This window comes from Leishmania infantum, chromosome 7 (assembly GCF_000002875.2).
Source record: "Leishmania infantum JPCM5 genome chromosome 7".
Classification (NCBI taxonomy): Eukaryota; Euglenozoa; class Kinetoplastea; order Trypanosomatida; family Trypanosomatidae; genus Leishmania; species Leishmania infantum.
The window spans coordinates 476,362-591,890 of record NC_009391.2 but is presented as its reverse complement, the minus strand read 5'-3'; the positions used below and the strand labels follow the sequence as shown (position 1 = coordinate 591,890).

At 62.1% G+C, this 115,529-nt stretch overlaps 27 protein-coding genes and 1 pseudogene across 28 annotated transcripts; all 28 read right to left on the bottom strand.

The window, feature by feature from the left end:
- Positions 1–7,128: 7,128 nt before the first annotated feature.
- On the bottom strand, positions 7,129–8,604 carry AAT19 (putative amino acid transporter; the record flags this gene model as incomplete). The annotated part of the gene is made up of 1 exon (XM_001463296.1): positions 7,129–8,604. The coding sequence occupies one exon, from the start codon at positions 8,602–8,604 to the stop codon at positions 7,129–7,131; it is 1,476 nt and encodes a 491-aa protein (XP_001463333.1).
- Positions 8,605–9,403: 799 nt separating this feature from the next.
- LINJ_07_1330 (conserved hypothetical protein) lies at positions 9,404–17,032 on the bottom strand (the record flags this gene model as incomplete). Its single annotated transcript, XM_001463295.2, has 1 exon — positions 9,404–17,032. The coding sequence occupies one exon, from the start codon at positions 17,030–17,032 to the stop codon at positions 9,404–9,406; it is 7,629 nt and encodes a 2,542-aa protein (XP_001463332.2).
- Positions 17,033–20,271: 3,239 nt separating this feature from the next.
- LINJ_07_1320 (peptide methionine sulfoxide reductase-like) lies at positions 20,272–20,802 on the bottom strand (the record flags this gene model as incomplete). Its single annotated transcript, XM_001463294.1, has 1 exon — positions 20,272–20,802. One exon carries the CDS (start codon positions 20,800–20,802, stop codon positions 20,272–20,274), a length of 531 nt encoding a protein of 176 aa, XP_001463331.1.
- Positions 20,803–21,660: 858 nt separating this feature from the next.
- LINJ_07_1310 (conserved hypothetical protein) lies at positions 21,661–23,391 on the bottom strand (the record flags this gene model as incomplete). The annotated part of the gene is made up of 1 exon (XM_001463293.1): positions 21,661–23,391. The coding sequence occupies one exon, from the start codon at positions 23,389–23,391 to the stop codon at positions 21,661–21,663; it is 1,731 nt and encodes a 576-aa protein (XP_001463330.1).
- Positions 23,392–25,648: 2,257 nt separating this feature from the next.
- On the bottom strand, positions 25,649–26,686 carry LINJ_07_1300 (putative proteasome regulatory non-ATP-ase subunit; the record flags this gene model as incomplete). The annotated part of the gene is made up of 1 exon (XM_001463292.1): positions 25,649–26,686. The coding sequence occupies one exon, from the start codon at positions 26,684–26,686 to the stop codon at positions 25,649–25,651; it is 1,038 nt and encodes a 345-aa protein (XP_001463329.1).
- A 1,846-nt stretch (positions 26,687–28,532) lies between these two features.
- LINJ_07_1290 (conserved hypothetical protein) lies at positions 28,533–29,621 on the bottom strand (the record flags this gene model as incomplete). Its single annotated transcript, XM_001463291.1, has 1 exon — positions 28,533–29,621. One exon carries the CDS (start codon positions 29,619–29,621, stop codon positions 28,533–28,535), a length of 1,089 nt encoding a protein of 362 aa, XP_001463328.1.
- A 903-nt stretch (positions 29,622–30,524) lies between these two features.
- On the bottom strand, positions 30,525–32,470 carry LINJ_07_1280 (annotated as a pseudogene). The gene is given in 2 exon segments: positions 30,525–31,826; positions 31,829–32,470. Coding segments are annotated over 2 exon segments (1,944 nt in total).
- Positions 32,471–32,807: 337 nt separating this feature from the next.
- Positions 32,808–33,722, bottom strand: LINJ_07_1270 (conserved hypothetical protein; the record flags this gene model as incomplete). The annotated part of the gene is made up of 1 exon (XM_001463290.1): positions 32,808–33,722. The coding sequence occupies one exon, from the start codon at positions 33,720–33,722 to the stop codon at positions 32,808–32,810; it is 915 nt and encodes a 304-aa protein (XP_001463327.1).
- Positions 33,723–35,261: 1,539 nt separating this feature from the next.
- On the bottom strand, positions 35,262–36,515 carry LINJ_07_1260 (putative delta-5 fatty acid desaturase; the record flags this gene model as incomplete). The annotated part of the gene is made up of 1 exon (XM_001463289.1): positions 35,262–36,515. The coding sequence occupies one exon, from the start codon at positions 36,513–36,515 to the stop codon at positions 35,262–35,264; it is 1,254 nt and encodes a 417-aa protein (XP_001463326.1).
- Positions 36,516–38,116: 1,601 nt separating this feature from the next.
- Positions 38,117–40,636, bottom strand: LINJ_07_1250 (conserved hypothetical protein; the record flags this gene model as incomplete). The annotated part of the gene is made up of 1 exon (XM_001463288.1): positions 38,117–40,636. The coding sequence occupies one exon, from the start codon at positions 40,634–40,636 to the stop codon at positions 38,117–38,119; it is 2,520 nt and encodes an 839-aa protein (XP_001463325.1).
- A 1,575-nt stretch (positions 40,637–42,211) lies between these two features.
- Positions 42,212–43,564, bottom strand: LINJ_07_1240 (putative RNA-editing complex protein; the record flags this gene model as incomplete). The annotated part of the gene is made up of 1 exon (XM_001463287.1): positions 42,212–43,564. The coding sequence occupies one exon, from the start codon at positions 43,562–43,564 to the stop codon at positions 42,212–42,214; it is 1,353 nt and encodes a 450-aa protein (XP_001463324.1).
- Positions 43,565–44,116: 552 nt separating this feature from the next.
- LINJ_07_1230 (lipoate-protein ligase-like) lies at positions 44,117–45,130 on the bottom strand (the record flags this gene model as incomplete). Its single annotated transcript, XM_001463286.1, has 1 exon — positions 44,117–45,130. One exon carries the CDS (start codon positions 45,128–45,130, stop codon positions 44,117–44,119), a length of 1,014 nt encoding a protein of 337 aa, XP_001463323.1.
- Positions 45,131–46,576: 1,446 nt separating this feature from the next.
- LINJ_07_1220 (conserved hypothetical protein) lies at positions 46,577–46,927 on the bottom strand (the record flags this gene model as incomplete). The annotated part of the gene is made up of 1 exon (XM_001463285.1): positions 46,577–46,927. One exon carries the CDS (start codon positions 46,925–46,927, stop codon positions 46,577–46,579), a length of 351 nt encoding a protein of 116 aa, XP_001463322.1.
- Positions 46,928–48,815: 1,888 nt separating this feature from the next.
- Positions 48,816–52,550, bottom strand: LINJ_07_1210 (putative cation-transporting ATPase; the record flags this gene model as incomplete). Its single annotated transcript, XM_001463284.1, has 1 exon — positions 48,816–52,550. One exon carries the CDS (start codon positions 52,548–52,550, stop codon positions 48,816–48,818), a length of 3,735 nt encoding a protein of 1,244 aa, XP_001463321.1.
- A 1,001-nt stretch (positions 52,551–53,551) lies between these two features.
- LINJ_07_1200 (conserved hypothetical protein) lies at positions 53,552–54,526 on the bottom strand (the record flags this gene model as incomplete). The annotated part of the gene is made up of 1 exon (XM_001463283.1): positions 53,552–54,526. One exon carries the CDS (start codon positions 54,524–54,526, stop codon positions 53,552–53,554), a length of 975 nt encoding a protein of 324 aa, XP_001463320.1.
- Positions 54,527–55,714: 1,188 nt separating this feature from the next.
- On the bottom strand, positions 55,715–56,326 carry LINJ_07_1190 (conserved hypothetical protein; the record flags this gene model as incomplete). Its single annotated transcript, XM_003392181.1, has 1 exon — positions 55,715–56,326. One exon carries the CDS (start codon positions 56,324–56,326, stop codon positions 55,715–55,717), a length of 612 nt encoding a protein of 203 aa, XP_003392229.1.
- Positions 56,327–59,657: 3,331 nt separating this feature from the next.
- On the bottom strand, positions 59,658–60,005 carry PIN1 (putative PPIase; the record flags this gene model as incomplete). The annotated part of the gene is made up of 1 exon (XM_001463281.1): positions 59,658–60,005. One exon carries the CDS (start codon positions 60,003–60,005, stop codon positions 59,658–59,660), a length of 348 nt encoding a protein of 115 aa, XP_001463318.1.
- Positions 60,006–60,993: 988 nt separating this feature from the next.
- On the bottom strand, positions 60,994–64,653 carry LINJ_07_1170 (putative DNA repair and recombination protein,mitochondrial precursor; the record flags this gene model as incomplete). Its single annotated transcript, XM_001463280.2, has 1 exon — positions 60,994–64,653. One exon carries the CDS (start codon positions 64,651–64,653, stop codon positions 60,994–60,996), a length of 3,660 nt encoding a protein of 1,219 aa, XP_001463317.2.
- A 1,389-nt stretch (positions 64,654–66,042) lies between these two features.
- On the bottom strand, positions 66,043–66,531 carry LINJ_07_1160 (conserved hypothetical protein; the record flags this gene model as incomplete). The annotated part of the gene is made up of 1 exon (XM_001463279.1): positions 66,043–66,531. One exon carries the CDS (start codon positions 66,529–66,531, stop codon positions 66,043–66,045), a length of 489 nt encoding a protein of 162 aa, XP_001463316.1.
- Positions 66,532–68,055: 1,524 nt separating this feature from the next.
- Positions 68,056–69,150, bottom strand: LINJ_07_1150 (RNA binding protein-like protein; the record flags this gene model as incomplete). Its single annotated transcript, XM_001463278.1, has 1 exon — positions 68,056–69,150. One exon carries the CDS (start codon positions 69,148–69,150, stop codon positions 68,056–68,058), a length of 1,095 nt encoding a protein of 364 aa, XP_001463315.1.
- A 3,052-nt stretch (positions 69,151–72,202) lies between these two features.
- On the bottom strand, positions 72,203–72,832 carry LINJ_07_1140 (putative nucleolar RNA-binding protein; the record flags this gene model as incomplete). The annotated part of the gene is made up of 1 exon (XM_001463277.2): positions 72,203–72,832. One exon carries the CDS (start codon positions 72,830–72,832, stop codon positions 72,203–72,205), a length of 630 nt encoding a protein of 209 aa, XP_001463314.2.
- Positions 72,833–74,119: 1,287 nt separating this feature from the next.
- LINJ_07_1130 (putative RNA binding protein) lies at positions 74,120–74,476 on the bottom strand (the record flags this gene model as incomplete). Its single annotated transcript, XM_001463276.1, has 1 exon — positions 74,120–74,476. One exon carries the CDS (start codon positions 74,474–74,476, stop codon positions 74,120–74,122), a length of 357 nt encoding a protein of 118 aa, XP_001463313.1.
- Positions 74,477–75,408: 932 nt separating this feature from the next.
- LINJ_07_1120 (conserved hypothetical protein) lies at positions 75,409–78,048 on the bottom strand (the record flags this gene model as incomplete). The annotated part of the gene is made up of 1 exon (XM_001463275.1): positions 75,409–78,048. One exon carries the CDS (start codon positions 78,046–78,048, stop codon positions 75,409–75,411), a length of 2,640 nt encoding a protein of 879 aa, XP_001463312.1.
- A 1,694-nt stretch (positions 78,049–79,742) lies between these two features.
- On the bottom strand, positions 79,743–81,944 carry LINJ_07_1110 (conserved hypothetical protein; the record flags this gene model as incomplete). The annotated part of the gene is made up of 1 exon (XM_001463274.1): positions 79,743–81,944. One exon carries the CDS (start codon positions 81,942–81,944, stop codon positions 79,743–79,745), a length of 2,202 nt encoding a protein of 733 aa, XP_001463311.1.
- Positions 81,945–84,830: 2,886 nt separating this feature from the next.
- LINJ_07_1100 (conserved hypothetical protein) lies at positions 84,831–92,213 on the bottom strand (the record flags this gene model as incomplete). Its single annotated transcript, XM_001463273.2, has 1 exon — positions 84,831–92,213. One exon carries the CDS (start codon positions 92,211–92,213, stop codon positions 84,831–84,833), a length of 7,383 nt encoding a protein of 2,460 aa, XP_001463310.2.
- Positions 92,214–94,835: 2,622 nt separating this feature from the next.
- On the bottom strand, positions 94,836–102,182 carry LINJ_07_1090 (conserved hypothetical protein; the record flags this gene model as incomplete). The annotated part of the gene is made up of 1 exon (XM_001463272.2): positions 94,836–102,182. One exon carries the CDS (start codon positions 102,180–102,182, stop codon positions 94,836–94,838), a length of 7,347 nt encoding a protein of 2,448 aa, XP_001463309.2.
- A 1,963-nt stretch (positions 102,183–104,145) lies between these two features.
- LINJ_07_1080 (conserved hypothetical protein) lies at positions 104,146–105,159 on the bottom strand (the record flags this gene model as incomplete). Its single annotated transcript, XM_001463271.1, has 1 exon — positions 104,146–105,159. The coding sequence occupies one exon, from the start codon at positions 105,157–105,159 to the stop codon at positions 104,146–104,148; it is 1,014 nt and encodes a 337-aa protein (XP_001463308.1).
- Positions 105,160–105,895: 736 nt separating this feature from the next.
- LINJ_07_1070 (conserved hypothetical protein) lies at positions 105,896–113,605 on the bottom strand (the record flags this gene model as incomplete). The annotated part of the gene is made up of 1 exon (XM_001463270.1): positions 105,896–113,605. The coding sequence occupies one exon, from the start codon at positions 113,603–113,605 to the stop codon at positions 105,896–105,898; it is 7,710 nt and encodes a 2,569-aa protein (XP_001463307.1).
- Between the last annotated feature and the right edge of the window lie 1,924 nt (positions 113,606–115,529).

The window sequence follows — 115,529 nt, the reverse complement described above, 5'->3', positions numbered from 1 at the left end:
CTAACCCTAACCCTAACCAGTACACCAGTACACCAGTACACCAGTACACCGTCACGCCCCCGTCCTGTTGGAGAGGGTGTCGCTGTGCAAGGAATCAGTGGAGAAAAAAACCCTAACCCTAACCCTCACCCTAACCCTAACCCTAACCCTAACCCTAACCCTAACCAGTACACCAGTACACCAGTACACCAGTACACCAGTACACCAGTACACCAGTACACCAGTACACCAGTACACCAGTACACCAGTACACCAGTACACCAGTACACCAGTACACCAGTACACCAGTACACCAGTACACCAGTACACCAGTACACCAGTACACCAGTACACCAGTACACCAGTACACCAGTACACCAGTACACCAGTACACCAGTACACCAGTACACCAGTACACCAGTACACCATCACGCCCCCGTCCTGTTGGAGAGGGTGTCGCTGTGCAAGGAATCAGTGGAGAAAAAAACCCTAACCCTAACCCTAACCAGTACACCAGTACACCAGTACACCAGTACACCAGTACACCAGTACACCAGTACACCGTCACGCCCCCGTCCTGTTGGAGAGGGTGTCGCTGTGCAAGGAATCAGTGGAGAAAAAAACCCTAACCCTAACCCTAACCCTAACCCTAACCCTAACCCTAACCCTAACCCTAACCAGTACACCAGTACACCAGTACACCAGTACACCAGTACACCAGTACACCAGTACACCAGTACACCAGTACACCAGTACACCAGTACACCAGTACACCAGTACACCAGTACACCAGTACACCAGTACACCAGTACACCAGTACACCAGTACACCAGTACACCAGTACACCAGTACACCAGTACACCAGTACACCAGTACACCAGTACACCAGTACACCAGTACACCAGTACACCAGTACACCAGTACACCAGTACACCAGTACACCAGTACACCAGTACACCAGTACACCAGTACACCAGTACACCAGTACACCAGTACACCAGTACACCAGTACACCAGTACACCAGTACACCAGTACACCAGTACACCGTCACGCCCCCGTCCTGTTGGAGAGGGTGTCGCTGTGCAAGGAATCAGTGGAGAAAAAAACCCTAACCCTAACCCTAACCCTAACCCTAACCCTAACCCTAACCCTAACGAGTACACCAGTACACCGTCACGCCCCCGTCCTGTTGGAGAGGGTGTCGCTGTGCAAGGAATCAGTGGAGAGAAAAACCCTTCCCCATCCGCCCAGATGATGCGCGACGTTGAGGGTCGTCTCCGTATGCCTACCTGTCCGTCTTCGCTGCTGTCAGGTGACCCGGGACGAAGTCAGTCGTCTGCAGCGAAAGGTATGCGAAAAGCAGTAATCGGCGACAGGCGGGGCATCACTGACGTTTCCACTAGAAAGCAGCGTCGCGTCTTCCTATCCTGTGCACTGTCCTCAGGTCCACCAGAATCTTTACAGACACATCGCGATGGGACACAGTGCATCAACGCTGGGCGGACGCGAGGCAAGTCCGCTCCTCCTCAACTAGGAGACTCTGTACTGGAGGTCGTGAAGGGCACTGAAGTGGACAGACATCGGGAAAAGCCTGCAGCTGTCCTTTGCCCGCTGAAGTCCACCCCGCTAGAGGTCCATTCCGCACGCTTTCTCGGCTCAAAAGCGCTAAGTCATCTCTGCCTCCACTTTGGCAGGCGCAACCACCACTACCATGGCAGCGCCAACGCGTTGCTCTTGGAGGGCGACCATTCGGGCCCCGCATCACGCTTTGAAGAGGCCAGTGCGCACGCATACCATTCCCAGAGCACTCCCTTCTCTGCAGCACTCTGTCACGCAGCACGCATCGCATCCATTTCTCTCAGCGCTGCGTCCATGCTGCGCCCCAAATACACAGCTCGCCAGCAACTAAGCGGGAGAAAGCAGCGGATCCGAAACAGCTGTGTTGCGTGTGCATGATGTGCAGGAGATCAAAGGACAGCGCGGAACGGACGTGTGTGTCTGTGTTGGGGATGCTTATTGAGCAGATCTCGCCTATGAACCAAGGAGTGGTGTTGCGTCTCTAATGTAGTGTGTATATACGCTCGGCCGGAGCACGGGAGAGGTGGTGCAGAGGTAGACCAAGTGGAGGGGCGGCAGAGGGAGGGCATACGAGCACACAAATCAGGTGTGTCACACAAGGAACGGACGTCGGCGCCAAGTCTGCCTACAAACGGGGCAGCGCCGCACCCAATAAAACGTGGCAGTGCTTTGTGGTTCGTGGAGGTCAATGTCGTAGAACAACGCGCCTGTCTCGCACCCTTCAATCCAAAGCGGGAAGCTGCGCACACAAAACCATTCAAGAGACAAGGTGGCAGGAGGGCTGTGGTGCTTGCATGTCTTGGTGCTGTCGGACCACTTGGCGGGGGTACTCCGTTCGAGACACTCGCGAGAGCCGACCAGTTTCAGCCGCCAACGCACAGGAACGCCGCAAAGCAAGCGCTACTGCAGCGAGCGTCTCGAGTTGCGAATTGCGCTGTACCTGCTGGCGGTGGCGAAGGAGGCAGCCTTTTGCACTCGCTAGCATTGACCGAGAACCAGCTTCACGCAGGCGCCGGGGTCGTTGATGCTGCAAGCGTCGCTGTTGCTAGCAACAAACGGCATGAGAGTTAGGGCGCATGCTCACCGCACGAAGCCTTCAAGGGAACGGCGCCAGCTCGAATGCGCCGTTAGCAGTTGCACGCATGTATCAAGTCCAGTAGATCTTCGTAGTCGACCGTTCGTCGCGACAGCCCTTTCCAGAAGTGAGCTGCCGGACGGTGGTGCAAGACACCGTACCCGATGACAACTGCGGATACTGATGGGGACTAATGCGCCTGGCGCATGCCGGGGTTGCAAGTAGCTGCACCGACTACTCTGAGGCGCGTTCGTGACCGCAAGTCACGGCGCCCGTTACAGCGGCGGCCGACTCCGCAGAGCCTCGCAGCAGGAGCGGTCCACACGCACATGTGGGGACACACCTCGACGGCGAGTAGGGTCGTGCACTCCCCGCCTGTTAGGCCGGGGCTGCTGAGGCTCTTGGGTGCAGTGAGCGTGCGTATATCACACCGGCACCTACTCCAATCCTCAACAGTGACGTGTGGAAGCCGAGAACCACCTGTCGACAAGCTTGCGTGAGGATGTGGAGGAGCACACAACGCACCGTACGCTCAGTTCCCCCCTGGGCGGAGCGACACCATTCTGAGATATGCCGCTGAAGCATCCAGCAACAAGCACCTCGAATCTGCGGTACTGTCGCTTGTGACAACTTAACCGTGCTAGCATCGTTATCGACATGCACCTCCTACGGCGTAGTAAGGAGCACCCGTGAAGCTGCAGGTACGTGCCGTACAGCGGATGTGTCACCGAGCGTGAGGAGAAGAGCGCACAGTCGCAGCTACCGGCTGGCACACTCGAGAGGCTGGACAGTTCGGACGCTGTTGGTTGTGTCGTCAAACGGCTGAACATTCTTACCACCAACGAAGGTGATGATTATGCTCCTACACGTATCCTGTGAGCCCAGTAGCTGAGCGTGGGCACGCGCGGCAGTCGATTCCGCTGCCGCGATCACGCTGGTGAGACTCCCTTTTGACAGTTGCACGATTAATGCTGACGCGTCGCAGCCCCTGACGTCCAGCGAACGGCGTGGTACTGTGAGATCATGTCTCATCACGTTTTCGGTTGCATGCCGGCAACGCAGGCGCTGGATGTCGTTGATGACCACTGGAATGGCTGCCGCAACGCGACGTGCTCAATTCCAGCACGGAGGGGCAATGTCATGGATGGGGACACGAGGACGTGCATCGTGCAATAGTGCGGCTTAGTGCACCATGGCGCGTTTGCAATCCTGCTTGGGCCGCCACGGCAGACAGTCCAATACAGCACATGCCAAACGAGTGCGTCAGTGTGGAGTGCACCAGATGGGGCGTGGGTGCAGCGGCAGTTGTCGCCGCATGTAGTCAAGCACGCTCCCCTCAGGCACAGAGAGCAGGAAAAAAGACCCCTGCTCAACAAATCAAAAAAAAAGAAGCAAGAAAGCGTGGAAGATGCGTGAAGAGAGAAGGGCATGCTAGGAGGGTCACAGGGGCATTGAGAGACATCATGTTGAGCTCGGGGCGCTAGGCAGGAATCGCTCTCTGTGTGTGTGTGTGTGTGTGTGTGTGTGTGCATAGATGACGTTTTCTTGCGTTGTTTCTTTCCTGTTTGGTCTCCTTCTTTTTTTCACTTCGTTTTCACACAAGCCATTCGAACTGTTGTACGCTGCCTTACAACACGAAAAGCAGGTACGCTGAGACGCGGCTCTGGGAGACATACATATATAAGAATATCGGTATCAAAGCAAATGGAAAAAAAGATGCACGGCTAACATGCTGTATGAGAAGGTGGCATCACGTACGCACATACCTGCATAGAAAGTGACACATACGTACACAACTGTCCACATGGATTAGCGCGCGCACACACACACTTTCTCCATGTCAGCAGCAGCTCTATATCTTCCAGTACATGCTGGCGGCTGTTTGCCCACATTTGTGCGCTTTCGCCTGTGTGTGTGCGTGTGCGTTTGATCGTACACGCCTGATGACAGACGAAGAAAGACACAAGAGAGACAAGCAGCTGAAAGAGAACCAAGCGAGAGAACTATGAAAAGAGAAGAGGGAAACAACTTTGCTGAAATCCAGAAAAAAAAGAAAATCGGCTGCGTGTCTCGGGCAGAGCCATGAAAACGATCCCCCGCGATGATGGAAGCATCGGAACAAACGGTGAGGAAGAAACATAAAGAACTCGAATTGTCGGAAAGCCACACAAACAAGAAAAAAAATCATGAAAAAGAAGGGGAGAAGGAGGGTATAAGAATACGGAAGAAAAGGAAAAAAGAGCATGGACAACAGCAGCAGCAACCAAGCTCGACAGCCCGCATTCTCCCTGCTCTCGGCGCATAATTGGCCAGAAGTCAGCCAGGCGGGGGGGAGGAGGGAAAGTAGCGCGTCATTGGGCCTATGGGTACGGTGGAGGGGAGGCAATGACGAGCCCGGCGGCACCGCGATAGAGTTGGGGAAAAGGAGGTAGGGGGCATTCCGCGCTTCCTCTTCAAAGCCATCCTACATTCGAAGGGTCCCTCTTTGCGTGTCCCCTATCGCATCGGCATATCGCTTCTATCGGCGGTTCTGTCTTCGTTGCACTTCTCAAAACTTCGTTTTTTTTTTCTGTTTTTCATTTTCTACATATATGTTTTCCAGGGAGTAGTAAAAAAACGTGTTGGTGCTGCGCCTGTGCCGGTTTGTCCGCTTCTGTACATATGTGCAAGAGGGAGAGTAGGAAAGAGGGGGTACGCAGATGCTGCTCAATGTTGCTGCAATACGAAGCTACGTGCAAAGCATTGGTACATGCATGTTAGCTAGCAGCAGCAACAGTTGAAGCACGTGGTAGTGATCCCTCCCTCCCCCATGACTCGTCTGGATGGATTGTAAGCCGCAGACAGAGAAAGCGTGTTCGCGATGGTAGTCTCACATATACGGGAATTGGGAACGCATCGCATGCCTCCATTCCTTGAAGTGCCCCCGCTTAGGCGCTTCTCCGCTTGGCATGCGAATCCAAACGCACACACACACACACATATATATATATATATATATACATGCATATAATAGTCTAGAGAAGAGAGAAGTCGAAGGAGCACACGGTCAGAGCAGGAGAGGGGGTTCATACAACCACTCAGCAGGAGGGTATTGATGCACAACCAAAGACGAGCACATGCCACACACACGCACACACATACAGGTGAGGCAATGCGTGAGCGCTTCATCTCTCACCGTTCGCTTTCCTGCTGCAGTTCTCGGAGTCAAATCCTTCGTTGTGTAAGAGCTCGAAACGAACAACACGGCGCGCTCACGCTGTGAAGGGCGGAGGTGTCCGGAATCACGCCTGAAGTCGGAGCGAAAAGGCAAGCACAATGACGCCATCTTCTCTGATCCAACCAAAGGATAAGTGAAGCACACCATCACGTGAAGCGCACCGATGCGCACATCCTCGAACGTCACAGGAGAAGGCAACCCACAGGCTAGAAAAGTGGCCTAGCACACAGTGAAAAAAAAAGAGGAGAGAAGAAGAGAGAAGACGCCCAGCTGTGAACCATGCGCTCCTCTACGTGACGCCTCCCTACATATGAAATATGCACCTTTGCTGCGAAAGGAAGGGGAGCAGTATGTGGAGCAAAGAAGCTTGCAGCACTACGTGGAGGTGCGAGGAGGGAGCACAGAGGCAACGTGCCATCGCGGGTGTCACACCTCCTCTGGTAACTACAACGCGGGAACAGGAAAGGGATGCCAGAATGCACAGACAGAGAGAGACACGCGTGTGTGCTGACATCGATGCCCTCACATAAGCAGGACAGCCGAGCACAAGCCAACGCACACGTAGTCGCACCGCCACGCAAAAGCGTGTGACGTGGAGAAAAGGAAACTTACGGAAGGCAAAAAGAAAAGCACACACACACGAGAAGAGGAGGGGGAGGGGAGGTGGGCAGCGAGGTAGCCGAAGGCAAACAAGGAAAAGAGCGTAAACACGACAGCCGCAATCAAATAAGATAAAAAGAATCGCAAGTGGGGGAGGGAGGAAGGCAGCAGAGAAAGAGAGAGACGGGATTGGGAAGGAGCAGACAGCAACAGGCAGACGGACCACACGGAGGGGCTTCACTTGTTTTGTTTTCCTGGTTTCCCCCGTTTTTTTTTTGCCTTTCTGCAGGTTTCTCTGTCCTTCTGTGCGGGTACCTGGGTGCGCCGGCGTGGATGCATATGCATCGCGGTCCTTGTGGGTGTGTGTGTGTGTGTGTGTGTGTGTGCGAAGTGCGGCAACGGCCTCCGCGTCCTCCTTGTGCGCCCCGCAAGCGCAGACACAAACGCACCCCAACGCGACAGGCGCGGGCACAGATACGCAAACCAGTAGCACTGGCTACACAGGCCCACAGGTGCTTGGTGAAGTATATAGAAGAAGCCGTTCCACGAATGCGTGCGCCAGTAACAGTACTCTGCGCTACACCGCGCACAAAGAACATGGTGGCTGCAGCGCTAGCCCCAAGCCGGCACCTCCCCCTCCCGCAGCGCCAATGGGTCATGATCACCTCAGCCTTACAGTCAGACGATCGAGTAGATGGAAGCGCAGGTGCCAAAGACGACGGCGACGACGCCAACAAGGAGGAGGATATAGGTCAGCGACCACTCTAGCAACCCCACATTCTTCAGGCTCCATTTACCCGCGTACATGATCATGAGAGATGGGAAGATGAAGCCGATGAAGCCGCCGCAGAGGGAGCCGACGAGGCCGAGGACTATGTTGAGGTCCGGGACTAGGAGGCCAACGACCAGCACGAATGCCGCGATACCGCCGCAAATGAGGGCGTTCCTCCACCAGGGCATGCGGTAGACGTCCCACGAGAAGAAGTGGTAGACGCTGTCGCGCAACGGCAGCTGGTGCAGCGCAAAGGCCACGCAAATCTTTACGACGATGCCGAAATAGGCGAACCAGAACTGCGGCGCCTCACGCGGCTGGTACTTGAGCAGGATGGATGACTTCACCGTGGAGCCGAAACGCGCGCAGCCGAACACGCCAGCGAGAACGTACAAGAGACCGCAGCCGCTCATAGCAATTGTGCTGTTACGCACCATGTTTCGCGGCGTCGGATTCGCCATCTCATAGTAGACTTCCTGCGCGTTGATCTGGACGAGGCAGGCGAAGATGACAGTGCCCAGGCCCTGAATGGCGCCATTGCCAGTGTTGAAGAACTTGATATCCTTGCGCCACCCGTTCTTCGCCATGAACTCGCAGCTGTCTTGCATGATGCAGATGACAAAGAACACGACCATGGTGACGCTTATGATGGACGTGTGCCGGAGGGAGTCAATATTCTTGGGCAGGCACAAGGGTAGGATGACAACGAGCCACACTGCGGACGTGATGATGCTGTTGCCGATCTTCGTCCGCAGGAGCTCTGGCACACTAGGGTCGTCAAAGATAGGAGTGAGCAGGTCACCGATGGAAATGATGTAGCTGACGGCGCCGCCGAGACAGAAACCGAGCATGAAAACAGCGGCCGCGTAGTCGGCGCCACGGCCGAGCAGCACACGAGCCACATCCTCGTACGTCCGAACCTTCGATGCGTCGGAGCACCGCGCCAGCAGCCACAAAGAGAAGATCGTGAGCACTGTCACCACTATGAGCACAAGCAGCGCAGTCACAAAGCCCATGCTGTTGAACGCGGCCGGCAGACCAAGGATACCGGCGCCAAGAGTGGAGCTGCCCAGGGTGAAGGAGCTCGCGATGACACCGCCCGGCGGCACGAGCTTCTGAAACCACAGGCGAAACTTCGAGTAGTGCTTCTTTTCAGCAACCGCCTCGGCATCGTCATCGTCCATCGCCTCTCCTGTGTTGGTGTCGTCCGCCTCTGCGTGCGGCTTCTTTGTCAACTCGGGATTGTCATCTTGACGGTCTGTAATACCCGACGGTTGCGATTTGGTTTTCGTATTCACAACCCCATCCTCCGGGTGGCGGTCTGGCGCCGTCAGCTCACGCTGCGCCGCCTCCGACAGTGGTTCTCCGGGAAGTCGAGACATGATCTCTGTGCAGATACAATGCGCGAAGGCACCGAAAAGCAGGCGCACACTCACTCGTCACAGAGCACTATCACGGCAGAGAAGAACCAAGCCCGAAGAAAAGGGGAGAGTGCAAGGGAATCCCGGAACGCTTAGAGGGCAGCGTGCGTACACAGTCGAGGCCAAGTGCGTGTGTGAACAGAGAAACGGACGGAGGACTCTCAAGTGGATTGAAGAACGTTTGGCAACTTACTGGGCAGGTATATATATATATATATATATAGGTGTGTGTGCGTCGAAGGCACCCGAGCGAGAGAGTGTGCGAGCACGCCGGAGGAAGGCGATTTTGTTGTTGTTTGTTTGGCGCGGTGGTGTTCAAGGGAAGGAAGCACGGCAACATGGCAGAACGCACAAGGGGAAGAGGAGATGGGGTGCGTGAAGATTAGGACGCGCGGAGCTTGCATTCAGCCGTACTCTGCTAGGGCAAAGTCACTGTGTGCTGCCGCCCGGTAGTGCACCCCGTCCGGCAGCAAGCGAAAGGCAGAAAAGGCGCCGGAGAGACGACGGCAGCAGTGTCGTCAGATGCGCACCGCGACCACAAACGAGGAGGAGAGACAGTGGGAGACATGTGAGCCCACGTGGCGCCTTGTAAGAGAGTGCTGCCGTTGCACGTGTGAGCTTCCGCACATGCAGGGAAGAGAGCACCTGTGGACTGGTTTGAGGAGCGCATCAAACGCGCACACATGCACACACACACACACACACAATTTGGTTCGCTTGCTCTCAGTCCAAGAGCAAGCACTGCCGGCTGTGCCTCTCGTCATATCAGCGCCGAGCCGCCGTCGTCGGTGGTGTCCGTCTGGTCCGAGGTACGGAAGAGAAAGGACGACACGGTGGAAGTGACCTTCTCGAGAAGGGACGAGTTCTTCTTGAAGAACCCTACCGTGGTGACCATCTTCGGTATCTGCTTCACCACCTCCATGATGAGAATTTGCCGGACGCGGCCGATCAGCTGCGCCAGCGACACACGCGACACATTTCGGAGCTGTAATTTTGGCAAGACGAGCATGGCATGATGGAGGGACGGAATGAGCTTTGAGATAGCTGAGTCGCCGAGCAGAAAGTCATGCGGCGGGAGCGTGCTGCGGTCCCAGCTCAGCTCCAGCGGCGTTTCTGCGATGCTAGCGCTGCCAATGTGCAGGTGCTGCGGCAGGGTGACGGGCACACTCCGCAGCAACGCCACCGCGGTAGGCTCCTGCACCCATGCCAGTGGGTCAAACACCATGTCTACGCGGCAGCGCGATGCGACCATCTGTAGCTGATACAGCAGAACTTCGGAGACAGTGATGGTGAGCTGCTGCAGGCCAAGATAGAAGCCCTTGAGATAGACGTCCCGGCTCGTGCGACGCATCTCACGAAGGCTTACATCAGCGTCGAACGGCTCAGCTACCTGCTGCTTGCGGCCCTCGTAGTGGCTCTCGAGACAGATGCCAGTCACGCTGCACTGCACGGAGATCATCTGAGTCCACATGACGTTCGCCGCCAGTGACCGCCAGCAGAGATGCAGCGGATCGGTGTTCGCGTCACGCAGACGCAACGACACGCCGTTCGTCTGCACATTGACTGAAATCTGAACCTCCTCCGCCCACGTCTTGCCTTTGGTCGTGAATACCCACCTGCTTGACAACACCACGCAGCACCGGTCACCCTCACCACGAATTGTCTGCACCGTTACCCCCGCGTCGAGCTCCAACGGCTCTTCTTGCAGCAGATCCACCGTGTACACAGCGCCGTCGGCGCTCGTGAGGAGCAGGTACTTGTTGTTCTTGGAGGGTCGAGGGAAAGCGACTTGGTAGCAGCCCACGTCACGGAAGCTGATGCTCGTGAAGTTCACCAGCTTCACCCTCGGCAGCACAGCCGGGCCGACCGTCACGTACGCCGTCTCATAGAGGCTTCCCTTCGCGATGTCAATCTGATGATGGGTGGCGCCGACGCACACGAACCCGCTCCATGTCGTGCCAGGAGCCAGGTCTGTCTCGACGACGGAGGAGAACCTGCTCGAAGCGGCGGCGCAGCCGCCGCTGCCACTGCACCACGCAAAGAGAAGGTCGTTTGTGTAGCCGTACTTGGACAGGGTGTAGTAACAGCAGTCACTGTGTGGTGGCACCTCGAACACGGTCTCCTCTAGTGGTTTGACGGCACCCGCTTCGCGGACGACGTGCTTGACGAGCAGCGTGTAGCGGGCGTGGCGGTTGCGGAACACCACCGCGGGCAGCAGCTCCGCGAGACGGTGGGCAGGGCTGGCTGAGACGGTGCGCAGAAGGAAGTACAACGCGGAGAATGCGCTCGCCTCGGGGGCATGGTCGCACTGAATGACGCACCCCTCGCCGCTCCTGTCAATCTCGAAGGCCTCGGATAAAGCAGCACCCTTCGGCTTGATACGCAGTACCACGTTCGACGGAACGTAGCCGATTGCGCCTGAGGCAGTGGAGCCTGGCAGCCCCCTCGTGCCCATTGTCCCGACGGAGTTGCCCTCACCGGTGAAGAAGAAGAGGTCCATCGTGGTGCAGTTCTTCACGAGGCAGTGGCAGCCAGCCGTGACGGCAACGCCGTACTCTCCGGCCGGCCCCCTGCTCTCCACAGACAAGCTGAAGTGAAAGAAGTAGCGGCGTGGGTGCGCCTGGTGGGTCATGAGCACGCTGCTGTTCATGCGGGCCGTCTCGCGGTCGAACAGGGCCTCTTCAACGTGCGCCTCGTACTCGTCGTCGTCCACACAAAGGTGCACATCGCCATGCACCGCCCCGGTCGGCGGCAGATTGAGGAAGTATGCCCGCTCTCCTGCAAGAACATACTCGCTCGCCAGCATCTCACCAAGGGTGTTGACGGCGGTGACGCGCAGAGGGTACACAGTGTCGTTTACGACGTGCGGCCTAGCACCGCGGAAGCGCAAGAGCAGCACAGGGCCTTGCAGTTCGAACATCGTCACCATGAACGTTGAAGACCCGTCCAGTTGAGAGACAAACTCGCGCGCCATGTCCGCAGGGGGACGGCCCTGCTGATGACAGCACTGATAGAAATCCATGGCGGGTATGGACTTTGGCAACAGCGGCTCCCTCAGCGTAGCGGCACCCGCCTTCGTCAGCGTCACCGCTACACTGATGTCAGTGCGGTGCATCATCGCCTCTGGCACACATGAGAGCGTGAAGGGTTCCACGATGCACGCGCTTTGGCCGCCGGCTGTGAGCACGAGAGGAAGCGGTGTCTCGTTCTCGATCTGCACCAGCGTGCGCACGGAGATGGCGTGCACCAAGTCGCGCTTCAGCGTGGAAGTAACGTGGAAGCGCCGCTTGTCTGCCAACACCACCGTCTTGCGCGACACAAAGAGCGGCGTCAGGTACCCCGGCGCCGAGCCCGTCCCACTCCGTTCTTTCTCGACCACGTCGCGCTCCACGTAGTCTACGGCCGTCCCGTCGATCTCCGTGACGATGAGCGGTGCAACCGCGTTGGTTGCCTCCGAGACCTGTGACGGCGCGTCTCCTGCTCCTCGCGGCCTCGCCGGAACGCGGACGATCGCGCCGTGGCCGCCGCGCGCCTGCAGAGCGACGCCGGTGTAGTTGTACCAGCAAAGCCCCTGTGGCGAGATGCTTTCCGTCTGTGCTGGTGCCGTTGCGGGACGCGCAGACACTGCAGCCGTTGCGTTGCTAGACAGGGCGTGGAGCATCAGCTTTACCTGGTCGGTCGACACGGCAGCTTGCACGGGAGAGACGGACGCCGTCACGCTCGCGCTGAGAGGGGTCGGCATACGACCCTGCACACCAACGAAGACAGGACTGGTCACGACGGACTGAAAGGACTGCTGAGGCCACTCCCACAGTGCCATGTCGTGTACGGCGATGCGCGCCTCCAGCTGCGCCTCAGCGAAAGGCTCCCGCTTGGACCACACAAAGGCGTTCGAGAACGTGACCCGCGCCACCGTCATGCCGCCAAGAAATCTCACCGTCAGCGGAATTAGGGAGAGAGACAGCAGCAGCTTCCACGAGTCGTACGGAAAGCGCTGCTGCTTCTCCGGAGAAGCCGACGGTGGCGGCGGGACAACGTAGGTCGCCGCCGAAAGGTCGTCTGCGGAAGCCGCTGTCCGCCCGGATGCGTCAGCCGCCTCCGCGCGTGAGAAACTGGTCAGCAGCTCCAGACGCTCCTGAGCAGCATGCACCTTGGAGAACAGAAGTGGGATGGTCACCTCGCCGCAAGTAACCGAACAGCTCGCGGAGCACGAGCGATTCGGCAGATACACGGCAAAATCGCCCTCCAGGGACGTTTTTGTAAGGACGGGCACCCGCTGTTCTGCATCCGCGTACTCGATTCGAACCTCGCCGTTGCGTAGCTTGAAGAAGGAGCGGCGAGTCTTTTGCTTGTGGGTCAAGGCGAGCGCTCGCTGCGTGAGCACCACCCGTGAACTGGCGTCGAGCCCAATGGCGACGCAGCCTTCCTCGACCGTCACATGCGTGCGTCGCCGCGGCCTCACGCCGGCGTCTGCAGCGCTGCTCCTCGGCGACGGCACGGTGGGAGCTGTGGCGGGGGCGGCGGAGGCCATGGCCATTGGTGCCGCCTCACCCTCGACGCAACAGTCCTCGCACAGGAAGAGAGCCGATCGACTCGACACCCGGATGAGGTCGCCACCGCCGCGGTTGGGAAACACGCATCGCCGAAACACCGCTGACGTGCCTGGGCAAACCACGACGTGTCGGTCGCTCGACGATGCGCGAAACAAACAACTCTCCACCACAAGAATCTGAGTCGGCGCGTCGAGGAAGACGTCGCCGCAGTCGTCCAAGTCAAAGTTTGTTGCTGCGACGCTCTCACGCAGGACGACGCGGCGGGCGAGGCACTGCTGCGCTGAAGCGACGGCACTAATCATGTGCTGCAGTTTGCCGAAGTCAGAAACCGGCGCCGACAAGTCCACGTCGACACTCCACCGCCGCAGTGACACTTGCGTCGTCTCCCACTGCTCCTCGGTCGAGGAAGCGCAGCTGCCGCGGTCGCTCTCCGACGGACTCAGCTGGAGATCCCTCGAAATGGGGAGCCCGGGCAAGTCCGCCGCGGCAGCGCCAGTGCCGCTGACAGTCTCCGCCGTAAGTCCTGACAGGGAAGCCTCCAGAGCCGGCTGTAGGTCGGCGTCCGTGTGGTCGAGACGCGCAATTACTCGCACCGCCTCCAAGGTGATCTGCTGCGGCACCGACGGAATCTCCTGCGCCTCTGCACACCAGAATGGCATCTTCTCCAGCGGCATCCGCCAGTGCATCACACTCACTATCACCGCTACGCTCGAGGGAGACGTCGCCACAGGCGCTGACAGGAGCACCGTCAGCTGCGACACGTCAACATCCATGGAAAGCCGCCCGACATCATTCAGAATTAGTATCGGAAAGCTGTCTGGTGTGGCGAAGAGGTGCGGTTGGTACACATCGAGCGCCGCGACGCGCCCCTCGCTGGCCGTGTTGGACATGGACAGCAACAACTCCCTGCCGGGCGTCGGATGCCCCCCAGCAGCGCCACAGCGCACAACACACTCGCGCATCACCACCTGCAGTGCCACGTCGCTGAAGCAGCTGAAGAAGGTGCGGTAGTACTCCTCCGAGACGATTTCCGCGCACGCGAAACGGTAGATCTCCCCTAAGACACAGGCCACTGTATGCGATGGCACGGCGCATAGCTGGCCCAAATCGATGGCATTCACTTCGACAGCCACCTGCACGTAGGAGGTGAGACACGGTCGGTCAGCCAGCGGCACCACGCTCGGGTCGGTCTTGTAAATCAAGTCTACATCCGCTAGCTGGACGCTGCCGGCCAGCGACACGCCAGACATGCTCGCGTACTGCACAGTGTTGTGTACGACGACCTCGAAGCGTCGAATCTCGAGCAGTGACACCTCTGCCGCCTCCTTGTCACGGCGCCCTGTGATGCGGATAGAAGGGATAGACATCGCAAGAGCCGCCGCTGGCTCTGTGCTCATGCCAACGCGCATGCCGTCTTTTAGTTCTATGTAGAGGCCCAAACGCCCTGTGTAGTGGCACTCAACGGAGGCGTGTCGAAGCGTGAAGTGCGTGCCGTACGATCTGCTGGGAGACGGCGACACTGTCTGCGCAGCGACTTGATGCAACGCAATTGTGCAGTCGAGTGGAGAGAAGTTCACGGCCACCTCCTCTACCTCAAAGGGCGGACAGCTGGAGACCGGCGGCCACTGCAATACCTTGGTCATGGCTTTCAGGGCGTCGAGGTTTGTGTTGGGGGAAGAAGGCGCTGGAGCAGCAGTTGCGTGAGCGACGCCGGCGTTAGCGAGTCGTGGCAGCTTCTGGAACAGGAGGCGAAGGCTGTCAGCATCGCGGCGCCACACCGTCCACGTCTCGCGCGGCACCTCGAGCGCAACGCGCGACACCACCACGCCACCACGCGCGGTCATGCGGACCTCGAGTGGGGCCAAGACGTAGGTGGTCTTGTGGCGCAGGTAGCTCTGTCGCAGAGTGCAGCCAAGCTTGCCAGGGGTTCCCGGTGCCTTGGCGCTGGTGGCGGAAAGGCGGTCGAGGAGGAAACAAAAGTCGTCCAGCTGCACCGACACGCTGTGCACCGCTACAATCGTCGTCGACGGCCTCACCACACGCGCTGCAGGAGGGATGCTTAAGGGTCCCGGCAGCACAACCTGGGTGGTAGCACCACATTTCTCTTGCTCCCCGATTTGCTGCAGCGCCTCGGCGATGGGCATCAGACAGCACAGCACGCCTTCCATGCTCCCTTTCAGTGCGATCTGCTGCAGGATCACCTTAGTCTCGCTCGATACGTAGTCCTCTTTCGTGTGCAAGTATATGAGCGCTGTCTCTTCATTCAACGCCGAGTTGCGCAGCTCCCACGGTGCCACCGTGCTCGTCGTGGAGGCAATCATGGTTTGCACCGCGCCATCGGCGTCGAGTGAGACGGAGGCAATAGTGAATACCGTCTCCCCGTTTCGGAAAACGAGTGCCGTGTTCCGGGCGAATACAGTGTTGCGTGCCGGCAAGACGACCTTCACCAACTTCCACTCAAAGTGTGTGGAGGACACAACAGCAGACTCCAACTCCGGCACCTCCTCCGCGACCGGCGCGGCGGCGTTAGCGGCGTACTTGGCCTGCACGAGCCGGCGAAAATACAAGATGACGTCCTCATACCGCAGGTCCTGCTCGGCGTCCGCGAGCGCCTGCCGCCGATCCTCGACGCTCTGATTACGGTGGCACTCGTTCAGCAGCTGCATGTAGCGCTCTCTAGCGTGGGCATAGAAGCGCAAGTGCGAGGCGTTGAAGTTGTAGCGCTGTCGGTAGTCCCGCAGTCCCTGCACGACGCAACACTTCACATACGGCCAAAGAGAGCCGCGGGCACGAAGACTCGAGTATGGCAGACAGTAGGCTGGCACGCTGAGGCGCATCTGCCGCGACAGATGGCACTTGAGCAGCGCAAGGAGGGTTACCTCGTCAGCCGTCAGAGTGCTGGTTCCGTTGAAGGAGAGAGCCACGTTCTTGCGCAGGACCCGCTCCGTGCCCGTCTCGTACACCGTTGTGATCTTGATAGAGAGCGCCTCCACGACGATGACACAGCTGCGGACGTCGTCGGCACTGGCAAAGACGCTGACGCCACCGATCTCCATGCTCACAATCTTCATCTGCTCACGACCGCTAGTCTGCGCCGGCTCGATTGTGACGACAAACGAGTCCACGCTGATTTCAAAGTGTATTTTCTTGCGTGCGTCGCACGGCAGAGTCAGGGTGAGGTCGGTGAAGGTAATGCGCAGCTGCCGACGCCAGATCCACTCCACCGACCGCGCCGCGCGCGAGCGCAGGTAGTCAAGCCAGCCAGCGTCCTGTTTTGCAACCTCGGCCGCCTGCGTCTCGTCAGCCGACGTCGGGGAGCCAAAGCCGCTGCCGCAGCACGTGGAGTCGCAATCCGAAAGATCGCCATCACTGGCACACGACGCGAAGTCCTCTTCGTCCATATCGGAGTTGGCACAAGAGTAGTCGTACGACGCCGGCTCAGGTTCACTAGCGGGTGACACCGGCTCCGAGCTGGTATCCGCCGACACCGCAGCGGCAGAACCAAGGATGGAGTGGTCCGTGACGCCGCGCAAAATCTGCTCCGGTGTGCGGTCCAGAGGCGGTGAGGAGAGATCTAGCGGCAGCAGCAGTCGTCCGCGGTGTACCTTGACCTCCATAGCGTTTGCCGTCGAGGGGTTCGGAACTTGCAGCTCCATCTCGGGCACCGTGCCTTCCTCGATAGGCAGCGGCAAGATTTTGTTCATCGTCTCTGGGCGCAGTGACAGGTTGTTGACCCGCACATTACCGTTGAACAAGGAGGTGTGAACGTCCCTCGGGTTCACATCGGCGATGTTCGCCAGTCCGGAAAGGACATACGTGACTACCATCTGCTGCATCGTGTCTGCACCCCCGGTGGGGCGACGATAGAGAATGATAAGAGAGGTGCTTCGCGTCTGCACTCCCGTGTGTGTGTGTGTGTGTGTGTGTGTGTGTCACGGCAAGGCGACGGCGGCCGGCGTACTGGGTAGAGACGTGGAGAAAGGGCAGCGGATAACAGATCAGCGAAGGTGGAAGACTCAAATGGCACTGATGCGCCGCCTTTGCGAAGAAAACCCACAGAGAAGTATGATGATATTGCGCCCCATGGAGCGCTCAGGAAAGGGAGCAGGAACACCAAGAAAATCCAAGGCAGACACCGAGAGAAAGACGCGCAGGCAAATACAGAGAACCAGGCCAGCAAGCAGACGGATAAAGAGAGGTGGAGAGGGCAAGCGAGCAGCGTGCATTCAAGGCGAACAACGAAATGTATGTATATATATATATATATATGTGTGTGTGTGTACGCGATGGACAGGTGTGTGTTTCGGTATCTCACGTTGATCCAGAGGAAAGGAAGACACAGAAACGGCACAGACAGAGGCACCGTCAAGAGACGGGAGAGACGTGACAAGCTCACAGACGCACGCGCAGGCCACAGTTGGAGTGTGAGCGAGGGCGCAGCGGAAACAACAAGCACGAAGCAGAGAACCACTGGACCACTCAGCAGAAACACACACCGAAACGACACGAGCAGCTAGCAAGACACTCCTAGAACTCGTTGTGTCCTTCTTTCTGCACCGCCTCGGGGCTTCTTGTGCAGCGGTCTAAGCAGCCTCCGCGATCCGACCCGCGACCGCACAAGAAGGCGGCCCACCTCGACGGTGTCCACGCGTGCGAATGGCGTTGCGTTGGAGCGCTTTCGGTTGATACACGGTCCGCTCTCTTCTCGATCTTCCGGTTGGACGATACCGCTCCGCTCCCAGCACGGGAGGGGGAGGGCAGACCCGTGCGAATGCACACAACGTGCAAGCGGGACTGCGAAAAAAAAAAGCTGCGATGAGATCCGAGATGTGCGTGACCGCCAGTAAACTATGTGCATGTGCATGTGTGTGTGTGTGTGTGGAGAGAGAGAAAACAGATTGAGTGCAGACTCACTGCTTCCTCGTCTCTCGCTTCAGATGAGTGTGTCTGTGCGTACGGATACGTTCGCTTCCGCCTCTTTTCCGCGTACTTGAGCCTGCACGGCGTCGACTCGACGACCGTCTCTATAGTGCGACGAGATGGGCGACAAGAGCAAAACGAGGCAACAGGAGGGTGCCCTGAGCGCAACACGCCGTTCAGTGCCGCAAGGGAGTTGTAAAATGCACTGATCAGGTGCACCACGTATACGATTGCATACACACACATAAGCACACCGGGGTATGTGTGTGTGCAGAAAGAGTGCAGAAGTCCGCCAACAGATAACACGAAAAGTAGGAGGGCAACCAACTTCGGGGGGGGGGGGTAGCAAGCAGGATGTGGGACAAGGGCGAGCACAACGGAGACGGTGTGCGACGTACAGACATACTCGCACGCTCTTACGCGCTCGAGGAGGTGTACGGGATGCTCATGGCTGCGAACTCTGCTTCGCTGAGCCCGCTGTTCACTCTATTCCTGTCTGCTTTGCACTGGCCTGCTGCAGTCGCTGGCCAGGTGCGCGGTAGCCGCTGTATCTGTGTTCCACAGATTGACGGGAAGGAGCCACTCACTTTAGCTCGTAGCTGCGGCTTGCTGTTACGCTATGTGACGCGGTGCCCGCCTCTCCTGCCACTTCAGGATTACCCCGTCTTGTGGGGGCGAGCACGCCTCTGGCCCCTCAGCTTCCCACCCACCCACATTCCTACCCCGGTTTCGGACGCCGTCTCTACCATCACCGCACCCACATGTGAGCCCATATGCACGAGGCGCTCAAATGCAATCAGAGGAGAGCGTGCGACGGAGTAAGGGAGAGAGAGATGGTAGGGAAGGTAAGCGTCGACAGCTGCAGTTCACCATAGATTACCACTCAATGAGGAATAAAAGACAAGACACAAGATAGTGATGGCACGCCTGCACCTGCACAGCGACGGCTGATGAGTGTAGCATGGGGGCAACGTACGAAAGTCAAGCCCCGCCGCAGTGCCCACCAGCACGCATCACAGGAAACAACTTGTTTATGGGCTGATATGTGGTTAGTTCTCGCTCAACGGGGAGCAGGCGCGTGGAAGGCCACACTGGGGGGAGGGGGATTCACAGTGAGCATATATGACGTACACATGAAATGAAACGAAACCAGTTTGATCGCATCCACGCGCTGCTCTGCAGCATGAGCGGAGCGCCGCTCCACCACAAGAGCCCGTCACGGGCCCCCCACCATCCGCGTCGTGCGAAGCGGCCGCACACACACGCGAGTTGCAGCACCGCGCCGACTCAGTTACCTGAGCAGGGCCTGGGCCTCACACGCTACCTGCTCGCAAGCCCCCGCCTCGCGGGTCGCCACCCCTGGCGCATTCCCCACCCCCCAACCCCCTCGGGGTGTGACACGCGGGCTCTCCCCGCACCAGTAGGCGGTGCGAAGGCCGAGGGTGACATGCGTCCGAGTCGCGCTGGCACGCGGCCTATCGCATGGATGGCACGGGCGTGTTCACTGTCGCAGGTCGCTCCGACGCCACGCCGTCCAGGGTCTAACCGCTGGGCACAAGTAGCGGTGCATCGCCCTGGCCTCCCCGGCGTCGTCGGTGCTTGGCCCTGCTACCACCCACAAGTGGCTCGGCATGGGCAGGAATAGGGGGAGGGGGGCGACTGCTTGGCGTCTCCACACAGGGCGATGGGGGGCTGGACCCTGCGATGTCATACTCAGAGGTGCGCATCCCCTCTCCCCCTCTTTTTATCATGCGGGCAAACGAGCAGCGGAGCGTTGCATTAGAAACCAAAGAAACGGCAAGATGAAGCAAGGCGGAGGCAGACGCGTAGAGAGACGAGAAACGCCCTGTGCCCCATGCCCCGACGTGTCTGGCACACGCGCTGGCAATACAGTGAGGGCTGCACTGAGAGGGAAGAAAGCGGCCAATATGAAAGAAGAAAACAGAAAACTAGCGAAGCAAGCGTGGCAGTGATGGTTGTGATGAGCAATAGGAGTCGTAATAGGAGTATGCTGCACAAGCGTCTCCCGTATCCGCGGCACGCTCCGTTACTAGACAGACGGTGCTCAGCCGCTGCCCTCTGCGGAGGACAGGGAGGTGACTGCAGCGGTCCGCTTGCAACACACACATGCGCATGTGCAGACAACCGAGGGAGCCTAAAAGTACAAGCGGTGCGAGCAGTAGCCATTCGGGTGCTTCTCGAGGTAGTTCTGGTGTCCCTCATGCGCTGGGTAAAACGTACCAGCCTTCTCCAGGCTGGTGATGCAGGGGGCTCCGCCAAAGGCTTTGCTAAAGGAGGAGTGAAGCTTCTCGTCGGCACCGTTCAGCTTGGCGATATAGGCCTCCGCCTCCTTCTTTTGCTCTTCGTTGTGGTAGAAGATGGCACTGCGGTAGTTGGTACCGATGTCGCCCGCCTGCCGGTTCAGCGTCGTGGAGTTGTGCATGCGGAAGAAGAAGGAGAGCAGATCCTTGTACGACACCTTCTCGGGGTCGTACATTAAGTCCAAGACCTCGGCGTGGCCTGTGGTGCCCTTCGTGACTTCAGGGTAGGTTACTGCCTTCCCCTCCACGCCGCCCATGAAGCCGACCTGGTGCGACACAATGCTATCCTTGAAATTCCGCACGAAGAAGTGCTCAGTTCCCCAGTAGCAGCCGGCGGCAAAGGTGGCTCGGATAGGCGCGGGCATGCCTACTGCTTGCTGGTGCAGCCGCTCAGCAGTGGTCGATGACGGGTGGATGGGTGCGTGTGATTGCGAACACGCAAGTTGTACCGCTCGCGTGCGTGGAAAAGCGTGCGTGTGCAAGTGACGGCGTAGCACTCGAGCAGTAGGGGGAATATGACGCTGGGCAGAGAGATGGGGAGATGCTGGGAGAGGCTGTCAACGGAAGTGCCTGGCTGTTGGTTGCTCACTATACGGGGTGCAGAAATGTGAGTGGGTGCGTGTGATTCTGGTGTACACCCGTGAGCGCAGCAGATGGGGCATAGAGAGAGGAGATGAACAGAAAATGAGAAGAGGCGTGCCACGTCGGAAGAAGCGCGCAGCAGAGACACCACAGCTTCCAGCAAAGATTGAAGAGGCGTCAGAGACGACCCCAATTCAAGTCTGCGCCTATCGTCAACGCCTCTCAAGGGCTATCCAGCACCCCCCCCCTCCTCCTCCGCCGCTGCCAACCTGCTGATCCGCGTGCGCAGGCTATAGGGGGCCAAAGCGGGGCGAGAGAAGTACTGCGCTGTCCTCTTAGAGAATTTGTGCGTCATCGCGTTCAAGCAAGGCCACGCGTCTAATAATCCACACAGAGATGAGAAGAGGACGGCGAACAAGAGAAGCGCGATGGCACTTAACGTGGCAGCTGCAAGCGACGCTATCGCACCAAAAAAAAAAAAAAACAGCACCAGCGTCGATTGTTTTTTTGATCCAACATAAATGTTCGCCACGCAGCATTCGGAGACACACCACTCACGTGTGCACTTTCGCCTATCGGGGGGGGGGGGGGTCGGCGCCGCGTGGCACTGTTTCCGTCTATCCTCCTACACTCGAAGAGGGCTAACGCCGCTGTCGCCGCAGCACGTTCACGAGGGTCTGTCCAATCCGAGCAGCCGCGACGGCGATGATGGCGACAAACGTCGCTCGGCGAAGAATGCGCACGTACGTGAGGGGAGGCTGGCCGACCGCCAGCGCCGGGTCCGAGGCTACGGCGTACATGTACTCGTTCAGTGACGCGGCCTCGCTCTGATCTGGCTGCTCGCTGCTGGTAATGACCGGCGGCCACAGCAACTGATGGGCAAGACAGAAATCTTTTAGACGCTGCCCCGCCTTTGTCTCTTTGTCGCCGGCCACGGGCTGCGCAGCATCCGCCTTCGTCATGACCACGACGAACGGCAGCCGCTCGCATGCGTCGCTGGCGCTGACCTGCTCAAATAGCGACATCGCGTACGCCCCGCTGTCATCAATGTCGGTGCCGTCGTAGCACAGTAGAACAACATCTATGGTCTTGGACAACTCCAAGTCGGACAGCAGCTGCGCGCATGCCTCGGCCGACGCCGTCGAGTACACTAGCGTCTGCGCTTCCTCCACCTGCTCGCGGCCTTTCGTGGCAAAGAAGGTGGTGGTGCGTACATACGTGCCCGTTGTATGCTCCGAGTTTTGAAAGCCCTCCGAGCCGCTGTTTGTCAAGGCATTCATGAGACTCCGCCGACCGCAGTTTTCCGACCCGGCCACAAGTACGTGAATCGTGTTCGGTACGGTTTCGCCAGGGAGCCGGTATGCACGGGCAGCACGGCGCGTGAAGAGGTAGCTAATCTCACCCTTGTATCCCCAGTACCGTGCGTAGCGAATCACCTCGTCGCGCCGCACCAGTGCCATGTACTTCCAGTACTCCACGAACTTGGTCATTGGCATATGCGCCTTTAGGAACCCCTCCACAGAGTCCCACGGACAACCCGGCGTGATGCACCATATGTCCGCCGTGTCGGCAAACCGCTTCAGCTTATAAACATTGGTGAAGAACTGGATTGCGTGGGAGGACAGGTACGTGTTTGTTCCCCGATCCACACGGATAGAGTGCAGGTCGTACCACGAGTAAGGCAGCCCGTCGGGGTGGATGCCAGTGGCGTGCAGCGTGGCCCACGCCTCGAGCGTGTAGCCCTTCTGCAGCCACTCCATGTGGAGGGCCAGAAACTGAGCCTGATCCGCCAGCTTCTCCGCCGCGACGGCGCCGCCCCACTCGGACAAGAAGAGACCTACGTCCTCCTCCGCGCTGTAGGCGGCTGGCTCCACCTGCTTGCGCCACCCAACAAGCTCCGGCAGCCGCAGCAGTCCGTCCGCGTCGCGGTCGAAGAGCCAAAAAGCACGCTCGAACGCGGCCTTGCCAACCGGCGTGAAGCAACCATGCACGGCATCGAAGATGACATGCGGCGGGGCGAGGCCGATCGTCAGCACCTTCGCCTTGAGCTCCTCCAGGGCGCACGTGCCATAGAAGAAAGAACTGTCCCTCAACTCCTCCACACAGCTGGCCGTCGCATCCGGCAGCGCCAGAACCGCTCGATCACTGTAACTCGACTTGCTCGCCGGCGATCGGCATCCCCTGCACAGCACGATAATGTGGCACACCAGCAGAAGCCGCTTGTCCGCTTTGTCCACGCTCAGCGCCGAGGTGCAGGAAAACCGGTACGACGCGTTCCAGGCGCGGTGCATGTGCAGCGCCGTGCCCTGCAGCGCGCCCTCCACGTGAAAGGCGTCCGTACCGATTAAGAGGACGTGGAGCGAGGCGCTCATGGGTGGCGGCGTGCACCTGTATGTTGGATGTGCTTATGAATACTTCCCACCCCTGCAGGTGTGAGAACAGAGAGGTGGAATGAGGAGAAGACTATTACTGGCTTGAGGTGTCCCGTCCCGTGCTCTGACTTCCTGTGGGCCATCATCACACACAAGCACACGCAGACGCGCTGGATGTAGCCAGGTAGAGGGCGCAGGCCTCTGCCTTCCGCGCTTTCCGGTATTGCTTTTCCTCTCTCTGATAGCTTCTGCGGAGGTGCAGTGTGAAACCCCGAATCTCTCGTCCTTCACGCCTCACCCGACGACGTACAGGATCGGGGGTGGGGGGGGGGGGGGGGCACTCGAGCGGGACATGATTTGTGCGGAAAGACAAGGAAGTCAAACTAGTTCGCATCCTCCCCGACAGCAGAGGGAGGCACAGGGAGCCGCCATACCCGATAGGCGCATGCACGTGCCCGCATGTCGCGGCCGGAGGCCGGCCTGTGAAACAGCTGAGAGCCCCTACAAGAGGCAAAAAAGACCTCAGCAGCGCGAAGGAGAGGGAGAGTCATGTTTGATTTCCACACGTATCTGCGCTGCTCTGCAGCATGAGCGGAGCGCCGCTCCACCACAAGAGCCCGTCACGGGCCCCCCACCATCCGCGTCGTGCGAAGCGGCCGCACACACACGCGAGTTGCAGCACCGCGCCGACTCAGTCACCTGAGCAGGGCCTGGGCCTCACACGCTACCCGCTCGCAAGCCCCCGCCTCGCGGGTCGCCACCCCTGGCGCATTCCCCACCCCCCAACCCCCTCGGGGTGTGACACGCGGGCTCTCCCCGCACCAGTAGGCGGTGCGAAGGCCGAGGGTGACATGCGTCCGAGTCGCGCTGGCACGCGGCCTATCGCATGGATGGCACGGGCGTGTTCACTGTCGCAGGTCGCTCCGACGCCACGCCGTCCAGGGTCTAACCGCTGGGCACAAGTAGCGGTGCATCGCCCTGGCTTAGCCACACAGGGTGGGGCCACTGAACATTGTGGCACCGCGCACGGAGGTGCTCCTCATCATCATCGCGTGACTGAAGTGTGGCGGAAAACGCATTGAAGAAAGACAGGGAAATGGGCATATGCGTGGCGCCAACGTCAAGAAGTAACGGATCGACTCTCCGGCGGCAGACCCTCCCCTTCCATCTCTCACCACGCCACGCAACGGCTTTATCAGCGGGGTGGGTGCTGATCTCGCTGGGCAGCGGTGCGACAGAAGGGGAAGGAGGTCGAAGAGGAGAAACGAGATGCGCAACTACTCGCCTTTCGCTCGCACACCCACACTACGCGTGCGCCGCAGTGTGGCGGGGTTGTCCCTTAGTCCCTGCGTGTTCGAGTCTGCTGTCGGTGTTCTGCCCCGGCAGGGGGTGGGGTTGTACATCGCAGGCAGCACCCGCGGTCCTCCCTGGCCGGATGCTCTCTAGGCGAAACGTTCCGCGCCAGCTGTGCTCATCGCTAGACGTGACAGCGACGCTACGCACGCACAGAGAGAGAAAGAGGGCTTGTTGAAGTGCGTGTGCGCAGGGTAGATGCGCAGCGACAGAGTTGTCTGTGTGGCTGTGTGGGGATGGCGCGAGGAGGAGAAGGGGCAGCGGCGCTCATCGCAAAGGACAGGGCAGGCAAGTGAATACAAAAAGAGAAAAGTGGGAAGTTTATGGGAGCCACCCGATGCGCGCATGAAGGGCATCGTGATCGCCACGTCGCCATCATCCCCGTCTACTTCCACAAGGCAAATACGATGCGGGATCATTGGCACGTCTGGGTCGCCGGCCAGCGTCTTTTTCCACGCGCTTTCACGCACGGTGCCCCCACGTTTGCGCATAGCGGCGTAGTAGTGAAGGGTATGTGGGGCTGACCGCACACGCCGTCAGCACTGCGTCTTTGTTTGATGTTCTGTTGTCACTAAGCCGCATCCAACAATCGCAGGCTTCGCTCTTGACACTGACGCGCAACCATCGCTGAAGTGACGGCCCACACCGGGAGGAAAATACGCAGACTCATACACATAGCCAAGCGAAGGCGTACACGCGAACCTTCCTTCTTTCTCTTGCAACATCAGCAACACCACACACCCTTTTCCGCTCACGACTTTCGATGTGCGCTCTGGTCCATCGACCACGTCCACAGAGCACACCGAATAGGAAACGAGAATACAGCCCGTCATGCAAAAGCGCACTCATGAAGGATGGCGAGAAGAGGGCAAGGTAGAGAGAAGGCAGCCCCGTTGTTTCTCCTTCACGAGCTGTTCTCCTCATCCTCCTTCTCCAAGGCGTCCTCGACGCCTTTCGCAAAGTCGTCCTCGTTCTCCTCCTCATTCCTGCACGTTTCCGAGGTAGTGGCAGGCTGCGGCGCCGATGGCGGGGACGTCGTGTCTGAAGCGCCCTGCGCGGAATCCTGCAGTGAGAGCGCGATGGCCCGGCGCATCATCTCCTCCTCCGACATGTTCTCGTAGCTCAGCTCATCCTCGTCCACCACCGGCGCCGCTGCTGGGGCTGCCGGAGCAGCAGGAGTGGCAGCGCTGCCAGAAGCCGGTGCGCTTTCGGGGGCTGCAGATGAGGCCGCAGCAGCGGCCGCAGCCGCCTGGCGCTGCATCTCGTCCTCCATGGAGAGGCGGAGAGCCATGGCTAGCTCCGGATCCATGTTGGGGTCCACGCCAAAGCCGCTCATGTTGGCGCCACCGCCCTCGGCCCCCTCGGGAAGGTCCTCGCCAAGGAGAATGGCGTTGCTCATCAGTTTGTCTGTCAGGTTCTCGCGCGCGGCCACCGCCAGGAAACGCGAGTTCTCCTTTTTGGATACCTTCTTCACAAAGGCCTGCAGCAGCTCCACGTTCGACTCCACGCCGAACGCCACCACGTCGACCGCCACGTCGTCTTTGCGCAGCTTTTTCGCCAGCGCCTCCAGCTCCGCTGCCGTCTCCCCGATCGGGCTTCCAACGAAGGCGACAATGCGCTTTTCAGCGCGGGAGTTGGTGCGGTGACTGAGAGCCAACGACGCGATTTGCAGACCAGAGCTGAAGTTGCAGCGCTTTCCGTTGACGGGGATGCTGCCGATCGAGGTCATGATAGCGTCCACATTGTTTGTGAGGGTTTCGTACACCGTACACGCATTTCCGCCTGTCGTGAGGAAGCCAAGCGTGTTTTCAGCGTTCGCTTGCAGCTTCGCGTTCGCCAGCAGGCAGGCCGCGTCCTGCTCCGCCATCATGCGAGTGGGGTACTGATCCCCATTGCGCATGTACTCCGTGGAGTCCAAGCACAGGAAGCACGCCTCAACCATCTGCGTTGGTGCCTGCTGCTGCCGCGATCGGCGACCGAACGACAAGACACAGTCGATGTGGGCCGATGTTCCTTGGTGCCGTACTTGGGCGCCGTGTATAAGCTAGACACGTACGGGTGAGTGGAAAAGGTGCGCTTGTCTAGATGAATGTCGGTGCGGCACAGAGAGCGCGCGCGACTGCCTACGCACGTGAGAGATACGAAGGAAAGAAGTAGAAGAGAGAGATGCGGGTGGGTAAGCGCGTTCCTCTTCCACGTACGTTTGCGTGCCGGTGTGAAGGCGGAGAAGAGAGCAAGCTGTGCGTCCACCACCACCACCGTTGGGGAGGGTGGGGGGGGGGGATTAGAAACAGTGGGAAGAGAACCGCGGGAGGCAACTGAGACAGCGGGAAAGCACACGGAGCAGGCAAAAGCAAACGGCAAGCCGACAGGAAACATGCACGAGTAGTCACAACCGAACGCAGGGGTTAAAGAGAGGCGGATGTACGAGCCGTTTACAGGCTACCCGACCCGCCTCTCCCAGCACCCACCGACACGGTGACGGATGCGGAAGCAAGGTGATGCGCTATGTCACTGCGGCTCGTGCACCTTTGTCAGGTTTCTGCTATAAGCGCACGTGCGCATCTCTTCGATTTCCCCGCGTGCACCTCTTCCGCGATGAACGCTGGGCGCCCGCCGTCCTCTACTTCTTATTCCTTGACTGCGCATCCCTGTACGCGACTATGCAAATGACAATCAGCATCGAGTCGGTGTTCTCCTCCTTACCGCATCCACGCGCTGCTCTACAGCATGAGCGGAGCGCCGCTCCACCACAAGAGCCCGTCACGGGCCCCCCACCATCCGCGTCGTGCGAAGCGGCCGCACACACACGCGAGTTGCAGCACCGCGCCGACTCAGTTACCTGAGCAGGGCCTGGGCCTCACACGCTACCTGCTCGCAAGCCCCCGCCTCGCGGGTCGCCACCCCTGGCGCCTTCCCCACCCCCCAACCCCCTCGGGGTGTGACACGCGGGCTCTCCCCGCACCAGTAGGCGGTGCGAAGGCCGAGGGTGACATGCGTCCGAGTCGCGCTGGCACGCGGCCTATCGCATGGATGGCACGGGCGTGTTCACTGTCGCAGGTCGCTCCGACGCCACGCCGTCCAGGGTCTAACCGCTGGGCAGAAGTAGCGGTGCATCGCCCTGGCCTCCCCGGCGTCGTCGGTGCTTGGCCCTGCTACCACCCACAAGTGGCTCGGCATGGGCAGGAATAGGGGGAGGGGGGCGACTGCTTGGCGTCTCCACACAGGGCGATGGGGGGCTGGACCCTGCGATGTCATACCCAGAGGTGCGCATCCCCTCTCCCCCTCTTTTTATCATCCGGCACGTAGTACGATCGAACACAAAAAAAGGATAAGTCGAGAAGGAAAGCCGGCGCGACCCGGGCAAAAGTAGCGGGCAAACCGTTCAGGCAACTCAGACTTGGTAGGAGAGGAGGCGAGAGGAAGTTGGTAGCCCCGAGAGAAGCGTGCGCAGGGCAGCAGCCGATGCGAGCCAAAAAGCTCGACGCGGTCGACGGCTGCTGCTTCTATCCACCGCTCCGCTTTGTGGTTTCTGTGCGCCCGCTGCCCCCCTCCCCCAAAAAAAATCGATGCATTCGACCAACTCTCACCATCATCGCTCCGTTCTTGGGCGTCACACTCGTGCGCAGCGCAAGAGCCACAGTCGCAGTGTGGTCAGCGAGGGTGGCCTATGTGCGTATCGGTCTCTCCCTCCCTCAGCATGCGCTCGCTGCTGTGTGGCTTAGGTGATGCGCCGTCCTTTCTCCTGCGTGTGGTCCATCGCCTTTGTTAGGCTGCCCGCCCTTTCACTACTTCAACTCATTCACTGCTGTAAGCGTCTCGGCCAGGAGTAAGTAGTAGCTCTGCAGCGCGTCCTCGGCCTGGCGGTGCACCAGGAAAGTGGTTGCCGAGTCACGCCACAGGTTGATCTGCTGGATGGCCTTTTTCACCTCACTGTCCGACCGCACGGCGGCCAGAAAGTTATCCTTCCTGGAAGGCAATGAAAGCAACAAGTCGGTTCTTTTCGGTGCCGCCGCCTGAAGATGCTGATCCAGCTCCCTCGTGTAATCCAGCGCTGCCCGAATGTCCTCCTCGGTGTGCAGCTGGCGCTGGGCACGGCGAAGCATCCGTTCCAAGTCCCTTCGGCGCTCCGCAAGCTGGCGCTGCCCCTTGCTGAGCGTGTCTGCTCGCGTCATGCCGACAAGCTTCCGGACACTGTCTGACAAGATGCCAGGCGTGGCATTTGGGAGCTCTTCCAGTGCTGCCGCATACCGCATAGCAACCTTCCCCACGGCGCGGTCGAGCTCTTCCATGCAGAACGTGAAGGTGGCGCTGGCCGCAGCGATCGAACTGGGATGCGGCGGAGCCGGGGCTGCCAAGATGCTCGTGCACACCGTCTGCACAAGCGGCTCCGCGGCAAACATCTCCTGCACCGCCGCCGCCACTCGCTCAATGCCTACCGCCTTGCCGTGCTCCAGCATCAGTGCCAGGTTGTGCATCTTGGAGCACGCGATGTCGAACCCCATGAACTTGGTCATCTCCTCCGACATGTAGCGATAGTGGTTCGACAGACCCTTCAGTGCTCCAATCGCCTCAGGCAAGGCGGCCAGGTAGGCATGCAGGTCCTTGTTCACCTCCGCATAACGCGCCAGCCGATCGCTCCATAATATGTCCACCGTCTCCGCCGTCGCCTTCGCCTCCACCTCCTTGGCGGCCAGGCGCCCATCGCGGGTGAGACGCTCCTCGTTGAAGGTACGCATTTCAGTCATGAGCTTCGTGTACTCCTCGTTTAGCTCCGCGCGGCGCAGCTCGACGCGGCGCCATCGCGTTCCTCCAAGTACGCCGACTACCGATAAGACACCAACAGCGCCAAAAGACGCCACATGCTTGAGTGACATACTCCACCCGAGGCTTCGTAGGTGTGACGGCGTGCACACATGTGAGGTGGAGCGTGGGGGCAGCGTGCACGCAGACAACAAAAGGAAACCGGGCGTCATCATCACCAGAGACCGAAAGAGAGCCACACATACGTGGAGTAGAATGATTGGGGTGAGGGTGAGGTAGAGCCGTCTCTCACAGCGCCATTCCCGCCGCAGTCATCAGCATTATAGGGCAAAAAACAGTGCGCGCTCGCCGCCTAAGATGCAGAGCACAAATGGGAACGACGGTGAGCACACGTGGGCTTCCGTCTTGGTGCGTCCACAAAGCCCCTTTTTCGCGCAGCCGCGGGGAGCTGGGTGCACTGAGGCAATCAGCAAGAGACGCGAGAGGGTGGGAAAGGGATTCGCACACGGCAACATGCCATCTCACCATACTCCACACGGGAGCTGCGGCGCTCCTTCCTCGCGGCGCCAGCTAGTGGGGAAAGCCTCCGCCGCAATCCGGTGTTCTTCACGTTTTTTTTTATTTTCCCTCCGCTTACGATGCTCTGTGTAGTGTCGCTCTCAGCGACACCACAGGCACCCTCAACACACGCATCAACAGAGAAGGCAAGACAACAAGAGGGAGAGATACAGTTGCCAGGGAGAAGGATAGATGGGAAGAGAGACGAGCAGTGCCCACAGCCGCCGCGGCGGGCGTCACACAAGGGCGGCGTGCCGGACTCCTTCCCGGCTGGCCTCCGGTCGCACCGTCCCTGTCTCCCCCTTCCTCCGCGTCACCACTTCGCTGAGAGGGAAGATCCGCTAGGTTAAACAGAGGCACACGAAAGGAATACGAAAACGGCTAACACAAGGGAACAAAACAAAAAAAGAAACAACGAAGAAGAGTGCCACTGCCAGCCACCACGCACGCACCCGCTACGGAGACACACACACGCACGTGCACAGCGTCACGCGGACATGCCTCCCTCCCGGCACAAGGCACCCTAGACAGACAGGGAGAGAGAGGAGAGAGGGAGGGAGGGCTATACGTAAAGGGGATCTTGTGGACACACGGAGAGGTCGGGGGGGGAGGCGGGGCGGGGTGAAATGTGGCACGCAAGACCACTGCTGAGGGAGAGGGATGAGCAGTGGCAGACTCACGGCAAGCACGCGCGAGCAGCGAACGTGAAGAAGATGCCGACACGGTCGATTCACTCGGCAGTCGCTTTCTCCTCTCATGTCTTCGTCGCCCACCGTTTGCGGCATTACTCGTCCCTCGCCCTACCCCGACGGTATTCTGCCTCACGGCCGCCCCCGAGGAGTTCCTTTTCTGTCCGTCTTCGTTGCTGCTACGGAATTATCACGCAGACGTCAATTACCCTACGAGAAGAGCATGAGGAAGGCGAGCATCAGCGCGAACAGGCCAATGGCCTCCGTCAGGGCGAAGCCGAGAATGGCGTAGTTGAAGAGCATCTTGGTCAGGTTGGGCTGGCGAGCGCAGCCTATCAGCAGGCAGCCAAAGATGGCACCGATACCCAAGCCAACACCACCGAGGGCGATGGCGGCGAGACCGGTGCCGACGTAGTGCAGGCCCTGGACGGAGAGGGCGACAGTGGAGGCCTGGCGAGGGGCAACCACGAGCGCACTGGAGGCGGCCGCCGCGCGACGGGCGACGGGCTGGGCGATCACACGGCGCATCATCTTGCTTCAAGGAAAGATTTTAAAGTTATATGAAAGCGAAAACAGAAGCCGATCTCGAGGAAAAGTGCGTAACGATATCGGCGGATGGGTGTGCACGCGCAGATGGACTCAGTAGTGAGTAGGCGCGTGCTCGAGTGTATGTGGGAGATCAAAGTCGAATAGGAGTCAGGTGAATGAACAGATGGAGAAGAGCACAGGACGAAACCGACAGCTCACCGCAAGCAGCAGAGAGATAAAGAAAAGGAGCGAAGCCACGCCGTAATACTGGCGTCCAAGAGAGGGAACGATACGCTCGCTAGAAGGGAGGTGGCGGAGGAGGAGTTCCTTTTCGGGCAAAAAGAGTGGCTGCGCCTCGAGCTCGTTCTTCTTCTGTGCCGCGCTAGCGTGAGCGGACGGCATTCTGGCGTGTCCACAGACAGACACGCATAAGAACAACGCACGCGGGTTCGTCTCCGTCTGGTCTTTACTCGATTTATCCAGCTCATGCACACGCATGCCGCGCGCCTTCCTCGACGCAGCTGCACACGTCGTGCTACCCACTACTTCTCCGACTGCGTGGGCGGCTTCGGTTTAGCGATCGGCTTCGGCGCCATGCGCACAATCGAAGGGCCCGAATCCTCCGGGCGAAGCTGCTGCGACCGGCTAAATGCGCTGCCGCTCGTCTGCGCCTTCGCCTTCAGCTCCCCCGCGATGGCCTGCGCCCTCTGCTTGAGTAAGCGCCTTGCCTCGACAGCCTCCTTTACAGCGGTGGTGTGCGGCTTGGCTCCTTGTGCACGGAGCTTCGCCTCGAGGCGGCCCTGATTGATACGCTTTTTGTTACCGCCTCGGGTGATCTTCGCCGAGTGGCCCATGATGGCTGCGAAGCTGAAGGGGGGGGGGTTGAAGAGCGAAAGGCGGGCCGGGGTGGGGTGGACTCTGCAGCTGTCAAAGTAGTGAAGGTTGCAGAAGAAGCCGGAAGCGAAATGAGCAGCGGATGCTGCACCGTTGGTTGAAACGATCGAGAGACAGCGGAGTACGGTGAGAGGGAGCAGTATCAGCTGGGCCAGAGAAGTTTGAGCGAGGACGGAGAAAGGATAGGGGAGAGTGAATGTCGCCACCGCTGGAGGCAGCAGAGCTGCCGCATACACCGATGTCAATAGAAGGAAAAGAAGGAAAGGCCTGTTAGCAGCGGCCATGTTGTGCGTACGCGGAGCGGCACCGTGCGCTGCACCGCATCAATCAGCCTTTTTCCGTTGCGCAAGTTCGACGATCCGCTCGTTCAGCAGAGAAGCAAAACAACTGAAAGAGGAACATGCGGAGAATGTGGAGGTGGATTGTGAAGTAGAGGGAGGGCAACCACCACGTGCATACACGTACACGAACTACCTCCACCTCTACCACTCACAGCCACACAGCTCAAGGCGACAGAGACAGCCCTCTGCTTGGCCGCCGCGACAACACACGAGAAAGGGTAGTGATGCGCGCGTGTGCGCCGGAGCGTGTGTGAGCAGATCGAGAGGGACAGAGACAGAGATGCGTATGTCATCCTCGCGGCTCATCCACTTCCCCGCGGCGCAGCGCACGTTTGATCTCGCGGTCTCGCTGTTGCGCTTGAATGCGCACCTCGCGCACGTGCTCCTGCCACGCCGCCTTCTCTTGAAATCGCTTCTTGTCCGTATAGCTCGACTTCGTGCGGCTGTGCCGGAAGTTCTCAATCGTCTCACCCTCCCCGGTGAGCGTCGCGGTCAGATGCGCCTCCCACGTCTTCATCGACTGGGCCACGAGCCCTGAAGATGCGGAGAAGCGGCTGGTGGACGTCTTGGGATGCTTCTGCAAGGCTCCCGTGGCCGACTTTCCATCGGTGTCGCGCTGCTGTTGCCCCGCATCTTCCTTCTCCGGCGCGGGTCGCTTGCGCAGGACCGGCGGTGTGTCCTCCAGCCAGCGCCGCATTGCCGGTGCCTCCCGCAGAGAAGTGGCGGCAGCGTCGCCGGCACTATCGACGACCTTCACGGGCATTCGATAGCTGAAGTAAAAGAGTGGGTTCGCGTGCGAGAGAACCGTGTCAAGCTGGCCAGCCAGCGCCGGCATCGCAGTGGAGTGCACGTCACGCATCAGTCGCTCAAAGCATGCCCTGTTGGTCAGCGTGTACAGCCAAACCGTGTCCTCCTCGGACAGCGTAGCGCGGGTGCAGCAGAAGGCGTTCTGCGGAACGGGCTCGGGCTGACCAAGGTGACGCTGGGACAGTACCCGTCGCAGTCGCTGCTCCCGCTGCAATCGCAGCTTGGTGACCTCGACCGTTTCGACTGTGTGCGCGCCAGAGAGACTTTTCAGGGCTGCGCAGCGCGCTAGCTCATCTTGCATGTCGTCATCCTCGGAAAGAGGCGCTGCGCTGGAGCCCGAGGAGGAGCTGTGAAAGGAAGCCTCGGAGGACGAAACCGCGTCGTTGGGCGCACCCATTGTCAGGCAAAGATCGGCGTGTACGTGCGAGGCTGGCGAGAGGACGAAAACGCAAAGTCGAACAGATGTAGAGAGACGAGGGGGATGGTAGAAGGGAGAGCTCGATGTCACTTGAAGAGTCTTCAGGCACGCACATGCAGGTGTATGCGCCGGTCTGAGGTCGTGCTTCGTGGCACACAATGAAGTGATCCCCCGAACGAGGAGCAGGTGGAGGCCTCTTGGTTTGCGTGGTCAGTAAGGCCCGCGAAGCGGGCCCGTCTGCTTTTCCTGCCGCCTCCGTCGTCTTTGCACAGACACGTGAGAGAGCAATGTAGAGAGCCAATCTGGCGTGGCAAACCGCCACCGCCGAGGAGGGCCGAAAGGCTAGGAGGTGAAGAAGCACCCCTCCCCAACCACCTCGTTTACAGGTGTCACTGCATATCTGCCACAAGTGTGCACATGTGCTTCTGCCAGAGTGTCTTACCATGTGTGCGCCTACGTATGGGTTTGCGTACCATCACACGTGCAACCGCAAGGACGAGAGGTCAGGCGCTGTTCCACGTCTAACGGCAGCATTGGCCTCTCTCTGCCACCGAGCCCTCTTCCGCCTCTATCGCTCTTTATGCTATATCTGCACTGCTCGGGCTAAAACACAAACTTGTCTCTGCCCTCTGCACATCATGCTCCCTCCCTGTGTCGAGGAGCTCGAGCAGAGGGAGCGGCTAGTGCGACCGCGTCGCTTGCGAATCAATGAGCCTCTTTCGTTCTCCTCGCACTTCATTGCGTGCTCCTTCATGCGAGTGCCTTACCGCATGCACCACGCTCACGCACCGCCGAGGTTGCCCGCGATCACCACAACAACAGTGCGAAACGGTTGAGCAACAGAGTGAGAGAAAGATACGAGCGAGCGCACAGACACGTGCACACCGAGAGAGCCCAAGTCCGCATTTACAGTGCAGTTCGGTGACTAAGCCAGCACGGGGAAACAGACGGCGGGTGGGAATGCAACGACGGCGACCCAGGGGGATTAGGAACGGATGGGGGGCCTCGTGAGGGAAGCTTCAGAGGGCGCCAAAGAAACGAGTGAAACTGGAGGGGGCGGGAGGAGCCGCCAGCACGCGCAGACGCCGAGCCGCCCACACCAAGAGCAACGGCAGCGTGCATGAACAAGGCACACCTGAAAAGGGGGCGGCAAAGCCGCCCAAATGCATATGTGAATACGCAGCTCTTGCGCGAGCATCTTGGCATCAGAAAATCAACGCGCGGGAAGAGGGAGCGACGAGATCCTATGACGAGGGGGCGTCACCGCCGGAGGGGGAGGGGAGGGGAGGGGAGGGGGAGACCGAGTTAAAGACTAGCTCGGGCAGGAAGGAGTAGCAGGAAGAGCACCGACCCGCACAAACAAAGCAATTCCTCCCTCGGAACAACAACAACGAGGCAAATCCCCTGCTGCATGATTAACGATAGGCATCGGCGGCGTGCATCTCTCCTCACACGCACACAATACCCGCTCTCCTCCTCCTGCCTTCACGTGGCACCGCTGCTTCGCCCTCAGGAGTCTTAGTTCCCAGCAACGATGAGCTCGGCCACGTCACCTAGGTTCTTGAAAGTTTTCTGGAGCGACTTCATGTACGGACGCGAATCGTACTTGAGGCCGTTCTCCTCGAAAAGTTTCCGCACTCGCGGCGCCAGTTGGACGAAGCGGAACTGTGGCATGGTAGGGAACAGGTGGTGCTCCACCTGGTAGTTAAGGTAGCCCATGAACCACGTCACGAACCACGACGGTGTCACGTTCATGGTGTAGATGGCCGCGTACTCGACGAAGTGCGCGTGTTCATCCTCCGGAAGCATCGGCAGGTGAGAGTGGTTGAGGGCGAAGTTGATGAAGATGTAGGCGGCGCTGAAGGCCTGGGAGAAGAGAACACCGCCGAGGCCTTGCCAGAACGAGACCTGCAGCTTGTGACAGATAACGCCGACCGCGATCCAGCGGCACAGGATGGCAACACCCTCTGTGTAACGCTGAGTGCGCATGGCGTGGCGGACGTGGAGGAAGAGCTGCCAGTATAGGGCAACAAGGGAGCAGGTGACGGGGCCGAAGAGGAACATCTGCAGGGAGATCCAGCGGCGAATGTTCGCGTTCCTCTTGCCGCGGAGCGCGATGATCTTGTTGAAGGCAACGAGAGGCAGCGTCTCAAGGTCCACGTCATGCCGGTGCTTCTGCGGAGTAGCGTGATGCTTGTTATGCTGCGACCGCCACCACGACGCGCTCATTCCATCGCCGAGTCCGTAGAGAACCTCCTGTATTTTAATGTCCAACCACGGAATGCCCGTGACGCTGTAGTGCCCGGCCTCGTGCATCCACCAGCCACAGCGCCCCTCCGCCACTCCAAGGATCACCAGCGCGATGGGCCACAGCATCGGAAGATGGAAGAGCATGTAAAGACCGATGGCGTGCATCAGGATCAGCTCAGAGAACCGGTAGACGATGTGCGGCCAGCTGGCGTTAAAAAGGCCCTCCTCCACGCACGCATCATGCAGCGCCTTGAAGTCCCGCGAGAGCTTCGCCAATCGCTTCTGCTCATCCACGTCGACGCCGTGCTGTGGCGGCGCCGGGCGATTGGGCAGCCGCTTGAGATACTTGTCCGCCCTAGGCAGCTTCAAGTGGAACTGCTGGTACGTCTCGGTGGCGTCGCCGCTGCCGAGGTAGTATTTCAGAATGCTGCCGCCTGGATGCCGGAAGTCGGTGCAGTCGTAAAGGACGCCATCGATCAGCACCTCGTTCCGTTGGTGTGGACGGGCGTTGTCAGGGGCCATTACACAATCCAGACGTAAGGAGGCGAAAGAATGGGGATGGGTTAAGACGTAAGGAGATGGCGCGCTTTAGTGCACGGAATAGTGGCGCAGGGAGTGAAGCGGACGGGACGAGAAGGGCGAGATGATGATATACACAATTGTACGTGCGCCGAGGCCGAGCACCCTCACACATGGCGCGCGGCAGTGAAGAAGCGGGCACTATTTCTTCGTTACCGCATCCACGCGCTGCTCTGCAGCATGAGCGGAGCGCCGCTCCACCACAAGAGCCCGTCACGGGCCCCCCACCATCCGCGTCGTGCGAAGCGGCCGCACACACACGCGAGTTGCAGCACCGCGCCGACTCAGTTACCTGAGCAGGGCCTGGGCCTCACACGCTACCTGCTCGCAAGCCCCCGCCTCGCGGGTCGCCACCCCTGGCGCATTCCCCACCCCCCAACCCCCTCGGGGTGTGACACGCGGGCTCTCCCCGCACCAGTAGGCGGTGCGAAGGCCGAGGGTGACATGCGTCCGAGTCGCGCTGGCACGCGGCCTATCGCATGGATGGCACGGGCGTGTTCACTGTCGCAGGTCGCTCCGACGCCACGCCGTCCAGGGTCTAACCGCTGGGCACAAGTAGCGGTGCATCGCCCTGGCTTAGCCACACAGGGTGGGGCCACTGAACATTGTGGCACCGCGCACGGAGGTGCTCCTCATCATCAGGCGAGGGCGCTGCGAAGAACATAGAGAGCGCTAGACTACACGGAGAAATGTACGGGTGCGCATCTTGAACACCCAGTCGTCGAGTAACAGGCAACGGTGGGAGATGGAAAGGGCCGCGGGTAGTGGTGGAGAGCACGAAGAGCTGTACATCTCCGTGTACGTGCATGTGTCTGTGTGTATGTGTAGGAGTCTTCCGCACACACGCGGTGCAAGCGGAGCAGCAAGGAAAACGTACCTTTCACGGAAAACGAGGAAACGGCGGCGTGTGGCAGCGCCCCTGGGCAGATCAGCGAGTGCCATCGAGTGCGCCGATGTGCGGACGGACCTCGTGTGCAGCCGGGAAGCGATTTATGCAGCGCAGCGACGCTACACGCTCGCACTCGAGTCCGTGGTTGCCTGCTTTCTTAGCTCGCCCTCGTCTTTGCACGCGCACCGACACCGACGCGTCGCCGTAGAAAAAGGTGGAAAGGTCAAAAGGCCGATCAAGCACAAAGGGCACTCGACGGCTCGCCCTCGAATCAGTCCGCCCCCCCCCCTTTCGTCAGCAACAACAACGGCGACAAGCGCGCGAGCAGGAGCACAGCACACGTGTCTCGTCACGCCGCAGCGTACAGTCGCGCTGCCGCCGAGAACGGCGGCTGATTTGAGGGGGGAGGGGGGCAAGACAAGAGAGGAGGTGGAAAGAGAGACGTGCACGTATGCTCGCCGTCTAGTCTATGTAATCTACTGGGTATACATGGTGTGTAGAGGCGCTCCGTTTGTCGGCAGAGAGCACCAGCGGCAGCAGCAGCGCGACTGAGGTGCGCAGTCCAGCGGACACACGGAGCTCCTCTGCGCCTTCACCTCCCCCTGCTGCCCTATCCCGCTGAGGCTACGGCTCACGCGCCCCCCCCCCACACACTTTACTGCGCCACACCAAGACGCTGCTTTTCAGCTCCAGAGAGGTAGCGCTGGATCACTTCGGTGGTCAGCTCCTCCAGCTCGCGCACGACGCCGCTGAAGATGCTGTGCAATGTCTGAAGACTCCTCCGCGACGGCGTCGTGGCCGGCGAGGAAGTGCTGTGGGCAGAGTTGTTCACACACAGTGCATCCACCACCTGCCGCGCGCTCACTGTGCGCTTGTGCAGAATAGCAAGGCTCTCGACTAGAAGTCGGCGCGTCTTGAGAATGAACTCGAACATGGTCTGCTGCTCGCGAATGTAGTTCTCATCTATCACCCGCTGCCCGTGTAGCTCGCGCATCAAGGCATTGTTCACAACCTCCTCCTGTATTGTGAGACCGCCGCCGGTGTTGTTGCCAAGGAGCCTGCCCGGCGCCACGACATCTCCCCCAGGTTTGCCGCTACCACTCGCGTCGGCGCCGAGCAACGCCGGAAAATCAGCCGGAGCGGTGCTGCTGCCACTTCCAATCTGGCCGGCGCCCTGCACTGCCACCGAGTCTGTGAGGCAGGGAATCGTCTTTTTAAAGTTGGCGATGTCCTCGCCGGACACCTCGCCTTCCTTCGAGGCGAGCGCGACGAAGCGGTCTAGCAGCGCCTGCGTATCAGCCGGCAGCCCCTGGGCTATGGAGGGGTTCTGCAGGTACTGCATTAGCTTCCGGTAAGCCTCCGGGTCGGTGGCGCGGAGGGACTGAATGAACTGCAGGAATGGCCCGTTGCGCTCCATCAGCTCCGCCTTTGTGAACTCGTCGCACTGAAGGTCGAAGCGCGGGGCATTGCGTACGATGGTGGCGAGGAGAAGCGCAGAGAGGTTCGGGTCTGTGACACGGTCGGCGACGCGACCACGAAAGGCATTCAGCAGCGCCACCAAGTCACGGTCCTCCTCCTCGCGGCGGCGGATGGTGTACTCCATCGACGCGATGGCAGACCCCATAAGCGCGTTCATCTTTCGCGCGTGCTCCAGCTCCGCGCTCAGCGCCGCACCTCTGCTCATCAAGGCATCCGTGGGCGCCTTGCTCGTCTGCTGGTGGGCGGTAGCGCTGCCCAGTGCCTCACACATGCGGCGGTGCTCCGCTTGCAGGGAGCTCAGCATCCCCTCCACGTCGCGCAGGCGTTGCTCCAACGTGTCTTTCTTTGTCCGCTCCTCCGACAGCTGCCTCTCGATGCTTGACTTCTCCGTCTGTTTGACGCTCGTCTCCGTGCGGGCGTTGGAAAGGTCCATCTTGAGCTGCGTTACTTCGGCGCGCAGGCCGTTGCGCTCCCGCTCGGCGACGGCCACGTTAGACGCAATGTCTGTCACCTCCTTCGCCAGCTTCGCGTTGCGCTCCTCTAGCTCATTGCGGTGCTTCCGCTCTGCTGTCAGCGCCGCATCCACCATGAGCCGCCTTTCCTCCTCCTTAAAGATGCGCAGTCGCAGCTCCTGCGCCTCCTCACGCGCCTTCATGAGCTTGTCTTCCATGCTCATCCGGCTATGCAGCTCTGCCTGCGCTTCCGCCCGCAGCTCGCTCTGCTGTGGATTCAGCGTATCCTCCACGGCGGAGGTGAGCGCGGCTTGCGCGGCGGGCGGTAGCTTCGGCAGAGGCACCACCGGCACCTGCAGCCCTGCAACATGCCAGACGCGCAGCGTGCCATCATTGCCGACACTCCACACCTGCGCCACCTCCTGGTGCATCGCCTTGCAGCAGCCGTGGATGAACTTGTCGTGCGCGCCCGCCACGCTGACAGTGATCTTCGCCGTGGTCGCCTCGATCTGTACGAGGCGCTTCGTGCAGGTGGTCGCCACCACAGTGCCAGACACCGCCACCATCCCTGTAACCCGCCCGATCCCGCTCACCCGACGCTGCAGTTGCAGCGCTCCGTCCTTCACTGCGTATATATCGACGTGCTCATTCGCTCGGGACACCCATATCGTTCCGGTGGTAGGCTCGTGCAGCAGCGCCACGACTTCACTCTTGCTCCCGCCGTGATAGATCACGCACTCACCGGTTACCGGGTCCCAGAGATACAAGGCACCGCTCGCATCCCCGCCAACGACGAAGCTGTAGAACTGAATCGCTGCCGTGCACGGGGATGTGGACGTGGAAAGGGTGCCGAGCCGCTGGTGATTCAGAGGGTGATGAACATACACAGAACCGCTGGCGGTGGCTATGACGGCGACGTGGCCGTTGAAGGAGAGATTCACCACCTGCACCTTTTTCTCTGCCCCAGGAATGAGCATTGAGTCCACCGGCGTGTGCGTGGCGAGCTCGTAGAAGTGAACGCGACCCTCTTTCGTGCTCACCCACACCTCCCCAAAGACCGCCATCATGTGTGTGACCTGCGCCGCCGTTGAGCCGTCATCGGCCTTGAGGGCGATGTCCGTCATATGGTCTCCGGAGCGCGCCGAGAAGACGGCGATGCCTCCGCTCTGCTTCGCTACCCATACCTCCTCGTTGGCCGCGCAGCAGATGCGTCCATCAACAGAGGCCGTGTGCAGGACGTCCATTGTGTCTCTGCCTCCGTGCGTGTGTCGGCGTGTATATGGCTTCCGCGGCTTCTCTGCCAGTGGCAGCGGTCGAGCTGAGGCGTGAACGGCGCAGAAGTCCCCAAATCCTCCAGCGGCGGCAACCAAAGCGCGCGAAGAAGAAACGTTGAGAAGACGAGGTGAGCACCGCTATCGATAGGCGGATGCGCCCGTGGCGCGCGCTGCACAGATGTGCGTATATAATATATGTATATATGTATATATGTTTATGTATATATGTATATATGTATATATGTATATATGTTTATGTATATATGTATATATGTGTGTGTGTGTGGTGTGCCTGAGCCCGCGCAATGGCGTATGTGAGGAGTGTATGGACGGCCAGCAGACGCTCTGACCCCTCCTGTGAAGGTGCGCGCAGGCCTTCAGCTCTCGAGCGAGTGGAAGGTGGGAAGAACAGAGAAGTCGGCGCTGCTGTCTCTCTTGTGCCTGAGCGAGGGGGAGGGGCGTTTGCGTCCGGCGCAGCATGCGCTAAAACAGCCGTTGGGCTGTTGGATGTTAATGCCATTCACAAGTTCGGACAGCGAGGAGGAGGGTGCGGGTTAGCGGGGCAGTGCAGAGAGCGAGTGAGAACGTGCAGTGGCGCACGTGCCCAAAGAAGTGTCTCCTGGGGCACGATCAATGGTCGCTCCCCACAGCTACGATGGTGCAGTGAGCGCGGGCCGCTCAAGAGAGCGAGCAGCGCATCCTTGCTGCCCCCTCCCTAGTCACACATGACGAAACGGCCTTGTATGCCAGCAGGCGATCCGCTGTGACAGCTATCATTGCCATCAGCGCACGGTGCCACGGTGTCTTCCACACGAGCACGGCCAGAAAAAGTCGCGTGCGCCTTCTTTCTTGCAGCTCGGCATCGCCTTTGTTTGTTGTCTCGCCGTACCTTACTTAGATGGTCAGAGAGGAGAGGGGAAGTGACGCGAAGCAGCCAGAGAGATGATGCGCGCGTGCGCCAGAAAGCACAGATGCGTCTCAGTCGAATACAGGAGAGCTGCCAGAGGGGGGAAGAGTGCCAGAAGAGGCAGCAACAACGAAACGCTCCACAGCACGCACCGTCACTCATGCGCATGCGCGAGGACGTTCTCCTTCGCCGCGGAGACACGCCCTCTCGTACGATCCTGTTCGCCCCCACAGTTGCACGCGCAGGGACACCTCTTCACACCTCTCAGCCTGTCCCCGAAATGGAGCCCATCCCCTCCGCATCCCCTGCCCCTTCCAAGCACGCCCCAGCGTCGCCCCTTTTCGCCAAGTCCACAACATCATCGCATCCCCCTTCCTCCCTGCACACAAGAAGCAAAAGCCCCTCAGGCACGTAGTGCATGTCAATTTCGATGGGCACCGCCCCGGCGGCCAAGCCAACGGTAAAGAGAACGCAGTTGACTACATCGGCGCTGGTGCACCGTCCTGCAGCGCACGCATGTACCCTTCGCTGCGAAAGCAGACGACGACGCGAGCCTGCGGGATCCGCTTCCCTGCACACCCCTCATCGTCCACCACCACTACAGCTGGCGTGTACTGGCGTACTAAAACGAAATCGGGTCAAACGCGCACCACGTTACCAGAGCCGGGAAAGACCTGAATCACTGGATAGTGATAGTACTTCTTCAGCTGCGTATCAAACTGCGGCACCATACACAGTCGCCCCGTGACGAGAAAGCGGCCGCCACTCTGCATGTCCGCCTTCAGTGGGGCCCAAAACTCGTGCCCGTACACGCGCACCGTGTGGAAGTCCATGTCAGGATCTCCAGGGGCCGGGGTAGCAAACTCGGTCGCCACGGTGAACTGCAGCACATGATCCTCAAATACGTACCCCTCCTCCACCTCCTGCACGTCGCCCATCAGCACACATATGTTCACGCAACGCCAGTGCGCGGCAATGTCGCCCTCCTCCGGGGCGTTCGGGGCCACATCGAGGTGGTACTGCGGAGCGTCAGGCAGCGCTCCCTCCTGCTGTCGCACGTACTGCGCAGCACCGAAGCTAGAAGCGTTTGCAGGAAATGCGGTACCGTCTGCAGCTACGTCAGGCACGCCACCAGACGCGCCAGCACTGCCACCACCATTGGCGCCAGGCTCTCCTGGAGTGGACACGGAGGCACCGCCAGCCCCTGGTGTCGTGCTCGCGCCGACGAGAGCAGACAGAGACGAAGCGGAGGTTGGCATGTCCATGTTGTGCTTCGCCTGATAGTGGTGCTGTAGCGCCGCCTCAAGTCGAAACGTCTTCTGGCACACTGTGCAGACGAACATGCGCTTCTCCCTCTCCTCAGCGGCCCCGTCGGCGCCGCTTCCGTTCTCGCCATTGCTTGCAGTGGTTGCGCCAGCCGCGGCGGTGACGGGTGTGGCGGAGGCCTGCAGCACCCCTGGAGCGGTGCCTGGTGGAGTGGAAGACGACGCCACCCCGCCCATGGATGCGGCGGCGGCGCCGAAAGGGGCGGCAAAGTGCACCGGAAACGGTGAGGTGGCGCCGCCGGACAGTGGAGACGACGACGCCGCGGCGGCAGCCCCGGCCGGAGTTGCCGAGCTCGTCGTCGCTGTGGACGAGGAGGGGGCCCCACAATGCGCCCCACCCTTGAGCTGGTCCGTCTCCACAGGGACTAGCCTGCCGTCCTTCTTCATGAGCGCCTTGGCGTTGTTGCCGTGGCGGGTCATGATGTGGTGATTGAGGGCGTTGACGAGGCGGAACGTTTTGCCGCACTCGCCACACTGATACTGCGCATCCTTCGGGGCGCAGCAGACCGCCGTAGAGCGCACTTCGCGGATCGCGGTTGTGAGAGACGCCGCGGTATCGAGAATGAAGCTATGCCCTGACCATGGTGTTCCGCATTTCCCGGCGCGCGGCAGCGTTGCTGAGGCAAGCCACCGTCGCTGACAGGTTGCCACACCAATCCGTCGCATGAGCGCAGAGCTCGGAAAAAGCGTAGGGGGAGGAGTTGACTCTGTGTGAGTGTGAATGTGCGTGTGTGTGTGTGTGTGTGGGAGATGGGGCCCCCCTTGTACGGCAGTCGTTGCCGCAACGATACAAGCTGATGGTGATGCATTCAAGTGTCCAGTAGCATCAGGCCGCCAAAAGACGCAGATGCATAGGCGTGAGCACAGCGCCGGCACACCGACAGTTGGACGAGAGCGAAGGGGGTAGTGGGGGGAGACGTAGAGGGAGGACCGGCGCATGCGAGTCAGTGACGCACAGGGTGTGAATGTTGTGCTGCCGACGTCGGCAACAATGGCGAAGACGGCTTCGGTAGGAACTGGAGTGGAGAACGCGAAAAGGGGCTGCGCGGCACCGATGCTCTCTTCCGCTGCTCCGTAGGCACGGTTCACGGGCGTGGCCAGGTCACCTCTGAGCCAAGCAACTACGCCGTCGTGTTTATCTCTTCGACTTTGTATCTGTGAGCCACAGCTCCCGTACACTCCCTCGCGCACCCCCCGGCGACGCGAAGGGTCCATGGATTAGGTCGCGATGTCGAACACATTTTTGTCTCGCCACACATCCAGCAGCACTCGGGTCACCATCAGCAGCGCCGCGTCGCCGGCTAAGTCGGGCAGATCGAGGCAGAGTGACCCTGCCTCGTGCACCAGGCCCTGCATCACTGCCGTGGTGTCGCCAGTACGCTCCAGGCCCTCGACGGCGGCATCACAAGGTTGGCCGACCAGTAAAGCGGAAAGGCACCTCTGTACCCACCCTCCAGAGCTCCCACTCGATGGCGCCACAGCGCTAGCTGTGGATGTCGTGGACGCCGCGCGTCTCACGACAACGGACGTGACGAGACGATGCTCGACTGTGGTGATCAGGTGCAATCCGGCTTCGGTTCCCGCCGCCACCTCCTCGAGGCCTTCCGAGCCCTCAAGGACGCACCGCTGCAGCACCGCCAGCAACTCCTCCTCCGCAAGGGAGCATAGCGATGCGACGTCCTGCCACATAGAAAGCGTTTTCAGGCGCCGCCGCAGTTCGCTGCCGCTGAGGAGCACCGTGGATGTAAACGACGGCATCGCGTAGGCCCAGTCCTTCGACGCTGTCTTGCGAACCGCCTCGCCAAGGGTGGCGGCGTCACCGCGGGTCGGCCGCCTGCCCTCTCCCTCGAAGAAGGGCATATCGGCCGCAACAGCTCCCACAACGTCCAGGGCAAAGAGAGGCGCGTTCTCGCAGCGGTGTCGCGAGGTGGCGAAGCTCTGCCGCAGCTTCACCGCGTCAAGCTCCCACGGCGTCGCTGCATCCAGCACGCGGTCGCCCTCCGCTAGGAAAAAGTCTGCCATGTTTCTCTTGAGTGCCGCCACGGCGCCCGGCCCACCAGCGATGCAGCCCGACTCGGCGAGTGAGGTGACAGGGCTTCGCACCGAGCCCACCGACGACGTCTCGAATGCCACGTAGTCCCCTTCTGGGCGAAGGTAGCGACTGACCGATGCGTGTGTGGTGTCCACGAGCAGTGTGCAGTGGTGGTACGCAATGTCACGCTGCACCCGCATGGCAGACCCCGTGATCTTCCTGCCGTCCAGGAACAGGTCGTGCCGCCCTGTCGTGGTCAATCGTGCCGGGTCGATTGCGTAGCTTGCACAGAGCCCGAGGCGCACCAGCTGGATCGTCTTCTCTGGAGCATAGCAAGTGCGGTGGGTAAGAAAAGAGAAGCAGAGGTTGCCCTCGTCGTGGAAAACGGCGCCGCCGCCAGAGGCGCGGCGCGCCAGGCAAACGCCGTCGGCCGCCGCCCGTCGCAGCGACACCTCCTGAAAGATGTTCTGGTTGCGTCCTACCACGACGCAAGGGCGGTTGACGTAGAAGAGGAGTAGACGCTGCTTCGTGTCGAGCGAAAGACCGCGAATGAGCGACTCTTCCGCCGCTAGATTTTCGAAGATGCTGAGGCTGTTGGTTTCAGCGACGACAAGGTTCGAGCCGCTATGCAGCGCCGCCGTGGGCGGCTTAGCTACCATGCAGTTTGACTCTAGGAAGGTTGCGAGGGACGTGGGCTGGAGTCGATATCGCTGCACGACAGTCTGCCACATGGTTGCACACGATCAAGTTGCACGTGCGTATGTCCGCGTGTGCCTGGGCCTACGTGGCGCCGGCACCGAACGGATAAAAGGGAGACGGGGCGAGCAAGGCAGGCGACCGAAGCAAGAGAAAGGCGAGGGATAACAGGGATGTATACAGAGGCCTGTGCATGCGCATACGTGTGTGTGTGTGTGTTTATAAGAGGGAAAAGAGTCGAAACAGGAGAATGACAGAGGGAGCGCGTGCGTGCCGGTTAGCACGCGCTCGGTGGGGGGCGGAGTACGGGGTGCGGGGAGAGATCGCCACAAGCAAACGTGTTGTCAGTGGACAGCCCCACCGCGTATCTTGCGGTGGGTATGCGTGCAGCATGAATCTGTTCCCGTGGCATTACGCGTGCAGCGAGTGTCGTTATCCTGCGCATCGTTTCGTAGCTCGCGGCATCGCCCAAAACGGAGTCGAGGCCAGGAGAGCGAAGAAAAACAACACACGCATGCGGGAAAGCTGAGAGCCGAGGAGGTCGTGAGCGAGGCATGTTATACCACCACGTCGAGCGCATCTTCACCCCTCTCCTTGACCCTTCGTGGTCCGCTTTTCAGGCCTCTCTCTCTGCCTCGCCCTTCCAGTTTGGAAAGTCAGTGTACATCGTTATCCTCAAAAGCGTGCACGCCAAGCTCGCGTCCCTACAAGCAAGAAGGGAAGCACAAACCCCTTCGTCCGCCCTGCACCCTAAGCCCACCGCTGCATCTCGGCTTTCATGGGCGGTCGCACGCCGCGGCGAGCAGAGCGGCAGTCGCGGCTCAGTGAGCGCAAAAGAAAGCAGAGGGGAAGGTGCCCTCAGTGAAGCATCCAAGAGGACGACACCGCCACCGGTAGACGTACACGGGACGGAAGACACGCCACCCCCTCCGCCACGCCTCACGACCACCTCACTCGTCGGTAGTCGGTACGGCCTTGGGAACGGTGTCCTCGTAGGACACCTCGACGGTGTTGTTCGCGGTCGATCTACGGAGAAGATAGCTGCCGAGGTAGTCTACGGGATTCGGTGGTCGCACTCGGCACACGTCCTCCAGAGCAAGCGCCAGCACCCCCAGCACCGTGCGCTCCAGGTAGACCTGAGTGGAGAGGGTGGTGAGGTCGTTGTCATTGGCGACGGCATTCGTGGCCGCCGCCGCAGGCAGAAGGCCGTCTTCGGTGGGGACTGGTGCCGCCAATGGCGGGCGCTCCTCTCCGGCGTTCGCTATCGGCGTCGCTGCAGGCGTCGCTGTAGGCGATGACATGATCGTGGGGCTCACACTACGCGTACCAAACGAGAAAAGGAGAGGCAGCGCTCTCTAGAGAGCGGGCACGCCACGGGATGCGTTACGAGGCTGCGCGGTTGTGTGCAGCGCGCGTGCAAGTTCGCCGAGCGTGACACGCGGCACCGCAGGAACCACGTGCGCTGGGTGTACAACGGCAAGAAAGCGAGGGAATAGGCAAGGCCAAGGACAGACAGAAGTAGAGAACGCGCTTGTTGGGATGATGTAATCAGGAGCGTCGGCCACGTCTCGTGCGACAGGCGTGCGCAAGCACGTTCTGTGGAGCGCATGGCTGAGGCGCGCCAAAAAGAGAACGAGAGCATGAAATGCGACGCGAGAGGGAAGGAGAGAGTGGAGAGGAAGGGGGTGGGGGCTAGAGGACCGGAGAGACGACCGAGTCCATGCCGGTCAGCACCATCCCTTGTCACCCCACGTTTGAAAGCGAATCTCGATCACGACCAACACACACGCAAACGGCTATACTGTCCCCACGCACGGAGGGCGCCTCGACGATGCAGGTCTACCGACAGAGACGCTGTGCGCCCTGCACGCGTGCGTGCGTTGAGTGCGAATGTTTCTCCAACGATCTGTGCGCTTCGCCACGGGGACTTTCCAAGCCACGCACGCGCGAAAAAAAAAGAAGTGGGGGACGGGCGCAGCCGGGGACGATGGAGGCGGTGTGTCACTCCCTCCGACTCTCTTTGGCGCACGCGTCACGCATAGCTCTTGCACGCGCAGACGCGCGGCAAGCGAGTAGAAGAGCGCCGGAGTAGGTTACAGTATTAAGATGAGTTACACCACAGAGACACAACACCGAAGAGAACAACCATAGACAGCGAGGCAGCGGTCAACACCGACCTAAAGATAGTGCCGCAGCTGGCAATGACGACGAGGGAAAGAGAGAAAGCGCGAGAAAGTAGCAGTTGTAGAGGCACTGAGTGATGAACGAGCGGGAAGACAGAGAGGACACCAGTAAGGATGTCCGCTCGATCCCCCATTATATGGCGCTGCCCATATCCCTTGTCGCCATCATCACACCCCGCCCCCCCCCCTCACGCCCCCCACATACGCAGATGGCGCAGCACCACCACAACCACACTTAAAGCGAAGCCTACTCCCCCCCCCCCCTCCGCAACCGTCAAGCAACGAGAAGCGAGGCGCGAGCGCCTCAAAACACAACGTCACTGGCGCACGCACGCGCACCCATTCAATCACCAGAGGAGGAGGAGAGAGAGAGGCCATCACACACCACATACACGCACACCTCCAGGCGAGCAGCAGACGACCACAGATCAAAAACCGATACAACCACAGAATGAGATATGAAAAAGGTGAGGAGGGGCGCGATGACGCACGCGGGCCCACAGGCGTGCCCGGAAAGCAAGGCATACAGTGGCGCGTCTTTGAATGCCTATGTCGGTGTGCCTCCGCACGCCGCATCGAGAACCCCACACACACACACACACACACACACGCACACACTTACGGAGACGCAGACACGCAGAACCGCGCAAGGAGAAAGAGAGAAACAGCACGAACTCAAGTAGAAGAGCCACCGATCGATCCATCCATGCACGTGTTCCGAATCCACTCAGCACAGCGAGTAAGGCGCTCACAGAGAGCCTCTTACAAGGAGAGGGAAGGGTGGGTGGAGGCGACGGACTGCACTACTCGTGTGACCGCAACCTCTGCGACGACCTGTGTTGCACCGGCCACTGCAGCGTGAAGCTCTCCGAATTGCGAGCCCGAACTTACCTATCCACCGCTCGAGTACTCCGCACAACATCCACTGCAGAAGCCTACCCCCATTCGCCTTTCCTTTCTCTGCCAGCCACAACACCCTGGCATCGTGTGGTGGATCCCTCACTGCTCAGTAGTCCGTGAAGAGCATCAGAGAAGCCTTCTCAATCACAAAGCAGCCCACGGCGTCGAGCAAGAGGAGCTGCGTGAAGCGCGTGCGGAACTCCTCGGTGGGAAAGGCGGTGATTTCGAACTCCTCGTTGAACTCCGGGCTCGCCTCGGAGGCGAAGCAGAAGACGACGAAGCCGAGGATGATGAGGGCAATGAGCATGGGGCGGTTTTTGCGTATGCCCTGCATGAATGGCTCGCCGCGGTAGTTCACCGCGAACGTGACGCCGGAGATGAGGGTGGTAAGGAGGAACATGGTGGAGTTCAGCAGCGTCGGCTTGAACTCGACATCCTGGTAGTTCTTCCTCATGTCACTCATGGTCGCCGCGTCCACCTCCGCCACCATCCACGACGTCTTCATCATGCAGTATAGGTGCAGCGCAAACTGGAAGAAGACTGTGCAGATCATGTACGGGTGGAACACTTTCGTGACAGGCCGCTGGCGGCACAGGTGCGTCAGCGGCTTGCTGCGAGACATGAAGAGAAAGCACACAGACAAGATGATGCCGGCCAAGATCATCTGCTTCTCGCCAAACTTCACGCCAGCGCAGTGCAGCACCGACATGGAGTACGCCTGCGTAAGGCAGTTCAGGGCGAGGATCTTGTACATCATGTGCGTCGTCACAAGCGTCGTGCGGCCAAGCCGGATGATGTCGCACACGGAGGTGAGCGCTTTGGAGCGGCACGTGAACGGCGCCGCGATGGACGCGTCGCCAAGCTTGATCATCGGCGGGCCGCCCATATTCTCGTCATCCGAGTTGAAGAGGGACTCCATCAGGAAGTCCGAGTCGCCGGTGCCATTCAACGGCGGTGGCGGCGCGGCCGCCTTCTTGTCTGCCTTGGCCTTTTCCGCCTCCTTCAACTGTTTGTTCCACGCCGTGATCTGCTTGATCTCCACCTTGCGCTTCGCCTCCAGCATCTTCCACCTCATCATCTGCATGAACGGCGTCCCCACCGGCGGTTCGGGAGGCACGACGGTGAACTTGAAATTCGGCGGCACCTTCAGATCGGCCGGCACATCCGGCTCGTTGTGCGGCTGCGGGCCAACCACCAGCTCCTTGTTCTCCGCCTTGGGAGCGACAGAGGCCGAGTTCAGCACGGCAATGCCGGCATGTGCCTGCTTGAGCGCACCAACGTCGTTCGTGCCGTCGCCGGCCATCATGACGATGTGGTTCTTCTTCTTGAGGTCTGTGACGATTTCCTCCTTCTGCGTCGGAGCGCAGCGAGCCCAGATGGTGACATGCTCGTTGTACGTCTCTACGATGTGCTGCATCGACTCAGGGCTGATCGTCTCCGCGTTCACGCAGAGGTCCCACTCGTTTTCGCGCGGCGCCAGCTTGCGACGGCTGCGTTGAAAAGTGTTGGCGATGATGTCCTGGGACGTCCCCGGCTGCACGACGCTCGACACCGAGTCCACCCACTCTACTCCGCCACCTGCCGCGTCCTTCGCCACCAGCTGGCGTTTGCACAACAGCATCGACACGTCCTTGCCGACCGAGATAGCCGTCTGCACGCTGTCGCCGGTGATGATGACACAGCGGTGGCTGCCACCTTCCAAATTTTCGATCGTCTCCTTGGCGTCCTTCTTTAGCGGGCAAACATACACAGCGAGACCGGCGAACCGCAGCCCCTTCTCGACGTTCTCGCGGCGCAGCGCAAGAATGGTCTCCTTCGACGCCCGCTCCGCATCTGTCAGCGAGCGATACGCAAGGGCGATGACGCGGTACCCCTTGGCCGCCGTCTCCTCGGCGATTTTCAGGCAGTCTTCGGGGAGAGACTCGCACAGGGCAGCGATGGACTCCGGCGAGCCCTTGGCGACGATGTACTTGCCATCTGAGGCGGAGACGACGCAGGCCATGCGGCGCAGCGTGGCGAGGAAAGGAAAGCGCAGGAGAACCTTGTACATCTTCTGCGGCGCCGCGGTCCCTTTCTTGGCCTTCGCCTGCCCCTCCTTGTCCTCATCCCTGGCCGGTTTGGGGTCGTAGAGAATGTTGTCCTCGCTGTCGATGCGGTAGCCCAGGGCGGTGATGGCGGCCTTCTCCATCTCATCTCCGGCCAGCGTCTCTTCGTCGAGGTAGACGAGGGAGTGGCACGTGGCCAGCACCATCTCCGAGTACTTCGGAATCGCCTTGAGTTTGTTCAGCAGCCCCTTGCCATCAATCATGTCCACACCGCCGAAGAGCATCTCGTCCGTGGTGAGAGTGCCGGTCTTGTCGAAGCAGCACGTGTCTACTTTTCCAGCGTACGGGATGCGGAACGGCTCCGTGCAGAACACCTGCAGCTTCGTCAGCGCAAGCAGAGTCGTGTTGACGGCCAGCGACAGCTCCATCGGAAGCTCCGGCGGCACCACGGAAGTGATGATCTGCACGCAGGACAGGAAGAGCTTCCACCGGCTGCGGTGCGGATCTGCGAGACCACGCTTCAGCAGGTAGCCGCTGGCTGCCAGCGCGAAGACCACGAGCACGCCAATGAAACCAAAGGCCTCGCCGCTGTTCTCGCTGACCCGGCCCTGGCTGTGCAGGATGGTACGCAGCAGCTTGCCTTGCTTCGTCTCGAAGCCCGTCTTCAGCACGACGGCGAGTGCCTTGCTCCTGTCGCGGCTGTGCGCGCCCTCCTCGGAGGTCTCGTGAGGGCCGTTGCTCAGCAGAATCTGCGTGCCGGAGAACAGCATGTGCCGCGCGTGCTTCTTGACGCTGAGGGCTACATCCACGTCATCCGGCGCTTCCTTAAGCTGCGGCGTCGACTCGCCTGTCAGAGTCGCCTCGTTCACCACTGCAGTGCCTTTCACCAGCAACGCGTCAACCGGGCACGGGGCGTTGCTCGGCACCACGATGATATCCAGCGGCAACAGGGCGTCGGTCTTGATCGTGACGCGCTTGCCGCCACGCATGACGTCGATGTCGCGTACTGGCACCTCCGCCATGTCGCGGAGCGTGCGCATGTTGCGGATGCGCTGGTAGACCGTCGTGCACTCCATGCCCACCATCATGAAGCCGGTGAAGAGGGAGTAGTACCAGTACTCGTCGAGGCACCAGAGCAGCACGCAAAACATTTGAAACACGAAGAACGGGGAGAGGGCATGGTCGACGAAGAGGTCCTGGAACTCGGGGATGACCACCTCCATCTTGTTGAGCCCGTACGTGTCCACCTGCTTCGTGCGGTCCGCCTCCTTGTCGAGGCCCTCCCAGTGAATATAGTAGGAGAAGCTGTGCTTCGTGGGGAAGCGCGGCTTCACGAAGATACCTTCACGCCCGTCCAGCTTCCACTTACGCTGCTGGAACACAAAACACGGCGGCTGACCGTCTTCACCCTCCTGGTGCAGCGGCACGATCTCCGACTCGCCCTTGTGCAGGTGCGTCTCCACCAGGGCATCCGTCGCCTCTGTTAGCTGCTCCATCGCCACAGGTCGATAAATGATGCGAGCGCGAAACCGCACGGACCAAATCGTGAAGAGGGAGAGGAAGGAGTGAAGGAAGACGAAAATGGGAAAGCAGATGGCGTGAAAGAAGTCGATGTACGTCTGATGCACCAGGTACGTCACACGGTCCCAGACGAGCTCGGGGTAGAGGTAGAGGACGACGGAGACGACGTAGAGCACCGTGAAGGGCCACACAGTGATCCAGGTGTACCACTCACGGCGCCGCAGGAGCCGGAGCTGCCGGATCATGGTGTTCCCAACGATGTTCTCGGTCGGCATCGCTGGTAACGAGGGTGTGCTCGGCGTGGCCTACGAGAGATCGATAAGTACAGGAAGAAGCCGCAGGGGAACAACAGTGGCAGCACCGACGCACGTGAGATGCGTGCGGGGAGGATCGAAGCGAATGGCCTGCTTACTCGTACGGGCACAGAGGGAGAGCAAGGGCAAGAACGGGCGCTGACGCCGGCAGCAAGAAGAGCCGCACCGGAATCGAAGAAAAAAAAGGCACCAACGAGACTTGAAGGAAGTCTCGGAGGCTACCACCCACGTTGAGGTGTGGGGCGGGGGGGGGGACAGAGGGATTCAAGTACTGCCGAAATGCGCACGGAGAAGTCGTAGAGGAGAGGAGAGGGGAGAGGGGAGAAGAGAGAGCTAACTTGGCGCAGAGCGGGGCAGAGCGCCACACAAGGGCTGTGCTGGCGCTGAGTTCCGCAGGAAGGCAAATGAGCAGCCACAGCGCTCTGAGGTCTTCAAGAGGGCGAAGGAGCGGTGAACACGGCCCACATGTGGTCTGCGCTCGTGTGTGCGGCCCACTTCAAACTGGAGAAGCGAGCGAGCGTCGGTACGCGTCTGCGTTACGGAAGGAAAGGTGGGCAACGAAGAACAAGAGGCAGTAATGAGCCTGCTTTGAGGGCACGCGAGACGTGAAATTGCGGCAGCCAGTCACGCAAAGACAAGCACGCCCACACGTATGCGCGTATGCCATCATAGCCCTTGAGTACACATCGTGCTTGGCGCTCTCCTCTCGCCATGCGTCATCCCCCCTCGTCGCGTGCAAGCACGCCTCCGTTAGCTGCCAGGTAGAGGGGCACGCACCACCACGAACAATACGCCAAGAGGAAGATGATGCAGCGAGCAGGGCGGAGAGACCGAGATCGAGATGATGGCGGACAGACAGCCATAATGAGCACGTCCGTTGCACCTCTCTCTCTACATATATATACACATGAAACTCCATGGTAGTCCCCCCACCGATCCTACCGAGTGCACAGCAGGGTCCCTTAGCGCGCACCTTGCTCCTCGATGCGCTTCACAAGGCGCACTGCCTCCTCTACGCCGGTTGCAGCGCACGCGTGAAGCCAGCGCGTGGCCTCCGTGAAAAGATGCACCACCTGTGGCGCAGCGGCGGAGCAATCGCTTTGGGCGTGCTCAGTCGCTGCAAGGAGAAGCTTACCCAAGTTTAGCTGCGATGGTGGGTACCCGGCCTCTGCCGCCTGTCGATACCACCGCATCGCCTCGCCCCAGTCCGCGGCGTCTTCGGCCGCCTCCGCCGGCAGCTTGGAAGACGCGGGTGCGCCACGCTCGTAGGTCTCGCCGAGCTCATGCATGGCAGGAAGGTAGCCTGACGAGGCAGCGCATCGCAACCACGTCTCGCTCGATGTTGCATCTCGCTGCAGGCCCGCTGTGCCATCGCGCAGGCAGACGGCCACAGAGTGCATCGCACCCGGGTGGCCTACGCTGATGGCTGCGTCAAGAAAAGACAATAGTTCTGGCATGGGTATGGCGCACGACTCGATCTGGCCAAGCGTGACGACCTCAGCGAGCGCTGCACCAGCCAGCACAACTGGAGAGGAGAACAGCGTGAGCCCGTCCATCGGGTGTGCAGTAACAAAGGCGGAAAAAATGTCTGCGGCAGCCACCAATGACGGCGCCTGCGCAGCATCCACAATGCACTCGGTGACCTCTGCGTCGACGCCGGTGCCAAGCGACCGGGAGTGCCGCCGACACGGGCGCTGCCCTTTCAGCTGCGCGCGTTCTTGCTGGAGAATGCGCAGCACATTGGCGAGGATGCGCTGCAAGGGCGCCGGCAACAGTGATGCCACGCCTACGGGGTGCGCTAGGCACCGCACCCGATCCTCCACAAAGGAACTAGAAGCACCGCTACACCTCTTCCAGGACGGCAGGCACCCCTCGTGTGAGCGTGGGGAGGCGCTAGAAGGAGCAGCAAGGCCGCTTCCATTACTGCACCTCATCATCGATGGCGGTGCCGCACCTCCGTGGAGTGGAGGTGCTGGCGCTGCGGAAGCGCGACCAGAGGTGGTGGCGGAGTGCTCCGCACGGCTTGGTGGAAAGGGGAAGGAGTTGCAAGCGGGCGACGATGTGCTGCCCGTCAGAGGCCCAGCATTGGCTTGCTTAGAGTTCCTTCCTGCTTCCGCTGCGGTCGTCAAACCGTCACCGTGCAGTATGTGGGCGCGAGAAGAAGATCCACCGCGAAAGCCCCGGCGCATGGGGGACGTCACCGGACGGGGCGGGAGGTAGCTTCCAAAGTTGACGTCCAGTGGCGGTGGGGTGCTCGTCATGAGATGGGCGACTGGACGGCTCCGAGTCGGCGGCATGGCGCGCTGCAAAAGCTGGAGAAAAGCGGAAATGGAGGAAGCGAGACGGCCCACCGGCGGTGGGAGGGGAGGCGTTGATGTGCGCGCCGTTGTGTCGAGCGGCTGTGATGTGCCCCTGTGCCCCCTGCCCCTTCTCAGAGCTGTCCGGTTGGCGCATGTGTGTGTGTGGGGGGGGGTAGCCAACGCGCATCAGCAAAGCCCGCACCCGTGCACGAGCGCGCACGAGCGAGCCGCGGAGCGGCGGAAACGAAGTGAAGGGAAGAGGCAAAACCGTAGAGACAGAGGGGGGAAGCTCGAGCAGAGCACTCGCACACACACACATATATATATATATGCATACGTGTACATGTGCAGACACAGCATGACGATGTATGCACCGCCACTGCGCTCACCAGCGCCTCCACACAGAGAGGTGAGAGGGAGAGCCATTGGAGGCACGCGTCTCAGCCACTGTACGGTGTCGCCACAGCTGTCACGGTGCGGCGCAACGCCACCGAAAGTAGCAGCTATGCGCAACGTAGCGCAGGAAGTGGGGAAGCGATGGTGCAGTGGCAAGGGGCGACAGCCGCCGCTCAGCAGAGGCCGCTTCATTGAAAAACAACTTTGCCGGCTGATGATGATGCGCGCGTGCTCTGCGCCGCGCTCCTTCCTTTCGTGTGACGCAAGTATCCGCATGCACATGCACGCGTTCGGCATGCGGAGAGCCCGTATAGGCTCTCACAGGGCCGCGTGTGGTGGGTGCACACCAACACAAGGCAGGCGCGTGCTGAAAAACTATCCAGAAAGAGGCGCCTGCAGGGCTGTCTTCGCCTCTCGGTGTCTCTCGGCTCACGGGCACGTGCCTCTCCCTCCCGCATGACGGGACGGCCAACGTCCCGGCTGCGAAGCGGCAAAGATGGCATGATAGAGACGTCGCTGCCTCGCCACCGTGTTGTCGGGAGCGCGCAGGATGCGGAGCGAGTCCTCAGTACGGCGCAGTCGATCGTATGAAAGACGCACGGTGGGGCACTGATGCTTGCCGGATCGCCAGTAGGCGTACGGCTCCACATGATACCTCCCAGCAAGGTCGACGAGGACGTCGTCGCCAAGCACCTCAGCGACGGCGGCGACGAACGCGGCGGGGCCCACCACGTGCACGGTGTACACACAACCCTTCCTTGGCATTCCCGGTTGTTCCGCGACACCCGGTGCGTGCAGCTCTGCCGGTTCTGATGGCAACAGCGGCGCTGCAGGGCCGCCGCCGTCGTCGACAGAAAAGAAGCTCGACGTGCTCAGGGTGCATTGTAGCCCCGCCGAGACGCCGGTGATGTCCAAGGTCCCCACTTGAAGGCCGTGGATGGCGCCGACGGCACGGACAATGGACGTGCCACGCCATGGGCTTCCCGCGCCTCGATCAGCGCCGTTGAGCAGGGAGCGGCTGATGCGCGTCGCACACCGCATTGTCTGTGCAGAGCGCACAGTGAAGAAGACGGTGGTGGTACAAACCTAGTCGGTACCAGTCCCCCATGAGGGCACACGGGCAGCGGTGTGGAGTGTGTGTGTGCGCGCGCACGCGAGGCGGTGTGTCGCACAAGCAGAGCGACCGATACCGAGAAGTGAAAGGGAGAGTATAATGGAGGCGCAAGTAGCGTTGCATAGCGAATCAAGCGCAACAGCATACGCAGAGGGAGGCTGAGAATACCGCACAGGAGAGGTGCACAGGACGAGCACCGGCGTACCACAGGGTCACGAGGCGTCACGGGAGTACTTTTCGCTTTCTCTTCGGGCGCACCGGCGTCTGCGCTCACGTAGCGCCGCTGCAGACACGTGAACAGGAAATCAGACACCACGAGACAGACGAGCGAGAAAAAGGAGGCGGCAGAAGACGTGAATTGGGGGGGGGCATGGCGCGGCGTGGTTACGCTCACCGTCGACGAAGGGCAATGAACAGGCCAGACTCATGGGAGGCTGCATAGCCCGCAGGTGGCGGTGGTGACGATAGCGGCGGCGCTGCACGACGAGATGCTTTGATGCTATCGTAGGGCCGTGGCGCCGGTGCCTCACTGGCAGTCTGGTGCGACTGCTCGTAGCCCCGGAGGGTACGCCGCAGCTGCTGGTTAATGGCTCGCAGCCGCTCCACCTCCACGTCATGGGCGAGATGCGTGCGGACCGGGGTGGAGAGCGCAGGAGGGTGGCTGGTGCACCACACAACGTCCGTCAGCGTCGCCTGCAGCTGTGTGAAGAGCATGAACAGGTCATCTACCACGCGATGCAGCCTGAGCGCCGTGACACGCTTCAGCGGCGACTCACGCGCTGAGAGCGGGAAGGCTGAGCAAGCCGCACTCGAGTCGCTACATGGGCACACATTAGCAATCACCTCTGTGGCCGTTGCAGAGGGGTCGCGTAGGGCGCCATCACCCCTACAGCCGACGTCCGCACATCCTGACGACGTGGCTGCCGACACGCCGGTGACCAGATCGCCCATCCATTGATGCAATCTACGCAGACGTCTAAGCAGCAGCTGCGTCTCTTGCGGCGAGAGTACGTCCGCCTCACCAGAACACCGCAAGCGCGGGTCTGGCCTTGACGATGATATCGTGGTGCGCCGGGACGGCGGAGGGTGGTCGCTCAAATGACGTTGGGTTGCTCTCCGACTTGAAACTCCCGCGGGTGTCGCGTCGCTACACAGAGATGGGTGCGAGTGTGGCCCATCATGGGAAGCTGAGACCGGGTAGCCCAGCCCGTGCCTTCCCGCACTCGCACGCGGTGCCGTCGCGGGCGATGCCAGTCGCGATGGCGGCGACGACGACGCATCCAGCAAAGGGGCGCCATCTTCAGCAGACGGCGGCCCTATTCCCGTTGAGTCATGCGCACCGCGTCCTTCGTTCTCCGCCAAGTCGTCCAGCACATCCCAACAGACTCCCTCCGGCTCCTCATAGTGGCGACGGTAGTGGTCTTGTTCTGTCGGCAACGCCTGCAGCTTTTGCTCCAGTGACAGAATACGTGCCGCTTGCGCCGCGGTCGGTGTCGCTGCCGCCGTAGAGCGCATCGGCCGAGCAGGCGCCGGGCTCCGCAGGCCACGAAAAACGCTGTGGTGCGAGGGAGTCTTCCCCTATTCCATCAAGTCCGTGAAGAGAAAGGGCGTGAGCGTGGGACACACTCCAGACACCACGTTATACGCATGTGAGGGGGGACGGAGGAAGACAAGGAGAGCGAGAAGGCGGCGGGCAGTAACGAGAGGACGTGGGTTGTGCGCAGGCATGCGAGCGCAGCGCCGACGTCAGCACAAGGCGTGCCAGTCCTTCTCTTTCTAAACGCCGGCGCGAAGCCACGAAAGACGCACACAACACGGCGGCGAGCGCGCTTCGTCATCGAAGACGTCTGAGCAGAGAGTGTACACACGGCCAAAACCGGCACACTGCCACGAGTTCCTCACGGCAGCCGGGGCACAGCATGGTGGCAGCGCGCAACGCAGGACGTCACAGATGACAGCCGAGAGCGAAGGAAGGGAGTGGGGATGATAACAGAGAATAATTTGTTGCAGGGAAAGAAAAACTGAGATGCGGCCGTGGGGGAGCGTTGAAGGAAGGACAGTGGGCATGAGAAACAACGGATAAAACCCCCTGGGGGAGGGGTCGATGACACCATGCATGTGATGCGTGAGAGAGGCAGAGGCGAGGCGACGGATCCGCAGGAGTGATGGCTGGAGAGGCGGAGGTAAGACAGAGCGAGGCGGGCACAACGATATGTGCGCAATTGTGCGTTAGCGTGGGTATACACCAGCGCCGTTGTCAGTTCCGCGACATCGCATTGAGCGGCGCAATATGACGATAGGACGGCATGTTTTCTTCTCATTTCTAGCGTGCCCACTTCGCTGCCGTGCAACGCGAGCTCCACTCAACGCCACCCTCCCCCCCCCACACACACACACTCACCGAGCACAGGCCCCCCACCCAACCATCCGCGTTGTGCGAAGCAGCCGCACACACACGCGAGTTGCAGCACCGCGCCGACTCAGTCACCTGAGCAGGGCCTGGGCCTCACACGCTACCTGCTCGCAAGCCCCCGCCTCGCGGGTCGCCACCCCTGGCGCCTTCCCCACCCCCAACCCCCTCGGGGTGTGACACGCGGGCTCTCCCCGCACCAGTAGGCGGTGCGAAGGCCGAGGGTGACATGCGTCCGAGTCGCGCTGGCACGCGGCCTATCGCATGGATGGCACGGGCGTGTTCACTGTCGCAGGTCGCTCCGACGCCACGCCGTCCAGGGTCTAACCGCTGGGCACAAGTAGCGGTGCATCGCCCTGGCCTCCCCGGCGTCGTCGGTGCTTGGCCCTGCTACCACCCACAGGTGGCTCGGCATGGGCAGGAATAGGGGGTCTGCTCGGCTTCCTCCCAGACAGAGAGTGGACACACTGTGCCCTGCAGTGCCACGCGCGGAGAGGGGTGTGTGTGCAGCCCCCCCCCCCAAGGCCGTCGGGTAGGCACTGCTCACAAGAGGAACAAAGGCATCGACAATTTTGTGCACGGGTAGCGACGAGAAGGAGAGCTAAGAGAGAGAGACCCACGCGTACGCATACAGAGATGAAGCGAGGAGGGCTGCTTACAGGGTGAAGAGCTTGTGCCCTTCTGAACCTTCTTCTTTTACAGGGGTTCAAACACATCAGTGGCAGCTGTGCACTCGCCCGCCCGCCGTCCACTTCACCTCTACTCTCCTCCCAGCCTTCGCCTGGGTTAAAACCATGCTACAATCCACCCAGACCACTCTCTCACTCTAACAGGGAAGTGTTTCCGCTTCAGGCTATGCGCTTGATGATGTGCACGCCGCTGTCAGTCACAACAATGCCGCTCACATGCCCCACCTCGAGAGACTTCGTGGCATCCTCAAATGACTTCATCATCTCCCCAGGGCCGAAGACGCCCAAGTCGCCGCCGCGGGCGTAGCTGCTGCAGTCGCTGCGCTGTCGCGCGGCCTCCTCGAAGGTCACCCTACCTTCTTCGATTGATTGGCGCCACTTCTGCAGCTCCGTGACGGCTTCCTCGTACGATATGGTGGTTGGCTGCCCGGTGCGGCGCGACACAGGGTTGCGGCTGCCGCTGTGCTTAATGAGCAGATGCGCCGCCTGCCAAGACGAGGTGGGCATGGTCGTGTTGGTGGTGGCGGATAGTTGGGTGTGCGGTTGGTGGAGGGGAAGGGAGGTTGGCGGGAAAAGAAGGGGGACTGCCACCTTCGTTTCGGTGTCGATGTCAGCGTCACCCTCGACAGGATATCCGCGAGGAGGAGCAGCCAAGTAGAATAGAGGGAAGGACAGCGAAGAAGGAGGGGGAGTCTACCCTGCTCCGGGCAGGTGCGGGTGCACGTGGTCATCATTGTTGTGTGCCCGAAGAGAAGGTGTTGATGGTGATGTAGTGGAGGTCATGGCGACGTTGCCGTGTACAATCACGTGCGCACACCAACGAAAAACGGTTGTCGCTGTAGTGAGAGAAGGAACGCGCAGAGGACCAGAACAGCGTCCCTGAGTCGACACCGACAAGCTGCGTTGATGCACCGTATGCAAAGGAGGGGAGGGCATGTGCTTGACACATCGGCCACCCTCCTCTTGTTGGCCTCTGTCTTCCAGTGGCTTTACGTTGCTCAGCGCACCAGCAGAGCGGCGACAGGGTGAGAAGGGCATTCATCAGCAGAGAACCCGTGCGAGCTAAAGTGCTATAGCGCCGCGAGAATGAGGAGGCGACGGTTGTGATGTCGATGCGGTCCGGTGCAAGACCCATCATCAGCCTGCGCGCTAGAGTGGAACGGTTGCCTTGCCACGTGCGGTGCTGCGGTGGTGTTGGTAGATCCGTACGAATGCTTCGCTGTGTGTGTGTGTGAGAGAGAGAGACACATGGCAGTCTGCGCAGAAGACAAACAAAGAAAAGGGAACGACGCCCACAATCAAACAAGCAGAGACCCCACACTGAGACACATGCGCGGTCAGTGGCTTTCTGACTTCGTCGGAGGCATTTCTGAGGCCAACGTCGCTCGCTGGCCTCACATTATCCGCTAGCTGTGCTCCGCGCCCCGCATGTGTTCGTCTGCGTGCTGGGCACTCTGTACCGCATGACCTTTCTGTCCCCAGCCCATCAGCCCCATCAAGTAGCCACGCCATCGGCACCGCTGTTATCGCCGCACAAGTAGTCTATCGACGCGACGCGCAGCCGCCACGCAAAGGCGTACGCGGCCAGTAGGACGGAGTCCGTGCAGATAACGACGTCTTCGCCGAAGGAGGCCTGCAAGTACATGGCATACTCGAGGATGGCGCGGTGGTGGAGAATCTCGCGGGGGTCGCGGTTGAGGATGAAGTCCACCTCGCGGCACGCACCGCCCGCGTCACTCGCAGCATCGACACCGGGCCCGTCCTTCGTTCGGGCCTTCGCCTGTCGATGGCGGAGCAGCGGCAGCACCACTGTGAACCGCAGCCAGCCAGGGTCCGCCGCCGGCAGCGCGCATGTTTGCTCTGGTCGCTGCACGTCGAGAATGAAGTCCTGCTTCGCCCGCTCCATCACCGCAAGAGCCTCGGCTGCCGCGTGGGAGGCTGCGAGCAGCGGGGCATCGAACGGTTCGCACCCCGCCCCACCTAAGCTTCCTCTGCAGGTGTCGTAGCCCACGAGGGCGTCGCCGCGGCTGCTGCGTAACCCGTCCACGGGCTGATGCGGTGACACCGACTGGCTGAGGGACTCGGAGCAGCTCCGGTACGCCGCCGCCTCAGTGACGAGCGTGTGCACGCACAACGGCACCCTCATCATGTTGTCCTGCTGGCCAAAGAGCACATCAAACGCCGCTGCGGACTCCGGCCCCGCCACGAGCTGAAATAGCGCGTGCGCGTCGACGACGATGCGCGAGTTACGGACGCGATGTAGCGGCATTGCTTGACGTGTGACGAGGCGCTTCACCATGGCCGCCGTCGTCAGCAGCGGCACGATGCGGCGCCGCAGCTTGTCTAGCCGCGTTGTCTCGTTCATGTCGTCGCCGTCATCGTCGCTGCCGTCACTCGGCTCCCCGTCGAGCCCGTCACGCGCATATGCGCGAGTGCGCCCCGCGCTATGATCGTCCGCGCATGCGTGGCCTTCTCGGTGCCGGTGGTGCTTTTCGCGTCGCCTCTGCGTGCATCCTTCGCCGCCGCCGTCGGGCCGCTCTTTCCCCACCACCTTCACGGCGGCCCAGTTCTCGTCGTCGAAGTCCTCCGGCTTGAGGCAATCCCCGTCGGATGCCGGGGAGCGGCTGGACGACGTGGACGTGGACGCGAAACTATTGAAGCTGGTGCTGAACCCGGTCGCGCGATCCTCCCTCCCGTGTCGCGCCAGCGTCTCGGCCTCGTTGAGAAGCACGTACCCATACGGGGTGCAGCTGAACGCCTCCATGGCTTCCTCGGCCTCCACCATCCGCGGCACATGAGTGCGACGCCACCGCAGCCGCTCTTGCTGCAGAGCCAGCGCCTTGTAGTACGCGAGAGCGGTGGGGTTTGCGCTGACGCGATGGGCATCGAATCCGTGCAGCCGCACGCTCTCCATATCAGTGCACCGCGACAGCGCCACGTACGACTGGCCAGACTCAAATACCTTCTTGAAGTCGATGTCCACCTGCGTCAGCGACATCCCTTGCGACTTGTGGATAGTGATGGCATAGGCAAGGATGAGCGGGATCTGCACAGAGCGTGACACCTCGCGCGACCCAAGCATCTCCTTCCACTCCTGCGGCTCCACAACGAGCTCGCGTGTCGCCACGGTGCCATCAGCGCAGCGCAGCCCGAAGGCGACAACCGGCAACATCGTGTGCCGCTGGTCCATCATCTTGCCTCGCCCAACGCAGATGGATCGTGCGTCGTCGGCGCTGATGCCCTGCGTCTTGAAGAGGTAACCGTTGGCGAAGCTCACGAAGTCGGTGATGGTGCCGGTGCTGCCGTTGACGAGCCCTAGCCGAGGGTCGAAGTTTTTGATGAGCATAACACGGCAGCCCTTGCGCAGGTGCACAATCCTTGTCAGTGAGCTATCCGGAAAGTCACCCTTGCCCGTGTGGAAGCCGTGGTACATGAAGATCTCGGTGTTGAGCTGGCGGTAGTACCGTTCGTTTTCCGCGTCCACCTCGGCGCGGGTGGAACGAAGGATTGTGTAGCCGTCGAACGGGGCATCCATGGCGCGCCCGAGGCCGTTGACGAGCTCCAGCCGTGTCCGTCGCATACTCGTAGCCGACATCTCCGTCTTGCAGGCGGCTGCGCTGCGTACTGCCGCTTCGGCGCTCACGTCCGCCGCTCGCTTGAGGCCGACTCGCACCATCTCCGGTGGTCCGTGGTCGTCCTCCACCTTCACATCTGTGGCGCTGTCCGTGCGCCGCACAAAGTGCACCCGCTCCGTCGTGTCCATCGAGTAGAGCAGCTCGACCGAGTCCGGCTGCAGCTCGCCGACGCGCATCTCGTTCAAGATGGCAAAGAAGCGCAGGCTGCGTTGGCGGAACGGCGTTGAGAGCAGGCATACCCTCGGGTTCACCCTCCACCACGCCTCCGTCTCGAAGCAGAACTGCGGGCTGCTGCCGCGCCGTTCGCGCGACACCGGTGGGAGCTGGAGGAAGTCGCCCGAGAGGATGAGCTGAATGCCGCCGAACGGCTCGTGCGGGCGGTTGCGCACGTGTCGAGCGATGTAGTCGACCACGTCGAAGAAGCTTGGCTCGAGCATAGACACTTCGTCTATGATCAGTACGCGGCAAGTGCGCCAGCTGCGCACGCACCGCTGCTTGCTGAGAACGATGCTCAGCAGACTGTCGCCCTTGCTGTTTCGACTGGGGATGCCGCAGCCGACGAAGCTGTGCAGCGTCGAGCCGCTGAGGTTGAGAGCGGCAATGCCTGTCGTCGCGGTGACGAAAGTGCACGAGGAGGGTAGGGCACGAATAATGGTGCGCAGCAGGTGCGACTTGCCGGTGCCGGCGCCGCCAGTGATAAACACACTCCGGTGCTCCTTTACTGCCGCGTGGAAAGCGTAGCGCTGCTCACTCGATAGCGCGCGTTCCGCCGCCGCTGGCGTGATGATGGCTGACGGAGCTGCTGGCGCCGCCTCCTCAGCCTCTTCAACGTCGCAGACCGGGCCGTCCGCTGGCGATGCGCGTGTCTCTGTCTCGTGCAATGAGCGGCCCTGCTGCTCGCTTTCTGTTGACGCCGCCGGAGTGCCGGCGGCACAGTCGGCGGATCTACCACCGCAGTCCGAGTCGAGCAGCATGTAGGGCCGGGCACGGGCTTCGTGTCCCACGCCTTCCTTTTCGGCGTCGCTCAATGCTCTGGCGTGGCACGTCATCATGGCTGTCGCCGTCGCGGCCGAGGGTCCGGCGGGAGGTTTCGACGGCGCCGGGCTCATGGAAAACGGCGCGTGGGCGGCGGTCTCTCTCGTCATCGCAGGCGGGGTGAACACCGTGATGATGCTGGGGGAAGAACTGCTACAGGAGAGGAGCTGCGCGGCCTCCTCTGTATGCGGTGCCGTTGCCGGCGACGTGTATTGGCGTTCGTTGCTGGACGATGACAGGAGCACCCGCCGCTGCTGTGGCAGTGGCGGCAACACCGCTGCCACAGGAGACGTTCCTGGAGAAGTTGCCGTGGAGGACAATGTCACGCAACTATGCACCTCCTCCGCATCCTGGCCGTTCTCGGGGGCGGTGAGCACCGCCACGTGCTCTGTGGTCGACACCGTCAAGGGGCATGCTACAGAGCTGCGCCGCGGCGATGATACATCCTGTGCGGCAGCAGCGCCGACGGCGTCCGGCGTTGTCATGCCTTCCGTGTCCCTCGTGGCTCGTGCATCGCCTAGGACAGCGGCCTTGCACGCCTCAGAGCCCGAAAGCGAAGTGCTCAGGCACGTGAAGAGAGACGAGGCTGATGAAGTCGACGTCAGCTTCTGCGCCGAGGCGTCCCCGCCGTAGGTGACGTGACTGTGCGAGGAAGACAGCGCACGTCCGCTGTACCGCATCGAGAGCAGCGGCGGAGTGGAGGTTGAGTTGCTTCTGTTGGACGGGACGGTGATAGGGACATGATGGTCGCGGCGGTGGTCATCGTCGTTGTCGGTTAAGAGAACGTGGGAGGTAGACGTACTGTCACTCGTCCGCTGCGAGGATTGCTTGACAGCTGACTCATCCATCTTCATCGCACTGCAGATCAACGGCTATGAATACAGGAAGGAGGGAGCAGACACATATGTGGTGGGTGAGCAGGCGTGTGTCCGGACTTCGGGTGTCAGCAAGGTGGGGGAGGTGCATCTGTGTGCTACACCATGCCGAAGAAACGAGAGGAGGGTGATGGCGCACAAAACAAAAAGGCAGAAGAGGACGACGGCGTGCGCAGACTGGACCCCGTCCATGCTGTGAGGGGGAGAGGCAGGATGTACAGCACCCTCCCACGTCCCTAACACGCACACACGCTCCACCTTCGCTCGAAAACGCGTGTCTCAATACCTAAGCTGATTGGGGATAGTGAAGTCGGCGCCCGCGGCGGTGAGCCCGTTCAACATACGATGCGCGGGTACGCTGAATTCAGTCAAGGAGGGTTGCGCTGACCGACAGAGAGAGAACGTGTGTGGGGTGGCAGGGGGACAGCGGGCGCATACAGAGAGAGAGACGGAAGCACTATCTGGCGGCCCGTGCTCAGGTGGCTACTGTTTGGAGGGGGGCGACGATGCGACCGCTGTGGCGGTGGAGGTAAGTAGATGCTTTTCCACGGTGTCTCGAGGCACTGAGAAGGGAGGGAAGAGTGTGCAAGCATGTGCAGGGGCAGCCTCTGCACGTGCTTGCAGACCCACCGGCAGCGGCACCGGCACGTGAGGCGACGGCGTTCAGACGACTCATTTCGTTTTTTCTTGTCTGAGAAGCCGAGCGGCGGCGGCGGCAGGGGGTGTTCACCTTTGCACTGGATAGGGCACACACACACAGGAACAAGATACGCGGGCACGCGGGCACGCGCCCCCTCTGTGCCAGACAGACGCGCGCACGGAAAATGTACACGCGCACACAGAAGTCGCTGGCCATCACAGAGCACATACAGAGAAGCGACGCTACAGCCGTCGCACAACTCCTACTGGCTGGCTGACGAATAACCGCCACGCAAACAGCCACCACAACCGCAGCCATGATCACACCGTCGCTGCCGCGAGGAAGGGGTTGTAGTCTTGTCACTCATCAAACTCGTTTATGCACGACTCCACCACGTTCAGCAGATTGCAGTTTTCCAGCGCGGCCGCCACGCGCTCCTTGTCGTTGAGCTGCTTGTTCACCTGCGCCTCCTGCTCATGGGTGCCGGGGGTGACGTAGATGTCGACCTTCGTGTACTCGGGTAGCGATCGCTCGAGCTGCAGACGGATGCTCAGACCAATCAGCGTGGTCAGGCTGCAGTGCGGCACCGTCGGAGTAAAGAGAACACGGATGTGCCGCTTCTTCCAATCGACGGTGATGAGCGAGGGCTCGACGACTTTCAGCTGCTCGAGCGAGTTGGGGTGCTCAGGGTCGCGGATGCGGCGGATTATTTCGAACACTTCCCATGCGTCGATGGGGTCCTCCGCGTCCTCGTCATCCTCAGCCACGCGCTCCGCATCCGTGCGGCCTTTGAGCGGGTCATGCGTGGGCTCGAACACGGTGGGGTTGGGGTTAGCTAGCTCGGCCATGATCGCCTGTGCGTGTCGTTTTGTGTAGGTTTCGAGGCGGCGGAGGGACCACGACCTGCGACGCGAAGCATGCAGGGCGGCATAAACCGGTGAAGAAAGGGAGAGGAGAGCCGGTAGACAAGAGACACGGGCGATACGCTGGCAGCGAGCGGCACAGGAAGACAGCAAAGTATTGTTATGCGGGGCGGAACAACAACAGCAGCAGCAGCAGGAGGGTGGGAGGAGGGTGTGTAGAGGAGCAGTGTGGCCCGCCACACCATTGCCCCTCCCCCCTCTAACCTCTCCTCCTCCGCCGTCGCTTCTCGTTATTCCATCACGCCCACAGAGCCAAAATCATGCAGAGCGGCTCGCTCTCCCAAACCTAACTCATTCCTTCGAGGGGCCATATCAGGAAGCCACCCACTCACCCCCGATTTCAGTTCTTGTCGCGCTTTTCGTTCGTATGTTTTATGCTTCGCTCATGCCGCCACAGAGCGGCGGAGGTGATCCTATGTGTCGTCTGCCGCCACCGTTGAGCTGTTCTTTGCGCCCCGCGTGGGGCGATCGTGTCGTGGTGCTGTCCGTGTGAGACTCGAGTCCTTTTCGCAGTGCACGGCAACCCATCGTGTGGGGAGCGTGCGCTCCCCACTCCCCCACCCCCTCGGACTCCCTCTCCCGCCCACCCGGCATGCGCGACTAGGGAGAGTGAAGGGAAGAGGCGGCGACGACAAACTCAGGAAGGTTAAGCATCTTCTGACCAACAACAAGATGGAATACGCGGTGGCACCCGAGACACACATCGGGCAGCGGGCGCTCACACGCCCGACCGTGCACATGGTGCAGCAGACAGGCGGGCAGCAACAATATATGCGCTGAAGCCCAACGCTACCACCCTCGACGGCGGCCTTGTGCTCGTCATCCCTCCCTCCCTCCCTCTTCTTCCCGCTCTCTGGCACGCGCCTCTCTTTCTCGCTGTCGTCTGTCGTGCTACACGCAGCGGCAGGCGAAGGCGAGAGAAACAACGTGGATATGCGGCGAGATCGGGACCGAGAGAGCACGAGCGCTCATCAGGCACACACAGAGACACAGGCACTTAAATTGTTCCACCACAGATGAAGAGGTGCGCGGGCACGCATATCCGCCTCCCCCCAGTGCTTGCTCAACATGTTAGCTTATAGAGAGAGACAACAAGACAGCCCCACCGCAGCACCCACAACGGGAGACGAACAAAGGCAAGGAGAGCCTAGAACATTACACGTTAGGAGGTCAACACGAGGAAGATGACGCCGACCGAGGCAGCGGCTGGCACACGGAAACAGGGAGAGGTAGGGGATGGGCTCTGTGGATGAGACAGGGCACGAGACGCACGCAAGAGGAGGGCTGGAATCCGAGGGGCCGAGCACAGGAGGAGGAACAGGCCGAGTGTCAAGCCCTTGCACGCCTTCCCCATCCTCCATCCCAGCCGCCTTCGGTGCCGCGAGTTCGCCGGTGCCTTTCACCTCCCTTAATGCCCGTGTGACGCTTAACTTTGGCGGCAGCGATCGCTCAGAAGCCGCGGCGGCCCTGCGGGGAGTGGCCGTTAGGGCGGCCCTGCGAAGAGCCACTACCGTTCTTCTTGAGGCCCTGCGGCGAGCCGCCAGCGCTCGGGCGGCCCTGCGGGGAGTGGCCGTTAGGGCGGCCCTGCGAAGAACCACTACCGTTCTTCTTAAGGCCCTGCGGCGAGCCGCCAGCGCTCGGGCGACTCTGCAGAGAGCCGCCGCTGGGACGACCCTCTGCGCGTATCACCTTCATTGGCGGCTCCGCCTCCTCCTTGTCATCGTCATCGATGTCCTCGTCGTCATCGTCATCGACGTCCTCCTCGTCCTCTTCCATGGCGGCGAGGTCATCACTGTCCATCTCTTCATCGCTCTCCTCGTCATCGTTGCCATCGGTGCCATCCTCCTCGTCCTCCGAAGAAGGGGCGGTGGGGTCAACGTGGCGGGCCTGCATCCCCCTCGGCTCCTTGGCAATGTCGCTGTCGATCTCGTCATCGTCGTCGTACTCCTCATCATTTTCTTCTTCCTCGTCCTCGTCCTCCTCTATTTCTTCTCCGTCGCTCCCTTCATCGGACGCCGCATCTGCAGACGCTTCCTCGGCGCTATCGGCCAGCTCCTCATCTTCATCCTCATCCTCTTCATCCTCGGAGACGCTCTCGGTGGCAGCCGCAGCAGCAGCGGGTTTTCTCTTTGCCGTCTCAGCATCCGTGATGGCATCTGCCGGCAGCTTTACCGCCGCCTTCTTAGCGTCACGGGTGTCGTCATCGCTGCCGCTCTCCATGGCGAAAGGCGCATCGTCGTCGTCGCTGAAATCCAGTTCCTGGCGGTAGCCGACGCAGTGCACTGTCGCCGAGCCCTTCGCGAAAAAGATGACCTGCTGCTGGTAGTTGAAGATAAGGTCGGTAGGTGCCTGAAGAACGTTCTGCTGAGAGTCGAGAGAGGCCAGCGCGTACGACTTGCCATCCGCCGACACGTAAACCGTCGACTTGCCGTTGGTGCCTCGCGGCAGCGAAACGACAGAGAGGTGGAAGCCGCACCCCGCCGGGATCTCTAGCTTGTGCTCCTTGTTTGGGGACACCGAGAACGCGTGGAACTCCTGCATCATGGTGGGGAGGAGAGCGTGAGGGAGGGAGTAGGGATGGTGCAACGGTGTCCGTGTGTATGTGTGTGTGTGTGTGTGTGTATGTGCACTGGCACCTTCGGTGGTGAAGAGTCAAGTGACAACTGGAATAAGACGAGTGCGAAGATGCGTGTGGCAGCCGTGTCTAACAAAAATGCCGAAACTTGCACAAGAGGAGAAGGAAAGAGAACCGTAGCGGCGTCTGCGTGCCTGCGTATGCGTAGGTCTGTCTATCCCATCGCGAAAGAGAGCAAGCGCAGAAGAGGGAGGTGGGGTGGATGGCAAATCCATCTGCGGTAGAGAGCTGTCATCAGAGGGAAGGGACCGGTGGGGGGGGGGGGGCCGGGAGCTTCAGACGCAAGTGGCACGCAAAGCCTCTTATTGAAACAGACCCACACACGTGCTGTTAGATAGGCGTGGCACACAATGACCGGGCACGATTGCCTCACCCCTCGCGCGTCGACCTGCGCGCCTCCTTTACCGCTCACCACCACGCGCACACACACATTTTTCCCTCTTTCGTGCGCTCTGAAAGAGGACCATCAGCCTCCGCTTTCACGCACATCGCGCACGCACGCACGCATCAGTGAATTGCGCGAGCCTCTCCGCCCTCTCTGCTGTTCTCCCGAGGTTGTGTGTTCGACTTTAGTGCGCGCATGAACTACGCCAACAACAAACCACGCATAGACATCACCCACGGCCACGTCGACGGAGTCGGACTGGCGGGCACGTGTTCAGTGAACAGGCCCCTTGAGAAGGTAGCGATTTGAAAGGAAAAAGCGTGCAGTCTTGCCGCTCCTTGCGCATCCGTTCTCTCTTGCCACTGCCGCCGCTGCCTCCGCGCCGTCCCTTCTTCAGATTTTTGCGTTTTGGTGTTCTTGCACTCTCACCGCCTGGCTGTTACTGCGCCTCTCCATCTGCCGCCCGCATCCTGCCATGTCCTCCTCCCTCCCTCGACGTCCTCTATCGCCCTCCGGCACACACACACACACACACGCAGGCGTGCCTGTGCGAGGGACGACGAGAAGGCGGCAAGCGGCACGCCGTAAGAGGACGGCTCACCCGTAAAAGAGGGAGTGTAAGAGAGCCGCGCACAGCACAGCACAGCGCAACACAGCACAGTACAGCGGAGAACGCCGATGCGGAGGTCCTGCTGCCGCATCACGACGCAACACACAAAGACAAAACAAAAAGAAAAACGACAAGGAAGGCAAAAGGGCAGTGGACACGGTGCCGCAGAAGCGTGCACGCCCCGCACCCATATCCTGCATCGCTGGCACGTCCAGGATGGGCCGTCGCGAGCGGTCCCCAACGGGTCCGTGCGGCGCACCGCTCCCTGCCTCTCGTCTTTGCGAAGCGCTGTGGGATTTGGACTTGATGGTCTTTTGGCTCGCTTCCCTCTTTAGACGCTTCATCGGTTAACCGTCAAGAGAGACGCCACATACGCGCACATCCCTCTCTCTCCGCTGCCGCTGCCGCGGCGCACGCCCGGTCGCCTCGCTGCCGCTGCTACGTCACAGCTACGTCACCGACAACGACCACCGATAAGCGCGAAGACGCCGATACGAGCAAGGCAACAGCGGAGGACGTAGAGACAAACTACGAAAGGAAGAAACAGTTTTATATGAAAAAAAAAGACACTTGGACGACCGAACGGATCATCGGGCTTAACATTTACGAGAGCATCCACACACACACACACACAAACGTCACCGTCGTCGCACGGACACGCACACCCAGGCGCGCACCAGCGTGAGCCGCTCCGTCTCTGTCTGCCGATATGCACCTGTCGCCTCCATCAGTTGTCTGCCAGTCCGAGTCGGTGTGCGTGCACATGCGTTTGTGTGGGTGTATGTGAACGGGGGTCGGTGAGCTGAGGGAGCGCTAGGCACTGAAGAGAAAGCTGCTGCTCCTGCACCGCCTATCATCGCCATACCCTTCCGCCTCACATCTCCTTCCCTTTGCGCGCGCGCCCACACCTGCCCTGCTCCTCCTCTCTTGTGCATCCCCTTCACTTGCTGCTTGTGTGGTGCGGCGAGAGAGGCGCGGCAGCGGCAGCAGCAAAGGCGGTATGGGCAGCCGCAGGACATAAGGGAAAGAGGAGAGCGAGGAGGGAAGGGCCGGCGCTTGTACGTGCAACGTCGGCGAGCGAGGAAGACCAGCAGCAACAAGAACTCCACCCAAGCGCCTACTTTCCTCGTCATCTCTGTGCGTCTGCGTGTGTGTGTGTGTGTGTGTGGGTGGGTGGGTGTGTGTAGGTTCTTCAGCGGATTCGAGTTGGAAGGACCTCTCCGTTCGTTATTCCGTTGAGGTGTGGCCTCTCTTCATCGAGGAGCAGCGCGAAGGCACACGCGCACACACGTGCAGTGTCGAGCGTGAGAGGCGCACGTGAAGACAAAAACCCCACTGATGAAGAGAGACCAACGATTGCCCCGCCATGCGGGCAGGGATGAGGGAGGAGAAGGTGCGTAGGGACGAGCACGAGAGGTGCACGGGTGGGAGAGGAGAGAAAGAGACCCGGTGTATGGGAGCGCGATCCGATGGCGCTTCTTCATCACTAGCCCTTCTCTTCGCTTGCTTCGTGACCTCCACCGCTATCAACCTCATTCATCAGGTTCCTCAGGAACGGACAAACTGCCTAGTAGCGGCCACGCTTGCCACCGCGAAAGCCGCCACGGTCACCACCGCGACCGCCACGGAAGCCACCGCGATCACCGCCGCGACCGCCGCGGAAGCCACCGCGATCACCGCCACGACCGCCACGGAAGCCACCGCGATCACCGCCACGACCACCACGGAAGCCACCGCGATCACCGCCACGACCGCCACGGAAGCCACCGCGATCACCGCCACGACCACCACGGAAGCCACCGCGATCACCGCCACGTCCGCCGCGGAAGCCACCGCGGTGGTCACCGCGCTCCGCACGCTGGAACTTCCGCGGTACGTCGTCCTCGTCGTCATCATCGTTATCCTCGTCATCATCGTTATCCTCGTCATCATCGTTGTCCTCGTCATCATCGTTATCCCTCGTTCATCATCCGTTATCCTCGTCATCATCCTCATCATCCTCGACTTCCTCGTGGTCCATCTGTCCCTCATCGTCATCCTCTTCGTCGACTTCCTCGTCCTCTTCGCCCGTGTCGCTGTCATCGAGGTCGGCCGGGGGCATATCCTCGTCGTCCTCGTCCTCCTCGTCGTCTTCGTCCTCGTTCTCCTCCTCCTCGTCGCTGTCCTCCGCACCAGCGGCAGCGGAAGCAGGGGTCTTGGCGACCTCGTTGCTTTCCGGCTCTGAAGCCTCCTCGAGGTCGTCGTCGTCGCTCTCGTCCTCCTCACCCGACTCGCCGGCCATGGCATTCATCATCATATCGTCGTTGCCGACCGGCTGTACGTAGCCAGTGACGTGGATTGCACCAGCACCCTGGGCGGAGAAGGAGACGTCCTGCGCCTCGGTGAAGACGAGGTCGGTGCTCATCTGGTAGACGCCCTTCTTGGGGTCCAGCGTGGCAATCGTGAACAGCTTGCCCTCGAAGGACACGACGAGAGAAACGGCTCCAGCCGCGTTGGCGGGAACGGCGAGCTGCGTCACGCGCAGCGCGCACTCCTCTGGGATTTTGGCCTTCACCTGCTTGCCGGCGGTCACCTCAATACCGTAAAAGCCCTCCATGATGAACACTGGGGGGGGTGATGGAATCGAGAACGAAGAGCGTAGACTTCACGAGAGAGAGAGAGAGGACCGCTTCGTCGATGAGGAAAAGAGAAACGCCCAGAAGACGAGGTGGTCGCCTTGACGGGCAGCAGCTGAGACGGCGAGGAGAGATGGTACGAAGAAGTTGTTCGTCGGAGAGAGAGGCGTCTGTGGAAACAAGTGAGCGATGAAAGGAAAGCTGGGATGTCACAAGAAGGTGCGGTGCGTCGCGCTTGGGTTGTCTGGGTGTGGCGGCTACGGTTATACGTGAAGATAATTAAGGAGTGAACGACGGAGGTGCGTTACTGCGCATGCGCGTGGACGGCGGAGAGGGGGGAGGAGGGAGGGAAAGCGAGGGGGTTTGGGTGAGCCCCATCGGGCAGTTCACGGGATGGTCGCGCAGAAGAAGGAAGGAGGGGCGGGAGGGCGGTGACAAGTGCATGAGAGAAGGCAGGCGTGGTGCATGGCGTACACCGCAACCGCCTTTTAGCGCGAAGACATGGTATAGAGTACGTCGATCCGAGCAAAGTCAAAGGCGGCGCGCCGCTACGCGCACGCACCGCCGTGGGGTGGCCACGTAGCCGAGGGGGCGGAGGAGCAGAGGTGAGCGGTAGCGGGGCTGTCCAAGAAGGACGCGCATGCGCCAACGATCTCCGCCCACGTACCTCGTCGAGCAGCAGGCGAGTAGCAGCGCCGCACACCAGCAGGCATCGTGTCGGCACGCTCCTACCTTCCCTCTTCTGCATCTAATTTCTTTTCTGTGTGTGTGTGTGTGTGGATGGGGGGGGTTCCTTGCTGAGGCGAAGGGTTCCATCAACTGCGCGCCCCTGTACTTCTGCAATTAGTGAGGAGTCCGTGCAGAGCGCCTGTGCCGAGTTTGCCATGACGGTGAACAGAGAAAGGAAAGACGCTGTATGGCAGTGAGGAATGAGGCACCCGATGGTCCGGCTTCCCAATGTGTCGCCTCCTCCCTCCCCCAACCTAGACACGTGCCGCCGTCGCGCAGGCAGCGACGCGTCTCATCCACTGCCGGCCCCACCCTGGCAGGGCAATGACCCGTTTTAGCGTCACATACACGCACGCCGGAGATGCGCGGGCTTTTCAACGAAATCAGCGGCGCACGCACGCACGGATGTGGTGTGGCGTTCATCACTGGTGGCACCACGTCCATCGCACATGGCAGCCAAGGAGACGTAATCTCACAGGGGCTTACAAGCAGGCACACGTACACGCATGCTCTACCGCGCCTTCTTTTCCAACTCAACGTTACGCGACGTCCTCGTCGTCCATCATATCATCGTCATCCTCGTCGTCTATGGCTTCCTCCTCCTCCGCGAGCTGTGTGTACCCGATGATGTGCACGGCTCCAGCCGCACCTTCGCAGGTGAAAGCCAACTTCTGCTTGCCGCTAAAGAGCATGTCCACGCTCACGTGGAAGAGTGCCTGCTGCGGGTCCAGTGTCGCGAGCACAAACGACTTGCCCTCCGTCTTGACGAGCAGCGTGATAGCGTGCGACGCGTTCGGCGGTAGCGCCACCTGCGTCACGTGCAGCACGCGGTCGGCCGAAATATTGGGCCTTGCCGTCTTGCCGGCGAAGACCTCCATGCCGTAGAACTCCTCCATGGCCCGGTGGCGACTACGGGGCGTAGCGCTTCTTTGGAGGGGGCGGAGAGGCTGTAACTGCTATGCAGCGGACGCTGAGTGTGGGTAGAGAGAGTGAAAGATCGATGCACACAAAGGCACAGACAGAGAGACGATGGCCGAGGCGTAGTGGAGATGAGGGGCGGGAGATCACCTTAATGAGGTGCAGATGCTGGTCTCAAGGCGCAGGGCGAACACCGCGGCGGGTCAACGACGAAAAACGAGCGTCGGTCAGCTGGTTGTTCCGATGCTCCTTGGTGCTGCCGGAGACATAGGGGAGGAGGCGTTGAGCGGAAGAGGCGTTGCTGTGACGATGCAGAGAGTCACGAATGCCGAAGGGAGGAGGGAGTCGGACAAGAATGGCACAGTGTCATTGGAAGTAAATCTAGCGGTGGCCGAGTTGCCAGAGTGAACAGGAAACGGGGGAAGGGGCCTTTGGCACACGTGCACCCCTCACGCATCACATGTCGGTCGTGTGGGTGATGCTTTGGGGGAAACGAGAGACGCGTCGATGTCCGGCGAAGGGGGAGGGGTACAAGATCTAAAGAGAAAGAGAGAACACACACACACACACCGGTGGAGTCGCTGATCACGATGGTGGGCGATACGAGCACCCCCTCCCCTCCTCCGCTCATTCGAAAAAAAGACAGTTGCCGAGCGCGCGATACCACCCGCCAGGTCGTTCCTTCCCACCACCACCACAAGCTCCTCAGCACCTGAACACTATCACCACCTTCCCTCCTTCGCTATCCATGGCGTCTCTGTCCATGGCTGCGCTGGAAACGCGTACTCCTTACACAGCAATCTCTGCTGCTAGCTACGTCTTTGAGCGCCCAGGTGCATCGCTGCCTACGCGAGAAACCGTTCGCAGAAGGGCAAGAAACAAGGTCCTCTCCCCCACCTTCATCCCGTCTCTACGACTGCGCATCTGCCTTGCCGTATGCAGCGGAGGCTGCCGTGATGGCGGTGGCCGCGGAAGAGAACATCGGTGGTGGTGGCATGGTAACAAGACCGATGCGCCACGTCACCAGAGAAATGCAGTCACGGTCGTGGGAGGCAGCCACTTGGATCATCTGATCCTCCACACGCGTCACCACGACGCCGCTGCAGGCATCCTCAATGGGGACCGCCGATGCAAAGGCATGAAACGAGTTCACCTTGCCAGGCGATGCGTCGTCCTCGCCGTCGTCCTCGTCCTCGTCCTCATCCCTTTCCTCCTTAGCACCGGCAGCAGCAACGGAGGACGGCGCGGCCGCTGCCCCACGACGCTTGGCAGCCGACTCAGACCCCCTCTTGTTCCTTGAGGCCTTCGGCGCCGGTCGCGGACGTTTCTGGCCACCAGCAGGAGTTGGCGAGAGCCGCGCCGACGGAAGCGACGACAACGGCGTGTTGTCCTCGTTGTCGTCTGCGGCGGCCGCGCAGCCTTTGAAGAGCACATCCTCCTCTTCGCCTGCGCAAGGCACCTTTGCCTGCCTCTCGTTCCTGCGGTCCGCCGTGGCGGAGACGGGGAGAAGAGAGCCGGTCGGCGCGACTCGCCCCTCCCCGGCGGCCGAGCCGCGGCGGCATAACTGAAAGGTGGAGTGGACAATGTATTGGCTCACCGTCCGGTCTAGCAGTACCACGCGATTCGAGCTGTCCACTGCAAACTGCCAGTGCTTCGTGTATCGGCGCCGACTCACGTACTTTTCGGTGAAGGACTGCACGACAGCAGGGCTGGAAGCGACGTGAAGAAGCGGGCATTCCAGCCGCGCCATCCGGTCGTGAGTCAGGCACGGACTCACGCGATCGGCAAGACCGGAGTCCAACTTTTTCTTCAGAATTGCAGTGCGCCGCTCCGCCGCCTCGGCCGCGGAGTCAACGACACGCAACCGTAGCAGTTTCCGCGCCACGGTGCAGACTAGTGGTCCCAAATCGGGCTGCACAGTCGCGCTCACGTCAAGGATCGTGTCGACGCCGCGGAGGACAGAGAAGTCCTCTACCACGCCCTCTGCGGCCACGCCGAGCTTGACAACAGCGGCGGTGGCCTCATACGGCGAGGAGCACACGAGCGCGCCGTCGTTGAGGCTTTCGAGGGCGGCCGCGTGCCTCGCCCACGGAGGTGCTGAGGGGAAGTCGGTGAAGCGGCCCGGCGCGCGCTCCGGCTGACGTGCAGGGAACACCGCCGCGAGGCGGGTCACGGGGTACAGAGAGCTCCCATACCCTCTCAGCGAGATCCAGCGCGCGATGCTCTGCACGGCACCGGTCGACGTGTCGAGGTGGCACAGCAACACCCCGTGCTCAGCCGTGCCTATGGCGAGAAAGGGGCGGTCAAACACCTCCGAGATATCGAGCGGAACCACACCGCGCGGCAGCGCGTAGCTGTGGGCCTGTGACATGGCAATGATCGCAGTCGGAGTGGCGCTGCCACCGCCACGCACCAACGACGGTGATGGCTGCCGTACGCCGCTGTGGTCGTCATTCGCATGAGGTGCGCGCAAGGTCAGCAGTCGCTCCTCGCATGGCAGAGAGACAACGATGCATCCCGGCAGCTGTGAGAGCCAGCGAAGGCGAAACGGGATGGTGTAGAAGAAAAAGGTAAGCACCGTCTTGGGTGCGAAGGCTGAGACTCGCTGTGACCGTGATGACGCTGCTGGTGGGCTCGATGCCGCAGCTATCTGCCCATGACCACGCTCCGTCGCTGACGTCAGCGATGCGGCGGGCGCCGCCTCTTCCGCTTGCTTTGCACACGGCGATGGACGGCCGGGGCTCTCTGTCGGCAAGTTCTCCTCTCCGCCGGCTGTCGGCGGCGGCGCGCTGAGCTGTGTGCGGGGCTCGAGTGAAATGCGAGACAGAAACGACGGCCTCATAGGCGCATGCGTGTTGTTGCGTCGGGATGACGCTGTCGCCCTCTCATAACGCTGTCGAACCGCCCGCTCAATCCCGGAAAGCTCACCGACGACAAGCTCGGCGCAGTACGGCGGTGGGTAGGCGGCGCTAGGATGCGAGGACGACAACAAAGACTCTGCCCTGCACAATGGCGGCTTAAAGGCTGTGCGCCAGAAAGCCACACCGGCCCTGTCCGGCAGCTGCTCCGGCTCGCCAAGCTGGACCAAGGGTAAGAGGCAGCGATAGCCTGGCGAGAGAAGCGCACCAGCGCGACGTGTCTCATGCCCGCCAAGAAACGGGTCACTCGAGAGGTCAAGGATGAACGTTGGCCGTCCGTAGCGGCGTCGCTCTCGCCAAAGAGGCGCAACGCGGCGGCAGGTCGCGGCACGGCCATGCACGCCCGCCTTGGCGGTTCCCTCCACGTCCTCCTCTCCCTCTTCGTCCTCTCCCTCCTCTGCCTCGTCCTCCTCCTTGAAAAGGCCGCCCTGCGGTGTGTTTGACGATCTCGCCACGGCCTGTGCATCGCCAGTAATACCGCTGGCGACGCGAGGCCGCCCTTTGCGCTGCAGCGCTGGCCACGGCCACGTCACCTCGAACTGATGCGTCAGTGTCGGGTTAAGGGAGCGCTTGCAGTGCATGGAGAAAGTATAGCTCCGCTGCTGCTCGCAGCCGAACACAGGCAACGCCATGCTGGAAGGGGAGCGAGAACACAATGAATAAAACCTCCAGCGCGCCACTGTAGCGCGCGCAAGTGCCGCTGCCGGGATGAGCGCGTGTTGGCGCGGGTACGTTCGTATGTGGATGGCCGTGCGTGTGTGGTGCACGAAGAGACAGGGAGGAGAAAGAAAGGGAGGGCGGGGAAGCACGTCGGTGGACCCGTGCGCACGTCTTGCCCAGCCAAGTCAGGCGGCACGCTGCCACACCCTCTCTGTGGGCTTTGGTGGGCTGCCGCAGCGACACGGAGGCGCTTGCACACACGCGAGCTAAAACGCGCACTGGGGAATGAAGGGGGGACATCGGAAAGCGTGAGGTCGGAAGTGCAGCAGGAGTGTGTGTCATGAGCCGAAACGAGAAGGGGGAGCACCAGGCAGTGGGCACAGAGGCGGCGACGCGGTCCGCGTCGGTGCGTCACAGAAGGAATCGCTGGGGGAACTGCGATCGCCGCGCCAACGCACCTACGTGGTTTACAGGTTGGCAACGGAAGACGCAGAGAGACACGAGAGCGCGCCCGCTACCCCACTGGCACGCGCCCACCCCCCCCCACCTTCCGCCTCCTCCTCCGCTTTCTACGCGTCTTGGCAGCAGGCAGAGAAGGGGGGAGGGGTGGAGAGGGGCAGCCGTCATGTCAGGTGGCTCCTCTTTTTTGTACGTTGTTCTCCTCGTCTTCTATCCGGCGCCACGCACGGGCATTGTGTGTGGACGAGAGAAGAGGCAGGAGGGGCAGAGATGGCGGCCAGCAGTGGTCATGCCGGCTGGCTGGCTGGCGGACGTGAGCGGGAGCATCTGGGGGAGAGAAGGGGAGGAGGAGGAAGGCGAGACATCGATAAACACGACGCGCCCTTCCCTGTGCTCCTCCCCTCCCCCCCCCTGTGGGTGTCGATCCGTCACACACACACACACACACGCGCGAGTGTGGGGCGTATCGTTCGGCGTTGCGCTTCTCATTCCCTCATTCGTGTGTGCGTGACGGATGGACGCGGCCTGCGAGGAACTCGAGGAGCCAACAACATTTTTCGAGAGAAGGAAGAAGAAGGGGGGCGCTGGCATCCCTGTGGTACATGTATGCTGCTCAGGGGAGTTGCAACGTGTTCGGGGGCGGGCGGGCGGGCGAGCGGGGGAGGAGAAGGGCCCGAGCCGCCAACCTCCGCCTGCCTCTCTCCGCCTCGGCCTCTTCCCATCCCTCGACACCACTCACGCAGAGCATACCCTATACAGAAAGGGGAGGGGAGTAAGACGGACTTGTCTCGAAAGCGGGCGCACACGCACGCATCGGCAACTGGGGCACCGAAAGCAGAGCACTGACACCGACGCAGACGGGCGAGCACACATGGACGTATTTCCATGCATACATAAAAGCAGCAGCAGCAACGTAATCGTACAGTGGGGAGAAGGGAAGGGGGCGAGGATGGGAGGACGGAGTGCGGAAACGACCCTCGGCGCGCACCATCACACAGCGCGGAGCCGACGCGGTGGCGCCGCTGATTCGACAGCTGTGGACCGAGCGCCCCATCAACGAGCTCGCCACCTTCGCGCAAGAACAGACGCAGACGCTCATTGACTGGCAACCGGCACACCTACACATGGGCCTAAAGAAGCGGTACACGGGGACAGGGTCAAGGATAAGCGGCGGCAGCCGCTCCTTGTCCCTCATGCGCCACTCCGCTCAACTGCGGTGATGACGACGGCTACGGTGGCCGTGTCGGCCATCCATGTCCACGCTACCCGAGGCCGCGGGGAGGGACGTGCTTGTCGAGGACGGCGCTGTTAGCGGCACCGGGATCGGCAGAGGTGGCGGCGGCGCGCTGTACCCGCCAGTTGAGGGGGATGGTGAGCTGCTGGAAGGGGCAGGTACCGCGACACTCGGGACACTGACCTTAGGCACCGGTACAGCGGCGTAAGGAGAGATCGCCGGCACTGGCACCAGTGGGGCGCCACCAACGCCGCCGCTGTGGATGCCCTCGGTCACGGACGGGACAGGTGGCGGCGGCGGTACCGCGGGGGAGGAGATCAAGTAGGAGCCGGTAGAACCGTTGGTGGTCGCGGTCGCGGGCGCGGGTAGGAGAGGCGGCGGTATGGGGACAGGCGGCGCGTGTGCCGCCTGCAATGCGGCAGATCCTCCATGTGGGCTGCGCGGAGCCACAGTCACCGGAGTTGGCGAGATGGCATACTGCGCCGGTGACGTGGTGTGGGAAAGAGCGCCGGCAGGGGTGGGCACGGCGACCGTCAGCGACGGGCCTTCGCCACTCCGCCGGCCGACTTGGAAAGACGACAGCGACAGCGAGACCGGCACAGGGATGCTCAGCGGGGTTCCCTCCGTCGTGCCATCGGCCATGGTCGTGCCGTGGTCGAGGGAGTGCGTCAGCTGCAAGGCCACGGCCGGTGGCTTCTCTGCAGCAGGAATCGATGGAGGCGGCGGCGGCGGCGGGTGAGAGCCGTCCCAAGTGCTGGCAAGTTCCGGGGGGACTCTAGTTGGGCGACCATCGGCACCGTGCACAGCCGGCACCCCAGGCGCTTTCGACGCGTTCGCGGACGGCGTCACCGACGGTGCGGCTCCGCACGAGGCCGCTGTCGTGCCGGCCGCGATCGAGGGCGTCCCCATCAGTGCCGCGTGGGACAGGGGAGGAACTTTCGGTGCAGAGGGCGGCGGCGGAGGAGGCGGCCCAGAGAGCGGAAGAGGTGACACGACAGGCACGGCCGGGGCCGACAGCGGCACCGGTTGTGCCCGCGAATCCCGCACCTCGCGCTCCAGCCGCTCAATCTGCTCCTCCCGCTCGCCCATTATTCGTTGCGCGTCGCTGCTCTGCGCAGTGGCGGAGATTCGTACGGTTTCCTCGGCACGCATACGGTGCTCCAGCTCTGCCTTCTCCTCTTGCACCTGGCGCAGTCGGCGACGGCACTCCTGTAACTCTTCTTCCCGCTCGCGAACAGCCTTCTGGTAACTGTCTGTGCTGGTGCAACTGCGCTGCTGCAGCTCATCGTACGTCGCCTTCCACTGCTCAAGCGACTGGCGGCTGTCCTCGAGCTGCCGGCGTAGCTGCGCCACCTCCTCCTCCCTCTCCCTGAGTTGGCGAGTCAGTCTTTGCTGGTGGTCCTCCTTGTCAAATTTGGAGCTGGCGCTCTCCTCTCGCAGCGCGTGCAACTTCTTGTTCACCTCCAGCAGATCGGCGCGGCACTGCTGCACCTCTCGGTCCTTCGCTTCCAAGGCGGCCTCGTACTGCCGACGGCGCGACTCGCGCTCCGCGTCGTACTCGGCCTGCAGCCGTTCCACCCGCTCCTTGGCCTCCCGCGCCTCGTAGCTCAAACTGACGTTACCCTGCACCTCCGTCTCCAGCGTGCGCACCTGCGCAGAGCGCTCCTCTAGCTTCGCCTGCAGTTCTTGGATGCGGTTCCGTGCCTGGGCCACATCACGCTGCGCGGCCTCAGCACTACGCTTCGACGACTGCACCTCCTCCTCGGCGAGCTTCAGCTTGCGCGTCACCTCGGCAAGGTTTTTCTCGGCGCTGCGACGAGCCTCCTCAGCCCTCTCCACCGCGTTGCACGCGTTCTGCTCCATATCCGGCACGTTAAGCTTCGCGGCCGCCTCCTCTGCGCTCCTCAGTTTTTTCTGCAGGCGCTCCACCTCCTCCTCGTAACCATTGCGGGCCATTGCGAGCTGGCTCTTGAGGTCGGTGTTGTCGCGCCGAAGCTCCTCCCGCTCTGCCATGAGTTGCCGCTGGCCCGACGCCGTGTCAGTCTGCAGCTCCCGCAGCTGCTTGCTCTGACTTTCCACCCGCGCTTCCGCCTCGCGCAGATTGCGCTCCAGCCGTTTTTTGATCTCCTCCAGCTCCGCCTTGGCTGTGTGCAGCTGTCGCACCTCATCCTTCATGCGAGCGTTCTCGATATCCGTGGAGATCGCCTGCTCCCCGCTCGTGCGCAGCAGCGCCAGCTTCACGCTTTCATCATGCAACTCGGACTCTAGCTGTCGAACACGGGAAATGAGGCGGTCGATTTCGCTGTCCTTGCAGCGTATCGCCGCAGCGTGGCCGTCCTTCAGCTCCTCAAGGCGGCGGTCTTGCTCATACTTGGCGCGGTCGCGGTCCTCGGCGTAGCGGTATTGCTGTGCCCTCTTGTCATCGTCGTACATTTGCTGCAGACGCTCTATGGCGCTGCGATGCGTCGCCGCCAGTTGCTGCGCCGCCTCACGATCCCGTTCGGAGTGCGGGCCACTTGACTGAAGCTGCAGGCGCAGCTGATCGACCTCTTGCAGGAGCTTCGTAAGCTGGTTCCGGGCTTCGCGCAGCTGCTCCTCGCTGCGGGTGGCGCGCGTCTGATCGAGCTTCAGCTGGTGTGTCAGCTCGGCCAGCTCCGTGCTTCGGTTCACCTCCATCGCATTCACGCGATGCACCCACTCTTCCTCGCGACGTGTGAGCTCAGACCTGTGCGCCGCCTCCAGCACGCGCACCTCCTCGCGCAGCTGTTCTTGCATGGTGCTCTGCATTTTCTGCAACGACTGCTCTACCGCCGCCATCACTTCCTCTGCCTTCTGCGCCGCGACTGCGCGCGAGGCCGCTTCCTCCTTGATGCGGGCCAATTCGCGCTCGTGCTGCAGCTCGCGGCGCCGCTCGTCCTCCTTCTGTTGCCGACGACGCGCTGTCTCGGCCTCCTTCAGCCGCTCCAGCTTCCACTCCTCGAGCTCTCGCTCCTTCTGGAGAAGGCGCTCCTGCTGTTCCGCCACACGCCGCGCACGTTCTTCTTCGATCATCCGAGACAGCTCCATTACGCGCTGCCGCTCCGCCTCATCGTCCTGGCGGCGCTTCGTCTCCCGCTGCTGGCGTATGTGCCACTGGTCTTCGGCGTACAGTCGGTAGTACTCGCTGCGCAGCTCCCATTCCCGCCGCAGCAGTGCCGCCTCCACGCTGCGGTTCGCCAGCATGGTGGTCAGTGGTGCAGCACTCAGCCCCACAGCGCCGCCGCCGTTAGCACCTTCAGCGCGAAGGCCTGAGACGACGGAAAAAAGGTCGTGTCGAGGGGCAGAGACGGCGCCGACCGAGGGCGCGGGGGGGACGGAGCCACGCAGGAGTGGCGGCATCGCTGTATCAAAAAGTGCGGTGCAGTTCGCGCGCAGCGCGGTGAAGTCCGAGGCCATTGGTGCTGGCGCGCGCCGTGGACAACACACTCCGCGGCTGGTACTGCTTCACAGATGCCCAAACTCAGGGAAGGGGAGTGAGAAAGGTGTTCTCTGATGAGACGCGTTGCGAAAGGAGAACGTGCCGGTGTATTGGACGTCACCAAGCGTGAAGGTGAGAGCACAAGAAGGCGAAGAGCGTAACATTGTGGAGAAGAGGCACAGCCACGCTCTCGTGGGGCAGCGTAGGTAGGAGCAAGAGAGCGGGGGCTGTTTAAGGAGGTGCCCACACTCGCGCACAGCCCCACCCCCACGCGCGTGCGTCGCATGCGTCTCGTTCCTCGCTCCTTTTGCCGCCGTCGAGAAGCAGGCGGGATGAAAGACAGAAATAGCGAGCGTAGAGGGTAGGGGGGTGTCTCCGTTGCAGAACTGAGCACGCGGTACGCCGCGACTGTCACCACACGTGCACGTGCGGTTTCGTCATTGCACCTGCCCTGCCCCTCCTCTCGCCTCACCCTCTTTCGCCGTTCCAGACTTCTTGACGGGCGCACCACTGTCCTTCATGTCTTAGTCCTCTTGTTGGCCGCTCGTGCGGCTCTCGGCGTTGTTCTGGCATTCCTCCACATGAAGTTCGTCTCGGCGCAGCGCAAACCCCTCATCGGCAACGAGGAGAGCGAAAAAAAAAAAGAAGACGCCGTGCTGAGGGGAGGGCCACTTCCACATTCTCACGCACACACACAAGATCGTGGAGCCGCCTTACCCCACTGTGCATCAAACGGAAAACGGAAAAGAGGAGATGCCAGCCCCGCCATTCCCCCTTGTGCCTACTTCGCTGCCGTGCAACGCGAGCTCCACTCAACGCCACCCTCCCCCCCCCACACACACACACTCACCGAGCACAGGCCCCCCACCCAACCATCCGCGTCGTGCGAAGCAGCCGCACACACACGCGAGTTGCAGCACCGCGCCGACTCAGTCACCTGAGCAGGGCCTGGGCCTCACACGCTACCTGCTCACAAGCCCCCGCCTCGCGGGTCGCCACCCCTGGCGCCTTCCCCACCCCCAACCCCCTCGGGGTGTGACACGCGGGCTCTCCCCGCACCAGTAGGCGGTGCGAAGGCCGAGGGTGACATGCGTCCGAGTCGCGCTGGCACGCGGCCTATCGCATGGATGGCACGGGCGTGTTCACTGTCGCAGGTCGCTCCGACGCCACGCCGTCCAGGGTCTAACCGCTGGGCACAAGTAGCGGTGCATCGCCCTGGCCTCCCCGGCGTCGTCGGTGCTTGGCCCTGCTACCACCCACAGGTGGCTCGGCATGGGCAGGAATAGGGGGTCTGCTCGGCTTCCTCCCAGACAGAGAGTGGACACACTGGGCCCTGCGGTGCCACGCGCGGAGAGGGGTGTGTGTGCACCCCATCCGAAAAACGTCCTCAGCAGATGGAGGAAAGAGACATAGGCAGCAGTAAAGGAGAAAGCCGGTGCCGGCACCGTGCGAAGCAGTGTCATCGACAGAGACGCCCACCGAGAGAGAGACCCAGACAAGTTCACTGTACCCGAAAGGTGCAAGCGAGAAAGGGGCGTGAAGGAGACAGCTTGTGTGGTACAGTCCGCCTCTTTCCGCATGGTCCCACCCGCCCGTCGCCCCATTCACGCCCGAAGACCTGCTCTAGTGCTGCCTGGCAACTCACAAAACGGACATGCGCTCATGGCAGGGTCATCGCGGGAAGCGATGAGGACGGAAGCTGCATCAAACACCGCCCGCAACTCCTGCACGTACTCGGCGCGCGCCTCACCACGGTCATCACAGATCTTGTTGAGATCCACCTCCAGTGCATGTAGCTGCCGCTGGATCCTCGCCAGCACGTCTTCGCAGTTACTCTTCCAGCTCTCCTGCGTGTTCAAGAGCTCATCGCTCATGCGGTTGAGAGACTCGGCGTAGCTGGGTGTGTCCAGCTGCAGCAGCAGTCCATAGGGCATGCGGAGCAGCGTCTCATCCCACGTGTCCAGAACAATCCACAACAGTGGCGCCGCAGAGGCATCATCGGCCGGCCTCTCCGCGTCCGCCATGGCGGAGCGCCACTGCGTCAGCCGCTTCTGCCACGCGCTGCCATCTGCATCGACGGAGCGGTGCGCCGGTGCTGCTGCCGGCGTGGCCAGCGATACGGCTCCGTCTCGCGCAGCACCCCTTGATTCGGCACCGACCACAGCTTGTGGCGCCGAGGGGGACAATGGGGAGCGAAGGGGCTCCCGCCTCATCACCTCCAGCATCGCGAGCACCTCTGCGGCCACAGCCGATATGACCGGCTGCGTCGGGGAGGCAAAAAAGGCGAACGCCGCGGCCTTCGCGTCATCGGCGTCATAAACGCGCAGCGTTCGGGCACCGCCCTCGACACGCAAGCACGCCTCCTCCCGACTCCACGCGGCCGACATGCTGGACAGCGAAACGCTCAAGCCCAATGCTCCATGCCCACCGCCGCCACCGCCTTTCATGCGTGAACTGCAGTGTGGCGACGTCAACGTTGAGTTGACGCCCTGGATGGAGCGCAGCGACCGGGAAGGCGACGGGGATGCTAGCATTTCGCCGAACACACCGCTGCGCTGGGCGTTGGCAGCCATGCTGGTGTCGGAGAGTTTGTCGCTGCCGCTGGAGCCACGCCGCTTGCAGGCGAGGCGAGTGTAGTAGCGCAGCATCCTGGCAGACCGGTAGCCCACCTCCGCTGCCAAGGACTTCGAGGCGCAGGCGCAAGGGGTGCCGCTCGGACTAGGTGCGGCGGCGTGCTGCTCTGCCGACCCTTTCAGCGTGCTGTCCCGCAAGCCACCGCTAGCACTGGCGCTTGCTCTAGCACTTGTCAGAGGTAGACGTACCGCAGTCGCATAGATCCCGCGATGCGCCTTCGTTGCTGCACTGGATGGCGACGGCGAAGTGTCATCTACCTGCGGCGTCTGCCACGCCGCGGCGCCAGAGTCTTGCCCATCCCCGCTGTCGCAGCGAAAGACTGCGAGGGCGCGCACCTGATCCTCGCACAGAACCGCGCGCAGCTGCGTTATAAACTTTTCGAGATATGGCCGCGACCGCACAACCGACACGAGGTGTGACATTTCTGCGCTCCACTCCTCGAGCCGGGCGTAGAGGTGAGACATCGCGATGGCGGCGTCTTTGCGGCCGCGCACCGCCGTCGTGAAGCTCGACACAATCTCCGCTTGCGCGTCCTTCACCCGCGCCAGCTCTGCACCTACACAGTCCCGCTGCAGTTGCGGCACGGCAGCCACACAAGTGGCGAGCAGGAAGTTGATGATCTCTGTGTTGATCTGCGAGACATGCGCAATGAGCTGATGCTCCATGGCAACGCGCCGCTGCTGCAGTTCCTCGAGACTGAGTCGGGGAGTGCCGTCGCCGTCTGCACGCTCGTCTGCCGCTGGCTCTGAAGACATTCCCCGTGTCCCACGCTCCTGTCCAGGCACGCCACTTACAGGGTCCATGCCGTTCTTCGTAGCTGTTAGCTCCGTGCTCGCAACACTCGAAGACGCCGCGGCAGCAAAGACCTCCCGTGCAGCGGAAGCGAGAAACGACGGTGACAAGAACGACCGCTGCGATAGTCGTTCATCGCTGCCGCCTTCGACGGACACTCTGTGAGGCGCGGCAGATGGCTCTCTCCGCCTTACAGGTCGCAGCGGTGAGGACTCCTCCACCAGCGAGGCTGCTGAGCCTGCCGCGCTCGTGATGCGGGAGCTGCAGCGGCGGCGGGAGTTGGGCCGCAGTTCCACCTTCGGCATCGGCGTCTCTTCGGCCTCGCTCTTTGTAGTTGTCGGCGTTCGTGCCGCACTGCCTGACGGGGTCAGTCGAACAGCAGAAGTTGTCGGCGTTTTGGTGGCAGGGTTGACCGCTCGCGTGGGCGGTGGCGGCGGCAGCAGCACCGCTGGGGAGGAAGTGCCAGGTCGGGTGCACGACTCGTCGGGTGGGGCGACGTTGAGGTCGTTGAGCATCCGCAGCGGCGTCCTCAGCTGCAGCTGCGAGAGACACACAGCCTCCCGGAGAGCGGCGTAGCGCTGCTCGTACACGGATATGGGCCGTGGCGACTGCGAGAGCTTTCTCTCGAGGGCTGCATCGTAGCCCGTGCGCGAGGGCTGACTTGGCATTCGTACATCGAAGGCGAAGTACCCTGCGAGGTAGAAGGCGTGGAATCGAAGCGCCGCCCGAGCGAGGCGCTGGTACGCCTCTCGCAGGCCCGGTGAGTCGTACACCAGCAGTGCATCCAGTGGTGCGAAGGGCAGCGTCTGCTGCTGTCGCTGCCCGTGCCCTGGTGCGCCTGTCGCTGACCACGACGGCGCCGAAACCTTTGAGACGGGCGAGAATGCAGCAGTCGTCGCTGCCGAGGCTGTCGAGATGAACAGTCGACGGAGGTCTCGCAAAAACCGCTGCGCCATTTCTTTGAACCCCGCCTGCAGTCGCACCTCCAGCGCCGCCACGTTCTTGGCCGGGCTGGCATCCAAGTGTAACGTGATGCTTCGCTGCACCCCCTGCAGTTTGTGCTGGCAGTGACGACTGTTGTGCCGCAGTCGATTGCGGCGCGACTGCGCGTCTTTAATAACGACCGGCAGCAGCGAGTATAGCTGCCACGACCACATCATCACCGGAAGCGCCGCCCGCCCCACGCGATGCGCGACCGCAGCGTGCTGGAAGTACCGAAGAGCACTGCTCACGCCCGCGGCACCGCTGGCGCGCCACACCACCTCCTGCGCGTGCTTGCACGCCGCCGCCGCTGCAGCGTCCACGCCTTCGTCACTCACGTCCCCCGTGGCGGGGCCCTCGATGGCGGGGACGGAGCCCGCCGCACCTGAGAGCCGGCGGGTGGCGTCAACACGGGCTTGCTCACCCTCGTCAATCGCACTTGTGGCGGGACCCATCCCGCCTGCGCAGCTTGCCTGAGAGCAGATGCCAGCGGCTGGTGATGTCAAGGCCGCCCCCGCACTCGCACCGTACTGCGCAGACATCGGCGTCGCAGCGTGGCACTCCAGCAACGGTCTGTACTCCTCCAGCGCCGTCGACAGCGGCTGAACGCTCAAATCCTGTGTCAACAACGTGTAGAAGGCGTCTGAAAACTCCTGCTGACCACCCTCGTCGTCGTGCGGCCGACTCGCACCGTCATTGCGACCACGACGCCACTCGCTTCCGCCAACCAAAGACGTTAGTGTGAGCCGCGAGGTTGACATGAGGGATGCACCGGGCGGCGTCTGCGCCCCGCCAGGGGTGGGGATCGCAGGCAAGCCAGCTGTCACGCACGAAGACTCAAGTGGGGAGACGGAGCAGCCGCTGCGGGGGACGGGCGATGCGGTAGATGCAACGCGCACATCAGCGCCATCGGCTGGAGTGGCGTTGCCCCCCATATCGTCCTCGCCGGCACCACTGGTCGGATGCGCCTGTGACAGCGTCTCCGAAGTCGGCCGCCAGTTGGCGCTCTGCCCGTGTTGCTGCTGCTTCCTACGGAGTCGCTGCCCGTAGACAGCCAGCATCACGTTGCGAGCTCGCGTCGCATCGCGGTAGCTGAAGGTGATGACGCGCCACGGCTGCACCGTGACTCCATAGCGCGTCTTCGCAAACCACAGAAACCGCTGCACTACCCGTTCGTTCATGGCGCCGTCCGAGTCCTCGGCGCTACACCTCGCGTTCGCACGACGCAGGCTCGACGCCGGCGCCTCTTCACTGTCCGGCTTGACAAGGAGGAAGATCGTGCGATCGACAAGGACTTGACGCAGCGGCAGCAGCCAATCCTCGGTCAAGGAAGCTGGCAGCCCCGGCACGACGTGACTATGATGCGGCAAGAGGGAAATGTCGTTGTCGAGGCATCCCGCAGGTTGCATTCGCTTCGAGATGAACAACGGGAAGTCGGCAGCCGTGGACATGCGTGCCTTGGAGACTCGCATTCGTGGCGATGAAGCCTCGGGGGAGTGGACCTCGGGCGAGGTCATCGCATCACCATGGCCGCCCCTTCCCCCGGCGGTGTCGATGATAGGTCTAGCGGTGGCCTGCGGGTAGGAGTTGGAGCAGGCCTCCGCATGTCGCTTGTCCCGCCAAGTACGCTGCCCGTCGTTGTCGCCGCCAGCGCACACCATCGGCTGCGGCAGCGGCTCCTCGCCTTCTTGCACGGGAGGGCTACTAGAGTGTATGTGTGCGGTGGAAATGGTGGCGCCGCCGCCGCCGTTGTTCACTGTCAAGAGGCTCGGCTTTGCTCCTGTCGCGCCACGGTGCGGCGGCCGCCGCTGCTGGTGTGCTGGCGAGTGCTGCTGCCTGGAGCCGCTGAAGAGACCAAAAAGGACGTCGAGCACCGCCGCCACCTCCTCAAGCGCGCCGTCACCACTGACGGTTACACCGACGCCGCCGGCGCTGACACCGAACGGACCGCTCGTGCTGATATGGCTGTGGTGGCCCACCTCTGCCCCTATGACGCGCGCGAGCGCCTCGTATGGTACACAGAGGAAGGCAAAATCAGCAGTGGTGGCCACCGGCGGGGATTGCATGTACGGCGGCGGCTGCGCAGCGGACGGCAGCGGCTCGTAGCGCAAGAAGCCGTCCTCGCTCACGCTCAACAGCCAGTGGGGGCCCAGTAGCACCTGCTGCGGCATCTCCGACATCGCGTGGACACCACACGAGTGCTGTGAGTACTCCTGGTACCGAGAGTTGCTCGACTTGCTTTCGCTGCTGCTCCCACGGCTTTCCGGCTCATTCTTCGCCCGCCAACCACCTTGCGCTGCAGAGGTCAGTGAGACGGCTGGGCTTGTGACGACAGACGCCGCGGCAGTGACCTGCAGTGCCGCCTGAGAGCGACCACCGATGTGGTCTGTGTGGAAGAGGTCCCAGGCAGAAAGCTGCAGCTGCATCTGACTGAGTGTCAGCATGCGGCGCCGCACCCGCTGCACAAACCGCATCGCTGGTGGAGTGAAGGAGGAGGCGCGCGAGAGAACGGCGGAGTCCTCGCGAAGGCTGCGGGCTCCGCTGCTCTGCATGCCTGCCCCCACCCGCGACATAAATGGCGTTGGCAGCGTGGTGAAGCGCGCCGTGCCAGGCGGCAGGGAGCTGCCGAGCAGCGACTGGCGGTAGCGATGCAGCTGCTCGCTCACCTCCGTGGACTGCGAAGACGTGCGCGGAAGTGAGTTGATCATGATGGGCGTCGGCGGCGCCGGAGACTCGCCAGCAGGCGAAGGAAAGGCACCAGCGCAGGCATGCCTGCTTCCCGTTCTGCTCCGGAAGCTCGCGACAAGGGCGCCGTTGGGGGCCCCAGCCGCGTAGTTATCCGCCCCTGGCAAGACAATGCCCTGAAGTGTTGGCGACGGTAGCGAGACCACCGTGGAAGTAGCAGGTTGCGGCGATGAGGTACGCCATGAAGCACCACTCACCTCCAGTGTGGTGAACCCGGGCAGTGGCGGCGGTGGGGTAGCGGGAAGGTCAGGCATAGTGGAGGAGAGGCTCATGGACCCGGCCGACATGCTCCCGTCACCACCTTCGCTGGCGACTTCCACCGGCGAAGTGGCGTCGCGGGGCACCATCTGCGACGGCGGCTGCGTCCGCGACTCGTAGCTCGGCGCCTCGGCATCCTTCGTCACCGCGCCGGAGGGCGAGCCGCCAGACGTGTGGAGCTCCAGCGATGTCGTCGAGCGCACCCGACGCACGTGGTGGTTTGCCGGCGCTGCGGGCAACGGAGGTGGCGGTGTCGCAACCTGCGGACTGCCGCTGGCGACGCTCGAGGGCGGCGGGTAAGGGGAAAGGGTGCGGTGCGGATGTAGGTTGTGGGCAGTGGGGGCGGCCAGTAGACGCCCTGCAACGCTGCCACCGTCAGCGCACACAGCGGCTGCGCCAGTGCTTGCGGCGCTCATCGTCGTCGTCGTCCCTGTCGCGGGCACCGTGGCAGGCAGCGGCAGCGGGGGGGTGGTCTGTAGAAGGTGAGGTGGAATAGTCGCGTTGTCCCGCGACACCTGCATGCTGCCATGGTGTACGCCACATGCAACGCGCGCATGCATCGTGGGCAGCGTTAGCTGATCAAGCGATGGCGAGTCTGTCATCACCGGACTGTGGCGGTTACTGGCCCCGCTGAGGGACGCGGAGTCGTGCACCGTCGCATGTGTGACGGGCATGAGCGTCGGCGCCAACGGTGGGGTGGAGGGGAATCGAAAAGATGGCGCCGACGGCGACGATGGGCAGGAGGCGTCGCCGAAGCCAATGGCGCTGGTCTGCCACAGCCCACTGGCGGAGACACCGGTGGCGGTGCTCGAGGCCATGGCGTTCGTCCCTGCGCCACCAGCACCACACTCAAGCCGCGACCACCTACGCGGCACGCTGCTAGACGGTGACGCGTGCGGGGAGACGAGCATCCCGGTGCACGGCGTGGGAGGACGGCCGCCACTCGCGCCTCCAACCGCTCCAGAGCAGGTTCCGCACCGCTGCAACGGCGGATCGCGGTGGGCGAGAAAATAGAGCACCGCTTCCATGTCGGGGTACGACGTCCCCGCCACGCACAGGCGCGGAGACACACTTGTATCCGACATGCTCACGGAGGAGATGGACGCACCGGCGGAGGCGCCACCCGTTGCGGTGACGACCGCGGCGGGTGGAATGGTGACGACGAGCTGCTCCTGTAGCGCCCTGAGAGCGCTGCGGAGTCGAATAAGCCGTTCTGTGGCGGGCATAAGCGACCTGCTGAGCCGCGCGATCAGCGCCAGCAGCTCTGTCCGTTGTGTTTGCTCATCCGCGACGGCAGTGCCGCCCGCGCGGGGGTCCTGCACCACCGACGGTGGCGTGGGCGGTCTTGCTCGCAGCGGCCGCTCGGGTTGTTGTGTGATGATCAACTGCGACGATGACTTCAGGGACAATGAGTTACAGGGTGCCGCCGCCCTCGCGAGCGCGCCGGCGTACTCCGCGGAGGCACCGGCGGTGGATGGAGAGGGTAGCAGCGGTCGGTCATTGGGCGAGGATCGGCCCACGGCAAGGGCTGAGGAGGCAAGTGGAGAAGCGGAAGAGCTCATGATGACGTAAGTCATGCGTTCCCTAGCTGTGTTCTAGCCTGCTGCTGCGATCCTCGCCGGTGCGGCAATGCCGGACCGGCACACGAGAAGCAAGCGAGAGGATAGGTGTATAGACCGCAACGGATGCACTGCCGAAAAGCAAGAAACGAAAAGGCGAGAAGCGCACCGGCACCGCGCCAGGGACTTCTTGCGCTGACACGTATGTATGTGTGTGTGTGTGTGTGTGTGTGTGTGTGTGTGTGTGTGTCTGCCTGCCACGCTCGCTCGCTTGGCGATTTGCCCCCGTGTGAGAGCACGCCAAGGGAAAAAGGAAAAGTTGTGTCGTGGTAGTCTACCATCACTGCGCACACATCTTCAACGTTGCCGTGTTTGCAAGCGCGCACGTTCACACACAGCGGAAGGGGAGACACGTGTGCTCACGCACGCACGAACGCGCGGAGAAAACGGAGAGCACGACGACAGGAGAATAGTGGGGACGTGGCAGTGATGCTTGAGCCGCGCGCGGAGCGCGAGACGCGCAGACAATGAAAAGGGAGAGAAGCGCACGACAAGAAAGAAGAAAGAGAGGGGGAGAGATTGATATACATGACAACTTGCTATAAGAAAGCGGGTGAGATATGCACAGCAATGTAGGAGGAGACGGGGGCGGCGGCAGGGTATCAGTACATACATCTACAGAAAAAAGGGTTGCAGTGTATCTGCGTGCCTGTGAGCGCGTCAAGGCGTGAGGCAAAAGGAAGGGAAGGGAAGGGGGGAGGGAGGGACAGCCAGCACCACCACGGCCACGAAAACACCAACGTAGGCTGTATCGACTCGATCCCCAAAACGAATTATAGGAACACAGCACAGGAAAGCCAAACAGCGTGATCGAGGGGAGGAGAGCAGACTAGGCGAGCCGCAAAAAAAAAAGTAAAGACGATGAGAAGAGCGAAACCCCAGCAGGCGCACACACGCGCACGCAGAGAGAGGGAGAGACAGAGGAAGGGGGAAGCGGATGGGGGCCTGCTCAGCGCACAGGTAATGACGAGAGACACGATGAACAGTGGAGACGATCCGCGTCAAAAGGGGGCGAGGGAGCGAACAGAGGAAAAAGAGATGAGAGGAGATCGAAGAGCAAGCCGCGGAGGCGGGGCACCGAAGACAGGCGCACACAACGGCACGCAGAGAGAGTGGACGGGGCGGGGCGGGTGTGGTCGGTGGCAAAGTGGGCGTACAGGAGAGGGGGAGGAGACACGAACGTGAGGAGGCGAGCGGAGGGGGGGGAGATGATAAACAAAAACATGCACGGCGCAGAAAATGAAAAGGAGGAGGAAGGAGGCGGCGGGGGGCGTGCCACAACGCCGGCCGATACCCCTCCACACACGCACACGCACACACACACACACACACACACACACAAGAAAATAACAACGCGAAAAGGGGAGAAGACAACGGCAGCAGCGGCGGTGGCACCAAAACCACCCGGCCCACACGTCGATCAAGCGGGATCGAGCACAAGGCGAATGCCGGCGACGAGCACGTGATCGCGGGAGCACAGGCTCGCCAGGCAATCTTCTTCGGCACAAGAAATTTGGAGACTGATGAAGAGACGGAGGGAGCGAGGGGGAAGCAGGGGAACCCTTTGTTTCTGTTTCGTTCACTTCCTGTATACAAGCCGGAGGAAGGACAGGGGCTGACGAGTGTGACGGCGCCCCCCTCCTCCTCCTACACCCACCACCGAGGCTCCCGGCGCGTATGTGGATGTGTACGTATGAAGTGCGTACGTGGGTGTGTGTCGACACACGTGCGCAAGTCCACTGGCGGACTGATCGGCTCGATTGGGTCGGTCGTCGCTGTGCCACAGAGTCGGTGCTCACGGAGCGAAGACGACGAGGTGGCAACGCAAGAGACGTGTGCTTGTGTGCACGTGGCGAAGTGAGTCGGCAAAGCCGGTGGAAGAGAAGTTTCAGCCCAGCGCTCCTTCTGGGAATACAAAAGGAGAGAGCGGCCGTTGGGTGGGTTGGTGAAGCTGATCTACGCGGCGCCGATAACGCGGAGGTTCGAGCGATATGATTGTGAAGGTACAGGATCCACCGTGCATAGCCAGTGAAATCATCGAGGGTGGGTGAGAAAGGGGAGGGGGGAGGAGTGGTGGCTGGCACGAGAACATTAGGGACGTAGAAGAAGAGAGTGGAACCGTGTCGCTGCGCACGACTCGCGCGCACGCGTCTCTCTGTGCTTCTTGTGTCACTCTCCCGCACCTGCAAATCGCCGAAGTGGCTCGAGAGGCAGAGGAGACTGAAATAGAAGCACGCAAACTCTACCAGAGAAATGGGGGAAGGAGGAAGAAGGGTATGTCGTATGGCGACGGGGCCCTTAAAGAGAAGGCATGAGTGCCAAACATGTCCCCGACAGTCAGGCCACACAGACACGCACATATATATAAAGCCATCGTGCTACAGGTCAAGAGAGAGAGAGCAGAGGCAAGCCTGTCAGCGAGAGATGGAGCGGAAGGCCGGCATTAACAAGAGAGGGATAGTGGTATGCAAAACTTTCTTCGTGGTTGCTGCAGCTAAGGCCGCCGCACCGCTCCTCATCCGCCCATCTCCTCCTCCCCTTCCTCACACTCACACACACGCACACCTCTACACACTTCACCTATGCGTAGTACCGTGGTGCGAGAAGAAGGTCGGACATCGCATCCACCTCCGCAGGAGTAAAGCGCGACTTGTACACGTGCTCCCACCCCTCGCGGTGCGCATGCCACCATTCCTCGAAGACGCGCTTCGCCACACGGCCGCACTCGGTGTTGCCCTCCCGCGCGCAGCCCGCGAGCTGCACCATCACCTTTGGTACGTAAGAGGACGGTTCACCGGGGTCAGCCAGCACCACCGCGCCGAGCGCTTGCACAAGGGCCACGCGACGACCCACTGATACTGCGCCTACACCACTGCTGGAGGGCGCATCCTCCCGCTGGTGCTCTGACGCCGCAGATGCGGCCGCGGCGGTTTCACGAGGCAGCTGACGCAGCTCCTGAACCAGCCGCTGCACTAGCACGCGTGTCTGCGCCTCGGCCGCAACCTTGGTAAGCACGGCCAACAGGTGGCTACCCTCGGCACGGATGCCAGCGTCACGATGTGCCAATGCAGCAAGGCTCGCGGCAGCGACCTGCTCCATGACGGCAAACCTGCCGATGCGGTGCAGGTTCGGAAAGATGAGCCGACGCAGTGCACGCGTGCACGCCACCTTCGCCCGTCGTGATGTGCCATACGCGACTGAGCCGGTACAGACACTGCAGAGCTGCTCGATCAACTCATGGACACGAGCCTTGGACATCCGAAGAGCCACCAGAGAGGCGAGAGCCGCCTCCACCGCCTCGTGAAGATGCTGCACCTCCGTGAAGGACAGGTCAAGACAGCAGCAGAGCAGCAGCACCATGTCGCGTGCGTGTGCCTCCAGCATGTCCGCCGGGGATTGTTGGAGGCACAGGGCGGTGAAGGTGAGCAGCGCAGCGTCTTGGGAGGTCGGCGATCCAACACCGGCAGACTCAGGTGCCTCACCGCTGCTGATGGCGGCGGCAGCGCGAGTCGCTGACGAGGCCTTCGACAGGCTGTCCTCGCTTTCGGACCCGAGACACACAAGCGGAAGCCGTCCATGGAACACGGTGGTGTTGGCACGCTGCATGAGCGAGACCATCAGCGCATCAGCGGCCGTGCGACAGCCGTTGAACTCAACTCGAAGGTTGCTCTGCAGAGCCGTGAAACCGATCAGCTGCGCTACAGCCATTGCCGCCATCTGCCGCACCTGGTCCGCCGAAGAGAAGCTGAATACCTGCGCGTGCGCTTCGATGAGGGCGACCAGCCGGGGAAGGTTGGCCCCGATGACCGCTGGAGGCACACCGCAGAAGAGGGCGCCGATGAAGGACAAGAGGCGCTGCCGTCGCTGTGACCACGTATCACCGCCGCTGCTGCGGGCGTCATCAGCGGCGGCGGTCGCGGTCTCCGCGTGGGTCGTACTTCCCAGTTGACCTACCAAGGCATAGACTACCATCCACACTTCCTCGGACGTCAGCGATTCTCCCAGCGTCGTGAAAGCCACAGCCATGACCCGCTGCGCGACGCTGTGCGGCACGGCCGCATGGCTGCAGACGCACGCGACAACGTCAGAGAAGAAGTGCACTGCCCGCGTTCGAAGCTCTGCATCTGTGGGGCCCTTGTGAGCCGAGCTCGGCGCTGCAGTCGGCCGCAGTGGGGCAGTCAGTCGCAGCACGGCCGAGGACACAATCGCGAGAGAGCGAAAGAGGCGATACATCTCATCCTCCTCCACTTCGCTGGCGCCCTCCTTAGCGTCATGCTTGCCGGCGTGCCCTTGTGCATCTCCCTCGCCACCGGTGAGGTGAGTGGGCGGCGTGTCTGCCACGCCACGCTCGGAGGACGACACGGAAGGGCCGTCACAATCGTCTGTGTCCGCAGCGCATGTGCGCTGCTCGTCCCCGCCGCGGGGCTGGTGGGTTTTACCACGACGGCGTCGCCACGTCCGCAGTGCATTATCGGCCCACTCGAGCAGCAGCGAGGCAGCAGAAGAGAACGGCGACGATGCATCATTCGCCGCCGGCTCCTGCGGCAGCGAGGCGAGCAGCTTTACGACCGTGGTTGGAGACGCAACCTGGCGGTCATAATGCACTTGGGAGCACTCGACCGGCAGTGCTAGCAGCCGCAGCACCCACGAATGCGGACTCAGCTGTCGCGCGGTTGCGTCTGCTGCTTGGCAGCTCTCCTCCTCCGCATCCACGACCGTGACGCCGCCACCACCGCCATTCATGCCGCCCAGCAGCGTCGCCAGCCACTGAAGACGGTAAGCGGCAGCGTCAGGCGGCTGCGTGTACGTGATGGCGTCCACAAAGGCGGCGCCGGTGATCGCACTGCAGTGAATAGACGTCGCTTCAGAGCCTGGCTGCACCGGATGCAGGCCCAGCGCGGACGCTGCGCACCTGGGCACCGTGAGGTAACTCAGCGGAAGCACGAGGCCCTTCGTGCCGACGTAGTAGGGCATCAACGGGCATGCCTCCGTCAGTCGTTGCACGCAGTCCTGCGCCGCTGTCACGGCAGCCTCGTGCGCCCGCTGCTCCGTCTCACTCAGCAGCTCCTTCGCTGCGTCTGGTGGAAGTAAGAAGGATGCGGGCACCGCAAGGGCACCGGGAACCGCGCACACCGTCCACGTTGGTTCACGCACGGTGACCGGCAGCGACACAGCCTGTAAGAGGTCAGCTGCCACGCAGCGCAAAACGACGTGGGAAGAGAGGGACAGGCGCGCTAGGTAGCGTACGGCGCGCAGAGAGACCCAGCGACACGGAGACGGCCAGTAGACAAGATGGGCGTACGCCAGAAGTAGCACGGCGCGCGCGGGGTACGTGGCAGCAAGCTCGTAGGCAACCTGCACCAGCTCCTCCGTGAAGGCGGGAGAGCGGGCAGCGCCGGTGATGAGAAGCACTTTGGCCGAGCGCACGCGTTCCGTGAACTGAGGCAGCAGCAGCCCGGCGGTGACGGAGCGCAGCTCTTCCGGGAAGCGAACCAGGAAGCGCAGCGATTCCATGCACGTGGTCGGCGCCTCGAAGAACTCGCGGTTGAGTGCCAGTGACATCAGGAGCGTCTGCACCCCTTCCATTGCACCCTGCAGCGTGTGCAGCCGAAGCGTCGCGGAAGGTGCGACTCCGATGACCGCCGGAGTGCTGCGGGCAAGTGGCTGGCCAGCTCTGCCGTTGCCGTCACCGGGGCTTTCGACCGCCGCCGTGGTGGTCGCAGGCAGCAGCCGCCGCTGCTCCTGTGGACGCAGTGCCGCCTTCGTCACGGCGGTGTCCGACGCTGCAGACGCCACCCCTGCGCGCCACTGGCAGACGATGTCGGCCGCCACGGCGCGCACCCGGCCCTCGAACATCGCAAGCGAGGCGCTGTCGAGGGCGCCGAAGAGGCGCACGTGCACGAGCAGCCGCATCGCACCACCCCAGACGGGCCGCCGCGGCGACAGACACAGGCTCTGCACAACGGACACAACGTCCGAGAACGTCTTCTGCGTCACTGGTAGATGCCCGTGCGCCACCGCCTCCACCTGCAGCTGCAGCGAGCGGTCGACCCAGCACCCCAGCGGTAGACGTCGACGCACCCATGGGCACTGCCTCCCTATGATGCGGCGCAGGTAGTGCGAGAGCGACGCGGCCGGTCGCCACCGCTGCTGAGGCAGCCGCACAATGGAAGACGACAGCCACTGGAGCAGTCGCAGCAGCTCCACCACGGCAGCTTGGCTGTCGTCAGCCGACGTGGGCACCTCCTCGCCGGAAGGCGCGCCAAACCACTCCTTCAACTCCACGCCGCACTGACGCAAGGGAACGACGACGTGCTGGCGCAGCATGGGGAGGCACACGCACCTGCGAAGCACTTCAAAAACCTCCGCCCGCGTGTACGCGGGCCTGCACGACGCTGGGAGCAGCGGGGCGCCGGTGGGGCGCCACGGCACGTGTGGATCCACGTCCCACCACGGCACGCCGCGCGTCTGCTGCGGGTCCGCTGCCGTCGCGGTCGGCGTCGGCTCGATAAACACCCACTCGCATGCGCAGAGGAGTCGCTGCATCCAGTGCAGCGTCCCTTCCAGAACGCTGTGCCGCGTCACAGCCGCGGCACTCTCGCACAAGACAGCATCAGCGCCGCTGCTTGGTGCTGCGGTGGCGGTGGAGGCGGCCGCGAAGAACTGCGCGTGAAGCGAAATGTCACCATCGCTTGAAACCGCCACTGTCGCCCCTGCTGCGGCGGTATTGAGGACGGCGCCACCGCTCACCTCCTCAATCACGTGCACGCAGTCTTGGAGGGACGCGTTGAAGAGATCCACCGCCACCTGCACATCCTCTGCGCCCGGCCACTCTACGTACACCCGCGCCTCAGTTGCCGTGCCGATCCTTGACAACGGCAGTTCAGTAGCAGAACCCGGTACACGAGTAGAGCCCGGGGCCGTCGCCGTCGCCTGCAGCTGCTGCAGTCGAAGCTGCTCGCCGCTTGAGATGCGAAGATGGGTCTCGGAACGTTCCCGCGGCCGCATCAGCGATGCCATGAGCGCCTCCATGACTTGGGCGCCAGCGGTGCGGCGCTTCTTACTGGTCAGAATGCGAAGCTGCAGTTGCACGCCGCGCCAGATCGATGTGGCGTGCGCGCGTGCGAGCGAGCGGTCGCCCAGGTCGGCGACGCAGGCCGCTAGCAGCGGTGCCGCCCACTCCACCTCGGCGTCTCGCGCAGACGTGTCAAGCAGGACTCGGAGCCAGTGCTTCTGTGCCCAGGCCCATGCCTCAGCCGGCGCGCAGGCAGCAACCATGCGCACCAGCCCGGCCATGCGAGCACCGTGATCACGGCTTTGCGCCTCTCGCAACACCTCGCGCGTCACCATCGAGAGAGCCGTCGACGGCAGAGTCCGCAGAAATGCGCGAACCATCACCTCGGCGTTTGGAAAGTGGCCGTCCTTCACGTCGGCGTTGGCAGCAAAGAGCGGAAGCACACGCGCCACGTAGGCCTTCGCAAAGGCGTCCACCTCGTCGACGGTGCCGAACACCTCCTCCGCTCCGGCATAGCTCGTCGCGACCGCCACGAGCGAGAGGACAGGCAGCGCACTCACCACGTCGCTCGGATTCACGAACGTGAGCATCGACGGCAGCGTCTCCCGCAGGAAGGCAAGCAGAGTAGCGCTGCTCGTGTTGGAGGGCAGCAGCGACGCGGCCTCTGCATCTACCAGGATGGTGGGCACGGCGCCAGTGAGAAGCCGTGTCGAGACAGCACGCTGCGCCGCCACCTCCGTGGGGCTGCGTAGGCCCGTCCGCACACAATTCAGAAAGTCTGGCAGCACCGTGGCAGGCGACAGCCGCAGCAGCGCCCACAACAGCGGCTGCGCCTGCCGCGCCCGTGCCTGAAACGCCGCCACAGCATGCGGAAGAAGCAGAGAGACAAACCGCTCCGCCGTGGCGGGACCCCAGCGGCGCGCTGCCTGCGCCGCGGTCGATTCAGCAGCAGCATCGTCGGGCGGTGCGCTGGCTTGCGTGTCAGGCCCCTCTACGACTGCCGCGCCGCGTGACGCCTGGCGCTTGGGTGCTGCCCTCTTCTCATTGGGAGCGCAGCGACGAACTGCCTCGCGCGCCAGTGAGCTGTAGCAGTCGCACACGCGATCGGCTGCACTGCCTTTCGTGCACGGCATGCCAGGACGCACCAGCACACTAGTGGCGTGGAGCCACCGCTCCAAATGGCGCCAGAGCGGTGAGTCGCCGGTGTCCGGGAAGCCGTTCAGCAGGCGCACGTACGGTGCCGCTGTCCAGCTGATTGCGCGCGAGCTCGCCTCCGGGCCGCCACGCGCAGTGTTCAAGCCTGTTGGCGAGTTGGCCTCATGACCTCCCTTACGCATGAGATGCGACACGGCGGCCGCCGATGTCGCGGAAGCGCCTGGAAGTCCGGCGCCGCTCCCTGCCGGCAGCTGTAGCGCCTGCAGCCACGCGGTGAAGAGAGGCTCCGCAAATGCGTCCATGCCAGCCACTCCGGGATGCGCGCGTGCAAGCGACCCGGCGAAGGTCATGACGGCCTTCTCCCATGTGAGGTAAAAGCCCCGCGCCGACGCTTTCGACTTCCTCCCTTTGGCACCGCTCGGCGCCACCGCAGGCGAGGGACGACCTGGCGGTTGCCACGTGGCCGTCTCCACCAGCAGGAAGCGCAGGATCTGCTTTGCCCGTGCCGTCAGCTGCGGCGGCGCGGCTGCCGCCGTGGTGGATGCGAGCTCACTCTCCTGCTGTCTGTGAGACCCGCGGTTGTTCTCCCCTGTCGAGGTAATGGCCTCGTTCTCGATAGCGCCATGCGTTACGACCACATCTGTTTTCGGCTGGCAGAGGTGACGGTACGGCACGAGTCGTACAAACAGGGACAGCGCAGCAACGCCGTCCTCCGTCGGCGCGAGTTGGCCGGCTACGAGGCCCCAGAGGCCGTCCACGGCGGCAGCGCTAAAGTGAGGCGACGCGCGACGGCACAGCGACGGCAGCGAGGTGACGATGGCGGTGAGTGTGGAGCGCCACGAGGGCAACTCAGCGTTCCGCTTGTCTCGAGCGCTCAGGCAGAGTGCCGCCAGCGGCTGCCACGGCAGCGTGAAGGTTGATCTGAGAGCTGCCTCCACATTCGCGTCGGAGGACGCCTTATCAGGGCTCGGTGGTCGGCACGCAGCGTAAAAGCAGCGCACGACCGCTCGCCAGCACTCAATATCCGCCTCGATGAGGGGCCAGTGCGTCGCCCAGGCGTAGAGAAGCGGCACCACCGACGCCTGAAGGCGTAGCGGAAGCACGTAGGCACCAAAGCAGCCGTGTGGCGCGGACAGCACCCCGTGAAGTCGCACACTCAGGTACGACAAGTGACGCGTCAGCGTCGACCAGGGGACGGTGGCGCCGCTGTCACACCCCGCAGCGCGGCGCAGCTCCGCCAACGACGGGTGCGAGGGGTACGCCACGTTCTCGCATGAGTACAAGGCCGCTTCGAACAAGTCAGCTCGCGGCCCCAGCTCCGGGGCGGCGCTGTGGGGGTGAGTTGCCTCGCTGCCCCTCGCGTCCTTTTCGACTGTTGCCGCGTACTCGTCAAACACCGTAGCGGGCACGTGATTCGTCCACGCCTTTGGCGTGCCGAACGCCTCCAGCTCCGCACACAGCTGGACAAGCAGAGGCCCGTCCGCGGATCGCTGATGGGACATGAGCGCTGGAGGAATGCATTGGTCGATGTACCGATGAATGCGCTCCCTCGGCTCCAGCCGCCCGACGTCCTCCACGCGGCCGGCAACGCCATCCGCCGCCGGTCTGTCCTCCTCGGTGCAATGGCAAGGCGTCGCAGCGTTGGCGTTCGCTTCGTCTGTCACCGAATTCGCCGCATCGCTGTCATCGCTCCACCACAAGGCCGCGTGGTCGTTGCTGTCGCCATCAGATGACGACCACGAACGCGAAGAGGACATTGGGCACCGTGGGGAAAGGGGCGGAGGCCAGAGAGACGGACAGGGACGGGTGCGACCACAGCAGAAAACTACACGAAAAGCTCACACAACGCGCGAAGAGGAGCTCAACAGCCTGGCGCGGCCACGTATCCACGCGTACGCACAGGGCAGCAGTGTGCAAGGGGGCCAGGAGGCGTCCGATAAAGATTACTCGATGACTTGTCTGTGAGGTTGTAAGAGCTGGCTCTCAAGCCGCCACCAGGCTCACGCACGCAGTGTGCTGCAGTGCCCCTTCCTTGATAGCTCTTCGGAACCAATGGTGCGCTGCGGTGCCTGAGCGACAGAGAAGCCGGGATTAGACAGCGACGAAAGACGGTCGTCTCCCCGCCTCCTTCGCCTCCACTCCTCGCTGCCCGTTGTATAGTCGAACACGCGCTCCGAGCAGGCAGCGTCGATGAGAGAAACGAAGGGAGTTCAGCGTGGTGGGCAGATGCGCTGAGGGTAACAGAGGGGCTATGATACGAGAAAGGGGATGCGGGGGAGGCTCTGTGGCAGTCCGGTCTCTGTGTGTCAAGGCAATCGGGTTGGACAGGAGCGCAAGACCGCAACCGTCTGAGATACGAAGAAGAGGGAAGAGGGGCGTGTCGGCATGCAAGCGAACGATGCTGTCGTGTGTGCGTGTGTGCGGTCAAGGAAAGGAGCGTGGCTTGGGGGGGGGAGGGGGGAAGCCGACTGCCTCTGTGTGTGCGAGAGGCGGTGAGAGAGAGAGATGGGGATTGTGCGTGAGGGAGGCAGAGCGGGCGGGCGCGCAGGAAGTAGGTTCGTAGGTGGAGGGTCTTTCCCCTTACCCCATAAAACGAATAAGCGGGCACCAATCGTGTATGAGAGCACCCTCCCCCTTGGAATGAAAAAGGAGGCCGCCGTGGTTGTGACTTCGGAGCGGCCGTTGTCCCCCTCCCCCACCCCACCCCCACTGGCGTGCACCGATGCGCACGTGTTCGGGTATGCATGTGGAGAAGAGAGATGGAGTAGACGTTGACGCGTCCACACACATACGCACGCATGATCCCGCTTGCTCGCTCTGTGTGTGTGTGCGTTTAAGAGACTCCGAAAGGAGCGGTCAGTCACAATGGCCTTCACTCACCTTCGCCCCATATGTGCGATGCAGTGACTTTGGCCTTCTTGATGCCTCGCCTGGTGGTGGGCAGTGACGTCATGTGCGCCAAGGGGGAGGGGGTGGGCACCGCTACAACGCAACCCTGCAACGATGGAAGGGAGAAGATGAAGCGCGTCGGGGTACGGGCGCCCACCGGTACATGAAAGAAAGAAGGACAGAAGGAAGCACCAAGCCCCAGGAGCCGCTCACACACAGACACACCCACTCAGCCCCCGAGGCGAAGTACGTGCTCAACAAAGCATGCAGACAACCGCAACGTCGCCCAACCGGGAAAGCGCTAGCCGTTCAGCGCAGCAGCAGCAGCAGCAGCAGCAGCAGCTACGGCAGTGGCTACGGGATGGGAGGGGGAAGAGCCAAGGTGAGCAGGTGAAGGTGGTGTGCCGAGCCGCGCCGTTCGGCTTCCTGTCTTCCCTCTCGAACAGATATTATGTACATCTCGCACACTCAGGCAAGCACCACTCCCGAGGGCGCGGCGGAGACGGAGAAAGGTCAGAGAGACAAGACGAGGCAGGTGTATGGAAAGTAATATGATGTGAACTACGCTGCGCATCCGGGACGATGTCCCTCATGAACAGAGCGGCAGCCTTGGCGGGAAACGAGCTGTTCAAGCGTTCAGGCGCACACTTCAGCGGGCACTCCGTGCTGTCCCACCGACCTCTGCCTTCCTTTTCGTCGCGTGCGCCCGTTAAGGGCCACACCTTTCCCTGCAGTGGGGTGTGGCTCTCACCGAACCGGCCTCCGTCGCCCCTCTCGCCATCTCCGACGCCGCCTGCGAGCGCCTTCGCGTCAAGCCCCACCAGCAGCCGGCTACAGCATGAAGCACAGGTCGAAGTTCCGCTCGCCGGGGCCGCAGTAGACCTGGCCGCACTCCAGCGTACCCGGACGGTACCAGAAGAGGGAGCCCTCGTAGAAGAGGTTGCGCACGCTCACGACGTTCGCCGTTGCGTTGTACTTGACCGACCACACACCCGCAGGGGCATCGTCCGTGATGGGCATCAAGTAGTCCGTGTGTGGGTTGTACGTGGGGCCATACAGGATGCGGTTCCGCTCCTCCGTCCCCGCACGCGCCATCTTTACGTAGCACGACGGCTTCTTCGCGTTGTGCAGAGGCTGGCCGCCGAAGGTACTGTTGCGCGCACCGACAGCCGCGCCGTCTTGCAGGACGTACATGCCGCGCACCGTCAGGCGACAGTCCGCGTCGTGCAGCTGCACAAAGTGGGCTAAACGCATCGCCTCCGTGACGCTAAGGATGCGGAACTTCGCCATACGCTTGCGCGGCGCCGGCACGGCACCGGCGTCCTCCTCGTCCTCCTCTTCCTCCTCTTCCTCGTCGTCCTGCTCCTCGTCATCGCCTTCGGATTCGTCGGCGTCGCTGTTGGCGTCACTAGCAGCGCGGGCGGCAGCGATGTCGTCCTCGGCCTTCTTCAGAATGCCGTCCGGCGTCGGCATGGTCACGGCGGCCTCGTCTGTCTCGGCCGGGAGATCTTGACGCATCATATATTCGTAGCTTGGTACCCCTTGGTAGGGGCCGCGGAGGGCCTCGCACAGGGCCACTTGCTCCTCCGTCAGCTCCGAGAGCATCGTCCACGTGTTTCCACCATCGATGCTGTAGAAGCTGACAGCCGGCGCGAACTCGCCGTTCGGGAAAGCCTGCGCGACCCAGTAATTTGCCTTGATACCAGTGACCTTACCCCACAGCTTCATCGGTGTACCGCGGTAGCGCTGAGAGAGGAGTGGAAGCGAGCACTGCAGCGCCGTCTGCTCTCCTGCTGTCAAACAGCTGCCGATGAGCGGGAGGTACGCAGCGTTGGCGACGGACATGATTGCTAACAGAGATGCAGAGGGCGAGAAGGAAGGAGAGAGCGGGGCGGTGCGAGAAGAGCCAACACAGCCGGCTAAGGGGAGCCGTCGTAGGCGAAAAACAGAAGGCTGGGTAAAAGAACACGGTGCGCTCGCGGTAAGCGCACGCACACACGCGGCGCGGAAGCAGGAGCCGGAGAGAGGGCCGCTGTGTCGCAAAGACCAGAGAAAATGCTTTTTTACTACGCGGCGGTGGCGGTGGTGGTCGGTGGCTGGGGAGAGGGGGGCGTCCCTGGAACTCGGAGTGCAGCTAAGGAGCACGGAGATAGAGAGAGGAGGTGAGGGAGGAGAAGGGGAAGGGGAAGGGGGTGACAAGAACTACAGTGAAGATGTGGCGCCGGTGAGGAGAGCGAGACGCGTGACAAGAAACGGAGAGAGGGGAGGGGGGCGCACACACATATACATACACTCCACACACACGACGACTGCTTGCGTACCCATAGGTGGTCCCCCACTCCGCCTTTGGCCTCAGGCGCCTGCATGTGCTGCCTTTTCCATCTATGGCACACAAGCCACCCGCTCATCAGCAGGATGCCCATCATTGTCCGAGCCACCCGCGCTCCCTTCTTATGCGCCACTGTCGTGCCTCGTCACCCAGCAATGTCTAGACGCCACCGTTTCGAATATCAGCAACAACGCTACGAGCGGAGAGCCGCAAGCACCGCGGCGGCAACAGCAGTACGGCACACGGAAATCACTAAGAGTAGTTCACACTTCCGCCGTTGCCGGGTGGGGGCACGCCAGCAGCAGAGGCGTGGCCAGCGGCTACGTCCGCGACACGCAGCCGCGCCTTGGTCACCGCCTCCTTGAACTGCGCCAGCAGCTCCAGCTGCTCCACAGAGCCTTGCCGCACAAACGCGTTCTGATACCACTGCGCCACCGTTGTCGCGCTCGGGGGCACAATGACGCAGCACAGGCCGCTGAAGTGCACGAGGCGGCAGTTGCGCGTCAGCACCGGCGTGTCCGGGTAATAGTGGTAGGCCGGCGTCATGAGTAGCTCCACCAGCGCGCGACGCAGCGCCGGCTCCTCATCCGGCGAGGCCGCCTCGACGTCATAGTGCGCGGTCAGCGACTCCGCCTTGGGGCTGTTGTAGTAGCAGCCCACGGGGACGGCGTGGAAGTGAAAGCGCGCGGCGTTCGCGATGAAGGAGCCCATCCAGTCGACGACGATACAGGCGGCGCACGCCAGCCAAGACACTTTCAAGAAGTAGCAGCAGTGGCTGTCGTACTCATGTGGCAGACTGATGTCGACGCTCGTGAACCGCTCCTGCACGGGGACCTCGAAGCCGACGGTGCGGCCGGTGACGCGGTCGACGATGTTGCGTGTGTCGAAGGTGAGCGGGTTGTCGTGCACGAGCGCCACCTCCATCAACGGCGGTGTTGCGGGCAGAATCAGGGGCATCGGCTCAGAGATGTCGAGCGACACACCGCCCTCGTGCGGCCTCCACGCCACCTTGCCGTATGTAGACAGATGCACTGAGAACCTGTAGTTGATGAAGCGGCAGAACTCCTCGTACGACGGAGGGTTGGCCGCATCCTCGGGAAGCAGCGCGACGGCCACCTCGCGCGAGCGCAGCCAGAGGTCTGGCCCGCGTGGGATGAACGCCTTCGGCCGCTCCTGCAGCCAGCCATCGAGCGACTCCCACCGGAAAGCGCTGCGCTCGCCAACCTGAGCCTCCATGTGCACCTCGCGCGTGGTGAACTCGTCTGCCAGGTAGTTCCACAGCAAGTAGCGGTACCTCAGCATGTGCGTCACCTGTCCGTTGCTATACATGCCTCGGTGCAGCATGCGCGTTACCGAGATCGTCTTCGCCGTCTCGCCCACCTTGAGCGTGTGCGTCTGGTGCCCGAGTGACATCTCCAACCGCGCGTTCGGCGACGGGTCGGCGCGCGGCCACTGCGAACCAGCGGCGAGGCCAGGGCTGTCGACGACTATCTGATACTGCTGCTGGAGGCGCTGCAGCACAAACTCCAGCAACCGCCGCTTGTCCTCCGCCGAGTCGGCGTGGCTGCCGCCGTGACTCGTCACAGTGTACTGGTGAGGCGACACCGTGTAGAAGCTCTCACGCGGGTAAGCCGGCTTACTGCCGTACAAGGGCAACAGCCTACACGTGCACAGACGCGTCCAGCTTGCCAGGTGCTGCGGCTCGGCGGCAATATCAGGGTGCTTCCACTGCCAGCGACGGCGCAGTACCGTTGCGGTGCTCACGCTTTCGGCCGACTGCGACAGCGCCGTCAGATCTTCGCGATGCTCCTCCTCAGAGCCATGTCTAAGGGGGTTGATGGGCTTGATCGCGAAGAGAAGACTGTTGCGCAGCTGCACAAAACCCACGGTCACTGTTGTGCCGGGCATCAGCGGCACCTCGTCGTGGTGAAACGTGCTGTACGCGGGGTGCTGCCCGGCCGGGTGCGTCGCCGTCGTCGGAGTCGGCGACGACGACGGCGGTCCAGCGATGCTGCTGCTTCCTTGCCGGCTGACCGCTGTCATGGGCAGCGCGTGCGCGCGGAAGGGCAGCGGCGGCGGCGCCCCTGCGGCTAGCGCTGGGGAGTTGGTGACTGTCGCTGTCGGTCGCAGGCGCAGTGGCCAAGGTCGGGATGTCGACGTTGCGGACTTTGTAGAGCGAGCGATGCCGTCTTTTGGTATAGGAAGCGACTCCGTTGACGTCATCGTGTCCTCAGTCGCCGGCGCCGCGGTCTGCCGCGACGGCACATCCGCCGCCGGCTCCATCGCTTCTGCATCGATGTTCACGCTGCCCGACGCACAAGCGGAGTTCGACGAACGCGGCGCAGCCGCGGTCGAGTCCTTCGCCGTCTTGGCACGCGATATTGCTACGCTGTCAGTGCTGTTTCTGCTGCCGCTTTCGACTATGCACTGCATCACCTCTGCACCAGTTTGATGCGGAGGCACCGGTGCTTGGCCTTCCCCACCTACATCATCCGTTGCACCGGCGGTCGCCGCTGCAGCGGCGCTGCCGCCAGTTGGCGAAGAGCAGCTCCCCTTCTCGTCCTTCTGCAGGCGCCCGAAGGCATCCTGCCGTCCCGCCGGCTCAACAGCCGCACCGCCCAAGAGCGTCTCCCCTCCTTCGTTGCGCGATATCTGACGCGAGACACAGCTCACAGCTGACCGTCTCTCTACCGCCTCATCATCCACGGCAGCTGTGTCGTGGTGGTGCGGCACAGTCGACGTCGTGGGGCCAACCTGCTCCAGCGCCACCTCATCGACCTCGTCCACGGTCGACACAAACAGTTGCGGACTGAAGCGCAGGAGGATTTCCTCGGAGGACTGGAAGTGCACACCGTTGTTGTGCGTGGGGATGATGAGCGTCCGCCCATCTGGGGTGATGCCGCTGTGGGAGCGGCAGAACACCTCGGCAGGGCGGAAGTCGGACTGAAAGTGGTAGTCATCACCAGCGCCACCGCTGTCAGGGACGCCGCGGGTGCCGCCGCCCGTCTCTTTGCCCGCCGCCGCGGCAGTCGCTGCGGCTGCCGATGACGTGACGTTGCCTCCACCATCCTCCTCACGCCATCTTCGGCCGCTGCTGCCGTTCAGTGGCGACGACTGTCCGTCAGTGCTGCTGCCATCAATAGTGAGGGCGTCGTCATCTGTGCCTTCCTCGGAGACAAACTCAAGCTCATCATCCAAGGTGAGGCGGTCATCGCGGCCAGTGAAGCAGCTCATGAGGTGGGCCCAGCAGTTGTCGTCTAGAAGCAGCCGAGGCGACCAGAACGACTGCGGCAGCACCGCCGCATTGATGGTAATTTCCAGGATCAGATACCCGTTGCGCAAGTCGCTGTCCACCACATTGCAGCCGCAGAAGACGGCGTCGCTGCGCGTGCCGCTCGGGGCCTTATGCCAGCTCTTCACCGAAGGCTGGAGAGAGGCATCGCCGTAGCTAGACTCGGCAGCTGCACCGGCGGCGCTTTCCGCTAGAGCGCTCGGCTGCCCATCGCGCTGAAGAAGCCTCCGAGCCATCGATGCCGCCGTAAACGGCGACGAGCAGCCAGCAACAGCTATTGCAGCGGCGGCGGCGCCACTGCCTCCCTGGCGTGCAGCCATGGCGTGTGATGCGGGCGCGTTCGTCGCACCGGTGCCCGCCACGGCCGTCGAGCCGCCTCCGCAGTCCTGGTACGGCTTGGACGCGTGGAGGCAGTACCACGCACAGAAGGCGAACGAGGCGGCCACGCCCATGACATCGCGGTACACGTGGCCATCCTCTAGCCGCAGCTGCACCGACCGCAGCCCACCGCCGGCGCTGCTGCAACTGACACCGAGGTCTGTGCCCGCAGCGGTGGTGGCGGCTGCCACGGAAGTGACGATAGAGGTCATGCTGGACTTGGAGGTGCTGCGGTCGCGCCACAGCAGTGAGCGGGTTTGCAGGCGCGGTGCGTTGGCATAAAGCCCCAGCAGAGACGAGCCGACGCTGCGCACGGAGTGCTCGAGGCCGCCAAGGGAATGGTGCTCGAGGTTCGCGGTCGTCTTGTGGTCGAAGGAGCGGCTGATGTGCAGAGCTGGCTTGCCGCTGGTGGCGTAGTAGGAAGGCAGGCTGTTGGGGTGGCTAACTCGGCCGCCGCCGAGCCCAGAGGCCGCCACCGCCACCATTGTCGTGTGATGGCCCCCATTTCCGTTGGGTGCAGCAAGATGGTGGTATGCTGCACCGGATGCCCCGGCAACCCCAGTGCGGGAGCGCCGCGGCTGAGCGGAGCTCCACGTTACCGCCGATGTAGGGGGGACTTCGATACCCCAGATGCCGCTGCTGTGTGCCCCCGCCGTCATGAATGGCATGCAGTTGAATGCTTGGATCGGCTGCGCATATCGCGCGTGCTGCAGCAACGCACTGCCAGCTGAGCTGTGTGGAAGTGTGTAGGAGGCGAGCATCGGCTGCAGCCCCTGCTGCAGCTGCGTCTGTTGCCAAGCCATGACTTGTGCCCCCAGTGTGCCGGTGCCCGTCAGCCAGCGTGGCATGGACCCCTGCGTCGGGGCCGTCGGGGAGGCGAAGCTGCTGGTGGTGGTCGTGTTGCGCACCAACAGAGGGCTGCTGTTCTTGGACACTGTCGACACCGGCGCCGCTGCTGCTTTACCGCTCGAGCTGCAGAGTGGCGACGTCGGTGACGGGGCTTGCTCGGCGCTCATGCTGCCGGTCCACGAGGCGCTGAAAGGTTCGGCGAAAAAGGGCTGCAAGTGCAAGGGGACAGGAGGCTGAGAAGGCCCACCTCCTATGCCGCCTGAAGCGGCGGCAAAGCCAGCGGCCGCCCCAGCGGGTAGGACAACGTGTTGTGGCTCCGGTGTGCCGGGGCCCCAGCCATCAGCGTACAGCAGTAGATTGGCAGAGTGAGGATGCACCGGGAGCGTCACCTCGGGCACGGGGTAGGAGCGCAGCCCCAGCCCGGGAATGAGCAGAGGTGGGTTGCCGCCCGGAAGGGGCAGCTCTCCAGCAGCAACGCTGGGGCTTCCGCACGAGCCCATCATCGCGGCAGCCGCAGCGGCCCCGCCCCCCCTGTTCATGCCGGTCGTCGCGTCCGCTCCGGCGGAGGCGCTGCCACCCTCCTCACCACCGTCAGCGGCCGCACCACCAGACAACAGCGTCGACGCCGAGTACACCCGAGACTGCTGCTGCCGCGCTTGTTGCTGCGATTCTGGCGGCGTCGGCCACAGCGACTCGAGCGCCGCCATCACCGAGTGCTCCCGCAGCCAGCACTCCTTCGGCAGCAGCTCGAAGACCGTCTCGCCGCCGCTTTTATATTGAAGAGAAGCGTGGAAGAAGAAGACGAACATCCACTCCGGGGTCTCATAGTAGCGCTCCGCCTCCCCTGAGGGTAATGATGGCGTAGGCGCGCCGCCACTCATGCCCCGCGCGCCGACGCCGACACCCGACAGCACACAGCTGTGCAGATGGTACTGCGACCGCAGCGTGTCATCGTCGGACGTGTACTCGAGCAGCGGCGTCACGTGTAGCGGAGGGCGGCCGATGCAGACGACGTGAACCTTCTCCAGCCCTGTGTCGTGCAGCCGAGCGCACACAACCTGCACAAGATTGTTCGTGACTTGGTAGAAGCCCTTTCCGGCCGACACCACCGTCACAGCGTGTCCGCAGAGCGTGAGATTGCGATCAATGTAGTTGTGAGTGCACCGCTCCAGTAGGATGCTGAGTGCCTCGAGCGTGTTCGACTGTTTCGCGTGCACAAACAAGCTCTTCGCCGTGATGCTCTCGATGTACTGCTGGCGCGATCGCACGTAGGCGTCAAAGGTGGCTTCTGTGGCAGCGGAAAAGGCTGCGCTGGCGCGGCCCCGCTTCAGAGTCTCGCTCGCTGGCGGGAACTGGTTTGGGACGCTGGTCGTAGCAGCAGCAGCGCACCCCTCCCTCTCTCGAAGCAAGTGCGGGTCGGTGTCCAGGTCGTCGCCGTCGTTCGCTAGTCTACATCCCGCACCCTTGGCCCCGCTAGCGCGCGAGTGGGGCGCCGCGGCGGCCTCGCGGTACGCCCGCGCCTCGGCCTCCAGCTGCCGCCAAGCGGAGTCCTGCACCTCCCGCAGCACGCGATCCACAAGCGCCTCGCAGTGCATGCGGATCTCTTCCACAATGTCGACGTTGCTGCGCAGATCTCGCGGCAACTCCAGCAGGTGAAAGACGTCGCTGTGTCGGCTGAACTGGAACTCCTTGCGCAGTCGTCCTGTGAAGACGACGCAGATAAGCGGGGAGGCTTTGTGTTTCGGTAGCTGCTTCAGCAGCAGCTCACTGAGGAATTTTCGGATGGCCAAGGTGAGCGCTATGCGGCCGTCCATCGTCGTCTCCCACATCTCACGCGACAGCTCGAGGAGGATGTAGTGAACCGGCGACAGGGACTGGAAGTTGATGCGGGTGGTGGGCAGTACAATGCCATGGCCGACGCGAATGTGCGCGATGGCGCCCGCCGCTGATGCCGCAGCGGTCCCGGCAGCCCCCGCGGCGCCGGCGCCGATGCTCATGGCGTTCCCCGAAGCGCTAACGCCAGAAGCTGCAGTGCCGGTAGTGCCACCGGAAGAGGCTACGCCAGCAGGTGTCGCGGTTGCGGATGGCACGGCTGCCGGTGACGCACTCACGCCCGGCAAGGAGGCGGAGAACGCGGGAGGCACAAGGGAGGTGGCGGCGCTGCTTGGCGCCGTGTTCGACGTGCTCACCACCTCCTGCAGCATCTCGCGCACGCGAATGCGGAAACCGCAGACGTGCATCTCCTCGCCCTCGTACAGGATACGCTCCCGCAGCGCCTCCGATATGAGAAACATGTCGGAGCGGCCAAGGTACTGGTTGTCCACGGTCACCTCCACGTATGAGAGTCCGTAGCGCTCCTGCACATACTGGTACGAGCTCAGGATGCGCGCCATGATCTTGCCCTTGGCGACCTCGTTAATGAGCGCGCACTTGGACGTGAGGGACTGGTTAACGCTGATAGCACCATTCGCGTGGCTCACCTCTTTCTCGTTAAACGCCATGGCGCGGCATATCCAACCACCAGAGGGGTGCATAAGGAAGCACAGCTCACCGGCCCCCGCCACGCCACCGCCAGACGCAACGCCGGAGCCGCCTGCGGCTCCGCTGCCAGCGCCAGCAGCACCAGCAGTCGTGTTTGGCACGCCGCTCAGCGATGGGATGCTCGTTAAGCTGGAGCTGCCCAGCATGCCGGCATTGAAGCCGGCAGCACCACCCTGCCGCGGCGACGCGGCGGAGGTGTGCAACGACTCGCCGTTGCGGCTGGCTCCTACAGACGGCGCGAACGCCATGCCGCCGCCCTCAGCGCCGTTCGCACCGGCGAAGCTGCCGCCAGAGGGCGGAGAAACGAAGGACGACAGCGCCATCAAGTCAACATAGGAGCCAATCCCGACTGAGGAGTTGCTTGGCGTGTGTGCGGGGAAGCCGAGGAAGCCGGTGGTTCCGTCACCAGTGCCGCTCGTGAGCGGGCTGCCGGCGGTCAGGCCAGAGAGATTGTGGCTGCTTCCCATCCCACCGCCACAGGCGCCGTGGCTGTGGTGAAAAGGTTGGGAGAAGGAGGGGCGCAGCTCCACGATGGCCTCGACGAGAGTCTGCACGCTCTCGGCGGCACTGGACGACACTGCGCTGGTGAAGCGCTTTCCATCATGCGGGCCTGCCGACGGCGGCGACGCGGTGACGCCGTGCCGCGCCGGCTGGGCAGGCAGACCACTGACGGACGAAAGCGAGGCGGACGACGAGGCTGACGGCACCGCCGCTGCTGCTGCCGAGCCTGTTGCGGTGACGGGGTTGGTCAAGTTAAAGTTCTTTGGGCAGAAGAGAAAGGCAGCCTTCGAGAGGCTGTCGCCGTGGGTGCGGAACACCAGCGACACCGGCGCGTCGCTGCCCTGCGAGACGCTCGGCTGGTGACTGTGCCGCTGCTGGCGGCGTAGACTGACGCCCTTCATGCCGACAAGCGTGGGGCAACTCACTGTGCCGCTAAGTGTGTCTCTGTGCTTGCGTGAGCGCCGCGCCTGCAAAGACGGCAGCGCTGGCCGCTGCCTCGCTCAGCAGTCGAGGTGAGCGCCGGCACACGCGCTCCACTCAGGAAAAGAGAAGAGAGACGTGGTCGCCGATGCGCCCCTCTTACCGCGCCCACTTCGCTATCGCGCTGGCTGGGCGGCAGCACAGCGAAGGCGTGGGAAGGGGGGGGGCGGGGATGTCGGGTGACTGATAGAGCGGAGGGGCACCGACGGCAGCGACGGCGGTGAAGATTGGTAACGATACGATCACAGCAATGCTTGTGCGCCGCAGCAGATACTTTACGTCCTCCCAGCAGAGGAAAGCTGCGGGCACACTCGAACGCGCGTGGAAGACGCACCGGTGCGCACAGACGAGTGGCTGTGTCACCTGTGTGCGTCCGCCGGGAGGGTGGGGTGAGGACTGCAGCAGGGCAAAGCCCCGCGCCCTGTCAGCAATGGAACGAGCAGCAGGGCCGCGCACAGCAAGATCAGGCGAGGGAGAAAAGAAGGGAGAGAGGTGGAAAGGCCTTGCCACGACCACTCTCGCTAGACGGGCGTGCACTTCTTCATACAGGAGACGCGCAGAAGAGTCGGCGCGCGTGTATGCGTGCATGTGGAGGTGTGAAAGCCGGACGGACGAGAAGGGCGTTGGAGTGTTGAAAGTGAAGTGGAGGGATGTGCTCGGGGCAGCAGTCTCCCGCAAGCGGCGGTGAGGTCGTCAGGGGGGGGGGGCAGCGCCGGGTGATGGGGAGGCAAAGGGCGATGAGCGTGTGGGTGTGTGGCGTTTCGTGTGCGCGTGTGTGATGGGCTCAAGCAGGGACAGCGAGAGAGCGCGCCCGCCAGTGGCACTGGCGTCCCGCACATGCGCCCTCGCGCACGAACAGGCCTCGTCGATTCATGAATAACTCCCCCCCCTCATGTGTACGCCCTGCACTTGACAAAGAAGCGGCGGCGCTGTCGACGCTGTCGCATACTTCAATATCGAAGGTGGACGACGTCCATCTAGCACACAGAACGCCTTTCGGAAAGAGGGGGGAGAGGCATGAGAAAGGGCTGACCGCGGCACTGGCTCTTCCGCTCGCAGAGCATCCACAGCCGCAGATCAGCACTGCCAAGAAGTGTGAAGGTCTAACGTCTTAGCACAAGGAGAGGGAAACGAAGCGGTGCCGCGAGAGAGGAAGGGGGAAGTTAGGCGACGCACACGGAGAGGTACTCTCATCTGCAGAGACGCGAGATGGCCCGCTACACTCCTCACGGCCCCCACCACCACCACCACCCACCCGCCGCGGTCATGCACGGCTGCCGGTTTGTCATCAGTGTGACGCCCCTCCCTGCCCTTTTTCACAGCTGCTGCAGCAGTGCCTCTCGCAAACGCGCGTGCTCGTCCTGCTGAGGTTGATGAGAGTCAAGTTCTCCATCGTCGCTCGACCGCCGAAGCGGAGCTACAGGGAAGGGCACCTGCTGCGTGAGGAGCGCAGACCTGCGCGTTCTCTCGCTATCCAGCAGAGATGCGCTACAGACTGAATTCAGCCGCGCCTCAAGTTGCGTGGGGGCGACAGCATCAGCAGCAGCGGCCCACTCAGAAACAGCAATGTCGCTGTCGTAGCTGCACGAGTGACGCGGCAGCGTGCGCGAGCAACGGGGAGGTGCACACTGTTGCAGCGGCATCGATGCGTTGCCTGCCGTGGTAGCAAGAGTACCTGCTGCCTCGCCTGGGGAGATCCCCGGCCTTGCTAAGCAAGACGCTGGTAGAACAATCGACGGAGAGCGAGTGCGGCAGTGGCCGCTGCTGAAGCAGCTGTCACTACGGCCGTGATGTGCACCACAGCCACAATCAGATTCGAAAGAGGGCGCATCCCCGGAGTGAGGT